Source organism: Rattus norvegicus, chromosome 5 (assembly GCF_021556685.1).
Source record: "Rattus norvegicus strain SHRSP/BbbUtx chromosome 5, alternate assembly SHRSP_T2T, whole genome shotgun sequence".
Taxonomy (NCBI): Eukaryota; Metazoa; Chordata; class Mammalia; order Rodentia; family Muridae; genus Rattus; species Rattus norvegicus.
The window spans coordinates 120412095-120553765 of record NC_141538.1 but is presented as its reverse complement, the minus strand read 5'-3'; the positions used below and the strand labels follow the sequence as shown (position 1 = coordinate 120553765).

Here is a 141671-nt window from a genome sequence, read left to right as displayed (position 1 = left end):
ACCTGCAATACACATACACACATACACATACACACACATACACATACACACACATATACATATGCACACACACACATACACACAACTACACATACACACACATACACATACACACACATACACATACACACACATACACACACATACACACAACTACACATACACACACATACACATACACACACATATACATATGCACACACACACATACACACAACTACACATACACACATACACATACACACACATACACATACACACATGCACACAACTACACATACACACACATACACATACACACACATGCACACAACTACACATACACACACATACACATACACACACATACACATACACACACATACACATACACACACATACACACAACTACACATACACACACATACACATACACACACCTATATATACTCACACATATACAAACAACATAAATAAATAACAATAAAATTTTTTAATTTTTTAAAATGAAGGATAGGCCCAAACAAACACAACTGAACTGAATATAACCCTCAAATTCCAGTTGTGACTTTTGCTTGCCTTGCTCCTCCTTCTAAGAATAAAATTAAGAAGGCTGAGCTCTAGAGGGACACAGTGACCTGTCTTAGTCACTTAGTAAACTCTGTGTGGAGGAGATTGATAAGGAAAAGCCCAAACTGACTATGTAAGTGGATCTCAGCTCTGTCTTAAGAACTGCTTTGACCATGGAAAGTACACTCAAGAGCAGAATGTCTGCTCTGGATTTCCCAAGCACCTTAGCTCATGACCTCGGGCTGTTTGTTAAGATTCGAAAGATCTCAGTTTCTCCATCTCTAGACATGTCAAGAGTGTCTATGTAAGAGTCTGCTGGAAGATGAAATAAAATACACTATGTTCAAGTAAGTCTTTAATAAATACTAGTGGGGTGAGACAGCTGGGTATTCTGTGCTCTATGAGCCGACTAATATGTCTGAGAGAGCAGTGTAGCAGTGGCCAGTCTGGCCTTGAGATACAAGTAGAGAGTTGTGTAGTAAGAGGATAATGATGATGGTGATGATAGAAATTACTAGAAAGACAACTAAAGAAGCAGTGTGAGCTTTTCTCTTTCCAGAAAATATTTGGAGGTCTCAAAATGGCAGCCTGGCAGCCATATTTGGTCTTCTGACTTATTTAGTCTCCAAGTACAAACTGTTTTAAGAAATGTTAGCCAGAGGGGTTGGGGATTTAGCTCAGTGGTAGAGCACTTGCCTAGCAAGCGCAAGGCCCTGGGTTCGGTCCCCAGCTCCGAAAAAAAAAAAAGAAAAAAGAAAAAAGAAATGTTAGCCAGGCCAGGTGTGGTAGTTTATGCCTTTAATGTTAGCACTTAGGAGGCAGAGGCAAGAAGATCTCTGAGTTCTAGGTCTACAGAGCAAGTACTAGAACAAGATCAGTCAGGGCCACAGCCACACAGAGAAACCACATATTTAAAAGCAAAGGTGGTGAAGGGGGAGAGGAATGAAACTCCAGCCTACATATAAAATTCGCAATATTTCATATAATATGAATTCTTGTTTATTTGTCCTAGAGAAGTAGAACTATCAATATTTCAGAAAGTCAGGAAGGAATAAGAGGGCAGGAGAGCAGGTCTCCTTAGATCCCCATGGTTCCCACCATCCCCTCACACATTGATAATAACCTTTCTTCACTCACAGTCTGACCCTGGCCAATGGAGGAATCTATACTTGCAAACAACATCTTTAGTTCTACCACAGTTAGCCATTCCTTCCAGAGAACCAAACCTGATTTGTCATCTTGAAACACTGATTAACATGTGGGCAGCCATTCAGCAGCATCGAGTCCTCCTGACCCCATATACCAATGAAGGCGATGACCTGGCAATCTTCTAACAGATTTGAACAATGGAGAAATTCAGCCTGGATGTTAGTTACTTACTACTCTGTGTGTGTGTAGTATGTGTATGTGTGTATGTTTGTGTGGTGTGTGTGTATGTGTGTGTGTGTTTGTGTGGTATGTGTGTTTGTGTGTGGTGTGTGTTTGTGTAGTGTGTGTGTTTGTGTGTGGTGTGTGTGGTGTGTGTGTATGTGTGTGTGTTTGTGTGGTATGTGTGTTTGTGTGTGGTGTGTGTTTGTGTGTGTGTTTGTGTGTGGTGTGTGTTTGTGTGCATGTGTGTGTTTTGCGGTATGTATGTTTGTGTGTGGTGTGTGTATGTGTGTGTGTTTGTGTGGTGTGTGCATGTGTGTGTGTTTGTGTGGTGTGTGTGTTTGTGTGTAGTGTGTGTGTTTGTGTAGTGTGTGTGTTTGTGTGTGGTGTGTATGTGTGTGTTTGTGTGTGGTGTGTGTGGTGTGTATGTGTGTGTGTTTGTGTGGTGTGTGCCTATGTGTACCATGTGGATCCAGGGAGTGAATTCAGGCCATAGGGCTTCTAAGGGAGTGTCTTTGCCCACTGAGCCATGTCAGGAGCCCTTGGCCTAAATTACTTTGGACACCAAAGTCTATATTTTGGAGGTCTTCTAATTCTCAAATGATCCAACTTGATATTGTACCTTGATCAAATATATCTATCCAGCATGGCAAGGAAAATGTACCCATTAAACTGTATGGCTGTCCAAACAATGCCAGCATGACAACACCGGCTGACATGTCATTGTGGACAGGGACACTTCACATGGTCTTACCCCAGGTAAAGAGCTATGTATGCTCAATGACTGGTGAGAGAGATTCCTCCAGGGATGAGCTCTCTCATGAGATGTCAATCCCAAATAGTGAACCCTGCACAATGAACACAAGCAACATTCAATGGACTTGGTAGGTTTATGCACATATATGTCTATATGTGCAACAACAATAATCGACTAAGAGATCATGAAATCGGGAGGAAGGACATGGAGAAGTTTCAGGGGAAGAAGGCAGTAGTAATGATGTAGATACAGTGTTTATGTAAGAAGTTCTCAAAAAGGAATAATAAAGACCCGTAGACCCTGCTCCAACAACAGTGTCCCTAAGTAGTTTTATACCCACATTCAGTTTCCTGGGGAAATTGCCAGCATTGCCCATACGGCTAGTAAATCTTCGGTGGGGGAACCATGCATGGCTAGGATGAGAGATGAGGAAACCAACAGTAAAAACCCCATTTCCTCTGAAGGAACCCCTCATGGCCTACAGTTAATGACCATAGATCACATTCTGGCCCCACAGCAGTTCCTCACAGCACACGAAGGTAAGTAAAAACGTATGCTTTCAGATCTCGACGTACATCTGCACTCGATCTTCTGTCAATACAGAATATCTTCCCTCTGTCAACCTAAACACTAAATCAGGAAGCCTGTGAGGAAACCACCCCACTTTCAAACATTTCTCAAGGCCAGAATCTAGGAGCAGACGCATCACCTCGCTTGTCCAGCACCCTAGCTACAGATTGATTTGTAAAGAAGAACTTGAGGTTTTAGGTATTCTGATTATTATTATTAAGGTCACTGTGAGAATAATTACCCTAGACAGTTATGTACAGCATGAGAGAGCCGCTGTGGAGCAAAGCAAACCATTCCCTGTGCCTACCGTTTGTCTTTTCTTTTGTTTTTATAAACAGGGAGATTCCTGCAGTTAATATTTTTAAGGATTTCATTTCTCCCGAGAACTGTGTGCAACCCATTTTCTATAGTTATTTGCTGAACGACACAGTTAATAATCTATTGTCTGGCATAATTTATAAATATTGTCCAGCCAAGAAGGAAGGGAAAAAACAACCAAACAAATGAAAAAAAGAAAAAAGAAAGAAAAAAAAACAAGAAACCTCACAATCATTCTAACAAAATGTTTATAAATTTCTAAAATAAACACAGGTACAACTAGACCCTAGACATCAGGATGAGGAGACACTTCTGGTCTCTTCTGTCTTCCTCGGAGCCACCATCCACCCCAGACTTCCTTATCTCTTTAACAAATACCAGATTTTTATTGACACATTTAATCTGCTTCTTGACACAGACACCCAAAACTCTGGAATGTGGGTATCCTTCCCAACCACTCTCATCTCCACATGTTCACAGCACAATCACTCTTCCTGCCTTTGTTTTCCAAAACAGACCCCATTACACCCAAAGCATGTGTCCCCCTCTCGTGAGCAAAGCATCCTGATTCCTTTGCCTCCTGCTCTGAGGAGCGGACTTGGCACAGATGACACAGTCTTTGATCATGAGGGCCTCCAAAAAGATACGGATTCCTTTGCCATCAGCAAGCAAGCCGCGGCCATTTCTTTTTTCCTTTACTACAGTTTTTAAAGGGTAGGCAAGGGGGAGGAGAGAGAGGAATCCTTTAAAAATTACGAGGGTGAGGGCTTTCTTTAGGGGGATGAGCACAGAAAGCATTTGCAGGGTCATCTCCCAGGGAACTGCAGGCAAACTATCAGCAAGATGCAGATTACAGCAATTTCAGGCAGCGAACACACTGGTCTTTTCCGCCTCGATACTGTATCCGATTTTAGGTTGCCGCTCCCTGAACTCTGAGCTCTAGATTCGTAACAGTACTAAGCACATATTGATACTTTGGGGTTTTCTTCTCATCCCTCTGTAATTTTTTACACATGCTCAAAGAACCCTGGACTAGAGGGAGTGAGCGGCATGCCTGCTCATAGCTGAAGCAACTGAAGGGAGGCAGTGTTTCCCACTGAGTCTGTGTGAGGAGCTCAGGGTTCTGGTTTCAGGGTCCAAACACCCACTCAGAGCATCCACTAGGGATTCTGGCATGAAATGTTAGAGCTTGTAGGTGATTATCTCTACAAGGTAATAGGGCAGATTTGCATAGCAGGCGGGGTGAGAACGGGGGTAGGGAAGAGTGATGAGATGATAACTGTGTCCAAGATTATTGTCTTTATTATACATAATTGAATGTGATAGGAGAAATATAATCATTCTCTCTTGACACAGACACTAGCTAAGCCCTTGGTGCCAAACAGGAAATTCTCTGGTTCCACAGTATGTTTCACAGCAGTTTGCGTTCACAGTATAGGAAGAAGAAATCATGTGGGTTCAGACGATCCAGAGGTTGAATTCCTCGTAGAAGTTGTGACTTTTAGCATAGACCACAAAAGCTCTTCTTTCACCGCCACCGCCGCCTCCTGCCAAAAAAAGGAACAAGAAAGCTGTGCTTCTTGATCATTGCTTGTAAGAATCTCAGTAATAATATGAAAATCTTTCACACTGAAGAAACACTGGTGATTTAGACCTGCTGGAAGCAACAAAAAGAAATAGGAAGAATTAGAGAGCCAAGACAGCATGCTTCAAGCCCTGGCCAAAAAAATTAATCATAATCATAGTAGGCATTATTGAGTAACCACCTCACAGCACTTCCTTGAGTCCAATATATCTGCTTCCATTTTAAAGATGAAAAACGGGCAGCTTGGAAGGGCCAAGGGATGCTCTCAGAAGTCGTCTGGTGCCAGTGTGGTTAACAGCAGCCTTGAGACACCAGGGAAAGCTGGGTGATCTGAAAAGCACTTCCCAGAGGTAGGGCAAACAACTGTGCTGTGTTGCTCAGAATTCAGCCGTTCCTCAGGAGGAAGGAATTTCAGTATGAGCTGGCCTGGCCCCTCCAGGAGCAATGTGGAGCTTCCAGCAAGTGTCTCCTCTCTCTGGGTCAGAGAACATGGCCATCTCCCCTCTCTGGGTCACAGAAGAACATGGTCAGAAGTATATCTCTGGTCTCTGTTGAATGCTGAAATCCAGACACAGCCTCACCTCATTGATCACTCAGGGACTCTGGTCTCATCTCTGTTCTCTAGTTAGGAGACATCAGTGCTCTAGGGGCAACTGCTTCCTCCAGAGTGAGGCAACTTCCCTTTCCTGACAGTTTATTATTTCAGAGTTCTTCATGTTAATATCTTAAATGGGTCACCCGGACTGTGCTGGCTTCCGAGGCGTTATGATAGCATCACTGTCTAGTTCCTACAGTCACTTGCTCTCCTGAACTCAAATCTGTGTATTACTCTAATGTCCCCTTTCTTCTGTCAAGTCTCTTCCTTTGATTGGCAGGCCCACTGCCCTTGAAGGACATTTATGATTACATGGGCTTGCCTGGTTTACTCAGTCTTGTCTCCCCACCTCAGGATTTTTAACTGAATCACACGGTCAACATAAAATCATCAATATAAATTTGTATTTTTAAACATTTCTCTTATGTAGAATCCCAGGCTTGTCCAACTTGCTACCTTTGGGTGACACGCACCCCAAGATAGCTACAATTACTTCAACAGAGAATTATAAAATTATTATTTAAAATATTCTGAGATTGTATCTGTGCGTGTATGTGTCTATGATTTTTTTGTGACTAATGCGAGACCATTGAGTGTGATCACTGTAAGGACAGCGTTTATCCATTATAGCTATGAACATTAATGGTAATTAGACATACACATTCCATCTAATGCCATGTTTTTGCTTTTAAAATAAACAAATGAAGAATGAAACCCTTAATGACTTGCTCAGGAGCACACAGCCTATAACAGTGGTTCTCAACCTTCCTGATGCCACGACCCTTCAATACGGTTTAATTCATGCTGTGGTGAACCAACCATAAAATTATTTTCATTGCTACCTCATAACTGCAATTTTGCTGCTAAGTATTTGCTAATAAGTATCGGTGTCTTCTGATGGTCTCAGGCGACCTCTGTGTAAGGTCATACAACCCCCAAAGGGGTTGCAACCCGCAAGTTGAGAACTGCTGGACTAAAGGAAAGATGAAAATGTAAATCCTTTGATATCCAGTTCAAAGCTCATGAATCATGAAGCTCTTCTTGTTTTAGAGCCCCTGGGTACTGAGGGTTAATTTAGGATCGCTGTGCAGTAGAACAGTAGACAAGACAGAGGAGGAGACAATTCGAGCCAATTTCCAGCAACTGGAAATCTCTTTGGAGCAGCACAGATCCTGTACCAATTTGGCTTGGATATAGGCACATGTGCTCTTTGAGGTGCCTGTGTTGAAACTGTGCTCCTATTGTGATATATGAAGGAGGCAGAATTAGATAATTCAATACAATTATTATGTCTAGAAGTGGGACTTCAGAGAAATGAGTAGAATTGCCTAAGTTCAGAAGGGGAACACGTGTTGTTTTATGAGGAAAGACGAAAAGGCTTGTGTGTGCTCCACCTCATGTCCTGTGATGCCATGCACTGCCTTGGAATTTTTTCAGCAAAACATACTGAAACAAACTACTCTTGCCCTTGGGCCAGAACTGTAAGCCAAAATAAGCCTTTTTTAAAAAATAAGCCTCAGGTATTTTGTTATGGTACCTCAAAATTAAAAGACATGTAACCTAGAGTTACCTTACCTGCAGGGACGAATGAGTGTTACTCAGCTCCTCAGGGACTGAAAATTCCCCGCCTGTCCAGCAAGCATGCAGGAGAGGCTCCAGTGACCAAATGCCCTTGGGTAATGGTTCACAGGGTGAAGCAACTACATCTTGGGCTGGCCTGCACAGCATTGTACAAGTTGAGGAGCATCTGCTGACATGGACCCCATCTGTTCAGATAAGGAGACCTCAGAGTAAGGCATGGCAGGTTGACCTTATTGAGTCCCCTTTAGAACTTCTGCACATCTGTTCTATCCATTTCTTTCTAATGCTCACTCTGAAGCTGGTTTCTCCAGAGCAGAAGGATGAGTAAAAGTTCTTTGGCTATACTTGGGCTACCTGTGTTTGAGTGCAGTATCCACAGATGACATGAGTTTCAGATTTTTTGCTGTCCCAACCGTAGGAAGGACAAACATGAGGTTGAAAGCAATTGGCTCTGTCACTTTTTAAAGGAGTCATCTTGGTAAAGCTTTTTCTCTTACCGAAAAAGAAATAAAGTTGAAAGAGAGCAGTAGAAGCATTTCAGGAAGATTAACTGAGCTATGGAAGTAAAACACTAACTCAGTGTACAGCATATGGAACTTCACAAAGGCAAGCTTCTTCCATCATCAGATGTCAGTCATGAACTGCGGTAATGGTCCTTCCATGCACGTGAGCAGGGATCCTCCAAGTCTTCTGGATACTATGAAATCCCAGGCTCCCATCTGCAAGCTGGAGCACCAAGAAAGACAGAGGTAAGATTCAATGAGTGATAGTGAAATCCCTGAGAGAGAGAGAGAGAGAGAGAGAGAGAGAGAGAGAGAGAGAGAGAGAGAGAGAGAGAGAGATCTAGTATGTCTGTATGTCTGTGTGTCTGTGTGTCTGTGTGTATCAGGGACTGTAACATCAAGAAGAGAAAACAATTACTGAAACTGCTCTTTGAGTCCTCAATGGAGAAGGCGATGCCCAGCCACACTGGTGAGAGGGAAATTCTTTACTTGGCTTATTTATTTCAGTGCCCACATCCTCCAGAAGCAGCACCATTACAGACACACCCTCTGAGTGTGAGAACAGATCAGAGTTTTCTCACTTGCCCTGGTATCCTTGCAGTGAAAATGAAATTGTTCTTAGACAATCTCATAGCAGTATACTTACTGAGCTCACACAATAGAGTCACCAAGGTTAGTCATGAGAATTGCTCCTGATCCTGAATCAAGTGTCATGGGCTTTTTTAAAGATTAAACATGGGATTCTTGCACTGATTCCCATTGGACTCTGTGTGCGTGTCTGCGTGTGTGCGTGTGCATATGTGTCTGTGCGTGTGTGTGTGCGTGTGAGTGCGCTAAACATCAAACCCAGAGCTTCACTCACACTAAACACCATCTTTACTGCTGGCACTTGATTTTTCTCTCCTACAACACTGAGGAGCTAGCTTCACACGGCTTCCTCTCTGCTCATGTCATCATCTGCTGTGACATTATCCTAAGACAGCAATTTATCTGCCAGTTTTGCTACTTGTGAGCCAGTCTTTTAAAACTCTTCCAGGAGGACAGGCAGCTGGTGAACCCACCAAGTAGCTAAAATGGAGGCCATTTTCCTTATCTAGAGTTTCCTGGCCTCTAATTTCATACAATCAGATAAACAGTTTAGCCAATGAATTTAAATTGAGAGGAAAAGCCAACGATGCAAACTCTGGGAAAGGTCAGCTGCCAGCCCAGGTAAGCAGCAGGCACGCTGGACTGGAAGGTAGAAGGCTTGCTGGATTTCCCCCCCTTGCAGAGAGTCTCTTCATTCCTGTACCCCAGCCTCTGGAGTGCTGGGGTTACAAGCATGTGCCACTGCGACCAGCGAGACTTGTTTTAAAAACCTAACTAACCCACCAGACAGACAGAGGCTTGGGTGTGTGAACAAAGTGTTTATCTGCTAAGATTTATCTTTCTTGAGTACAAAACAAATGGAGTTGGGCTAAAAGGAAAGAAAGGAAAGAAAAACCTTTCTGTGCTCGAAGTAATAACAGCATCGTGTGTGCCTCTACAGTTTCTGTCTGTTAAAAGTGAAGAAGCTTGGAAGCTGAGGCTGGTGTGAGTGGCCGTCATGACACGGGAGCACAGACTTCTTGGCCTCAAGGGCAGGTCTCCTTCTTTTCTACATGCTATCTACCTTCCAAATGGCAAATCAAGTAAAATTTGCCTGCAGGTGGGATCTGGGCGTGTTTGGTGTCTGGGATGCATGGGATGCCCTCTACAAAACTGCTTCTCCGGTCTGGGCTCTTAATGGTTGATGCAGTCTAGAGGGGAGTAGCAAGCCAGAATGTCCAAGAGTCTGGTCATAACCTTGGACAAGTTCACACACCCAAGCTTCTATTTTCTCAAAGGGTAAGTCATTTGGAAAATGGAAGTCATGGTGACTCTTTATCTCTGGGAATGTTCTAAGGATTAGGGGAGTATTCTCCATGCTGCCAAGCATCGAAGAAGCCCAAGAAGGTTCAGGAACATTAGACAAAGAGCAAGTACAGATGATAGTTGAAAATCTGGAGCTAGTGTTGTGGCTCTGTTTGTAGAATGATTGCCTATGATTTGTAAAGTCTTGATCCAATTCCTAGCAACACCCCCTGCTGTCCCACTATGAGCACATGCATAGATAGATTTATTGATAGATAACAAATAGATAATTTATAGATAACAGATAGATGATTAATGAAAGACAGAGACACACAGACAGACAGACAGACAGACAGACAGTAAACTAACTGAGCTCTTTTAAGCTGCTTAGATCAGCACCTGACACAGAAGAAGGCCTCTGCATATAGCTATGGAAACCATCTGTCCTTTACTTCCATCTCCACACTCTTTCTCTTGTCTGTGTCTGCAAACAACTGTACGATTGCTCAGAATACATCCCCATGAACTTTAAACTCACAGCAGAGAGGCAGATTTGTGTGGTGGTCTCCTTCCCTCTGACTAGGAGTTAGATCCTGCCTATCTGAGCATGCCGCAACTGCCTCTACTAGCCTTAAAGACTGCCTTTGTCTCTTCGTTACACCTTTAGGCGAGCTTTCCACACAGAGTCCTTCGCCTCTCCTTCCATGTATAAAGCATGCTGTCTGCTCTACGATGGCTGCAGAGCATCTGCAAGGCAAAGGTTTGGTCTCTTACACCCCAAGCCACTGAACAACCTTGGCAAACACGTCTTTCCGTCGTTACAAGCACAGAGGGGAGTATTTGGGGCATGAGTTGAAGAAGCCACTGTCAACAGTCCCAAGCGAAAAGGCACACTTGCTAGACATGCTGGCATACAGCTATAATCCCAGCACTCAAGAAGCTGAGGCAGGAGGATCTCTAGGTCTAATCGCAACAGTATCCCGAAAGCCAAATAAGGGTCTGGAGAGATGGCTCAGCAGTTAAGGGCACTCGCTGCTTTTGCAGAAGACTTGAGTTTAGTACCCAGCACTCAGGTCAGATGGTTCACATCTGCAAGGGCTCTGACCCCGTCTTCAGCCTCCGCAGGAAACCTGCCCACATGTGGACATGCACATAGACCCACACACCTAAATATAAACACAATTAAATAAAACTAATCTATTTTTTAGGACAAACAACAGATCTTTATCAAGGTGATGGCTCATGCGTGAAGCCTTCGGGAGAGGCACATGTGTTACATGTTTGCCTTTCATGCTGCCCGGAAGCTTCTAGATGGACTGGTGCTCTAGGCCCCTGAAGTTGCCAGGAATGAAGAAGAAACAGCTTCCTAAAGCATAGGCTTTAGGAGAATCTAAACCAAAGCCTTACCTTCACATTAAGAATACAAAACGCATTTAATGTAAATATAATGTAAATAATGAAAGCAAATTCACAGCGTGAATGAATTGTTTACATAAAACACGGGTCCTGGCAGCCTTTGTACTGAGGGGTGTTCATTCTGCCTCCTGGCAGGGAGGCCTCTATGGGAAAATTTCAAAAGCATCAGGCTTAAATCACGGTCAGAAGTATACCAGCCACCACAGCATGATACAGGGTGCTGAGGACAGGGTCCAGAGAGCTGTACCCGGGCCCACTTTCTGTCACTGTCACTCACTGTGTGACCTCAGCCCTTGCCTGGATGCTGACCAGGGATACTGTGATTGCTCAATAAGACACCCCCTGTGAAAAGCCAGCGCTGAGGTTCAGAGGGCTCCCCGAGTGTGAGAAGTTACGATCCAGTGTGTTGTTTTTGGAAATCTTGCTCCATTTTATATATCACATGTGCTCTCCACCCCACCTCCCTGTGTAATTGCCTTTCTCTTCAGAGCGAGGAACCTCTGATCTCACAAAAGGCAGTGAAGTCACCAGGGTTGCTCTCACCCAGCTCTGTGTCTAAGCTTTGGACGAGCATGCTCCCCACAAGTCAGCTGGCAGCCAAGGCCTCACTAAGCCATTCCTGGGGGACATTAGTCACTGCTGTCTGAGTTTCTTATGCAGATCTCCAGACAAGCGGGCGGCTAGGGGTTGGGGGGAGTGCAAGGGAGAGAGTCGGTGCAGAAATGTGAGAGGAGCAGAGTCTCTGCAAAGCACATGGGACCACAAAAAAGCTTTCTGAGGCTCTGGATGGGGGTGGGGGTGGGGTGTCCAGCGCATGTTCTGAAAGTCATCACAAGGCAGCAGAGAACTTAGACAACATGGACTTGGGGAAGCATACTCACCCACTGACCCACTTGAAACACAACTTGGACACTGTTCCATTTTGGAGGTAGCACGCACCAAGAGGTGCCTGGTATGTCAGTCTGAGTACACACAAGACTGGAAACTGGATCGGGACCAATGAGACAAGATTCCAAGCAAGGGACTTGCCAGTAAAGCAGGTTATGATATGAATCCCAAAGTAGGTCTCTGAGAGAGCCCAATTTCAGAACTGGAAAGAAGGGGGCTAGATAATCCACGAGTTAGTCCCCACCGCAATCTAAGCATAAACTTGACTTAATCCTCCCATGATGCCACATGTAGTCAGGCGAACTTCACACACCCAGACAGAGACTCAGTGAGTTAAGCAACTTTTCCAAGGCTCATAGCTAGCGTGTGACCAAGGCAGAGGTTAAATTTGGACCTGTGTAACTATATTTCTTGACTCTAAACCCTTAGCTGGTAGTCTCTCTATGGAGGAACTGGAGCTAAGTTTAAGAACTAATGGAAATCTGATCAAATACATCTAGAAGTTTTTTTAAATAAAACAAACGAACATTTCTTTGTTACTCAAGAATCTGGGGAGTACCTAAACAGCCAGACTAATCTAGGATGGATTTAGACGGTGTCCCCAGAGTTTATCAAGAGCCTGCTGGGCATATTTGATTTTGAAGTTCCTTTCTGGGAGTACATCGCCCAGCTCTCCATGGTGTCTCAGTGCCTAGCAGGCTAACTGGTCATTATTCTACCCGCTAGGCACAGGGCACAGGACAGAATGCAGGGCTTCCTCTTAGAACTGACCTTTAGGGCTTGATTCAAGTCCTTAAGCTGTGGCTCACATCCCATCCCTTCTGCCACAGTGTACTGCTAAATAAGATCATAAGGCAGCCCAGATTCAAGAGGTGGAAGAGTTGCTGGCAAAGCCACACTGCAAAATGCTTCAGAAATCCACCCATCTCACGCAAATGTTCTACCCATGCCGCTTGCTTGACCCAATGCCAAAGTAAGTGAAGGGCAGTGGCTCCTCCCAGGGTCCTGAACTATGCTGGCTTCTCTGCCAAAATCCTTTTGTCCACCAAACTCCCTTTCCTTGACCAGTCAGTCTTTGGGTCTTATTAGCACTAGACTAGGAAGGGAAAGATGTAATGGCTTAGGGTTGCGCAGATAGAGACTGTATCTGCCTTCCTTCTTTTAGAGGTAGTAAAAGCCAGACTGTTTACCCATTTACTTCATCTCCATAGTTTTTTACAACGCACAGAGCTTCATGAGAAAGCACACTTAAACTTTCTCAGTGAGCTGTCCAGCCTCGCCATTCTTCTCTGAGAATGTTGTCAAATTCCAGGAAACAGATGTTCCTTTAATTAGATGAAGTTTTACTAGGATTCCCACCCCACTGCTAGTACTGTTTGCCATCCGAATTTAAGACACAAAATTCCTGAAATGTGTTTCCTTCAGTACCACTGAGATCACAGACTCCCCAGAGGTGTACCTTTGAAACCCCTGACATATGAGATTGCTGGAAGGATACTTGACATGTCTGCTGAGAGCTGAGTGCTCCGATGTCTTGGGGTGAGTGGTGGGATTGAAGTCAGAGTTGGCCGACGCAGAACTCAAAGAACGCCATGACCAAACCTGTGCTCCTTGTCCAGATGGCCTTGAGTTCTGGCCGTCATGTGTGCTTTGTGATTTGGCCAGTGGTCTGGCCTCTCTGTGTCTCCATTTCTCCACCACTAAAATAGAATAATATAAATGGCTACTTAGCTGACGTGCCGTATTCCAAATAAAATGCTGAGAACAATGCCTGCCCCAAGTGTACTCCACCTGTGTGCTGCTGTGTATTCCACCTACTCTTGCTGCCTGGAGAACCTTGAGCAAAATTCTTAACATCTCTCATGCCAATTACCTGCATCTGTAAAAATGGGACCATTATTACTCCTGACTCCTACTGTGTCCAACCTACTGGCTCCTTCAACTTCAGATCTCAGACGGACTTTCCTGGCCCACCCCCTTGCACGTTGACACGAGGACTTTGCTCAAGCTAACTAGCAGAGACAGTCCACTGGGAGTGAGAAGAGAATCCCAGCCAGCCTTCTATAGTTTCCTCCCAGCTCCATCACTCCACAGAAGGTAGTAGCCATTTCTTGGTGGTTTACAGCCCCTGTTGTCAAAGTCTTGCAGTTTTAAAGCTCAGCGGTGGTTCTCTTCTCTTCTCTCCCAAGCCTTGTCACTTCCCCATAGCCAAGTCTTGCTCCAATATGAACCTCTCTCCATCTCCCAGTCTACTTTGTCTTTCCCATGAAATGTCTTCTCCCTATGTCCTTTCTTTACACGTTCGGCCTGATACAGCATACTACTAAGCCCTGCCACCTCCAGGAAGTCTCCCTAGATCTCCCAAGGAAGGTTATTGCACTCCATTACACCTTGCACTTACTGACAGCAACCTGTTGTGATGGTTGGGTTGTGTGTTTATACAGATGTGTTTACAGTTCCACACAGCTCACTCTGTAAGACCTACTGTGTCCCTTCCCTAGTCTGTGAAAGTCCCAATCCTCCCCAAAGGTACTGTGAAAGCACCTCTCACTTCTATGCCCACCAGCTTTAGTATGCACAGTGCCAACCTGGCTGTGGTTGAGACTTCCTGTAAGGGGTATGCAGACTGTACAGTGCTCAAGGGCACTAAGCCAAGAGGACCAAAAGGTCCAAACAACTCCACCTGTTCAGTGTTCACTCCACATCCTGTCACAAGGAGTCTTTGCCAGTTTGCACAATGTGCAGCAAGAGCTAGCCATGTTCCTCTGTGCTTCCTCTGGTTCTAGTAGAAGACTGTCCTATAGCCAGCTTCTGTGATAAAGGGGACTTCACTAAAATCCCAGGTGGCCTGTCTATTCTTAAAACATCTTTGCTCTCCTCCCAATCCTGGGAACAGTGCCTTAGCCCCCCATTATCCATAGTCCCACTTCCACATATTCGACCTTACTACCACCATTCCTTCCCTCCATCTCTGCATGCCTTTTCCTTTCTCCATCTCTCCTGTTTCCTCTCCCTCCTTTTTTTTCCTCTGCAGATGTTCTCATCTCCTCAGGAGTAGCTTACTCGCTTCATTAGCTCTTCCTTCTACTCGCTCCAGAGTTTCACCTTTACCACTGATTGCTTATCAAGACTTTTCCTTCCCTAAGACCTCCCCTTCCCTAAGAAGGCATGATCCCTACCACCATGAGGGTAATGTTCATTCCTATACATAGGACTGTCTATGCCCTACTCCAAGTCTGTCAGGTCTGTAAAAGCAGAGAAGGCACGTGCCTGCCCATGCCTGTAGGCTAATCAAGAACTGGCTCAAATCCTTACTCTGTCGCTTCCTAGTTGGGGGTTTAGGTAAGTTATATAACTTCGCAGGGCCTTAGTCTCTCCATCTTCAAAAGCAACGGAATCAAAGCACAGTGAGTAATGCACTCAGGAGTAGGTCTCCTCAGCTTCACAAGACAGGCTTAACAGAGGCAAGGCCTCATGGGACTGTGCGAGGATGACTGAAAACAAAGCGTGCTCCGTACTAAGCACGGCAACCTCTTTATTACTGGGTGTTTTACCTTAATAAGTGTCGCTGCTACAATGTCAAACCATCAGGACTCAAGGAATCAATAAGTTCAACAGAAATTTTTTAAAAAAGTTTCATATTGTAATAATCTAACCAACCCCTAATAATAATCTTAAACTTTGTTTTTAGAAATAGTTCTTATATGTACAATTTTTGGCTTGCTAGTTGGAGCATATCTTCAATTCTCCATCTGAGAATGAAGGAGTTGTTCTGGCTGGCATAAGACAGAACATCTCGGGGTTGGGGATTTAGCTCAGTGGTAGAGCGCTTGCCTGGGAAGCGCAAGGCCCTGGGTTCGGTCCCCAGCTCCGAAAAAAAGAACCAAAAAAAAAAAAAAAAGACAGAACATCTCTTCTCTGGGCCTCAAGCATCTTCCCCATTCTCTTCTTTTTTCCTATTTTTTTATTGGACTTTTTTTTTTTTTACATTTCAAATGTTATCCCCTTTCCTGGTTTCCCATCCATAAGCCCCCTATCTCACCCCCACCCCTTCTTCTGTGAGGGTGTTCCTCCACCCATCCACCCACCCCTTCCCACCTCCCCACCCTGATATTCCTCCTCAATGGGGGCTTCTCCTCCCACTGGTGCCCAACAAGGCCATCCTCTGTTACATATGCAGCTGGAGCCATGGGTCTGTCCATGTGTACCCTTTGGATGATGGTTTAGTCCCTAGAAGCTCTGGTTGGTTGGTATTGTTGTTCTTATGGGGTTGCAAAACCCTTCAGCTCCTTCAATCCTTTCTCTAAACTCCTCCAATGGAGACCCTGTTCTCAGTTCAATGGTTGGCTGCAAGCATTCACCTCTGTATTTGTCATGCTCTGGCAGAGCCTCTCAGGAGACAGCTGTATCAGGCTCCTGTCAACAAGCACTTCTTGGCATCAGCAATAGTGTCTGGTTTTGGTGTCTGTATATAAATGGGCTGGATCCCCAGGTGGGGCAGGCTCTGAATAGCCATTCCTTCAGACTCTGCTCCAAACTTTGTTTCCATATCTCCTCCTATGAACATTTTTGTTCCCCCTTTTAAGGAGGACTGAAGCATCCACACTTTGGTCATCCTTCTTCTTGATCTTCATGTGATGTGTGGATTGTACCTTGAGTAATCTGAGTTTTTGGGCTAATACCTACTTCTCAGTGAGTGCATGTGTGGGTTTTCTGTGACTGGGTTACCTCACTCGGGATGATATTTTCCAGTTCCATCCATTTGCCTATGAATTTCATGAAGTCATTGTTTTTAATAGTTGAGTAGTACTCCATTGTGTAGATGTACCACATTTTCTGTATCCATTCCTCTGTCGAAGGGCATCTGGGTTCTTTCCAACTTCTGGCTATTATAAATAAGGCGGCTATGAACATAGTGGAGCACGTGTCTTTGTTATATGTTGGGGCATCTTTTGGGTATATGCCCAGGAGTGGTATTTTTATTGACATTTTTAATCTTATTTTTTTGAAAGAACTCTTTCTGGCCTTGGATTAATGCCTTTAAGGGGCATTCCATCCTATGTAATTTATGCATACTCATTAAGGAAAAAAATAACAGGTATTTTGAATGAACCCAAGGAGCTTCCTCATTCACAGAATTATAGCAAACATTTAACCTTCCTTCTTAACCAAACCTTTTAATCCCAACCTTCCCATGATGGCATATAATGTCATGTAGCACTTATTTGACCCGAGGCCATCCTCAAATACTTTTCACACTGGCTGAAAATTCATCTGGCTGTTTTCACACTATGTGGCGCCAAAGAAACAGAAACGGACAGAGTCGTGTTTATGACAGAGAAATGGGCCTGGAGACTTAAGAGAATGTCAGGCTCATTTAAAGAAGCCGGGTAGAGGCAGACAGTACCTGGCACCCAGCAAGGCTTCCATAAATGCTGTAACCTGTTTTGTGAAAGCCCGGCTGCGAAGAGTACCCACCCATCACTCTCTGCCCTAAACCCGGGGAGAGAACGGATTCACAGAACAAAGACGTGCTGAAATGTGCCAACGCGCTCCGCCTTGTTGGGGCTGAGGAACGGCTTCTCTCCTCTCCAGCGTCTTCTCCTTTTAGTTGCCGTGTGCACCATGCAAACAGTGTAAGGTGTTAATAACTGTGGGAAGATTTCCTTTCCTCTTAGAAACTCCTTTTCCCACTCTTTAAAGATCAGTGTGTTCCAAATCTCTAAACCATTCTGAGCATGAGGAAGGCTTCAGGAAAACTGACAGAACACCATCTCCCAGCAAGAAGACAAACCACTCCCTTTCCTCCGTTTATTGTTTCTCTCTCTCTCTCTCTCTCTCTCTCTCTCTCTCTCTCTCTCTCTCTCTCTCTCTCTCTCTCTCTCTCTCTCCTTCTCAAGAGGGGCCACATCAATGATATGCAGCTGTGAATGCTGCCATGTTTATTTCTATAATTATTTTTTTCTACCACAAAAAAACTCACCTTGCATTGTCAAGGCTGCCTGCTGCAGGATGAAAACATAAACATTTAGACACTTGTTATTATTTTTAAGGCAAGACAAAAATGAATTTATCCTGAACATAACCAGATTGTGTGGGTCAACGGTTTTTAAATTCCTTTATACACCAGCAGATTTAGTAGCTAGAAACTGCTCGGATTCTCTTTCCAGACTCCAGGGCATTGACCTTGGTTAAACTCCTGACCACCCCAGCTAGCGAGCAAAGTAAACAAAAGTTCCACAACTAAAGCCTGATTTGATGCCCCAGCTGTGGAACAGAAGGCGGATGTCTTTTTAAAAAAACAAACAGCCAAACAACAAAATGCAACCAGCAGCATCAACTGGAAAGTAGCAGGGCATGGCCAAGGCTGCTGGGAGAGCTGCACAGAGTTTGTCTCTTCCAAAGTGTCCTGAAGGAACCCCTAAGGAACAGGACGTAGAACCCCAGGACCGGCAGGGTCAGTCCGGAGCTCACTGCCCGCGGTGCTCAGTGAGCAGTAACTCAATGAGCCCAGGTTGGTGACTCGGTGATGCCAGAAAAGGTCACTGCGAGACGGTAACAATGTGATGTTTTGTGGTAGAAGGAGAGGGACTCGAAGGATCGACAGAATGCTCCAACAAACAGTTCTCCTTCGTGCCCCGACACACAGGTGTCCTCCATTTTGCACAAGATCCCCACAGATGGAGGGTCACTGTTCTCGGGTCCTAAACACCGAGGTCTCAAGGAGCAAAGGGACTGAAACGGGAGTCATCGTAAGTCCGCGTCAGCGTCAGAAATAAAATCCAGTTCCCCGTCGCAGCTGCTCAGCTAGGAATCTGCTGGCGTGGATGAGTTCCAGAAGGTTCCTGCAGTAAGACTCGCAGGCCTGATCCTTCCTCAGAAATTCAAGAGCTTCATTCAGGCTCTGTGATGAAGGGGGTTTCCGAGTAAGTGAGAAAGACCAGCATTCTTTTAAAATGACGCCTTCGCTGTCTGCGCAGCATCTGTACCTTCCTATCGTGGGCCCTGGGTGATGGAGATTATATCTGGTCTCTGAATCCTGTCACCTGATAGCGCAGGGACCAGGTCTTCTGGCCTAATCCTCAGATGGTCACAGTCTGGCCGGCAGGCTTCAGTTTAGCCCTGAGGGTTATGCAGACAGAGGATAATGAGTAAATATTTTAGTACCAACTCCTCATGAAAGGACAGGGTAGCTTCGGAGAGGGCTTTCCCCGGTCTTAGCTGTTCCCGTAACACAAAGGTCAATCTCAAAGATGGTGCCAGTCCACTGCAAAAGGACAGTTTATAGCCAACTTATCTAGTTTTCAATGTGGTATTTAAAAGTCATTTGTGTTCTGGGGCTGTGGGCTGATTTAACTGGTTAGGGAGCAGTGCCTTTCAACAATCGCTCTGAACATAAATGGATAATTTTTTTTCTCAATCAAAAGTCATAGACTAATAGATTGGATCATAAAATGGGATTCCTCCTTTTTTTGTTGCCTCTAAGAAACCCCCTCCAATCAAAGCTAGACAGCACCTTGGAGGGGAAGGGTGGGCAAAAGCATTTTAAGCAAATCGGAGCAGAAAACAAACAGGCACTGCCTTCCTAATATCTGAGAAAATGGTCTTCAAGCTAGAGCTAATCAGAATAGATACAGAAGGTCATGTCATAGTAATTGAGGGAATAATTCATTAAGAGGACATTAGCGGTCCAAATGTATACCAACCTGAACATGAGCGTGTCCCGTTTTATGAGACAAACACTGTGACATATAAAGTCACAGATTAACTCCACACAGTAATGGCACATGCCTTCAGTATCCCATCTCATCTATAGACATGTCATTCAGACAAACAATATGAAGGGGAAAACTGGAATTAAAGACATAGCAGACCAAATGGACTCAGACATTTGCAGAACTTCCACCCAAACAGTACCAAAATGCGTGTTTTTCTCAGGGATGCAAGAGATCTACTCTAGAGTAGATCATATGTGAGGACACATTTGTTTCCAACAAATTCAGACAGTGTACATAATGAAATATACAATATTCCATTGTTCTGTCTCTATCTTCCAAGGCAGAAATTACAATACATAATGGAGAATACATAATGGACTAAAGTTAGACATCAACAGCAAGGGAAACTAAGAAGCGACTCAAGCTCTTGGAAATTAAACAATGTGCTATGAATGAATGTGTCATTGAAGAAATGAATGAAAGTCAGAACACAGCCCACCAAAGCCCATGGGATATACTGAAAGCAGTCCTAAGGGAAAAAGCTTATAGCTTGAAGTGCCTACATTAAAAGATCCGAGATGGGCCTGGACAGATGGTTTAGCAGTCAAGAGCACTTCTTGCTCTTCCGGAGGTCCCATGTTCAGTTCCCAGCATCCACTTTGGGTGGCTCAGAACCATCTATAACTGTAGCTCCAGGGATATCCGATGCCTCTGACCTCTCAGGAGCACCTGCATTCAACTGCCTATACTCACACAGAGAGAGACACACATATGCATTATTAGATAATAAAAATAAATATGTAGGGGTTGAGGATTTAGCTCAGTGGTAGAGCGCTTGCCTAGGAAGCGCAAGGCCCTGGGTTCGGTCCCCAGCTCCGGAAAACAAATAAATAAATAAATAAATAAATAAATAAATAAATAAAAAAATCATAGCGGTTTCCAACAAATGAGTTGTTGACACATTCTAAGGCCTTGAAAAGAAAAAAAAAAAACAAACAAAATCACAACTAGTAGATGTGTTTGCCGCCAAACCAGATGACCAGGGTTCAAGCCCCTTAACCCACACAGTGAAGGGAGAGATCTGAATCCCACAAGATCTGACCAACAGACACAGGCAAGCACATATTTGCACACACTAACTCAATATAAGAAAAAAAATTAACTGACAGGTGTAAAGAAATAAGATCAGAGCTGAAATCAATTAAATAGAAACATAAAAATAGTTAATAAGGTAACCAGTTCTTCGGAAAGAAAAAACTAATAAAGATTGGCAAACCCTTACCTATTGTAACCGAAAGAAAGAAAAAGACCAAAATCAGTAAGATCAGAGACAAGACAGGAAAGATCACCACAGAGGAAGGCTGAGAGCCTGACATTAGCTAGACTGCTTCTGCCTCAGCCTTTCATTGGCTCTTTCTTTGTGAATAAATGAACCGGATTTCTCTGAATGTCACTATCCCTGTTTGTATAAGAGGGGAAGTAACCCCCAATTGCTGGTGCAGTTGTGAGAATCAAATAAAATACTGGCTGTGAGAGCCTTTTGACAACCCTGGACTGCCACAGAGATGAAAGATATTGTGGACACTGTCAATGAAAGGCTGAGGTGTTATTGTTAACTGTAATCCTTCCAGTATGTGTGTGCTGTGCCTTTCTGCATATGCATGTCTTGGCTGTGTGGAGGTACACACGCATGTGCATTTGCAGGTGGAGGCCTCTGGTGGATGTTAGGAATCATCCTCAACCCTTCTGCTGCCTTATTCACTGGGGAGCAGTCAATCAAACCCAAAGCTTGCCGATGTGGCTAGTCTCGCTAGCCAACTTGTTCTGCCGCTATCTTCCAAGGCAGAAATTACAGTCCTGCCTGGCATTGATGTGGGTTCTAGGGATTCCAATTCCAGTCTATACACTTGCACAGCGAGTCCTTGGACCTCCACCCCTACCCATGAAGGACAGTGTATCCACATGGCAGGAAATGCTTCGTGAGCATAATGAGTTTGCCAAAGAAAACACAGATCTCAAATACTGTGGGGAGAATGGCCCAGGCACAGACCCTGATGAGGAGGGAATGCCTGGGTTCCTGGCCACGGGAACCAGGCGCATCAAGGCCAGTAAGTGCTCACCTTGTGTCTAAGAAATGTGCTGTGATTACAAAGAGACGAGGAACTACGGCTATATTAACTTCACCAGCTGGGGACAAGGGAATGCCTGATGCTCTTACAACGAAGTCTGACGTTTGTAGCATTAGAACTTGTGAGCCAACACCACATTCAGTTGTCTTAGTAGCATTGGAATGATGATTGTAATTGCACCTATTATTATTATTTATTGCACACAGTTGTTTCTCCTGTGCCCCGCAAAATTCTATGCTTTTCAGTCAACCTTCCGATAAACACAGGTTGTTAGAAGTCTTTATTTCATACATGAGGGGTTATTGAACATTGTAAGTTACCTCGTGTCAATCAGCCTTTGGAATCTGAGCAAAGAAAAGAAGGGAAAGGAAGGTGATGTGATTATGGCTTACCATTTTGCAGACGAGGAAACTGAGTCTGGTTGGTTGAATGTATTGCTTAAAACTTCTTTCCAATCCTGTCATTGAAGGCAGAGCTATTGAGCCACACAGCCCATGTTCTTTCTGTTCTTCCCCTCATTCGAGCTTGGAAATCACACATTTTAACTTCCAACTTGAGCCCAACCACAGTTGCCAGTGTTTTTGCTACAAAGACTTATTGCTTTGAATACTCAAGCGGGCAATTTGATGGCTGAGATCACCCCAGAAGCCAAAAGCCAACTGCCTGTTGAACAGAAGAGTCCTGTCACACTTGGAATCATGGGGGTCGGAGGGCAGCACTGACCTTCCCACCTTGCAACCAGGAAAACAAACATATGTGATTCTAGGAGGTTGGGGGAGCCTGGCTCTGCTCTGTGGCCCAACGTGTAGCCACCCTCAGTTCAGCTCCTTGGAGGCGATGGCATAATTACCCATCTGCCATTCAACAAGGTTCCTTTGCCCGGCGTAGTTTATTAGGCTTCCCTCCTGTGCTCACGGCGTGCAGAGCATGTACCAGAACTGCACACCATCCTGCCTTCAGTTGTTTTATTGGCTAGCTGAGGAACCTTCAATCCCTCCCATCACCCCTGTCCACACTCATATCAAAATAGCACCAAGAAAGGCAGTCATGGCAGCCAGTAGAGGCTGGTGGAGAAAGAGCCCCTCTTCATCCTTGTCTCGGTTAAGCCTAGGATGAGTTTCTCTCATATGTCACTGTGTTAAGTACTTGAGATCACACTTGCCCTTTCTAATAACCTTTCTGTGGTAAACATTATTACCTTTATTTTATACATGCTACCTTCATGGTAGAGAGACATTTGTAGAATGTGCCCTCCACTTGCCTCTTGGTGTGGCTAAGCAACTTGTCACTAACTGAATGTGCATAAGAGAGTGGGTGCCACTTCTGGGCCAGAGCTGGTGTGTTTCTTTCCCATTTAAGCTTTCCCCAGCAGCCGGCACAAAGCAGAGGGTCTTTTGGACTTGGGGCCTATGCTCTCCCTGTTTAGGGAAGAACAGCTTAGCAAGCACAAATAGACTTAATGAACAAGACAGGAGCTATCTACTTGATGCTTTAGACCTTGGAGAAGTCTGTGTCAACATCTAATGTTGCCACTCTTACCTATGGTACATGAGTACCAAGCTCAGGCTTGTTGTTTCACAGAAAGCCAAGCAGCCAGTCACAGACCCGGAAGTGAAGTAGCATGCCTAAGGACAGGTAAGATCCATGGTCCGAGGTGTAGCACTCCCTGGATGTACATACCTCCGGGATTGAACCCCGTCTCCTGTTTTCTGCAGTTGTGCTGTGCCTGGCTTGAGAGAGCCACTCAGTTTGTGCTTGAAATCCCATCCATCTCCCAGAACTTGCCTGCCCCTGGTGAGTGAGTGGCTGTAAGGTTGGAGTTGGCCGCAAATGTCCTGCCATTAGAAACACAGGGGCCATTTCTAAAATGTTTTCACTGAGAACCTGAAGGAGACTTGAGCTTCCTCCAACTTGAAACTAGACAAACAGCATAGATTCAGATACAGAAATACTTCAGACTTTAAGCAGCACTGTACTTAATAAATAAAATAAAATTTGAATCTCCCAGGGAAATACCCAGTGGAGTCCCCACCAGGGAAGGCTTCCCTGGTAATAAATTGAAGCGTCTAGAGCTACCGCCTAATCTGCGACCAGCCCTTTGGATTCCTAAGGGCTTGCTCTGGTTAGGAAGTTTATGGGAAGAGTTTGAGACACAGTTAGCAGGCTCCAGTAGCCAAAATAGGACACAAAAAGTAAGAAACCTAGATAGTGACTGAGATGCCAGGTAATGCAATTTTCTATTACCTTCCCCTGAGTTCAAAAATATTCAAATCGTGTCATGTCTTAATGATCCAGCCCCACAGATAGTCTAATCTGAAGCAGCAGTACAAGGCCATCTCTCTCTCAGTATTAGGGACAGCAATCTGGACCCGACTTACGAAGCCACTGAGCAACTGGACTGGGTTATAGCAGGTTTTCTCTGTAACCGAGAAAGAGACTCATTCCTTTGAGGGCCCACACTGATGAACTTCCATGAAATGTTACAAGCTCACCACAGATGCCAGGTACTCTGCAGATCTGCTTTTACAGCAGTACTCTGAAAATAGTCATCTTTGCAACTCTGAAAAGCAGGTGCCACTGTGTCGTTTTACACATTTGAAGCTTGCAAGTCACCCAACCTGGAAATGGCAGGATTTGGATCCAAGCTGAAGTCCAGATGCTGCTGAAAGCCGCTGTGCACCATGGGTAATACCCAGGCCACCCCACAGCCCTCCGGATGCGACATATCTCACCTTGCCACCACCGCTACCCTGGAGAAAGAGGAAGATAATTACATTTATGTCAGGATCGTGCTTTGCTGGAGGGATGAGAACAAAGCATTAATATTTTAAGGGACAAGAAGCCAGCGTATGAACATGAGCTCAGAGAAAACTTCCAGGCCTCTAGATTTGGGGCCTGGCTAAGTCAGCTGTCCCACATCACAAAAAGCAGCACCCACAGATTCCTTCTACTTTACCTCTCTCTGTTCTTGGGAGCAAAGTCCTGTTTTGCAACCCTCGTTTGTAACAGAGTATCTCAAATCCTGCCTGCTCAGCAGTTTCAAGAGCAAAACTGATCTGCCCACATTATGACACACTTGGGGATTCAAACTCCATGGAAGCAGGTGAGCTGCCAGCACTGGGCTTTGCTGGGGAATTCAGCTCACAGAACCGAACATATAAGCTCGCCTGTGCATTCCAACCTGCTGAACCTCTAAGCCCAGTTAGACTATTTCCCCAGGCTTGGGGGCTCGGGAGTGCCAAGTTCTTTCTGGCTGGAAACCAAGTATGATTTCCTGAGTTCAGACCAAAGTTGTTTGCTTCGGAACTACTTGACAGGCCTGTCACCTGCTTCCCCCTCTGGGTCCCTCAGGGTCTCTCTTTCTAGGAGAACCACACTCACCCCCCCCCCCCGTCTCCCACTCAAAAACTTAAAAATGTAAGATGATATTCTATTTGACTTAAACAATTATTAGTGTATATCTGTATATGTCTGCTTGTCTATATGTGAACTGTATGCATGTAGGTTCCTGCAGAAGCCAGAAGAGGGCTATCGGGTCTCCTGGGACCCGGGGACAGGAGATTTTAAGCCATCTTATGTAGGTGCTAGAAGTAAACTCAGGTCTAAGGTAAGAGTAGCAAGGGTTCTTAACTGGTAGGCCATCACTCCAGCCCCGATTTTCATTTTTTTTTCTTTTTTTGCATGCTTTCAGCATTTAAAACTGACAGCTTATCACAAACGTTCTTCCCCCTCGGTTTGTTCATCTACAGACAGGAGTATGGAGTCAGTATTGTTACACTGCAGACAGTGTTGGCAGTCACTGTTCATTGTGGCAGGATAGTAAGTGTGTCTCATCTCTTATCCCAGTGCTAATGATATTCCCAAGGCTTCAGAATGAGTCCGGGCAGGTGTACTGTAAGCAGTCAGAGATCCACTGACGTAGTGAGGAGGAAGGAATATGGGAAGAGGCACACCTCTGTACTCTGCTGCTTCTAGATTGTCTGAAAACATGGTCTCCCTGGGGTACCACTCCTTGGACAGGAATTCAGGTCCCTCTCCCCTGAATGCTGGGTGTTTTCACTTGTCTTTGAGTTGCGGGATATGCATACAGGGGAATGATGTAGTGGGGACTTCCAGGTCCTTTGTGGCTTTGAAGCTTTATCCACTCCCTTGAGATTCCACACCATATGAGAACATTTGCATTCACATCCGACTAATCCAGGTCTCCTGGAGAGAGGGAGCAGTTCCAGACAGCCCCAGATGTCCCAGCCACACCAGTGAGGAACAAGGCATGGGAGGTAGTCAGCCTAGGTATTGCCCCCACACCAGATTACATACTAAATTCATTGCATGACTGATCTGGTCAACATAAATGTTCCAGAACTTTCCACAAAGCCTGGCTACCCCTTGGAATCAGTTGTGTAGCAATAGACAATATACACAACACATCTTAAAATGTCTCCATTCTACCAACAATTCACTTCTTGTATCACACCTCCCCTGAATTTCAGTTCTCCCCCCACCCCGCGCTTTGACTCCCTACTTTTCATTGAACTTATCTGTTTTTACATCTTTCTCCTCTAGATGTACTGGAGACAGCTGCAGGCCCATCAGATTTTTGTGCATATTGGCATCACCAACTCCAAAAGAGAGTGTTTAATGAGCACATCAACCTAGCCATTGCCAACTTCTCTCCATGTTGTCAAGTCCCCGTCCCTCTGTCCTGATGTAGTAGCACATTCCTCTAACCGTTGGTTTCTCAATAACAAGGCCTTTCACCCCTCCATATACAAAATGGCAACTCCCTCACATGCCCTCTTTCTATTTTTTTCCTCTCTATTCTCTTTCATAGAACCTTTGGCACTTTGCATATCTATTCATGGCCGGTTGTCTCTCCAGGAGATCAGAGACTTATGATGTCAGTGACTATTGTAAATTCTCCACTAGGAACCAGATGGTGGTGGCACACACCTTTTGTCCCAGCCCTCAGGAGGCAGAAGCAGGCAGATGTCTGTAAGTCTGAGGACAGCCTGCTCTATAGAGTGAGTGCCATGATAGCCAGGACTGCACAGAGAAACACTGTCTTAGAAAAAAAATCCCCATTTGTTCTAGTCCCTAGAACCATGATTGACACATGTCCATGTGTCACAAATGCTCGATGACTTGCACTTAGTGAGACACCAGTAAATGCGGGAATTGGATATTGGTATTAATTTCTCACTTTTAACTCAGGCCTTCGGATTTCTGGTTGAACCCTTATAAGCATGTCTGGCCCACAGATAAAGGCAGTCTTTGCCTCCTTCCTAGGCACACTAAAAAGGAATCTTCCTCATAATCTTGAGGTTGCTATGATTATATGCCTAGATCTGGCTGGGCCCAGCGAGGAAGTGATGGCGATGCATTTCTGGGCTGAGCAGAGAGGCCTGTGCCTCCTGCTGGCTCTTGCCTGGCTCTGTGTTGGGATGACAGAGCCACCAAATCAAAGGAGTCTTGGATTGCTAGGCCACCGTATGCAGAACAGCTGTCCTGGAGAGTTGCCCATAACCACAGGGGACATAGCATGAGTTAGAAATAAACTTTTGTTAAGTTAAGCCACTGAGATTTTAGAGTGGGGCTGTTATGAAAGAGCCAAACCCATCCTGATCCAGGAAGGCCTGTTTGGTTGAAACAGAAAAGGAAAATACAGTGAGAAGGGAGCATGAAGTCCTCCCATCTCCCAAATCCTGGCTTACCGTTTCAAAGTGCAAGCTGCCTAGCCTGAGCCAGGCACAGTACCAGGTGAGGCCCTGGGGGAACAGGAATGAGTATGATTCAGTCTCAGCCCAGTAAGAGACTGTGTACAGAGCGATGCAGTGTCACATAGCTACAAGTACTCCTCATACCCAGAGACCAGGCACGCAGAGTAGAATGCTTCGCCCCCGCCCTCAGGTAGACCCCTCTAAATCATAGAGGAGGCACTCCTAGAATGGGCATTAGAGCGCCCTTAGGTCAGACTAAGTAGGTGGTGGACAGGGTAGGCACATAGAAAGGGGATACCGTTCTTCCTTGCTGGTCACGTGCTTACTGGATCCTCTTTCCACGATGGCAGTCCTCACCTGACTCTGCAGGCCCTCACTTGGGCCTGTCGTCTAATACCAGAGCCTTGACATTATCTGGCCCAGTTTTCCACTGACTTGTGGGCAGCTCGCCTTTGCAAGCAGAAGGGAAAACATATAATACCCACATGTGTGACAGTGACAGGACATGGCAGACACAACCCCTCTACTTTGTAGGGAGACCCAGTCTCATTCTTCAGGTAAGGCATTTCCAGACCAGAGAGGTTAAGCATCTTCAGGTAAGGCATTTCCAGACCAGAGAGGTTAAGCATCTGGCCCAAAGGCACGCTATAAGTTATTGTACTTACAGATGCATCTCACGGGTCTGTACACAGGGGGCACCCCTTCCAATTTCCCCTCTGTGCTTGGGCTATGACTTTAATATGTAAATGACTGTGTCTGCTCCTACCCTTAACAGTGTTGCTTCCTTATAATGATTTCACAATAACCAGCTGTCACTTAATAAGGATGCAAAGCTATGGTGCTGAGAATCCGCCAGGGCAGAGAGATCCTCTGACAGCAGGAGTCTCAGAAACTCCCATGATTTCTGGTCCCCTTCTGTTCTCATCCTGCTACTTCTAAAGATACTGAGGGATGATCCTCCTTCTGGGGAGCAGCCATAGAGGACAGCTCAGAAGCTGCTGTGCTGACAGCAAAATGCCTCCAGCCTCCTGCACCTGAGCCTGGAGAATGATGATCTTACCAAGATGGGCCGAGTAGCTTGCTTAAAACAAAAATACTTCAAAGTGGCATTAAATGTCTCCTCATGGGTCTGTCTACACCTGCAACCCTATTGCTTCTCCATTAGGAACAAGTGAGGAGGAGGTTTAACCATCTAGACTGCAGGAGAAGGCAGCCCTGGGGAAGGGCAAGAGTCACTGCTGTCACAGCTATAGCTGCCGAGTGAACCAGTGATCTACAAAGCCCAAGGATCCCATCACAAGCAATGCCCAACCCTCACCTCTATTAAAACGTTCCCCAGGACAAAAACCTGTGCATTTTCTTGGCCAACAATTTAGTTTTACTAGTTATGGACAAAGTCTGGAGGCCTTTTGAAGAGCTTCTGAGAATAGCCATGTGTGTGTCTCTTTAAAAATAGGTCTTGCCTACAATCACAGCAATCCGAGACCAAATTAACCTTATCCCAAACCCCATGCAGTCTCCATGTTACTTGAATCTGAGTCAGTGACATGGTGAAAAGAAATTCTTTCTTCTACTGTAGCACAGGCCCCTGGACTTTCACCAGGGCCTTCTGGGAAGTGCTGTAGGAAGTTCCTGTCATCTATTCTTATGTTGCTGTAACAAAATAGCTGGACAGTATAAAAATGAAAGATGCGTACTTGAATTTTTTACAGTCCAGTCATTGTCCCTCTTCCAGTCCCTCCACCCACAGTTCCTCATCCCATTCCTTCTCCCCTATCTCCAAAAGGATACACACACACACACACACACACACATACACACACACACACACACACTGCCGGGCCTCCCTATTCCCTGAGGCCCCAAGTCTCTTGAGGGTTAGGCTATCTTTTCCCATTGAGGCCAGGCCTGGCAGTCCTCTGCTCTACGTGCCGTTGGGGGCCTCGGACCAGCGCCTATATGCTGCCTGGTTGGTGTGACTCAGTGTCTAAGGGGTCTCAAGGGTCTTCCTATGGGGTCGCCCTCCTCCTCAGCTGTACTTGACTTTTGATGAGATGGTTGGAGCGTTCAAACAGAATGGCTTCTATTCTGATCACAGTGTCCAACTAGATCATCCCATGATGGATGACAACATACCGTAGGAGTAGATGTGAGGAGGGAACATGTGTGGTAAGACGCAAAACAGGAGACTTGGGAGGGCAGCAGGGCTGGTTCCATTTCAACATGCCTCTTTTAAGAACTTAACCCACCATAAAGGCCTAACACACTCTTCAATATCATCCCCTCACAGGGGCTAGCCTGTGCCTCCCAGGGGGCGAGGCATTTTGTCACAATAGTGACCAGCCTTCCAGTGCACAAGCTTTTAGGAGACATATTTGTCAACTAAATCCAAACCACAGGAGCACTGATCCTCAGTCTTTGTTTTTGTCTACAAACAAACCAAAAATAAATATTCATGTATCTGGCAGGAGCAGTTGCTTACTGTGTCTCAGGAAGAGGTTCTGTGCAGAGCAGGAGGGAGGGAAGGGGGCAAGTGCAGGCTAAATAATGACTAGGGAGATAATTAGTGTAGTCATCCGCACTGATTCTAGTATCAATGAGTGATCAGGGCTGATCTTCCAGAAACAGGGTTTTTTTTTTCTTTCCATCATATTTTTAAAAATTGTTATTCTTAAGTGTGTGTGTGTGTGTGTGTGTGTGTGTGTGTGTGTGTGTGTGTGTGCGCGTGCATGCGAAAGGAAGCTAGGAGAGAGCATCAAGTACCCCGGGATTGGGTTTGCACACAGTTATGAGCTAGCTACCTGCTGTGGCCGCTGAGACCCCAAGTTGGTCCTTCATGAGGGCAGTATGCACTCTTAGTGGCTGAGGCATCTCTCCTTCTCCCTGTTTTACATTTTTTCTATCAAATTTAAACTGGTTATCATTAGTAAAACAATTAGAAATAAACTGGTCTCTTTGCTCCAGTCTCCGGTCCTTTTCTATTAGGCACAGCTGTGAGCTACATGTGCAGAGGGATGCGGGCCTCGAGAGCACGGGGCTCCTCGAAGGGCAGGAAACCCTTTAAGCCTCAGTTTCCTCACTTAACCTTAGAACCAGATACTTCGGTCGCCATGAAATCGATAATGAGTGATTTTTTCGGGAACCCTGCCTCTCTTACTGAGAGTTACTTCACAAGAGCATTTCCAAGAATTGAATTTAGCGGTCAAGGAGACAGACCCGCTTTGTAGCCCTTGTTATTTACTGCCGGATAAAATCTCATTTAGTAAGAAAGCTGGGTTCCGAGAGAGCTGCACTCAGAATAGGAGTCTCAGACAGCCACTCTTACTGCCATGAGCCCCACTGCAAAATCCATCCCCAGGCCTCATATAGCAGTAGCTCTAAATGGCAGGAAATACGGATTAAATAGAGAGGGGCCATGAAGACCTACAATGTGCAGGGGTATAAGGCTGGGAGAGAGGGAGGGCGGAACTCTGGGCTGTGGGCTCAGGGCTCGGGTCTTTTGTGACTTTGGTAAATAATGCCAGAGAGGGGGAAAAAAAACTTTAGCAGATTAATGCTCATTGCTTTTATTATTTATGAGTACCTTTTACTTTTTCTTTATTGTTTTTATATTTTAATTAACATACAAAGTAGCAGGTTTCTTCTTTTGTTTTTGTTTAGTTTTGTTTTGGTTGAGCCTTGGTTCATTTCCCATTGCCCGTTCCTCCCTTCATCTCCTTGCCTACCTTCTCCATGTGCGGTCCTCCAGGTCCCCTGTCCACCTCATATCACCTTTCCCACCCCACCCCGGACCTCTTTCTGGTTTCCTGACCTCTCTACCCATACTCACGTCTACATAAATAAACATATGTAGAAATTAGACACCAGGATCCACATATGAAAAAGAATATTTATCTTTTGAATGAACCAATGAAAAAAAATATATATTAATCTTTCGGAGCCTGACTTACCTCATTTAATATCAAGCTTTCCTGTTTGATTTATTTTTCTGCAAATTCCATATTTCCGTTTCTCTTAACAGTTGAACAGAAGTCCATTGTGAGGACGAGAAGATGACTCCGTGGATGAAGTACCTGCATGAGCCCAGCACACAAGTATGGAAGCCTGTTACATCCCCAGACCCATATTTAAAATTAAAAAAAATAGGCATGGAAGCATACATCTGTGACCCTAGTACGAGGTGTACGGACACACGGAGATCGGTGAAGCTTGCTAGCCACGCACTCTAGTCAATCGGTAAGCACTGGGTTTAATGAGAAACCATGCCTCAAAAGGTAGGCTGAAGGGAAATAGAGAAAGACACCCAAAGCTTCTGGCTTCTGTTTACATGGATTCACACACACACACACACACACACACACACACACACACACACATACACACACATACACACACACTTCCATTGTGCATATGTACCAAATTTTCACTGTACATTCATGTGTTGATGGGCATCCATGTTGACTCCATTCCCTTGCTGTTATGAATAGAGCAGAAGTGAACAGGGCCGTACAAGTGTTCCTGTGTCAGGATACGGAATACTTTGAGTATATGCCCAAGAGTAGTATAGTCAGATCATATGGCTCTGTTTCTGCCTCATGCCTGAAGGAGACAGAAGAGGGCATCAGATGTCATGGATCTGGACTTAGACAGTTTTGAGTTGCCACGTGCTGGGAATCAAACCCAAGTCCTGAGCAAGAACAAGTGTTCTCAACCACCTAACTCTCTCTCCAGCCCTTTAACTGTTTCTGCCAACAACGCTTTCTGCTTGGTATGCCAGTAACCAAGAAAGTTACATTAAAATGCTAAAGGTTTTAATGACTTTTGTAGGTCATTTTCATTAGTATGTTGAAGCTAGGAGAATATGCGGTTTCGAATGTTATCCTTCTATGAAGTTGAACCTCGTAACAATATGTACCGGTGCTCTTTATCTTGTTGACTGGCTTGTCTTCGATGCTGGTTTTGTTCTGTGCTGGTTTAATGATGCCTGGAGATTCCCAGTATTTGAATACCGATGCGACGGTATCCTGAACCAGGAGAATGGGCTGAGCCTTTAGAACCTCTCGAGCAAGGACTCAGGAGAGTGATGGCTGCCCTACAGAAAGGTGTGTGGTACAGGACAAGGCACCTCTGTGGGCAGACTCGGCAACACATTGTCTGTTCACAGTGCTCTTTGTAGTTCAGGGAATGGAAGCTTCAGTCGCTAAGCAGATAGGGGAAAGTACTAAGGAGTTAACACATGGGTCACAGTGGTGGGTACCACTTACTGCTCATGCCGCACAGCTCCACTTCTCAGGGAAATGTCCTGAAAGTGGGATTTTTCGGATTCCAGTGGATCGCATCTTCTGAAAGAATTTAAAATAAGGATAGCAGGCTAAACTACCAACTGCCCATTGTTCCTTGTCTCGGGATGGAACAAGGGATGTTTCCCGACTGTACTGCCCAGTCCCTCAGCCATGAACAGTGCAGCTGCAGACTGGAGGCCTTGCCTGACTGGTTGGTTCCAACACTAATCTCAGAGGGCACAGAACCCTGGGTCATTCTGTCCTTGTGGAATGACTGCTCCTGCTCCATTTTGCCATTTCCCTCTAAAATTGAACCTAAAATATAAATACCCAACGGGGTCATTTGGGTGCCTAATCTGTCCCTTTCTATCACCACTGTGTGACATAAATCACTTCTTTATGGTAGGGACTAGGTGCAAGCCATGAGCAGACAGCAAGATGGGGTGTTCCCCTCTGTGAGCAGGCTCTTGAACACATAGACCCCAGAGGTGCAGTGACAGAACCCACATTTTTCAGGCAAATACTTGAGAGCCGTCATAGGAAGCTTCCTGCACAAACTCCATGATTCTTCTTCTTGCATGGCCAACGTATTAGATACGCCGCACCATCTCTAGCTTTCCTGGCTTATCACTTACTGCCATAATTGTGCTTCTCATGGGTAATGGCTGATATCTGGCCTCTAACTTTGATAGCCCATCGTTCCTGGTGGCATTAGTTACCCAGTCTCCCAGCAGCGGCTCTCGTCTATCGATGACAGTCAACACGGAACTTCCAAGTGGTTACTGGTCTTCCTCTCAGCAAGCAACAGCCTACTGCTTCAGCAAGTGGAAAGCGGTCTGAGGTGGCTGTGTGGATTTACCGTCTTCTGGTAGAAGTATCAGCTTTCCATAGCTGTTCATTCTTGGATTCCAATCTGCTAACCCCTTCCAATATGCCCCATGCCACACCAACTCTTCTACTTAAACTAAAGTTGCTGTGGATTACGGCCCTTTCCAACCATCTGAGAGCTACCCTGAGAGTGTGTTAGCACTGTTTCTCAGAGGCTTAGCCAGGAAGAAGGTCTTAGCAACAAATGCTAAGGTCTGATCCCCTCCCGCACATCCACTTAATAGAGTAATCTTGGGATCCCATTCCTCATTATTTTCTCAGTTTCTGTTGACATAGGCCCTTTAGGTTCTACAGTTTCTCTGGGGTATAGTTCTTTTCTTCCCTGAAACATTTTCATGGCTAAGGTGTCTTGTAATTTCATCCTATTGTTTTCCTGTCCGGCGGATAAGGAAATAGAGCGATCACGTGTTGTTCTGTGAGGCGAAGGCTTTTGCATCACCTATGATTGAGTAGGAAGCATTAGCTGTGGTGAGCTACATGTGCAGCCCAAAGTTTGCCGAGAGCATCCACCTGGATGTCCTCTCACCGGGTCTTGTCCCTCTCTAATTGCAGTCAACATTAGTGGAATACCTCTACATGGCTTCAGAAGCCCTCCGCTACTCTTAAGATCTGTTCTGCACGGGGTTGGGGATTTAGCTCAGTGGCAGAGTGCTTGCCAAGGAAGCGCAAGGCCCTGGGTTCGGTCCCCAGCTCCGAAAAAAAAGAACAAAAAAAAAATCTGTTCTGCACATTACTCTAAGCTCTTCCTACCTCAGACCTCAGGAGACGAGAGTTAGAACATGCTTCTGAATATGGTTCCTCTCTTTGCCATCTTCTTTTCCTAAATCAGGGATTGGTCTCAGCCACACCCACCCAACTCTGTTCTCTTATAACTCCATAGTCCCCCACCACTGCCTTGCTCACACTTGTACACCTTTCCAGGCACCACGGTGAAATTGCACTACACTTCTACCTAGTGCCAGAAGCCATCCACGTGCCACCTACCATCAGTTATGGTATTCTTGTTGCCAGCTCAAAATTCAGCTGTAATTTTTTTTGTTAACATCCCTGTCCTTAGATACTTGAAGAACCTCTGCTTCAGGAATCAGATTTCCTGGGAGGGATCTGTCAGCATGATCTGTGGTGTGTTTGAGACACTGAGAACATTAAGGTGCAAAAGAATAGAACTGGATGAGGAGAGAGGCCAGCATACAGAAGCAAAGGCCTAGGCAAATCCCAGGTAGAATTCAGGAGTTTGGGTGACCTACAGAGCAATCCTGAGGTGGGGGGTGGGTGCTGGCAGGATTCCAGTGTATTTGTGACTCATCAGCTTCAGACCCCTTCAGAAGAAGGGGTGCTCAATCCCTCAAAAACCTTTGAAGTTGAAGAGAAAGACGGGAAATGAAGCCTCAGTCTGAGAATGTGGTGTCAACAGGGATCTTTTTTTAATGAAGGGGTATTAGCACTGTCCAGCCTAAAGAATGGCAATAGGGAAAGGAGACTCAGCCACCAGGAGTTTAGGGTTCAGCATTGGCAGGGGTGCTGCAGGAGGGAGGCTAAAACAAGAGCATAGTCACTCCCTTGCTTCTGCTGAGAGTAGCGACACACAGAGAGAAGTGCAGCCAGTGTATGTACGTGTGTGTGTGTGTGTGTGTGTGTGTGTGTGTGTGTGTGTGCTCGAGAGTGCATGCATGTATGAGTGCGTATAATTGAGAACGGTGTGGTATGCCTGAGACTCACATAGATGGGGAGATCATGAAGAAAACCAGAAAATCTATGCTTTGAAGACATTTGCAACTAAAACATGTTTTTATTGAACTTAACGAGTCAGTATTTCCCAAACTTACATGGCCTCCAACCTTGTGACTTTTCTGGAGCACCCATTGTTGTGCTTCAGAACATTCTGCAAAACACAGTTTGGGAAACCACGAACTAAGGTAAAGCAGGAGCTTAATGATCTCAAGGCTTTCACCAGTCTCTGAACAGCCAATTTTTAATCAGGACATTGATGGTTGACTCCTTATTATAATCAGGAAATTAAATGAAACAGTAAACATTTTTAAAAACAACTTTCTAACTCCATGGTGTTTCCACTAAGTAGCAGTTTTGTCCCAGGATCTAAGGACAGAGATGACTGACAAAGGCCCTGTTCCCAAAGGAGGAGACAGGCCGTGGTGGAGCTCAGAGTGCCTGTAAGTAACTATTCTATGGAGTGGCATGTTCCTGAGAAGGAGGACTATGATGAGTGACCAGCCCTGAGCCTGCGTTTGTCCACACACAGCCTGGACATCTCCCCTTCCTGAGAATGGCAGAGAAAGACAAGCAGAAGCTAGGCCTGAATAGCAGCCACTGGGGAAGACAGAAGGTTGGCAAGGGACATCGGGATTGGCTCAAGAGTTATAAGGACCATCCTAGCAATTCCTACTCAAGAAGTTTAAGCGGAGCCAGTCTATTCTTCTCTCTGGCCTACTGTCTCCTTAGCAAGATGAGGACAGTAGTCATTCACACCCCACAGGGACTCTGTGAGCATCAAACAGGAGAAAAAAAGAGCCGTAAAAATTAGGCAAGCACTAAAGAACTCTGCAAAGAAGGATGCTGGGACTGACGTATTCCTTCACAAAGTACATTTCAAAGAAAGCTAAACAAACTCCCCCAAACTTTCCACTCTCAGGGCTATTTTTATTTTGTGATTTTCCAAGCCTCAAAATGAAATTGGAAAGAAAAAAAAAAGGAGGAGAGAAGAAGAAAGAAAGAACCCGTGGCGGCTGCTTTTTATATGGTAGTTTATAAGAACGGGGATGAAATAGAAATCATGATAGCACAAGGCCCCAAGTTTACATTCTCAGAGGGAGGCCGATCCGCTGGAAGCACTGATGGCTTTAGGGAGGGCAGCTGCCCTCACTAACGCCAGTCTGACTCTAACCAGCCTGTGTAGTTTTAAGTGGTCTAATCAGGCCCGCTTTTCACAAACACAAATAAATAAAAATTGACATTACATCGGGCAACAATATGGCATGCCCTGTGCAATTAGAACCAGCTGAGTTTGTGCACCCCACGGTTTACAGAGAAGGCAGCCATGCACTGCACTCTGGGGACAGATGTCTCTGCAGCTTCTCAACACACGTCCCAGGGCAGCAGTTCCCAAGCTCTTGAGGGGGACACAGAGTTACTTCTTCAGATGGTTCTGGGGCTCATATGTTACGACAGCCATGTCATAGACTGGCAAAACACTGTGACGAGAGGTTTTCCCTTAATGAAGGGCCTAATGCTGAGAAGGGATGGATCCAATTGTTGTAAGGTGACAAAACCCTAGAGGTTCCTGGAATACAGTCTGAGAATGCTTTGACTCCATGAAAAAAGAAGAAAAAAAAAAGAGCACTGGAAGTCTAAGGAAGAATGGGAGGCAAAACAGACTGTAGAACTTTCGATGATTCTTCTAAGACACAGAGCTAAATGGGTCATCCCAGTCCAGGTGAGCCCCACTGCCCTAGGAACAGAGCCCAGATTCTCTCCCAGTTCAGGGGAGTACCACAGCCCTGGGGACAGAAGCCAGACTCTTATGCGTGCCTTATAAGGTCCTCAGCAAGACCTATGGCTTCATGTCTGCCCCTGTGGCTCTACTCTCTCCTTGGACCTCTACTGTCAGACACTACCCCTTCCCCCAAGCTGGAACCTTAGACACTACCCCACCTCAAGCTGGAACCCGTCTGCCTTTCTCACTTTTGCTCGAGTAACTCTTTTTCTGCCAATTTCTGTTCTCAACTTTAGATGCCATTTTCTTAGAAAGGTTTGCCAGAATCTTCCTCCTCAACACAGAGGTTGGAAGCCTGGGTCAGCAGTTAAGAGTTCTTGCAGCTCCGAGAGCATTCAGGAATTTTGTTTCCAGCACAAACATGGCAGCTCACAACACTCTATTGTCTGTAACTACTGAGGGATCCAACATACTTTTCTGGCCTCCACAGGCACATATGTTGTAAACAGACAGACAGACAAAATACTCACATTCATAAAAACTATCAGAAAATAATCAAGGTTGGCATTCATCTCAGGGCTGAGTTGCCACTCCTGTGGTTTTTGTCTCCCTATAATCGTGTCATGAGAGCATAACCATAGAGTGACCCTATGGCCATCTCTCTATTACCATAAGCTGTAGGAGGATCAGGCTGAGTGTCGTGTGCTGCTGTGTCCCTCTGGAAGCTTAGCAAGTCGCTTAGTGAGTCAGTGACTGCTTTTCGGATCCTGTACTTGGGTAAGTCATGTCCTCAGAGAAGCCCCTGAGCCCTAAACCCCATCGTAGCACTCCCACATAGCCGACTATTCTGACGGTCATTAAAGAACAAAACTAAAGCTTTCAGGCATTACAATCACAGGGGAGAGCTGTTTAGAGGGAGGGCAAAAATGACAAAGGAGTGAGCTCAGTGGACCAGACAGAAAGGAGAGATGGCTAAAATGCAGGAATCCCCCTCAACCCAATTCATCTCACATCCAAGCCATTTGCTCGCTGCAAAATAACCAGCACATTGGCTTATCTTAGGGTCTGAGATGCTGAGGTTTTCTGAGGATGCTCAGAGAGACAGAGAGAGAGAGAGAGAGAGAGAGAGAGAGAGAGAGAGAGAGAGAGAGAGAGAGAGAGAGAAACATTAAGTTGTCCACTTTGCCCAATGACTAAAGAGCAGAACTCAACCAAAGGCCCAGAGGTCTAGTCCCAAGTTACTTCCTCTCTTGAAAGTAGCTGGGGTGCTTAGGCCTGTGTGTACACTTCCTGGAGACTACACAGACCCCAGAAGTAGCATAAGTGCCCTTCAGCCAGAGACGGCTGAGGTAAATACAGATTGCTCCTTGCCTTGCAAAGCAAATATTTACTCAAAAGCCACATAGCATGGTACATAAGTTCCTGATAGCCCCCGGCGGTTTCTAACTCATTTATCGTTCATTTTTAATTTGTTTTTTAGTGCATATATTTTCTGCATTAGGCCCAGAATAAACAAAGTTGAGAATAGGGCCCGCTGAGCTGAAAAGTGGTCTGTACTTAAAACCCCTAGTCTCTGCCCATTACCCCTAAATTCCTATTTCTGACAAGTCCGGGAGAAAAATCAATCACGTTAAATGGAGTCAGAGTTCCATTTAAGGGCTGTCTCTCAAGGCAATACAACGTGTTGTCCTCTGGGAAATGACTGGAGAAATAAGGAGACATAAGCGGTTCCCTGAACGTACTTTATACTGCTAGCAAAGTGGTCTGGGTTTTGCTTCTGACCTTGTCTCTAGCCAGTTGGTGACCTGGGCAAGTCACTTAACCTCTCTGAACTTCAGCTTCCTCCTGTGTAGAGCCGTGATTAATGATCACCTTCCTAAGTGATTCTCGATATATTAACAAGAGACCAGACGAAAGGCCAAGCCTGATATCTGCCCACCATGTATTTGCTAAAAGCCTTCTAGCAGCCTGGCTGTTCTCTGGAGTGGACAGAAGCAATGGGCGTGATACAATTCCCTCTTCCCGGAGCCCACCTTCCAGTGGGGCCAGACAGAGGGCAAACAAAGAATATGCTATAGGTCTCATTACAAGTTGTCAAAGAGAAAAGTCACCATGGAAAGGAACCAGAGGGAAACAGGACAAGTTGTTATAATATAAAAAGAGCTTCTCTGGTGAGGTGGGCTTTGAAGGCACTGGGGGAAGGAAGCAGGAAAGAGAAGAGTGGTGGGGCAGAGGTTCTGGGTGGGATATTAAAAGCCTGGTGGCTAGCAAGTCAGGGTGGCTGAGTGAGCAGAGTGCATGATGGGAAATGGAGTCAAGAAGGATAGTGTTCCCAAACCATCCCTCCTGGGATGAGAGAGGGCGAGCTAAAGCTTCCTCCTTTCAATAAACAGGATCCTGAACCCTCTCACGTGCTAAGTCCTCCCAAAATAAATCGCACCCCACCTTGACTCGAGTAAGGGATGCTGTCTGTTTAACCACAAGCATGTACCCATTCACATTAGCTCAGCTCATGTAGATTCTGTAGAATAATGTGGCCCTGAACTGTATCTCATCTTCAGGTGTGATTACTGTGTTTGGGGCCATCTGATCTACAGAACTGGGCAATAACCTGACATCATTCTTTGTGGCCATGAGAGATGGGGTAACTTGGCCAGGGCTGCTTTATTCACCAGCATCTTAGACTGGAGGTAAGAGGAATTTCCATCAGGCAGGCTAGAGTCAGTGGAGGCCCACAGGGGCCGGGGCAGCCAGTGGGCAGCCCAGTAGCATAGCTTGGCAGAATGGGAACAGTAGGCTTGAGGGGAAGGAGTAGACGCTTTCCAAAGATCCTGAGTAAGGGTGGGTTGCTATGCATGGCGTTGGGGTTGACTTGACATGGATAACAGGGCATGAAGAAATGGTACAAACATACCAAAGCTGGGATCAGATTGGCTACGGGATCCCATGGAGGTGCAGCAGCAGCCTGGGAACTCAGCACCAATGTGACATACAGCAAGAGTAAGGCAGTCATTGTCTAATGTTCTTGGTAGGAGGCCTCTGTAGGGGAGCAATCTCAGGTTGTAGTCACCCAGGAAGACAGAGCTGTGGTTGATAGTTTCTAGGTATAATGTCAATCTCTGAGAGGAGGAAGATATAGTTTCATACTTCCTGCACATACTCGGCGTCCATATTGGACTAGGGGAAGACTCACCATTCCTATGTCGGAGGCACTGGGGTCCTTGACATACGTCAATGTGCCATGTCAATAATACACCTTTGCTCAGACCTTCATCTGATTCCCACAGTGGCGGGTGGAAGACAGTATTTCTATTAAGCATTTGATGCTTGCTGCATGGTTTCTCAAGCAGCCCTCACCAACTCGAAAAACAGAATTGTGTCATTTACAAGGGGTAGCTGCAACCAAGAGTGGCTGAGGGAGCTGCCCAAGCCTCCATAGCTATTAAGGAACAACAGGAGGATTAGGAGCTGTTGACTCCAGGGCTTCTCTCTGGATACTAGGAATACTGCTTTGAAATTGGCTATTTTCTCATGAGGCAGGATACTATTTGCTGTTTATAAGTTGAGGCAAATTATCCTCTGTAGGGATAGGCAAATTCACCAGATAGATTTTTCGGTTCAGGTAGGCGCAGAGTTTAATCCCGAGAGTAGTGGTGACCTGGTTCTTTAAAACAAGGCCCATCTCCATCCCAACAAGTCTCTCATCCTTATTGGCCAACTGCTTTCCAATGCTCAGCACCAAGAGAGATCACTCTCTTCACGTCTACCCCAGCACCCTGCCGCCCTGTCTGCCTCTGCTTCCCCACGCCAGCCTGAATGAGTCAGGGACACTGGCGCTGACTTATTTTACAACCGCCTGCCTCTGCTTCCCTCTTCCTTCTTCGGCTTGCTGGCACCCACTCCCTTTCCCAAGCACAGTTCTTCAAGAAATATCATCTGCATATATGGGAATCTCTGCCCTGGCCCTGCATTGTTGATAGCTCTGGAGTTGTTTATAAAAATATCCCTGGCATTCCCTGCCGACATGGTTGCCGTCATGCTCAACATCCTGGCCAGCTTTGCCAGTTTGATAAGAAGCACTTTATTTGCCCTTCAGGGAATTTCTGACCTAACTCACCAGCTTTCCTTCCCTTTCCTTCCCAAGCTCACATTATCCATCAAAAGAATCCTTATTAAAAAAATCACACAGATGAAACCTACCCCTGAGTTTTAAGTATTATGTGGGGCGCACACTTGAGTCTGAAGCACTTTGTGGCCAGATAGTTTGACTGGGAACTTCTTAAATTATCTGGATAGTTTGACTGGTTAGCTCAGCCAGTAACTTGTCCGTTCACCTTGGTACTAGTTAGTTCAGCAGGAGGCTAAAGAACTCGGGTGGAGGTCTGGTTCACAGAATGCAGGGCAGGGTATCTCATATTTGATTGGAAATTGTAGTTGGTTAATGTGCTTGTTGGCTGATAAGCTCAACTTCCTATAGCCCTGAGCTTTGGAAGAAAGACCCTGATCTTTATCTCACTGAAAGCAAGTCAGCATCACGCTGCCAGGTTCCCTAACTACAAACTTTCAGCTTAACCCAGGTAGCAAATAGAGGCACAGAAAAAAAGAACAGCTCCCCGAAGCGCACGGGCATTTGTAAGGACAGCTCTCAACATAAGCTCAACTTTAGCTCTCCTCCAGGATATTAGGTCTAAGTCATCTTTGAGCCTCAAGCAGGGTCCAGTTAAGATAATAGTGGTAGTGGCAAGCAACAAAGGAGATCGCTTTCTTGTAGGTATTTCCACAACAGTTCGCCAGGCATCCACTGGACCCTAGACACCATGCTAAACACCAAGGGTGCAGACAGACTGAGACAGACTGTGCATCAGTGATACTCTCCAGGAATGTTTCTGTGGCTGAAGTTTGGCCCGTGGAGCATGACCAATGCACTGACTACCACCAACCTTCACTGCATGGTTAGCAGACCTGTCTCTTTTTGTTCTAAGAAAGGCAGGCCATCCAGAGGCCCTTCAGCTTCCTTCTGCCATACCTTTGGCTTGTCTGTGCTAGTTTCACTCTTGGTTTCTCCATCACACCACTGGATAGAAGTCCTCCACCTGGGATCTTCACACATGACCCCAGTAGTTTGAATCTGCTTCCCATTGAACTTCTTGTACCTAAAATGCATTTAACTCTCTTCTCTTATTTGTTTGTTTATTTATTTATTTATTTATTTATTCATTTACTCTCTTCTCAAGTAAGGGCCTCCTCCATGAGTTGAACGGTTGTGGCAAACCATCTTTTCTGTTAATCCCCAAGAGTCTCTAGATATGCACGGGGTACAGATGGGCGTCTGTGTTTCCCCAGAACTCCATTGATGTGTCTTTCTGAATGGAAGGCCCCTCACCTTAAGTTTACCAGTCTTGAATCTCTCTAAGGCAACTGATGTTTGTACTCTCTGTATCTTCGTAGATTCAGGTTGTTATAAGAAAATTATGTAAACTGAGTAGATTAGAGACAACAGAAATTTGTTTCTCATGTATTTGGAAACTGGGAAATCGAGATTTGGTAACAGTCGGGGCCCACAGACAATATCTTCTTACTGTGTTCTCACATATAGTACAGGGGCTAAGAAGTGTCCCTCTGGCTTCTTGTATATGACCCATGGCCCAGTTACTTCTTAAAAGCCTCACTTTCAAATACCACCATCACTTTAATGATTGGCATTATTCCAGTGTATTAATTTGATGGGACAAAACATTCAGACCACAGCACTTCACCACCTAATTTACTCCAAAGACATCAGCACATTGTTCTTGCTGCTCATAGACTCCCGATCCTGAACCATCTATTTCCTCCCCTGGGGCTCGTCCTAGTTTTCTTTCAAAAGCCACCTGTGATCTCTGTCAAATCTAAAAGTCATCTTCCAGCTTAATGCCACAAAGAGCCAGCCTGTGACCAATCTCTTCTCTCACTCATCTTTGCTGAGGGTTTTCAGGTCCTTCTGACTACTGGATCTCTCTTCATGCCTCCATAAGACTAACAGTCAACTCTGTTTCCTTGATTGATTGATTGATTGATTGATTGATTGATTGATTAGTAATGGAGTCTCACTCTATAGCCCAGGCTGGTACTGAAACCTCGGTCTTTCTGCCTCAGAAAACTCATTTCTCTCTAAACCCTCTTCTCTGGTATGTAGAACTTTACGGCTACTTTCGAATGCATGTATGTAACAGGCCCCAAACATACCACTGGCACCACTCCGCCTTCCTTACAAAGAGCCCAGCGAAGCTGAGCACCCTAGCCCCACACCGCATATAGGAAGTCAAAGCAAAGAGTAGGACCGGGCAATTTGTACAAGGCACCCAGAGGCCAGGGAGACAGCTAGACCAGGACGGTGTTTGTCCCTAGGGTGCCCTTCTCACAGAAAAAAAGATACAGTCCAACTTCAGAGTGCTTGATTTGGTGAAAGGAAGAAGCATTTACCATCACTTACGCCATTAGTGAAATCCCTTCTTGTAGGATACAGAAAGTGGGAGCCGACGGAGGACTCAAGTAGCTAAAATTCCAACCCTGGCCTCGACTCCAGGGATGTTCTCTCAACAACCTCAATTCCTTGACCTCGCAGTCTGTTGTGAGGATTTAATTAAACAGATCACAGATGTACAGCACTTGGCTCAGAGTGTGGCATGTAGGAAGCACATGGTATAAGGTGACAGTCACCGCTACCATCATTATCATCCCCATCACCACTCTGACCTGCTTCCAAAGCTTCAACCAACCCACTTATCAGATACTTCATTGGCTCCCATCTGCCAAGCAGTATGCTAGGCACTGAGGTTACGAAGAAGGTTAAAGTTCAGTGCCTGCCTCACCAAACTGCAAATCCAAAGCCAGAGAAATAATGAGCTAAAATACAGGGACAACTACTGTAACAGCCATATGAGCTCAGAGGAAGGGGTCGTGTGCCAGCATCAGGAGGCATGAGATTGAGGTAGGGTAGGTAGCAGACTTAGAGAAAGAAATGTTGTGGGGCTGGGGATTTAGCTCAGCGGTAGAGCGCTTGCCTAGCAAGCGTAAGGCCCTGGGTTCGGTCCCCAGCTCCGAAAAAAAGAAAAAAGAAAAAAAAAAGAAATGTTGAAAAACAAAGCCATTTGAGAGCCATTAGATGTTGGCCATCCTGGATCACTAGGAAAGACAGGCCAGAGACACAGAACAACAACAGGGAGGTAGGCAAGAGCATGCAGCTTGTGGCCTGGGGTTAACACTTGGCAATGAAAATCCATTCAAGTAAGGTAATCGGACTGGGATATAATTAGAAAGCAAATCCTAGCACCTAGGGCAAATACTTTGCACATAGTAGGTGCTTAGTAAACACGTTGCGGATGAATAGATGGGTGGAAGAATGGAGGAATGCCCTGAAGGAACTGTCTCCTGGTGTCAGCACTGAGAGAATTGTGTGGGGAGTAGTATGAACACAGTGTGGCAAATCTATTTTAAGCCGCTGTGGAAGACGCTGGGAATAAAATGGAGAGCATTAGCACTAACAGAGCCTCAGGCAAGGAACCATTCCCTTGTCTTCCATGACTGACACACAAGCTAACAGCCCAGAGAACAGGCTTGGGGGAACCATTGCTCTCACAACCTCTGGGGTGAGGTTGCATCGGTGTGATCATCCCCAAATCTAGTGGCCTTTATAAGTGTTCAATTAGAGCTATATCTCTGTACCTTGCTTGTACACCCCACTTCTAAGACAATGCCTCTATCTGGATTCTTCCTACAAACTGACCATCTGTCAAGGCTCTGTGCTCCAAGGAAGCCTCTCCTGTCCAGCCTAGCAAGAAGCAACCTGATCTTCCCTTCTACCAGCCAGGCTGTGCTCAGTAACCTCTGTTATTTATTTCTTACACTGAGTTCTTACACCAACTATATGAAGTCAGGACCTTTATTATTCCTAGCAAACAAAAGGGGATGTTTATAGGCCATGGTGACTTGTATCCAAAATCCCAACAAGGTAATGAGTCTGAGACTAACCTGTGCTACATAGAGAAACCCTGTCTCCCAGAAGCGTAATCACAGTGGACCAAGTACTTTTCAAAGACTGTAAGAATTACCTCCCTGCAGCCCACCAAGCTGACACTGCTACTTCAAGTCACACCACTGACAGGAAAGCTGAGATTCATCCCAGTGAACATGTCCGGTTTCCTCAGGGATTGGAAGCTGATCCTAGGACCAAACCCAGCATTCTGTTGCTAGCACCTCCTGGCTTCCTGGCAAGGAGGAGGATTTGCCTGGGGCCATCCTACAGTATAGGAAAGGCAGGGTGCCAGTCAATGGGAAAACTCACACTGCATCCCAACACTGGACAATCTTCCATCACACGACTGTCCATTCTGCGCACACACGTGGCTTCTTTTATTGTTCTTAAACAGCACTAAGAACTCCTCTGCGTAGGTTTCAATTTCCTCCTGGACAAAGACTATGCTTTGGACATCCAAGAATCCAAATACCTGATACCAAAAAGGAGCCACAGACACTCTGGCACCCATGTACAACAACTAGTTGAAGGACTAACTACACGACACGACTATGAAAATGTTCTTGCGCTTTCTTGAGTATGGAGAAGTCTGTATAAATCCATAGCCACGAATCACAGTGAAGAGTCCATCTGCTTTTCACATCCTGTAAAGCATATCCCAGAGCCAAAGCATTGAGCTCATTGCCATGCTCAAAGCAGTCGTGCATCACTACTGGTTTGAAGGCTCCTGACTTCCCACAATACCACCAAGCAGTCGCAATTTATCCTACAGATAAATTGTTCTACAAAAAAGATACTGTGTCTTTACATGGATGGACGTGTTTGTTAGTTTTTAAGTTTCCCAAACATTTGTTAGTTTCGCTGAAATCCCTTCGGTTTTGCATCGGACCTGACTTCTTTTTAGTACACACCTCTAAGAACCTGCGAACAGACCACAGAGCCTTGACGAAGGTTTCTTCGAGAGAAAGGGGAAGGGGTTTTTATTGCTGTCTGTATTTTCCCAGCTCCTGCGTAAATAAGGGAAGTTGAGCATCCTTCCTGCAGGCTTTCCACGCCAAGGGCCAGCTCTGAGCCATCATATTGCTGCCCTCTACTGGTAGCAATGACAGGTGATCTGCTCTCTAAAACTGAGGGTGGGTTTTGGGTTTTGAAAACATCAGAGTTTGGGGGCTAAAAAACATTTTGTTTGTAAGAATAGATTTGGCCAGCAGGGGCAGGTACAATTGGCTCCCTGAAGTAAAACTGTCTTGTCCATTTCAGAGCCCTTTAGATGAACTCTACTGTAGTTCTTGTAGTCGCTAAGTTGTTTGCCATCGTAGGTCACAGGTCTTGGACTGTATGTAGCAGGTGCTTAATTAGTGGTCATCAAATACAGGTGCGTAAACTAGAAGAAGAGAGAAAGCCTCGAAGTTTTCATCTATAGTATTTTTTAAAGAGGAACGGAGATGCTGAGCATAGTTCAGTGTTCTTGCTAACAGATTTGAAAATCAAAGCAATGCCTTCCTCCTATAACTGAGCAGAATAAAATGCCTGGCACTGTTTAGATTGGGGTCATTAGAATTTCAAGCTAATGCCTATACTTTTCATTTCTTTCTTTGAGGTTCTCAATAATTGCAGGGTGGTTGAATTCTTCTCTTTTTTTCTAGAAAGCTGAAGAAAGGAAATTATGCTGCACATAGCTGTGGTGATCCAGCCGCCGTCCGTGTTCTACTGGAAATGCCTGCTCTGGGCTTGCCTCCTCCCGGCTTCCTGGCGGCTACAGACGGAGTGTAAAACCCAAGAGTAGTCACCTGAAACACTTGCCATAGACTTGGGCTCCTATGGAAATGGAGAAGTCATTAAATGCTTTTATAGCAGCAGTTATGGGGTTGGGCAAGGAGAATGCTTGGCTGGAGTAGTCAAGGCTCCATCAAAAGGAAGCATTCTGGACTAGGAGTATAGCTCAGAGGGAGAGTGCCTGCTTGAGATGTGGGAAGACCCTGGTTCAATCCCTAGCATCAAGGGCAGGAGGCTGGGAGACAAGAAGTTTCCATCCCCAGAGCCTTGTGGGAACATTTTTGTTCTCACCTCTATTCTAAGTATTATCTACCAGGCTTTCTGGAATCTGTGACTTCTAGTTAATTCTTCCTTTACCTTAATGAAATCAGAGTCTATTTCTGTACTCTACTTAATAAAATAATAATAATAATAACAGCAAATGTAATATAAACCAACAGAAAAAGAAGTCAGGAGAGAAAGAAAAGAAAGTGAGGGAGGAAAGAAGAAAGGAGGGAGCAGGAGGAAAAAAAATAAGGGACTGAAGAAAAAGAACTAGAGGTGTCTTCTGGCTGACAGATGGTGCCTTGCACATGCTTGGTGCATGGTAAGCGTCCAACAAATTCAGACAAGAGGAAAATCAATTTTCAATATTCATTGTCTGGGTTGTTTTGTCTTGGTTTCACCTTTTGGTTTGTTTGGGTTTTGTTTGGTATTTTTCTTCTCCGGTGGGGTTCTAACTCTGTCATTCTGACTCAAACAGCTTCTGGGAGGGATTATAAATGTGTACCACCATGATCAACCAGAAGTTCCCTTTTTAATAAAGCACAGAATGCTTGCTTGGTAGTCTCCTTAACTGGCCTCTATGGCAAGCAGCCCTTTCAGGGCCAACCAAACCTAAGTCAACCACTCAGAGTGTTTGGTCCATTGACCCTCCGGGAGCTCCAGAAAAAGCAATTATCTGCTCCTCAGATCCACTAAATCCAAATCCACAGTTTAACAAAGTCCCAAGAGATTCCTGAGTACATCCTATTGTGAAAAGTCTCTGAGACCCAGACTACTTTATCATCTCAAACCTCACAGTTTCATCCATAACAATGAAGAAAATAAAGCCAACAAGCCTGTGTTTGGAACCTATGACATTACTAATATGTCACCATTTCAACCTACAGAAACAGCAGCATATCCATATGATTCAAACCATTAAATAAAGTTGTCTACAGCTGGAATTAAGGTGAGATAAATAAAATTATCCCTAGCCTATCTCTTAGTTAGTTAGCTAGCTAGTTAGTTCGTTAGTTAGTTGTTAGTTTTCAAGCAATGCTTAAAATTCTGGAAGTAAATTTGAATGGAAAGGGAGAAGTCAATGAGTGAATTATTCTATTCGATTCTGCATTGTTTCCTTTGAGTCTCGTCTGTGCCATTTATTATACAAAATACTGAGGATTCTGAGTCCCCAGGATGATTCAACGTTGCTACTAGCCGACAACGTGAGAGGCCATTACATTCATTCTTTCATCTGAACACCTTCAGAAGGGATTCAGTTCCCTGTGGAAATACAAGAACTAAGGCTGAGAATTTAGCAAATCAGGGGGGTAAATGATGAAATTAGATTAAGACTCCATCAGGGTTACCTAGCCATTGTGGTCAATGATCCACTGTATCAACATGGCACATGGGGCCCACAGACACTCTTTGTTCCTTTCTTTCTCAACTGCTTCATTCTTTTCTCATCCTAACCCCTCCTCACTCCTTCAGACATCCAGCTCTAATTTGGTAAACAGTTTAATCATGCAAAAAATAGCTTAGCTTGGAAAGGAAGGGGCTGCTTTTTATTTGCATCAACTTGGTAATATCTCCTAGATGACTATAAAAGAAAATAGCATGGTCCTCGATGAGTATTTTATTACCTATCCAGTTTCAACTTGTTCTGGAAGTTTTGAAAGTGCTCTCTGCAGCTTCGTGACAGGGCACTCCCAAGACAGGAGTCCAAGGTGTGCTACAGTCATTACTAAAGGCCAACAGCACAGAGTCTGCACTCGGAAGTCCTGCCATTGCACAGCACAGACAGTTTACCCATCCAGTCATCCTGTGGCCACTCCCAAACGGCTGCAGCCGTAGACTCATTCACTTCATAGAGAAACACAAACCTGCCAGAGTTGCTAGAGTTGAGGACTTTGCTAGGTCTGGCGTCACTGCAATGAGAGCAGAGACTGCTGTATCCACCGCCAGACTCACCCCAGATCTCCCTCCCCTTGCAGGGTGAACTAGTCCCTAAGACTCTCTACCTTTCAGCACTGGCATCTCTTTCCTGGAAGTCCTCCCTTCTCGATTTCCCTTTTCATTTTCTTTCCCAGTGTTCCTTCCACCCCAATTCTGTGGTGATGCAAATTGAATCCAGGGTCTTGTGTATCTCAGGCAAGCACTTTACCACTGAGTTACAACCCTGGTATTTTTTTGGTTTGTTTTAATTGATTCAGGGTCTTACTAAGTTAACAGGCTAGCCTCAAACACACTGAGGCCCACACAGACCTTGGGAGTTACTGCTTTTCCTGCCTGAGTCTTCTGAGTGAGTACAGGCATGTACAAAGAGACCACACGTCTCACCTCTGTTTCAATGGAAGGAAGCAGCCCTGCACATAGATTAGGTCAGACAGACAAGTCCTATAATAGACAGGCAGCCCTCACAGGTGATTCCTTTATTCCTCGGGCAGGTTTACTCTAAGGTAAACCCAGAGGTTCTCTAATGGGGTCGAGTTTTATATAGCATCTCCCATGGTAGGAGCAGGACTATTACCTATTTCGTTGCTTTTGAGCTCAGTGATATCTCAGCCCCAAGCCTAGCTCAGTTGTTTGGTTGGGCCACTTCCTCACCCTTTGCTTGGTGCTCGCTCTGTTGACCCATCTTTCCATATCTTTAGTTCTAGCTTTTAGAAACCCTGATGGGCCGAGGTTGTAGCTCAATGATATCAAGTGTACTTTCCTAGCATACTTGGAGTCCTGGGTTTGGTCCTGAGCCCCAGTGTCCTCCAGAAAGAGAGATCCTGATAGAAATCTGGGCTCAGATGAATACATTATCAGCCACGATTTCTACAACTGCCTTCCTCCTTGCCTTCCCCAGATGTTGGAAGAGCTTTGCTGCCAAAATGACCTGGCAAGAGCCCCAAAGATGCAAAGAATCCCAGGACCCAGAAGGAGAGTCTTGCTGGAGCCTCAGAGTAAGCCAGCACATCGAAACTCAGACTCCACGGAGCCCTCAAAGATTTCCTGAAAAGCTTCCTGACTCCTTTGTTTCTTGACAACTAAGAGAAGTAGGTAAACCACTGAGACGCTTGATCCAACAGCTATTAAACAGGCATCCTGTAGGTCTCTGAGATCATGCACATTCCCATGCATACAGAAAAGAGTATAAGATACGGCGGTCCATTTAAGGCTTTTACATGGCTTTTAAAGCCCTTAAACAATTAATAATTCTCCCCTGTTATATGTATATTTATTTCAGGAAGTTTCCAGAGCAGTAGGTTTCTAATTTTTATTCCCTTACTTTTGAGACAGTGTCCCCCACAAAGCCTGGAGCTCATGAGTATGGCTGGAGTTGCTGGCAGTTAGGTCCCAGGGGTGCTCTTGGTCTCTCTTCCTGAAGCTCTGGGATTACGAGTGTGCACCACAGATTCCATGTGAGTTCTGGAAACCCAAACACAGGTCCTCATGCCCGAGTGGCCTGGAGATCCAAACATAGGTTCTCATGCCTGAGAGGCAAACACATTACCAATTGAGTCATTCCCTCGGCCTCTAAGTCTTGCCTTCTTGATATAGCACCCAGTCTATAGTTGGGGTATATTTATTTAGGATGATACAATAGGAAAAGAACTTCAAAGACAATGAGGAAAAAAGCATAATCTGTATGAAGAGAAAGGAGGAGGGAAGTTGTTCTGACTGTGAAAAATAAGAAAAGCCATATGTTATGGGAATGGATTATGAAGTCCAAATACTAGACTAGGACCTATAGGAGGACTGTAGGATGGATGGATGGATGGATGGATGGATGGATGGGTGGTTGGATGGATGGACAAATGATTAACTGATAGAGGAAGGGTAAATAAGTAGATGGACAAATAGATGAGTAAATAGATGGATGGCTGAGTGGAGAAATGGATGAATAATGTCAATTATGATAGTCAAAAAACATTAACAAAAAGTGGTAAAGACCTTTAATTAGCATGCCAGTTTCATTTTGTAAACATGTTTTGCTTCAAGTGTATCTGCTAAAATAATCTGAACACATTTTGCAAGGAGGATTTTCTTTGCCTTTAAAGGTAAACATGCACAGTATTTTTAAGATCTCAGACTTGTGCCTGACCTTCTCCATTTCCTAGTGGTACAATTTGGAACATTTTTCTTCACCTCTGTGGGCTGTGGTTTCTTCATTTATATACTGTAGATAACACCTTACAACATTCTCCAGAGGGGTGGGTGAGCAGGTGAATCTCGTAACTCAGTGCCTGGCACACACTAAGTAGTAAGAAACTTTAAGAAAGAGGAGACACTAGAGTAGATTAAGCCAAGGGCTTTTTGTGGCCAAGAGTCGATTTAGCAGACATGCTCTACCATGTGCTAAAACTAACTTCAGGGAGACAGCATTAATCTATACTAAAATATGTCAATGAAAGCTAAAGAAACACAAAATGGTCTAGAAAGAAGAGTTCTAAGATCTAGGGGAAGGCTCAGCAATGTGACAACTTCATCTCTAGAGCTTAAAAAATAGGATCATTCTTGAAAAATGAACACGTTCATTGTTCCTCTCTATGCAGACTACCAGGCCTGTAGTCATTGCACTAGACAATGGCCAGAGTAAATTGACACCTGAACTAACTCAGGGCACATCCACATTTGTATAATGTGACTCATTAATAATAAGGAATACTCATCCAGAAGAACAGTCCAGTGGTTTCACTTTGAGGGTTACCTCAAGTAAATCATAGACCAAAAAAATTTCAGAAATCAGCACCTCCGAAATTTGCATTTGCATACCACTCTGTACTGTGGAGAAATGAATCATTCATTTGGTATCTTGCATCCATGCTTTGTAAGCTACGGACCTGTTAGCTACTTAATAGTCATCTTGATTTTCAGGTCAACCACTGTGCTTGTATATTGGATCTGGCACTGTCTACAGTTTCAAACATCCATTGAGGATGTTTGAATTATTCTATATTATCATTTCTTGTTTTGTAATAGCATATAGTAGCAGAAGCACGTTACTAGAAGCTTTTCCAGAGGCTGAGAGGATCAGTGTGGTCAGGGATACCATCTGCCCTAAGAGGCAACAGTACATCTTCCTTGGGTCACAGGAAATTTGTCCCATTTATAATTAGGACTGTGCTTGTAAAATATAATTTAGCATTGCATATAGACCAACAGAGCCTCAGTACTGAAATGTACTGGAGATATGGAGTGGTATAAAGTGTTTTAGTCAAGATAAAACTGAGAGCCTACCAGAAGAGGCATCCCATGGTAGAGAAAGCACCTTGGAAATTTAAGCTATGAAAAAAATCTAAGGATTTTCTGTGATTAGATATTGTCAGTATTAATGAGAACCTGCTTTTTTATTTCAAAAAATGGCATGCTATAATAAAAACATAATCTATTTGAGCGGTTGAAAAGAATTTTTAATGTCTTCAAAGGATATAGCAGAGAATATTAAGTCACTCTGAAATCTTCTACTATGACTGAATCATTCATGAAACCCAAAACAACTATGAGAATTTGGGTATCCCTAGAAGCAGAGTCCAGGACAAAGTTCTCCATGCACATATTTTATTTGAGAGGTGAGCCCCCAACCAGGGTGAAGTGGGGCAGAAAGCGTAACACAAAAAGGGAGTCATGCCCTCAAAGGCTGTGTAAACATGTTTCTGTTCTGAGCCATGGTGTATAGAGGTAGCCAAAGTGGAGAGCAGGGCCTCCCAACCCCGCTACAGTGCTGGTGAGGGGTGACTGTGCCATGAACTATAGAAGGTCAAAGAAGAGAAAAAACAGTTCTGGGCTGTGTTTCTGAGGTTGCTAAGCACTCTCAGGTGTCTTGGATAGGACGCACTGAAAGATAACTCCAGAAATTGTGCCTGAGGAATGTTTACTGAGATGGAGAAAAGCTCCATCTGGGTGTGTGAATCTGGGTTTGCTAGAGAAACAGTGTGCATGGATATGCCCTGGGATAATAAAGGCGATTGGCTTATTCTAAGGAATTAGGTCACACAGTTAGAATTAGGTCCACAGTTGCAGCCAACAAGCTGGAGAGTGGAGGTAGTCAATGACATGGTACTTGTACAATGCTACAGGATGAGGAGAGTGAACCCGTAGCTCTGGCCCGAGGCCTAGTGCAAACAGAGTCAGGCACAGACAGAAAATGCTTTCTTACTGAGCTCTGCCCCAAACCCCTTCTATAGGACACCCAACAGCTTGTATGACATCACCTGTGTTTGGAAAGGGAATTAGCTTTCCTCAGTCCACAGATTCAAACGTTCATTTCGTGCAGAGACACCTTCACAAACACCCAAAGTCATGCTTCACCGAATATCTGGGTGCTCCATGATCGAGTCAAGTTAAGACATAAAATTAACCACCACTCCAGGGGAAAAAAAGTTAAGATAATCATGTAGTTCATGCCCAGGACTCCTATTTAAGGCATGTGGATTTGAGATGCCTAACAGATCAATGACAGATCAGTTGCCTTCAGTCAATGACAGATAGAACAGCAGAATTTGGAAGGTGGAAGTTGGGGCGAGTCTGAGGCTAGAGACTTAAACTTGAAATTTCTTTTTTTTTTTTAGGATCTATTTATTTTATGTGAGTACACTGTCCTTATCTTCAGACACACCAGAAGAGAGCATCAGATTCCCATTATAGATGGTTGTGAGCCACCATGTGGTTGCTGGGAATTGAACTCAGAACGTCTGGAAGAGCAGTCAGTGCTCTTAACTGCTGAGCCATCTCCCTAGCCTGAAATTTATTGATGCAAGGATAGCTTTGAAGTAAAGAAAGTGGATGACAGATGTAGTCAGAGGGAAACAAGACTCCATTTGTGAATCCTGAGGTACTTCGATATATTTCACCTTTTACTGGTTTTCAGTGCTTCTGAACTATGTCTAAATAGCCCCCATTTGACAAGGACACCAGTCACGCTGGATCCAACTGGACTTTTTTAACTTAATTATATGTAAAAAAATTTTCATTTTCAGATTGTGAGGTACTGGGGTTTTGGATTCAACTCAGCCTACATCCTTATCTCGGTTTGAGTTGATGCCAATCCCATCCTGTTTCTGCCCAGATCCTGAGCCTGCTCCTTCCTGTTCTGGGCACCCATAAATAATTTTTGCAGATTGATTCCTGGAAAACTAATGCTGACTCCTAGGACCCAGACCTTGATGTTCATTGCCTGGCCTCCCAAGTTCCTGCCGACAGTGGTGTATAGCATTGACACACTAACACACTGACTTCCTCCTCGGCGTCAGCAACCCACTCAGGATGGAAAAACAGAATCACCGGAAGTGAATGCTGGGTCGTTAGTTGATGTTCCTTCTAAGATGGTGAAGATTTAATAAAGAGATATACATAATAAAGAACAATCTGGGAAAGTTGGTGGAGCAGTGCAGTTTAAAGGACCCTGGATTAAAGTCACACTTCAGAGTTCTCAAGCTCACTCTGCCATCAACTCTCTGCTTTCTTTTAACGTACAAAAAACTGCCCCAGTTCTAGCCATCTGTAATAATAAAATGACTGACCCCTGGGGGCCAGGGAGATGGCTGGTTCTTCAAGAATGCTTGCTCTGCAAGCACAAAAACCTAAATTGAAACCCCCCACATTCATGTAAAAAAAGTACGCATAGCTGTGCACACTGATAACCCCAATGTTGGGAGCCAGAGACAGGAGGATCCCAAGAATTCACTGGCCAACCAGTGTCCCAGAAACAATGAGCCTATAGTTGTATGCTCTGAGCCAAATCTTCTCTTGTCCCTGCCCTCTCCCTCATGATCTGTCACCCTGTGGTGCCCTTTGTTATGTCTTGACACATAAGGAGGGTCTTCACAGACACCGAAGGAGGAGACATGACTTTCTAATCTTTATAAAAGAATAGCATTCTGTCTGCTATATTCTGACACACTTTCCAAACTGAGGGTCCTTCAGGTCAGATACTGTGCCTGACTCTGGTCACCATTGCATCCCCAGCTGGCACATAAATATTGCAGAAGCAAGCAAGCAAGGAAGGAAACATCTTAGCGGTCTTTGAAAAAGGATTGCCTCAAAGCAGGGGCAAGTCGTCGTCCAGTGACCCAGCCTACCAGCACTTGGTAGCTATTCAGGAACTGTTCATTAATTCACCTTGCCTGTTAGGGTAGTTAGAGTTTCCACCTGAGACCAATACTTAACATTCCCCCAAAAAAGAGTTGTACAGATCTTCCCTTGGACTTTGATCCTCCTTTTGGCAGCACCCTGCCCCGGCCTTCAGGGGAATGAGTAATGAAAGATTTTGCAACCAGGAGAGGGCCTGGGCCAAAATCAAAGAGGAGGGCCAAGTCCCCTTAAGGAGAGGCTCCTGAAGCAGTTGAAAGGAACTAAAGCTATGCTCAGCTCTCTCTTGGGTTTGGATAAATCCTTTACTTTTTAGTCTCAAAGAAACTAAGGTCTTCAAAACCATTAGAGAAATCCAGGAGAAGAACAAATAATGAGAAGGTGGTACCTGGGTATGTGGGCGGTAGATCTTGAGAGGCACTGGGGTCTGCCCACAACCAGGCTCCTCTGTGCTGGAACAGATTGGCTCGACATGCTAGGACCACTCGAAGGCCAGTTTTGGAGGCAAACCTGAGGACTGGGGCCCCCAACCGTCACCTCCATCTCCTGTTCTGCCTGTGAGGAACACTGTCTATACCCTAATTCATACGGTACCAGTCTTTGGGTTCTCCCTACACACTCTGAGGCCCAATTTCTCCATTTCTTATTGGCTATGCATCCTATGGTCTCTTCACAGGCACTCCTTGGGCTCCTCTGTCCACTGGACTCAGTCTGGACTCAGCCAGTGGGAGGAACTAGTGAAATGGAAAACAGGGCCAGGGAGGGAGGCTGGGCTGTGGTGAGCATGCGGTAAGGAGTGTGGCTGCTAGGTCTGATTCAGTACAAATGGAAGGAAAGCGGGAGGCTGCATGGTAGAGCTCAGTGGTACCCAGCATGGATGAACTGAACGCAAAAGCAATGGCTCCCAGAAGTAAATCTTTCCTTATGCAGAACGACCAGGAACCATTTAAGTAGACTTGCAGACAGCTTCGATATGGCAGTCTGGTCTCTGCAATGCTTGTAGTTAGGTGCGGGACCAGAGCTGTTTGAGCAAAGGAAAAGCATGTCCACCCCTTCTAATTTAGCCCATCAGGTACACAATACCTACATTGATGCTATTCAGAAAGTGGGCATCTGAAAGATGCTGGCTACCCGATGTGCTACCTGGCCTCCTAACCTTAGTTTATTTATTCTCTAGATGAGAGCCAGGCTTCTCCTAGTCGCTTAGGAGTACAGTGGCCTCACACACACACAGACTGCATTTTACCGACTCCCAAGCATTGCTTCTGGGTTAATCCAAACACAGGACTGTGCATGGCAAGGCTCTCAGACTGGCTATGAGGGCTCTGTCAGCGGATGCCCCTGGGTGTGCAGAGAGGAACATAAATGGGCCTGGGCTTTTGGGGGAATCAGTGAGTATGACAGGGTTCACTGAATTTCTTGACTTGAGCAGCCCTGGCATTAGTATTTGTTCTGAAAGTGCCTCATAGTGCTTGCTGCCCAGGCTAAACTCACACTCATACACAAACTTCCCAGCCCAGCCTCCTCTGTGCTGGGGTCACACCGTTACACAGCCATTACAACTGGCTGTACTTTGATGTCCTCTCTGCTGCTCACACGATTTGTGGGTCTATGGGGGGAATCAACAGGTCTATTCTTCCTAAATATCTTAATGACCAAGGGGTTGTCTTTAGAAGGTTCGTCATCTATGTATTTCTGGCAACCTAAACCTTACCTTAATCCATGATTCCGAGAGAATTTTTAACAGTGAGGAAAAGAAGGGACTACATTCTTGGCTTCAGAATAAGCTTTTTCCCTGGAGGTCAAGATTTCAGAGAAATTAAGTGCAGAGGCAGAGGAATGTGTTCCTGCTGTAGCTGTGAGTTTTGTTCCACAACTCACTAGCTGTATGTCCTTGACCCAGGCATTGTCCCTAAACCTCTCTTTCCTAATCTGTAAAATGGGCTATTGTATATTAGGGATCTAGTGAGAATAGAAGTGGAGTATATGTGAGGCGTCATTGTTGAACACAGTGTAAATGTCCAAAGGAAGCCTTTATTATAACCTGGGCACCTTATTTTTTAACTCCAGTGCTTGTTTTAGGAGAGAGAGAGAGAGAGAGAGAGAGAGAGAGAGAGAGAGAGAGAGAGAGAGAGAGAGAACAAGAGGGGGAGAAGGAGAGAGAGAGAAAGTGTAAACACTCTGGCTTGGAAGGGAGCTTACTCTTTGAAGCTGACAAGTGTAATTTGTCTTGAGACTGCCAAGCACTCGCGTTGAGCCTTCGTGTGGGAAAGAAGAGACAAGCAAGATTAATCTGGGGCCTTCATTACTTACTCCATCTGGTCTGGTTTGGCACAGCCCCTTCCCTCTCTCGGCAGATTATTCCTTCAAAAGCCTCAGCATGGGCTGTCTAATGGGTTCTGACATGGCAGGAATGGGGCTCACACAGCCCTGAGATAAGGGCCTAAGACGAGACCAAAATGCTTCCGGCACCACAGCCCAGATGCTCTGCCACGGGAGGCAGAAATGGACTGAAAAGGAGCCAAGGCCTCTGGGATGGGTGAAGCCAGGATCCCAGAAGCACCTGGTCTCCACCCCGGGGAACAGCGGGAGACACCTTGTGGGCTGGGCTGGTGACATGGCTTACCTGACTGGATGTGGTCCAATGACCACAGGCACTTGGTAATCTGGTTTTACAGTCACACTGGGATAAAAGAAGTGGCTAGGGAGAAGGTTGGTTTTAAGCATTTTCTAGCAAAAACCTTGCGGATTTTTCCTCACCTTCATCCTTATGCCTGTGGTAGTGGTGTGAGGGAGGGTGAAGGAAAGTGGGGAGGGGGAATGCTTACTTAATCACATATCTGCAAAGCAAGCAGTGTTACTATTGGGGGCTGGGAGTGGAACAAGGGGCTGTCCAAGGTCACATTTTAAGCGACTAATCCAGGACCACATGTGTGTCTATGGGGATAATTGATTCCATCTACTCTCACTATAGTAACTTCAGTGTCTCAGACAGAAATGACAGGTAGGGAGAATCTTCCACAGCTCCGAAAGGTAGTAACTCCATGACCTGACTCTTGTCTTCTGGGACAGGCTGGGGCCAGGGGTGGAAGGTGGGGGCGGGGGGCACTTTTGAGCTACCCTCAGATAGATGGAGTCCTCAAACCACACAGAAAAGCAGACGGATCAATCAGGGCTTTGTTTGGGTTGGTCCGTCTCTGGAACAAGGGCTCTTTTGAACACACACAGTTCTGTTTGAGAGCCCTCACTTGTGTTCCAGGGCTGCAGAGGGCAAAGTCCAGCTCCAGCCCGATCACGCCCAGGGCTGGAGACTTAAGAGCCTGGGCAAACCAGAGGCTATACAACACTGCCATCTCCTGGGAGCAAGGACCACTCCGGTATGCAGACAGAAATCAGCATACAACGGGTGACTAGATGAGGCCTGAGGCTGCGCTCTTCTTTAGGGAGATTTCTGTGGTGACATTGTTGACTCAGGACTACCTATGTTCATCCACTGGCTAACAAATCAAAAACTTCCAAGTCATATATTCATTTTTTTTTGTTTTCAACTGACAAATATTAACCTCTCTTTTGCGTGATTCTTTGTTACAGGTTAAACACACTGCAGATTGAGGGTAGTGGAGCTAAGTCAACTGTCACAGTGACTCATCCATGTAATTCTAGCACTCAGGAGACTGAAGCAGGGGATTGTTTTGAGATTATGGCTAACCTAGGCTATGTAGTGAGTTCTAGGGCAGCCTGGGCTACAGCATGAGACCCTGCCTCACCTACCACTTCCCAGATAAATGGCTTCTAAATTCATGAAGCTGGGAGGAGAGGAGGACTGGAAACAAGAAACAGTCTCACCGTGAAGGGCCTTGTTCACAGTGACTGTGATAGGCTCGGAGGAAAAGCTCAAGTAGAAATCACCACGAGGGAGGGAGACCCTGGGCAGTCAGACAGCTTTGGAAGCCGTCACTAAGAACATGGCCTGGATGCAGACACATGGTCACATGGTCACATGGTCACATGGTCACATGGTCACATGGTCACATGGTCACATGGTCACATGGTCATAAGGTCAGTGGAAGATAGAAGAGAAGAGAGTGAGGCTCTGACACGGGGATCCTGGCTCAGAGCAAGATCTAAAGAAAGATTGGTTTGAATGATCACTGAAAAACAGGAAAACAGATAAACAATATGGACTTCATAGAGGGCCTTACCCTATCTTGATTAAGTCTTTAAAAAAAAGTGACAAAAACTTGCCATAAAATAGCTTTAGCTGAAAAAATAACTTACTGATTTCTATGACTCTAAATTCTGATGCTCAAACTTCAAGCAAGGTTAGACCCAGGAGCTTAGAGTGCATCATTAAGACTTTTTTTTTACTAATTAATTGTCTCAGGAGGCCATAGTAAAGCCATTTTGAGCACAATAGAACTTGCAGGGAAATATGAGATGTCTTCATGGACCAAAGACAAAGGGGAAACAGAAAAAAATTAAGAGTTAAGTGGGTGGCTGCAGTTAGCTCTCTTGGCAAATTCTTCCAGCTTTAAATGGTCAACATGCTCAAATGGTTAATAGTCATGTGGGAGAAGGAAACAAGGTCTTGTCCCAAAATGTATCTGAGAATTTTCCTTCTGGTATTTGACATCCACACACCATTGGGCACTTCAGCAATACTGAAATAAAGGAGGAAACACTGAATTGCCAAGTTCAGAAACACTGAAATGTGGAAATGAAATAATACCTTTCGCCAATTAAAGGTCATAAGGACAAGTGTCTGCCCTGCCCTGGTTTTGGGTGGAAAAATGTCTCTATAAACCTGGCTACATCCATAGGTTTGAGTTTAAATTTGATTCACTTGCAATTAACTCTATCCACAGGTCCACGACACCCATACAATGGAGAGACAAGCACAAATGCCTCAGACAGATCTTAAAAATTCTCACAGAAGCATATTACCTTTTTGCCATCCCTTAAACCCATCAATACCACTTGGACCTTTTACTGGCCACCAACTCAAGGCCTTTGTGGTCCCTTTCCAACCTATGTGGGTCTTTGAGACACCTTCTCATGCTTGTTCTTGATTGAGCCCTTTTGTTTCCATAGTTTGGAGGACTCAGATCTTCTGCTCAGACCTCCCACTTAATCTAGGTCAAGTTCCCTTTCTGCTATGAGGCCTCTGGCTGCCCACGAACAACCATCTCCTCCACTTGGATCCAGCCTAGCCCTGATGTCCTGCATCTTGTCATGAGTCTATGTTCATAGTACATCTCTCAGGCAGTTCAGACAGAGAATTAGGAGCAGGCTGAGTTGGTCCTCATTCCAGTCTGTGGCAAGTTATACAGCACAGCTTTGTAGAACTCAGGCTCCTTCCAACTCTAGCCCATTGCTGACCAGGCTCAGTGTGAAGAACGTTGACCATGGAACCTCTTAGACCTGTCCTGGCTCTTGCCTACCTGGATGAGGGTGTGTTCCATGATTACCCTACTCTCTGGAACCCCAATTCCACTTCACACCATGGCCTGTGATGGCAAGACCGGCAAAGAATGCTGGCATGGAGTTCTGGGGGGGAAAAAATCTACCAACTATCTAACTTAGCAAAACAGATCCAACACAACAGTGTTTGTGAGAAGAGAAAAGCCCTGAGCAAGCCTGAAAATCCAAAGTAGCCAGGTTGGCAGCCGTGCCCTGCCCTACAGCAAGGAGGAAGCCTCTAGGCATGCTTTCCTGACAGACAAAGGCAGGGCCATGTCCTTCGAAGCCATTGCCAGGATGGAATTCTTTTTTGAACCCTGAAGACCAGGGACATAAGAACCAAGGCAAAAAAATAAAATAAAAAAAAAATAAAAAAAAAGAACCAAGGCTAGGTGTTCTTCCCGTCTGGTCCCCAGGGGTATGGGGAGGGACTCTATGAGCCCAAGAGCTCACACACCAGTATGCCTTGTAGAAAGTTGCTCAGGCCTCAGGATGCACATGCAAGGCCTTCAGACTCCACACAGTGCCTTGCACAGGGAATTCCACTTGTGGGTCAAGTTACTTCTGTTTTTCACTGGTCTGTGGTCTCTAGGGGTTCATTGAGATTGTCAGTGCATTAAAGGCTTCCATTGCTCCCTGCAAACAGAGCCGCCTCTAACTTTTTCCATTGCACACAATTTTGAAATGCAGGCTCTGCCACCTTAGATTCCATGCGGACTCCAACAAACCCACTTCATGTTGGGGGACCTCAAAGTCTAGGGCCCCTGATTTATTAAGATAAGAGCTATACAGCCCCAGAAGTCAGATGTTTACAACCTGGATTATATGAAATGCCCATCATAGACAACCCCACAGGGAGGGGAGTAGATTTGTGGACACCAGGAGCTCGGACCTGCTCAGAGCAGAGAGTGACTGCTAAGAGATGCCATGTTTACTGTAACCATGAAGAAAGTGATCAAGAACTGGATAAGAGTGGACACACACCCGCTGCTTGTGCATATAGCACACACACATCAATGAACCCCATATTTTAAGGGGTGATTTTATGATATATGATTGTATCTCTGCTTTTGAAAAGGAGCTGCAAAGTCCCGTGCCTGCCTGCCAGTCAGAGCCACCTCACAAGTCACACAGCCTCTCTGAGCCTCAGTTTCCTTCTCAGGAATAAAGATAGAGGCTGAAGGTTTATCTTATGGAGCATGAGCAAACTCATGCAGCATGATATCCTTAACCAGTGCAGTTTTAACATACAGGGTCACAAAGTTGTTCCCAACCCCAAGCAAACCCTGACAAGAATAAGACTCACTTTGCAGCTGGAGAGCTGGCTCGGCAGTTCAGAGAACTTGCTGCTCTCACAGAGGACCTGGATTCTGTTCCCAACATCCCTATGACAGCTCACAACCTTGAGTAAGCCCAGCCCTGGGTATCCAAAGTTCTAAGGAATCCAGTGCCCTCTTCCGGCCTCGATGTACACCAGGCACACATGTAGCACAGCTAGACATTCATGCCTGCAAAATGAAACAAGTCTTTAAGAATAAGAACCACTTGAAATACACGGGACATATGCCCATATGCTTAGGACTGGTCACATCATACACATTATATAACAGACAGAAAAAAATCCACAATTATCAGGACTTGTCCCATTCTGTGACTCAAGCTTTTCCAAAGGAAAGCAAGCCAGGATTCAGCTAAAGTATCTGGAACATTTTGTTCACAAGTTAAATTTTACAAGAGAAAAATACCTCAGCATGAAGGGGGAAAGGGCTTTGTCACCTAATAGCAACTTTAAGTATCATTTCCAGCCATATTTAATCAGTTTTCCTCTACATCCCTAGAATGATACCTGGCATTGGAAATAATCATTATAGCACAAAGGTGTGGGTAAATTAAATATGAGTGGAGGAAGTGCTGGTGAAACCTAGAAGAGAAAATAGGTTAGGGGTCGGAAAAGGATCTCGGCCACCTATTCATTTCTGTTTCAAATGATGACTGAGAAATCTGAAAATTAGCTTAGAGTAGGAACAAGATGGGCTGGGGAAGTAGCTGAGCTGGTAGTGTGCTTAGTATTCAGAAAGCCCTGGGTTTCAGTCACAGCACCATGTTAAACCAGGTGGGGTGGTGCACACCTCCAGTGAACTCAACTACACAATGAATCCCAGTGTAGCCAGTCTGGACTACATGAGATCCAGATTCAAAGAAAGGAGTAGGGCATCGTCACCTATGCTCAATATAACCTTGAGCAGGTTGCCTAAACTTTTGTGCCTCTTTGTTTAAAATGAGAATAAGAATCACAGCAGCTTTATTGCCATGAGCTTCCAATGACAGCCAAAGAGAGCTTCCAATGAGAGCCAATGAGAGCTTCCAATGAGAGCCAAAGAGAGTTTCCTATAAGAGCTAATGAGAGTTTCCAATGATAGCTTCCAATGACAGCCAGTGAGAGCTTCCAATGAGAGCCAATGAAAGCTTCCAATGAGAGCCAATGAGAGTTTCCAATGAGAGCTTCCAATGAGAGCCAATGAGAGCTTCCAATGAGAGCCTATGAGAGCTTCCAATGAGAGTTTCCAATGAGTTTCCAATGAGAGCTTCCAATGAGAGCCAATGAGAGCTTCCAATGAGAGCCTATGAGAGCTTCCAATGAGAGCCAATGAAAGCTTCCAATGAGAGCCAATGAGAGTTTCCAATGAGAGCTTCCAATGAGAGTCAGAGCTTCCAATGAGAGCCTATGAGAGCTTCCAATGAGAGCCAGTTCATTTCAGAAAAAGCTTGAAGCGTTTGTGTATAGTTTTATTGTATCTTGTTATGCCGTGTTCAGCTGATATCCCTGGAAGGCCTGCTATTTTCTGAAGGGAAATGGGGGGAAAGAGTGGATCTGGAGGAGAGAGGAGGTAAAGGGTGGATGGGAGGATTGAATGGAGGGGAAACTGGGGTCAGGATATAATGTATGAGAGAAGGATAAAATAAGGAAAAAGAAATCACTCCTGATATCTAGTGGAATGGGGCCAGTGCCAGGTTCTAAATCCCGTAAGATAAAGAAATGTCAATATGTCTTGCCTATCTGACTCTGTGGACTACATATTTACGGAAATCTTCTCAGAGATGAGGACCTGAACGTATAATTCAGGACACATTTCTCTAAAGAAGTTTAGAAATGACCCTTCTGAGGAAGAGTAAGGACTGTGGCCATTCTGAGGACCTCCTCAGACAGATAAACAAATGAAGCACATTTGTTCTTGTCTTACCACAACACCTGGGAGACTGATCTTCCTGAGGAGAGCAGAGGTCATGGGTCACATGAGAACTGTCTGCCTGAGTCAGCTGCTCCCCTTTATTCCAGTTCTCTGTGACCAGGAAATAGGATGACAGTGTACGGTACCAGGTCTGGCTATGGCCCCTCCAGCAGAAGCCAGTTTGCTTTAGAAGGGACATGGGTGGAAGAGCCCAAGACTCTAACCAATCAGAGGCCATGACTATGTCTATTCCAAAAACATTTTGGAAAGAAGCCTTCATTACTCAGAAATTCTGTTATTCTCTCTGTGTGTATGTGTGTTCTTATGTGTGAATGCATGTGTACACATATCACAGCAAGCATGTGGAAATGAAGCTACCTCTCGTGACAGTGTTTACTTTCCAGTTGGCTTGAGATGGGTTCTCTTTTGTTTGCCACTGGGTACACCATGCCAGCTGACCCATGAGCTTTTGGGGATCCTCCTGTCTCTGTCTCATTTCTGTCCTAGTTAGAGTTACAATTGTTATGATGAAATTCCATGGTCAAGAGCAAGTTGGGAAGGAAAGGGTTTATTTGGCTTACACTTTCACTTCATAATCTATCCCTGAAGGAAGTCAGGACGAGAGCCCAAATAGGAAAGGAACCTTGAGACAGGAGTTCATGCAGAGGCCATGGGGGGTGCTGCTTACTGACTTGTTCAGGGTGCTTCCTTATAAAATCCAAGACTACCAGTCCAGAGGCGGCAACAACAATGGGCAAGGTTGACTCCCATCAATCACTAATTTTAAAGGTGCCATACAGCTGGATCTCATGGAAGAATTTTTTTCATTAGAGGTTTCCTCCTTTCAGATGACTCTACCTTATATCAAGTTGACTAGCTAGACACACAACTAGCTAGTTGTCAACCTGACACATATAAACATATCACCACAACCCATAACCTTTCCTTTCTTGTTCACACTTGAATATCAACTTTACGATATAAACATTCCACATTTTAAGAGTCTTACAATCTTTAAAAATTCAAACGCTTAAAATTCCCAGTCCCCTTAAAATATTCAGTCTCTTTTAAAATCCAAAGTCTTTGGAAAATTCTAAAACCTCTTTAGAAGTGTAAAGTCTCTCAATTGTGGGCCCTGATAAAACAAAGGAAGTAAGATGCTTGCTCGTTTCCCAGTGGTGGAATGAATATAGTCACAATCAAAGCAAAGCAAAACCAAACCCCCACTGTGTGGATAACTCAATGCCTAATATCTGGGACCCACTCACTATCTTTTGGGCTCCTCCAAAGGGCTTGGCTCACTTCTCTGAGCCCGCCCTTTGCAGCATACACAACTTGTTTTCTGGGTTCTAGCTAGCTCCACTCAGCCACTGCTGCTATTGGTGGTCATCCCCTGGTACCGGCATCTCCAAATTGCTGGGGTCTTCTGATGCAACTGGGCTGTACTTTCACTGATCGCCCCTCCTGGGCTCTCATGGAGCTCAACCTCTCTTCATGACCCCTTCAATTCTGGGCCTTTAACTGCTACTACGGCCATACCCTCTTGAACGGCCTACCCTGTCTTCTCACAGTGCTAAGCCTCAGCTGCTTTGTATGACCCCTCATGCCATGGAAACCAGTACCACTCAGAGAACACTTAACACTACAAGGCTCAACTGCCAGCACACAATACAATCCTGACCACCACTGGAACATACATTCTGTGCCCAGACTCTAAGACTCTAAGAAAACACTGCTTCCCAGATTATTTCACCTCAGTGATGCTGATCTCTTCCTAATCATCACTAATTTCTTAGCTCCCCCTGACTAGCATCAATTGTCTCAGTAAAGCAAAGGTTTTACTTCAGTGTTTCTGGTCTCAGTTAATCATAAGCTGATTCTTCAGCTTACCAGAACCATGGATTCTTAACTCAGAATATGCAACAGCCACGACATAGTCTTTAAGTGACTCTCAAACCTCCCCTGGAACTTGACAAGCAGGCCTCTTTTTTCAAAACTCTCTCTCTTATAAGCTCCCATAGAACAGTTCAGCAAGCTTTGAACATTCAATGGCTTTTCTTACCCAAAGTTCCAAAGTCCTTCCACAATCCTCTCCAAAACAACTTGGCCATGTCTGTCCCAGCAATACCCTACAATCGTGTTATCAATTTCTGTCCTAGTTAGGGTTATAAGCTATAGGGTTATTGCTGTGATGAAATACCATACACAAAAGAGAGAAAGATTTATTTCATCTTATACTTCAGGGTAATAATCTATCACAGAGGGAAGTCAGGGCAGGAGCTCAAACAGGACAAGAACCTAGAAACAGGAGCAGATGTGCTCATGGAGGGGTACTGCTTACTGGCTTGCTCATCATGGCTTGCTCAGCCTGCTTTCTTATGGAATCCAGGACCAGCTTAGGGTTGGCCCTGCCTATAATGGGCTGAGCCCTTCCATATCAATCACTAATTGTGAAAGTGCTCCTTAGCCGGATCTTATGCAAACATTTTCTCAACTGAGGTTCCCTCCTTTCAGATGACTCTAGCTTGAATCAAATTGACATAAAACTAGCCAGCATAACCTCCTATCTCCTATTTCATCTTATTTCCCAAAGGAGGTAATGAAGCTCTACAAGCGAGAGTTTTGCTCATTTGATTCAAGTCCCACTTCTACCATGCAGTGGAAGCATTTGATTTGTTTCCTGTAATCTATTCGAGGCCTTTATTGTCTCCTCTGTACTCTGGGCTAATGATATTCACACTCAGGGCTGTAAGAACTAAGCATATACAGTGGCCGGAAGGCTCCTTAAAGCCATCTTCCCCATCTTTATTTTTATACAAGTGTATATTGTTCATTAAGCACATTCCCCCATGCCCGCCTCCTTCCCTTTTCCTGTCCCTCCCTCTTAGACCCCTTTGTTGCCCTAAACCCTTTACTCACTGCCATTCAGGCTCTGCTTCCCCATCACTAGGGATCACAACCAGTGGGTCCTGAGTGAGGGAGAGGGAAAGGAGGCCGGCGCTGAGTGACCTCAAGCAGTAGTGAGCACAGCCAGAACATTCTCTCAGGAGACAGCTTCCAGTAGACACCTCATTTTAATAGGGGCAGCAAAGGCTACTTAAACCTTTGGAGTCTATCAGGGTAAGTGCACATCATTGGACAGGGCCAGGGTGTTGTGGATGCCTCATTAGCATAAGGAGGAATATGACCTTATAAGGGGAGAGGAGGTTTAACCTGGCTACCTCAGGTGGGGATGGTGGGCCAGGGATGGGGTGGGAGTGCGCGTGGGGCGATGCAACTACATACTCTGGGACAAGTTGGCCCAGGGCAAGGCATGGAGTGATCCTACTCCTGCTGATTTCAGGATAATGTTTTCCTGGTTTGGACACACTCAACCTCCTTCTCGCTCCAGACCTGCTCTCCCCGCAGCTCCACAACTTACACTTTCATGTCTTATATACATACATACAGGATTTATGTACCTATACAAAATCTAGGAACCACTGAGAGAAAACATATGTATGTATCTTTCTAAAATTAATTTACTGGCTTAATTTACTTAATTCACAGATAAGATTATCTGTTTGGTGTAGTGGTTTGAATAAAAATGTCCCCCACAGGCTCATAGATTGGAATGATTGGTCACCAGGGGGCAACCTTGTTGGAGGAAGTCATTGGGAGTGATTGGTCACCAGGGGGCAACCTTGTTGGAGGAAGTCATTGGGAGTGGGCTGTGTGGTTTTCAAGCCATGCCCAGTCTCTCTCTCTTCCTGCACTCTGCAGATCCTGATGTAGAGAACTCTAAGCTACATCTACAGCATTATGCCTGCTTGCATGTTGCCATGCTCCTAGCCATGAAGAGTTTTATTTAGTTTTATTTTTTTTTTGAGAGCCCTCCATCCTGACTTCCACAGTGCTGGACTATATTACACCTCATTGGCAATATAAAAGGGGTCCCCCCTTGTTCACTTCCTTGCCAACATTCGGTGTCATTTGTCAGCATTCTGTCAGGGCTGAGAGAGAGAGAGTATTAGTGTAGTTTTGATTTGCATTGATATGATGACTAATAAATGTGAGTATATAAATAAATGTATAAATAAACAATAAATGTATTAACATTTTCATGCTTATTGCCCATGTGTATTTTGTCTTTTGAGAAATGCCTGTTCGTTTTTATTAGCCTATTTCTTGTTTAATTTTCAAATTCTTCGTATAGTCTAGATATTAATCCTTTTAGATGGAAAGCAAGCAATGGAGTTTTATTTTTTAAATTTTATTTATTATTTATGCATGTGTAGCATATCGCACATGTGAAGGTCAGAGGACAGTTTCATGGAGTCATTTTCTTCATGGAGTCATTTTACCTTTATATAAAAGAGTCTGTGGATTGAACCCAGACTATGTGGCAAATGCCTTTAACCACTCCCCGGGCCATTTCTCCAGTTTACAGAGTGTTTAAATTTAACATCTGTTAATTGTTTGCCTTGTTTCCTGAGTCACTAGCCTCTAAGTCCTGCCAAGGGCAAGAATGGTGGTTCAGCACTCAGGGCTGTGCACTGCTCTTCCAGAGGACCTGGATTTGATGTCCAGCACTCACAGTGGGTTCACAACCTCTTGTGACTTTAGCCTCAGGGAATCTGGCTTCTCTGGCCTCCAAGGGATGGATAGACACACACACACACACACACACACACACACACACACACACACACACATTCTAAAAGTCCTTGCCTATGCCTATATCTTTAGCCTTCTAACAGGTTCAAAGTTACATTACGTAGACCTTACATTAAGGTGTAAAATCATTAATATTAATGGACATGGAGTTTTGCACAAACGTGATGGCTACAGGCCACTGAACATTTACTTCACAGCACAGTTATGAGGCTTATTGAGGGAGCACGTGTTGAGGAGCTGTGGCTTTCAAAGGTGCTACTACTAGAGTTCCCAATGATGTCAGGTAGGGGACCACACCTGCTGTGTGCAGGCCTGGGGGCTGAACCTAGGGGCTTTGTTCACACCAGGCAAGCATTCTATTAACTAAGCTACACCCCTGGCTCAGCAAATCGGTTTTTTTATGCATACCTCCATTATACTTAAATTCAACTTTTTGGTGCAGCATCTCAAACTGAGGCTTCAAGAGTACAACTTGAGGTTAGCAGTAGTATTGCAATTGATCTGCTGTATCTGTCATGGGCATGTTATATAGCACATGGCCATAGGTAGATGAGTGGTGACTGGATATTCTCAGGAAAGATAACTTCTAAATTACATTCATTCATATACCTATGTGGCCCAGAATGGTGTGTTTGCTAGTGGGAAGTATAATTTAAGAATGTGATATTTTCCAAACATGGCCACACTGACTCTCATCAAACACACCTTTCCCCAGTATGTTGGGAATCCCTCAAGATGTAGAATGCAACTCTCTTACCATTGAACATGGGCTAGCCTGAAAGACTTGACAGAACCAACTGGTTCTGTTCGAATCCAATCTATAGGAGTCCACCCTGCTCCCGGCCTCCCTCCAGTAGCTTCATGCTCCATGGAGAAGTCATGCGACGACACAAGATTCCATGGTCCCAACTGCCTGTGACTAAATACAGATTAGTTGAAGATTCAGCCTATTTAGGTCTCTCAGCTATGCCAGACCTCCCAAGAACTATTGCAGACTCTGAGGCAAATGCAAACTATCTCCAGTGTGCCCTGTCTGTCTTCTTGGCCCAGTAGACTCTGTGAGCACCATGAAATCATGAGTGTGTTTAACACCATTCGATGTGGGGATATTTTTCTATGTGACATATACACAAAGCTTCCATAGCACGAGTGTGGGTGAGGGAGGCAAGTTGACCCCCTTCATCAGCACTGTGGGACTCTTAATGCTTTGCTCCCTTCTCTCTTCTCTGGTCTCATAGTGGCTCCCTTATGGTGTAATAGAGTCAAAAGGCAGTGGAGATGAAAGATCATCACTAGAGGAACTCCTCTGACGGGCTTTCCTGTCAGGTGGAGAACAGTTGAAACATGGAGACCTGGGAAGCAGTTATTATCCCACACCCTCCATTAGATTTGGTTTGCATCAGATGAGAACCAAACCCAGGCAGTGGGCAGGCAGGCAGGTGGCCTGCAAGTGGCTCTTCAGCTAACGCTGACCTCACTCTTTCATATGATGACACATCAGCATCTCATTCTGGTGCTGGGAACCAAAACAGTCAAGCCTGAAATGTGAGGTGTGAAGCTACTCACCTGTGTTATTCTGTCCTGGGCTTCTCCCCTATGAACTGGTTTCAAAGAATGCTTTAGGATTTGGACCTGCTTTGGTAATTCCTCGATTCTGTAAGCAATACAAAGGACTCTTCTGCAGCGTGGCCCCTAATTTTCACAGGAATGATAAATTGTCTTGTAATAGTTAATAATACTGCCCCACCTCCCTTTGTCATCCTCCCTATGCCTCTCCCCTCCTTCTCTTCTTTCATTCTTTCCCCCAATGCAACCCTGTCCACTCAGGAGAAGTCTTGTTGTCTTGCCCAGGCTGGTGCTGAACGTAAACATCCTTCTGCCTCCGTCTCCCGACTACCTGGGGACTACAGATGCCTACAATTACATACAGCAAACTAAGTCTTATTCAATCCTGATGTATACAGCCTCTCTGTCACCAGGATCCCCTCCTCTGGGTGCTCTCTCACTCTTCCTCTGGAAAAGCTCTCAGGAGTAGTTGATTAGCCACCACAGTTTGTCACTTCCCTTGTCACCTCTAAGATAAGACATCCCTACCTCTCAAGCCGGCAAAGTCACAGCGTGAGGAAATTGCCATGAGGAAAGGTGGTTTCCCATACTCAGTGCAAACACACTGACAGATTTGCTAAGTGCCAGGCATGCACAGGAGACGGTACAGAAGGCAGTCCTGCCCACCATGAAGCTCCAGGCAGAAGCAGAGAATATCAGTTAGCAACAATGTGGGCTCCATAAAAGCTTTGCAGAGAAAAACCTGTACAATCAGAGACACAATCAGAAGCATGTAGGTGATGGAGGATGTAGCCAGGGAGGGAAGAGTAGAGCAGACAGGAGGGCCCTGAGGAAGGATCACTGTGGCCTTTAGAGGAAACTGCAAGTGTTTCCTAGGGCAGAAAAGGAGCTGGCAGGTCTCAAGCAGGGCCTTTGTGCTTCAACATTCAAAAGATGACGTGGAACCGGAGCGTGAAGCCAGGAGGCCAGGAAGGCCTGCCAAGCCTGCAGAGATGGCATGGAGACCATTAGTGGACTCTTTCTCATCCCACCCAGTCTACTTCAAGGGGTCAGGTGACTGGAGCATGAGGGGTGTGTCTCCTGCACATGGAGGATTATTAAATAGCAAAGCTAGCCTTAGCTGATCAGTCATGGAATACAACAGGAAGAAAGAAGCCGGGTGGAATCTGGAACAGAGGTGGCAAAGGAGCCAAAGGAAAACAACTGTCTCTGCTCTCCTCCTCGGAGACGAGCCCAGCCTTGGAAGCCTGGTCCAGTCAGGGTGATGGAGAAGATCTGAGTAGGAAACTGCTTCTCCAGGGCAAGCAGAAAGTCAAGACCAGGGGAAAATGAAGTTTCCAAGCTGGGCCCTAAATAATGCTAACCCGTTTTCTCTCAGCAATCCTCACCACAGCCCACAGAACACAAGTGTGACTCAAGAACCGCATAGTTGGGGGATGTAGGATGTTGGCTGCTGCAGTGGGCCAGCCTCTCAGGGATTTCTCATTCTCTTCCTCCACATTCACCCTGCCCCCTCACCCCCAGGCAGGAAGCCACAGAAGGTGACCTTGCCCCACCCAGGCAGCCAAGGCTCTAGCCATCCCCCTGAATTCTCTGCTCAGCTTTAAGCCTCCACGCTGTGGCCAAGCGGGGTCAGGAAAAGCAGCTGATTTGTAGCTGGAGCGAGCAGAACATTTTTAAAGCTGATAGGGGTGCAATATTGGGAGTGTCTGCAGCTGACTCCACAGACAGAGAGCTGTGGAGTACACACAACACAATGTCAGAGACAAACCCTTGCTTAGGGTAGCCGAGAACCAAAGCAAGGTGTTTAAACATCTGTTCAGCTGAGCTGGCCAACATGGGATGATGACATCTCAGCTGGAGGGTTTCTGGGTGGCATGAATCTCAACACTTGAAATAAAATAGATGCTAAGGAAAGATGAATGCCAACAGCTAGTATTGCTCTCCCAATTCATGGCATTCTAAGTTGTTTATTGATTTGATCCCCCAGCTCACCCTACAGGCAGTTGGAGGGCAATGATACCCATTGGACATCATTTCTTTCCTCTGACCCTTAGCCAGTATTAATGTCCTGGCTGAGACATACAGATGTTGAGACTTCTTAGGGGAACCATAGCGTTAAACTAACAATCTCTTAATGCCCTGGTGAACACTATCAACCTTTAATAAGCAAAATGATGTTTTCACACCTTTCCCCACTGTTGGATGTAGTCTAAAAACCAGAAATGATTAGTGCCGAGCAGAAGTGAACTGTGGAGTTGTGTTGCCCGGGGAGCACCCATACTCTTACAGGGGTTGTGACTTTGGTGGGGAACTGGGATTCACTTGTAACATGGGAATTGTTGAGTTTCTTCCTCGTGGGATTATTGGGGATCAAAAAGCACACAGAAAGTACTCCAACGAGTCCCTGGCATAGAGTCAACGCTACAGACCCACTCACCCATCACCACCACCAGCATCTTTGCTAACACTCAGCTGTCGGCTGGTTCCCTTGTAAAATGATAATATTGGAAATGTCGCCCCTGGGGTAAAAATTCTGTCACCTATAGTGGAGAGTCCCCGTTGCACAGTGGAGGTATGATGAGCTGAGCCCTTTCTGGAATAGTCAATATAGCAAAGTAACTTTGTGTTGCAAGATCCTTGCAAACCATAAAATGAATTGTAAATATTAGTATTGTGATTTGTGCATCAACATCTAGAAAGAGTGCATCAACGCAACCCTGCCTGTCTGACAACTTACTGTGGAGCAGATACTGTGCTCACTGGCACCCAAAGCTAGACCTGCTCTCATCTCCCACTTTGAAGATGAGGGGAACGGCATCCAAAGGTCACTTGAGGTCTCAGGTACAATTCAAACCCAGGCACTCTGCTTCAAAGTCCACACCTCTAACTGCTGTGTTACCCTGAGGCCTGGAAGTCTGAGGGGTTCTGCTCCTGCCCCATTAGCAGGCCTGGGACAGTAACATTAATATATATATATATATATATATATATATATATATATATATATATATATATATATACATATACACATACATACATACATATATATACATATATACATATATATATGGCATTACAGGATAAATATATATTAAATTACAGGGTAATATATATGGCTTTGCTCCTCCGGATCCACCAGATCTGAAAAATCACCATCTTGCCCAAGTCATTGCACCAAGAATTCTTTGATGACCTTGGGGGCCTCCCAGAGGCTGCTGAGTTGATGAGGTTAAAAAGTTAAGTTCCTTAGTGGAATGACTTTCAACCTACCCAGAAATCCAGCTAGGTCATCAAAACAAAATACAATCCCCCTCCTCAAACAAGGCCAACAGTCTGGGTTTTTTTTTCTTTGTAGTTAAGAATAAAGACAACAGCAGGCAACAGGGGCACATTCTGCTTTAATACCTCAACTATCTGTGCAGATGAGAGATGAGAAATAACACAGATCTGAAGACAAGCGCATCTCACTCGGAGAAAAATTGATTAGAGAGAAGGCACCAGAAACTGTCTTCTGCTGGATTGCATGTAAACATTAATGGGGAGACTTTCACAGTGGAGCAGGAACTTCAGTATCACTCTACAGGCGCACACCCAGGGACAGGAGATGGCCTCCAAATCTTTACAGTGTAGTGTACTGTACCTGATGCTGGGAGACAAAGGCTCACACAGCGGGTATCCAATAGGGCAAGAGAAGGGACAGACATGGGTGCGAGCCCTCAGGTCTGCTTCTTCGCACACCCCCCCAAACAGTGGCAGTGCCTCCCAAATGGCTGTTTATCAAGTGGGAAGTAAAAAAAATCAAGATGGAGTCCTAAAAGGCCCAGGCGAATACACTGTTTCTGTCTGTGCTCTTCAATCAGGCAGCGTGGACAGTTCCTGGGGGAGGGATGTGCCACATCCAGCCATCTCTCTAGGTGATGACAGTGGGCGCAGTGCGGCCTGTCCTCTCCTGGAGCTGGGACACTTTCAGAGCAATGGAGATCAGGGGCGCCAGCATGACCTGAGAGAAATACAAAGGAGAGAACCCTTTCCATCACTTTTCTAGAGAGATCTGTGGTCCACAAGTCCAATCACCCACCCAGGGCTCCAGGATGCCTGAAGCTCTTCTAAGTGAAAAAGCAAACCAAGTCTGGCTCCTGCACTCCTTACCCCAGCGAATGAAATCCATGGTCTATCCTGCCAAGGAAGCAACCACACCATTCTCTACAGTTCCTCTCCCTAGGCCCACATACATGTCACCAAGTCTGAGACCCTTACACTGTGAACCTCACCACGGTACTCGGTTCTCCCCTGCCCTCTCCTGTTACTCAGGATTAAAACCCTGCTCTCTCTTGGATACTTCTGCATCCCTGAGCTGATCCTCACACTGTACTCAAAAAGACCTTTCAGGGCTGGAGAGATAGCTCAGTAGTTATGAACACTGGTTGTTACTGGTTGTTTTTCCAGAGGTCCTGAGTTCAATTCCCACCAACCACATGGTGACTCACAACCATCTGAAATGGGATCTGACACCTTCTTCTGTCATGCAGACATACAGGAAAACAGACTACTCAGTTACATAAGTAAATAAATGAGAGAGAGAGAGAGAGAGAGAGAGAGAGAGAGAGAGAGAGAGAGCGCTTTCAGACAAACAGCTCTTCATAGCTTCAAAGCTCCTTCAAGGCAGTGGGGGAAGGGGTGGGGTGGGTAGGGGAGAGGGGTGGAATCTGCTGTTGAAATGATTCATCTTTGATATTAGACAAATGAAAAGTACTCATCTAGTTAAACTACCTGTTTTACAGAGCAGGAAACTGATGCCACACTAGACCAGAAGTGTGGCTTGACTGGACACAAATGGCCAGAAAATAGGACCTCTGTTTGCCATTACATTACTGCCTTGCATCCACACTCAATCTGCTAACTGGGAAAGCCATCTGCTGAGACTACCACGCTGCTGGCTTGGGGCTCCCCAGCTGGATGGTGGTGTCTGCAGGCACAGAGGAAACCCCAAGCTTTTATGATCCTCCATCCTGGGAACTTAGGTTCAGAATATACTGTTCATTCCTTCTGGCTAGCATGGATCAGGCTTTTGTCTTGAAGACAGAAAGAAATAAGCATCCCACGCTCCTCTTCTCCTTCTCTGTTTTCTCAGGGGCCTGCAGTATAGTTTCCAGGGCCCTTGGTCCAAGTTTTCAGAACCACACAAGGAGGTGGAGATTACTGATCTGGAACCTGGCTACTGGAAAGAGTGTGAAAGAGAAGCAGCTCTTGCCACTTCCTTATTCACAGAAGCAACTGTACACTAAGTATTTAGTTGAATTCAGACGCTGGAAGCAGAAGGTTGGCTGCACGGACTGTCAGGCAAACAGGCTGCCACCCAAAAGTTAAGCTTCAGCTCTGCAAAAACTGAAAAGGCTGGGATTGAGGATGTGTTGGGAGTGATGCAAGCGTGCACAGCGTTACTAAACTGCAGGTTTTAAAGACAGGGCAATACAGTTGGCTTACATTTTTTTTTTGTTTTACAATTAAAATTGGGGGTCAAATTTTGAATTGAACGACTATAAGAGAATCATTCTTATGTTTTTAGTGTGCGTATGTATATGTGCACGGCACATATGAACACACAGGCATACAGCAGCACACACGGGGAGGTCAGAAGGCAGCTTAGGGGAGCCAGCTCCTCCACCGTGTGGCTTCAGGGCTTCAAGCACGGGGTCATAAGACTTGGTGTTGAGCTCCTTTACCTGCTTTGCCACATCAACCAGCTTTGAAGTGCCTTGTTTGATTTTTACTTTTTAAAGATTTCTTTAAACACGTGGGTGTTTGGCCTGTGTGTACGTATGTGTATCACATATGAGTAGCATCCATGGAGGTCAGAATAAGGTATCCGATTCCCTGGATATTATGGATGGCTGTGAGCTGACAGGTGGGTGCTGGGAACTGAACCCATGTCCTCTGCAAGAGCAGCAAGTGCTCCTAACGTCCCCAGCCATGTATCTCTCCAGCTGTGACCTGATCATTCTCGTGACCTGATCATTCTGATCAAAGCTGATCTGATATGCCAGTCCCAATGCTGAAACATTTAAAATTCACTGTCTCCCCCAATCCATACAAGGATGCAAAGTTATCACTGCACCATCATACAGACAAGCCAACCAAGACATTCAAACATGAAACAATCCACCCATGTGCATGGGTCTCCAGGGACAGGAAGAGAATTTAAAATAAGACCCAGTAACTGTACAACCTATATCTCACAGCCACTCTAGTAGGACTCACCAAATTTGAGGGCTTTTTTTTGTTTTGGTTTTTTTTCGGAGCTGGGGATCGAACCCAGGACCTTGCGCTTCCTAGGCAAGCGCTCTACCACTGAGCTAAATTCCCAACCCCCAAATTTGAGTTTTACAGATTTTACTAGGCACTAAAACAAAAAAGCACATATGACACACATTACTTCATTTCTTTTTCATAAAAATTGGTTTGGATTTAAGGTATCAAATGTAATGTTTTAAACTTTGGCTCCCCGCAGGACAGTGATGATAGAGGTGTGTGTGCTCTAACAAGAACCCAAACTCCCAGATCCCGACAGGACCTATCTAATGAAGTGGCTACTGTCAAACTAACTTACATATCCAATCTCATCACATAGTCCTTTTTTGACATGGTGGTGGAGAAGGCATCAGCAATCCATTTTCTCAGAAAAATGTAAGCACTTAATACAGCGTTACTAACTACAGGCATCAAAGTGGTTAAGATCTCCCGGACTCCCACCTCCTACATAAATGTAAGTCTGTGCCCTTTAACTAGCATCTCCTGACCCTCCAGCTCCCGCTAAGGACCCTTCTTGCTGTTTCTGAGTTAAACTGTTTCTCTTTTAGCTTCCACAAATACATGAGCCCATATAGCATCTGTGTCTCTGGGTCTGGCCTGTTTCGCTCAGTACAGTGCTTGTTCTCCAGGTTTACCATGTGGCTGCAAGTGGCAGGGCTCTCTTATTTTTAAGGTGGCGTGATTTTGCATGGTGTGAATTGGTTACAACCTTACGTCTTCATCCACTGACAGCAAGAGAGCTGGACCCACATGTGGACCCATAAGCATGGCTGCCCAGCAACAGGCTAGGAGACACAGCCATCTCTTCAGCATAAAAGCTCCAGTTTCTTTGGACAGACATCCAGACAAAGATTGTTAACCACAAGGAAGTTCTTTGTAATCTGTCTGTCTGGAGTGGGGTGGGGTCATATGCTTTGGGATATCGGCATACCAAGGTGCTTCCGATTCCCCAGCACCAGCACCCATCTGTGGTCTTTCTGCCAACAGCCGATCTGTTGGGATGTAGCCTACTCTGGCTTTCATTGCAGTTCCCTTATGAAGAGACATGGCCTCCTTTCCACACACCCCCTGGCCATTTGTGTGCCTTCAGAAAGCGTCTGTTGAACTCCTCAGCAGATGCTATTTAAACGAGCATCTTGAACCTTTAAGGTACACCAGGAGCTGTGGATCACCGAGAGCAAGCAGGCCTTGCTTCCTGCACACCTTAGAGAGAGAAAGCAGTGGCTCAGGAGCCTCTGTCAGGGTGAGTGCTGTGAGGCACACACTTGGGTAAAACTCCTCTGTGCACAACTCATCCTCTTGGCTCCTCCATTTTGGCGACTATCCTGAAAGTCCAGATCCCTTATCATTCCTCTATCCAACCCACCAGACTGCAAGTCAGTAGGTTTCTCAATGAAGACAAATAGAACTGCCTGCCACTCCTTGCCCCGACCCCCACCGGGCTGGAACCAGCGAATGCTCTGTTGGAGCAGATGATTCACCAAGCACAGCGATGCGTGGTCAGTGACTGCGCAGACATCACATAAGGAACCAATTCGAAGATCTAGTCTCATGTAACTGCTACTGGATAGGGCACAAGCCTCCTTAGGCCTGGTTGCCTTTCCTGCCTTATCAGTATGAGGAGAATAACAGTCTATATAATTTAAGGATAAGGAGGAGGGGTTTGGGCAGGGAAGGGCACTTGCTTTGCAAGCATTGCCATATCCGTTAAGTCCCCAGCACCCATGTAAAGCAAGCTGTGCATGGCTGTGCACATATAAGAACCCCAGAACTCTGGGGAGCACAAACAGAGGAGGGTCACGTGCTAGGGGATAGCCTAGATTCAGGCTTAGTAAGAGACCCTGTCTTGGGGGAAAAAGTAGAGACTGAAGGCAAGGTACTGGATGTCTTCCTCTGGCTTCCAGGAACACAGAAGCATGCATCTCTCTCTCTCTCTCTCTCTCTCTCTCTCTCTCTCTTACACACACACACACACACACACACACACACACACACACAGTGTGAGGGAAGTGGGGGAGGGAGAAAAGGAGAGTGTTAACTGAGTGTACCTATGTGGCAGGCTTAGTAAGCAGCAAATGTTCAGAAAAGCTAATTACTGTGGTAGTTATCAGGCATTTGCTGTAACACACTACAAGAGACAACGGGGAAAGCAAGTATAGCTGGTGACCTGAAGGACAGCTGACACCTGGCAGTGACATCATGGGTTCAGCAGACCACGGTCACCCTCTCGAACCAAAACAAGAGACCAGGGTACAGGCTGAACCATTACCTGGGGGTCCTGGTTGATCTTGGCAGCGTCCTTCTCGTAGCTATCAATATAGAGCCGGATGGTAGCCCCAGCACTCCCGGTGCCGCTCAGTCTGAAGATGATACGAGAACCATCTGCAAAAATAAGCCGCAAGCCCTGGAAAAAGATAAGCAGAGGGTTTTCCCACCGAATCCTGAAAGGGGGACTGAAGCCCAGCAGACCCTGAGCTGTCCATTTGGAGACCCAATCTTATCCATCAGAGGATTAGATCCGTGACAGATGGCAGCAATCAAACCCTGTGAGACTGGCTTCTGTCAGCCTCTCGCTGCACCCAGACGAAGAGGCTTAAGTAATGTAGGAGCAGCATTTCCAGGGGCATCTGGGAGATACGTTTGTGGTGATGTTGGACGCCTTGAGGCTCTCTCTCCTGCCTATTTCCCTGTGATTCATGGACTGGTCATTTCAGTCTGAAGCTTAATAAATAAGGAAAGCTGCTTGGTGCAGAGATCTGACTCATGGCCCTCGAGGGAACTAGAGGCAGATGAGGAGAAGAACTCTTTACAAAGCACTGCTAGGGAATCTCACAAAGGGGCCATGTGCCCAACAGTAGGAGCAGGTGCTCAGACAAACCCAGTATGATGCAGGGGCCAATCATGAGGATGGCTCAAGTGAGGGCCGTGTGGGAGCAGGGCCTTCTTCCCTCTCACCCAGGACCTTTATGCCTCACTTAAGGAGAAGCTGACAACTCCTGATACATTTCTCAGTGTAAGGAAAATAGGCTACAGCAGACACTGGCCTAAGGGCCCTTCACTCTTTATGAATCTGTCTGGGCTTTGCATGATGCCAGAAACTGACCAGAGGGAAAGGTCCTCATCTCCTGGGGTTTGTCCCTATTCCACAACTCCAAGTGTGTCATTCTTTAGGTTTACTGTGAGGACTGCAGGCAGGATACAGAGTGTGTTCTCCAGCTCGTCAACGCAGAGGACGCAGTCGCCCCAACTCAGCCCGTTTTACTTTTTAAAAGTATTCCAGGATTGCCTTTACCCCCAAATTTCAGCTTGAAGCTTCTGCTATCTCCCTCTGTTTCCTCTGGGCCCTGTTCTCTCCTACCCCATCTTCCTGCTAAGTGCTCTAGCATTCTCATCCCACGGCACAGGACCCAGCCCCAGCTTCCCAGTGTGCCTCTGACCTCATGGATGAGGGAGGGGCCTGTACAGTTGGGGTTTCATGTTCTGAACTTCTGCTTTGACTCTCCGGGCTCCACTACAGCTTCCGCACAGCCCTGCTCTCCCCTGGGCTGCCCTCTCCTCTACATGCCTCCTCCCTTCTAATGACAATCAACCAAACCGACCCAGAGTTTTCATACACGGCGAAGGCACATGGACATGCCACTTGCTAGAACTGGGTACAGAAATTGAGGAGGCTATGACGTCCACCCACTCCCCACTCTCTGCATTGGGGCTTCTGGTAACTCCTACTGAGGGGCTTCCGGTGACTCCCCAAACCCATTCCCTCCAAACATGGCAGATGCCCTGTGAAAAAGCAGGCCAAAACTCTGCACCTCTCAGAAAGAGCAAGCAGGGAGACCGCCGGGTCTGGCGACACTGTCATCCCCTTTGTTGGTTCTGCTTCTGAATCCCCAGACTTCGTTCCCGGACAGCAGGCATCTGAAAGTGAGTGACCATGGGGGAGAGGGAGAGGGGCGACTGCCCTGCAGCCTTAGGTGCCCGTCATGAGAAACCCCAGCCATCTGTCACTATCCAGGATGGTCCAGATTCTCAGCTATGCTATCCTACTATGTGCTGCCTTGTCAGCTGGCCACAGATAACAACAGTGGGGGTTTCTAACCAAGGGGCCCGCCTTAGAAAGTCATGTCCTTATTCTGGGTCTGGAACACGAGAAAGGAGAGCATGCAATGTTATTCATGACGTCATAATGCTGCGACACCTGAAGAGGGAAGAACTGATCTCTAGGGCCACGGTAATGTTCCTCCACAGTTTTAAGACTTTCCCATACATTCCAACATGGCGTCTTGAGTGTAATTACAAAACTCCCGCTGGCATGTAGGCTCAGAGTTCTAGCATGGAGATGCAGGGAACTGCAAAGAACTATGGCAACAACAACAACAAAACCAAAACAACAAAAAAAAAGTTCTCCAGATGAATGTGTGTGAGAGTCACATGTAATCTGGCAGAAACCCAGCAGAGAACAAGTGTCCCAGGGAAACACACCTGCCAAGGAAGCACGAGCGAGGGTCGCTTCCTCATGCTCTCTTGAGGCAGAGATGACACTCTAGGGTATCTCGCTCATATACTCACAGTCGGCTCCTACCTGATTTTTTGAAATGCTTCCATCTACTGGGTCACTATATTCGAAATTATCCGCTTTCTCCACCGTGTAGACTTTATCGTTTGCTGAGAACTGCTTCCCCACAAAGGAGCGGTCCAGCATCAGGGCCTCCAGGTCCTTCATCATTTTGTTTGCACCCTCGGCTTCCACCTCCTCGTAGTCATACCTGGAAGAAGTTATGCAGTTGAGAGCCCGGGGTGATTCACAGCATCTGAGGTAAGCAGCACTGTCTCCATCCTGGGCCCTCCCCCAGAGCCGTCTACTTTCAGGAGGCTCCCAAAAGCTGTGAGCTTGTCAGCCAACCTGGATGGAGTGGGCTGGGGGTGAAGGGAGAGCTTAGAAGAAAAGGGAAGGGCCTTCTGAATAGCCTGAGGACTGCTGACTTGCCTTTTCCACAGAAAGAAGCACTAAGATGCTTCAAAGGAGACATCACGTTCTGCCACATCTCCCCATCTTGAGGAGGGAACATGAACTGCTCTCTCACCTCCCAAAAATTGCTAAGTCAACCAGCACATAATTTAGGCCCTTCTTGTTCAAACCCCTATCGTTCTTACAAGGCTGGGCCTGCCCTAGGCTTTGGACCTGTGTGGCACTGCGAGACTGTGGCTACGCAGAGTTCCAGTCTCCACAGGAATCTCCTTGAGCTAGGCGAGAATGTGAGAGCCCAGATAAGCAGCCAGAAGCTAACTAGCTATGCTTCAAGCACCAGGCTCCTTCAGCGGGCGTGCATTCTGCTTTAAGTTTAGCCCGATAGAGGATGCCTGAAGTGGATGATAAAGGGTCAAGAAAAGAAAACAGCTGTGCCACAAATCAAATTCTGCGTTTATTATTTTCTTTCAAGACTTGTTCTCGACCTCTTTTTTTTGTGGAGTTAAAGACACTCGTGTGCTTTTCTTAACATGGCAATGCATGTCCTCTTGAAACAGAGACTCAAGATGGCAGAACCCATTTGTTTGCAATAGTCAAACAAATACAAGATGTGCACTGTAACACCTCTGAGACATGAGGAATACTGCAGAATTACAGCCAACTTATGCTGGCTCCAGGAGTCTTCGAAGCTGAGACAAAATAGCCCCCTCCCCACTGAGGCTGGCGCTTTCCCTCCGTTAGAATGATAAAGAGCAAGAAATTACAACCAGGCTTCTCCTTTATGCTTGTGACCTTTGGGCGTTTGGGGAAGAAGATTTTTAAATCCCAAAACACAGAGGGTTGGAATGGAAAGAATCCTGGCTTTGTAACCAGACAGAGCAGGCGAAGACTCCTGCAAAGGATGGTCAGTTGTCTCGACCCTTGGCATCTAGGTGGGGTTATCAACTAATGGTCTTGAGGCTTATGACAGATAACAGTGTGGCAATCTAACGTTGTTCGGTGAACAGTGATTGAGCAGTGGAGTCAAAACCAATCGTAAAGGCAGGCTGAAGACTGGATTTGTAGTCCTTGATTGGTGGTTGTAGTTGATACAGAGTAAAGCTATGATGAGACATTTCCAATATGGAGGTGTGCTTTTGTATCAAGAGTGAAGCTTTGAATATCACTCAACCTTACTCTACTCTGGTTACTGTTCACTCATTTATCTATTCAAGGGGTATTCACACGATGTCTCTATGACTCAGGAGACACCATGGAGCATAAAAACATTGTGTGTTTTTTGTGAAACTCTGGGCCTAGAGAGTAAGTCCATGATTGCTACTGTGAATTACCAGGTGCTCTTGCTCCTAGGGAGGACACTCCTGATTGGTTCCTAGCACTTCTTCATGATAAGACAGGCAGGTTTTTACTTATGCTTTCAACAAAAGAGTACTTTAATCCTCTTGAAAGGTTAATGAGTTCAAGTTGCTTAGGGTTGAATTCTTTTCTGACTTTATGAAAACTGTAGACTATCAGCCCTGGAATATATATACATTTATTTTTCTTTTAAAAACATCCAGTCCAATGTACCTATTTTATTAAAAAGGCAACTAAGAAAATAAACAAACATACAAAAACAAGAGAATAAGAACAAAACAAACAAAATAAAGCCAGGCATGGTGGCCCATGTCTCTTGTGGCAATACTTGTGAGGCAGAGGCAGGCAGACTGCTGTGAGTTTGAGGTCTGAGGCCAGGGCAACACAGTGAGACCCCGCCTTGGAAAAATGAAAATAAAACACAAAACAAAAATGGCAACCGAGGACCAGGGAGATTATATCCATAAATTTCTTACATATATTACTTTAATATACTTTTTACAAAAATATTAAGATCCAGGGAAACAATTCTTTAATTCTTACACTTATTAAAGGATAGGCAAATTAGAAATAGTGAAAAACACTACTGGTAAAACAAAAACTTGGGGGTTTCTAGAACTTGAACCCAAGGCCTCCCACATACTGACCACATACTTTATTAACCAGCTGCACCTCTAGCCCCGCCCCACACGTTAAAACTTCTTAAAAATAAAAGTATACATGGTAAAAAGAATTGTTAAGTGTTTTTAAACATTTTGTTTCCAGTATAATCACTAGTACCTGGGGAAAAAATTAGGGAGTACATATTTGTTGGATCAGTGACTGAGATGCCATGAGTTCTATTTAATGAGTCAGAAAGGCAGATTTGAACTGAGCACTGTTTCCAGAATTTAAGGAAAACCACTTCCAGGCCTTTGAGATCTAGAGTTTACAAACACCTCCAGATTCTGATGTCACTCCGTCCTCTCAATAGCCAAACCGATATTCTCCTTTCTATGGATGAGAAAACTGAATGCGAAGGTTAAATGACTCCCTAACTCAGAAAAGGACAAAATCAAATTCAAATCTATTTCTGTGAACCCAAATCTAGTATCATTATCCTGCCAACCTGATGGATACATTTAAAAATGCTTATAAAGCCTATATTCTTTTAATTAAGCTAGCTAATCTTTGTTCTTTATGGCTGAATCACGTCAACCCTGATCAAATCACGTTCAAAGTCCCCAGCATAAGAAGGTGAGAGTGAACTTGAGTGTCCTTATCATCACAGACAGAACGAACACTGCCTGCCTGAGAATTCTCTCTGCTCACTTTCCCACCATCTCTCCAACTCAATCCAGACTGTGCCTGACCTGGTGAAGAAGTTCCGACCAAACTTCTGCCAGTGGTCTTTGAGAATGTCCTCCACGCTCTGTTTGCGGGTGGCCAGAATGGAGAGCCAGGCCAGGACGGCCCACAGTCCATCTTTCTCTCGGATGTGGTCTGAACCTGCAAGGTAAGGAGAGCGGTGGCTTTTCAAGAGTCCTGGAGAGAAAGCCCAGCCTTACACAGGCTACTGAAGCCGACAAGGGCTCTCCTGAGGGCTACAGGATACGGAGGGGCTCGAGAGTGCAACCAAGTGGCACACTAGCTACAAACAACGGAAGTGACTTAGGAATCAAATTGGCAGACATCGATAAACATCTGTGGGATAACCTGGTAGAGCTTGGTGTATCGACTACAAAATATTAGTGTAGGAGGAAAACGTCCCATATCAATAACTAATTATAAAATCGGTATTGTAAATTGTCAGTAAATTAAAACAGTCTGTAGCACCATGGAATAAAACAGAGACACAGATATAGAAGAGACTCAAGTTAATAAAATCTCACTTTGAGCCTATGGGAAAATGGTGTATTGTTCTTAATGATGTTATTTATCATAACTGGCTCATTACTATAAAGGAGCTTTAGGGGGGTTGGGGATTTAGCTCAGCTCAGTGGTAGAGCGCTTGCCTAGCAAGCGCAAGGCCCTGGGTTCGGTCCCCAGCTCCGAAAAAAAAAGAAAAAAAAAAAGGAGCTTTAGGGTTTGTTCCTAAAATGAAAACAGTTAAAATTTAGAAACTTAAAACCCTACGAAGCATGACGGTGCCCCACATGTAATTCCAGCATAGAGAGGTGGAAGCAGGAGGATCAGAAGTTCAAGTCCAACCTGAGTCATATAAGGCTTTGTCTCAAAAAAGGGGGAAGGGAGACTGAAAGCCTTTAAACACTAAAAAATATATAAATTCCTTTTTACTCATGAGAGTAAAAAATACAGGTAAAGCCACCATTCAGAAAGGGAAACAACTGACATATTTATCTACCTTAAAAATTCCTATTTCTTCTTCATAGTGCTATACTATACTATAGATAAAATTAAAGATCATTGATACAGCTTAAAGAATCTACATACTTACAATTGTAAAACAAATCATTGGAGGGAAGTGGGAAGGACTGTGTGAGGAAGTGACTGGTAATGGGGCAGTGAGTGGGATATAAAGTGAATATTAAAACAATAAATAAATAAAATAAACAATTATAACACAATAAAAAAGAATATAAAAGAGTATAAAAACAATGTTATTAGTAAGAGAAAAGCAAGATCTAAGTTTTAAAAACACACCAAAGGGGTTGGGGATTTAGCTCAGTGGTAGAGTGCTTGACGCAAGTGCAAGGCCCTGGGTTTGGTCCCCAGCTCCGAAGGGGGGGAAAAAAAACACCAAAGATAAACAGGCAACTCATACAAAAATGAATCAATTAATGATAATGAAGGGTTGACATTATTTTTAAGACGGTAAATTAGACCACAATGAGCACTGGTACTTGTTTGACAATGAGCTGCAGATGTAAAATTAGAGCCCTAAGCTCAGGGAAGCACAGTGGAAATGAGACTCTGATACAATGCTTGGGGTGCGCACTGACACCACTCTCCTGACAGGCAATCTAGAAGGAAGAAAGTATGAAACTCTCAGCGGAAGCTAGCCTGTTCTGGACAGTTTTCTCTACACCAGCAAGGACCCACCGAGGGATGTGTCACATCCTGCTATTCGCTTGCTAAGTTCCCAGCACTCAGAGAAGAGGCAGGCTGACATCTGAGTCCAAGGCCAGCATGGTCTACAGAGTTGGGTTCCTGGACAATCAGGGCTAGACAATGTTCCAAAAGAACCAAAACCAAAAACAACAAAATCTCTACCAAAATTAAGGAATTATCGTGTGTGTGTGTGTGTGTGTGTGTGTGTGTGTGTGTGTGTGTGTGTGTGAAGACCATTTTTAGAAGTCAGATATGAGCCAAAAGTTTCACTTTTAGCATTTTAACTTTTTATAGTAAAATAAAGTATACAGCACAGTGAGCTAATTTTCTATTTCTTGAGGACTAAACACGATCTTTAGAATCATGCTTCCCACATTGCCACACTGCATTCTTTACATGCCTTCCTGTCCTCCTTGCCTTTGCACCTGGTCTTGTTTTCCTTGATGCTTTAGGATATCTGGAGTGATGCTGACCACTCTGTGGTTATGTTAAGGAGTGTCTTTCCTTCCTGTTTTCGCCCTTTTAGACCCAGCTCAAATATCCTCTCCTCTTTGAGACAAGCTCTCAAAGCAATTCTCTGAGCAATTATGAGTTCTGTCTTCTTTCTTCTTTTTTTTTTTTTCGGAGCTGGGGACCGAACCCAGGGCCTTGCGGTTGCTAGGCAAGCGCTCTACCACTGAGCTAAATCCCCAACCCCTTCTTCTTCTATAGCAACCCAAGCAAGACCTCTGGGCTGATAACCACACTCCTTGAGCCCCGCCCTTCTGTTTTCCTCACTAGCAATGTGCTTCTTAGAGACTTGCTATCTTGGTTAACTAGTTCTGGTGACCAGAATAGCAATTGAAATTTAGTAAGGAACTATGAATGTGTGCATGAATGAGCAAGTAAATTAATCCATCTACTCCAAAACTTGTTCTTTTTTTAATTAAAAACAAAAACAAAACCGTTTTGCTTCCAAGATTTTTCTCTTTGATGAATATTACTTCTAGAAATTTGTTAGGGTTTCTACTGCTGTGATAAACATCATGGTGCAGAGGAGTGAAGTATTTCCTTTGGCTGTAGCCCAGTATGAAGGGAAGAGTTCAAGGCAAGAACTTGGGAGGCAGAAACTGGAGCAAAAACCTTACAGGTATGTTGCTAACTAGACTTCTCCCATGGTTTGCTCAGTCTGTTTTTATAAACAGCCAGAACCACCTGCCCAGGGGCAGTATTGCCCACAGTGGGCTTAGTCTCCCACATCAATCATTAATCAAGAAAATGCCCTACAAGCTTGCCTACAGGGTGATGTAATGGAGACATTTTCTCAGTTACGATTCCTTCTTATTCCTTCTTGCCAGACATGCCTGGGTTTATGTCAAGTTGACAAAAAAAAAAAAAAAAAAAAACAACCAGGACAAGAAGCAAAGGGAATCTCAAAACCTAGATGCTGCAAGAAATACAAGCAGTTATAAGGCTTTATATTTTGGAAATATTTACACAATTTCATTATCTACAGACTTACTTTTATCGCCATATTGAGGAATAAAAAGCTCCCCATCTCTCACGGCATTTGCAAATGAGATATTTTGGAACAGTTCATCCTGAGGATTCTGGCAGCTTCCCCAATATACTGGAGATTCATGATAGCTTGGAATTATTTATCTATGTCTCACTTTAAAAAAAAAAGACTTATTTAGAATTACTTTTAGGAGTATGCGTGCGAAACTTTGTGTGTGTTTATGTGCACCATGTACATGCAGGAGCCTGTAGAAGCCAGAAAGGGCATAAAAAACACTAGAACTGGCCTCACCGAATGTGGGGCCACCTCACATGGGTAATGGGAACTGAACCCAGGTCCTCTTCGAGAGCACTGAGTGCCCTTAGCGGTTCAACATCTCTCCATCCCTTGTGTTTTACAGACAGGGTCTCCCTGTGTGCCCCTGGTGAGAACCTGTAGCTCTCCTGCCTCAATCTCAAGTGCTCTGACTGCAGGTCTGTGCACCACACCTGCACTTCCTTTTTATTAAAATAAATTTTATTAAAATAAAGTTAAAAGTTTATATTAGGTTTTTTTCCTTTTGGGGGATGGCTGCTACATTGAAAGCATGAAGATATTTCCACTTCTAAAAAAGAAAGTTTTTTTTTCTTTATGAGAAATAAAAATGAGACCTAAAAAAAAAAATCATTCCAACTTTGACTAATTTGTTTAGAAATACTTGAATCAGACAGAAGACACTCACTATCATAAAGGAAGTCCGTGCCCTGAGTGACATCAACACACATTCTAGCCTGGCGCTCTGATGAATATTGATGGTTCCTAATGAAAAGAGGCACGGAGCCTATGCAGCTAACCTGCTCTCACAGCTGTTGTTCATAGGAAGACAGAAAAGCTCAACTTTTGAGTTGCTGCTCCTAGGAGCCATCTGGGTTCAAATAGGTTTCTTCTCTGATTGGAAAAGTCTCCATTTGGTCATTTGCAAAACTGGAGGAAAGCCTGCCTTCTCACCCAGCTATGAGGCATCCAGAGAAGAGGCACAGACCGTTTGATGTTCTATAATACAAATGCAAGATGCTATTAGAAGTACGGAGAAAAGCAAAATGTTTAGGGGAGAGCAATGTTTTCCTTTCACCATATTAAGCTTTTAAAACATAATGTCCTTTCATTATGCACAGTGGGAAGAAAAATGCCACTTTCCCCTCTAGAAGAAGTTCCCCTCCCTGAGTTTTTTTTTAAGGTGCAAGAAGCCAAGCTCTCTTAAATGTAAGGAGGAGAGTCCACTGTCACCCCCGCCAGCAGAAGAGCAGTGCTGGGGTTTGCTCTGAACGTCTCCACTCTTTTCCAGCGCAGGGCCTAACTGACCCCTGGGAATTCTGCCCTTTCAGCATCTCGAAACACCTGTCACTGTACTCCAGCTTAATCAGCACCTCGTGGTAAGGACAAACTGGGCTCTGTCAGGGCACGCTCTGGGTCACAGGCAAGAAAAATGTCAACCGCAGCTGAGGGAGCCAAACGTTAACGGTTTAGGGATTCGGTTACATTTACATGGCATGGGCATCTCAAGAGCCGCACTGGCATCTGCCTCTGCCAGATGACAGCCTGAGACAGGAGTGGGACAGCTGCAAAATGGCACCATGGACTTCTCTGAAAGTATCAGTATCTTGTCTGCTGCCTACCTCCCTCCTCTGCCCCTCCCTCCCTCCTGAACACACAACTCTGTTTGGAAATTTCCATGCATCCCTAGAGGCCTAACTAATATCACCTCACCCTCACATCCTCATGACACCCTTGACCCCTCTGTGCTGTGGCTACCATTCCCCCAGGATCTTACCCTATTCTTGACTCTGTGATATGCCCACCATTGGCTCAGGACAGCTCTCAAGAAGAGTTTGCCACAGAATGGTCAGCTCCTAGCTGCCTGGATGTAGTCCCATCCTGTTTCCCTCTCTGTGGTTGACTAGGGGCAGCTGGAAAGGACTGACTCGATAGAAAGCCTTCTGCAGCCCACTCCAACCCTCAAGAAGTTGTCCCCCAGGAGTTCCCAGCTCTCTGCTTAGCATCTTCTGCACAGCCTCATGACTGCCCTGGAACTGGGTTTGCATTTTACAGAGTGCCTTTGGTGGGAGATAATGAGTGCCTGGACAACAGGAACTGTCTTAATATGAACTTTACTTTATATTCAACAAATGGAGTCAATGCTAGTATGTTCTGTGTACCACGGTAGGTCTCCCATCCTTGCAGATGAGCACCGAGACACAGGTGGGGAAGTAGACACGCAGGTGAGAGTAACCTGAGTTAAATCTAACTACGGTCCAAGCCTGGTCCCATTGGGACAGTTTGCCTGTAACATCTCCAGACATAGGATGCTGCTGTGGTCCTGGAAGCTCTATGTGTATCAGAAAATGTACTCAAAGCTATGCAAATAGAATGGGAAGACAGAGTGTTGGACCTTCTACAGCAGGCATCAGGCACTCTGAGGAGAAAGTTCTGAGCACCTGGTCCAACACTCCTATCACTTTACATAGTTGGGGTCTGGTGTCTCTGAAAGGTAGAAACTCCTCCAAGACGACAACTTGCTTACCAAATGCCTACAGACTAACAAGACACAGCCAAGTCCAATGAGCAATTAAGGAATAAATTGGTACAAAGAAATATAAACATGGACGTTTTTATTAAGAAAATGAAGTGGGTCCCAGGATATATTAATTTGTTATCACCCCTGTGTGATATGTCACCATTTTTTAGAAGGGATAAGGAAACAAAACCAACACGAGAGTCTCCAGGTGTGGAAAGATCCTAACTGACCGCAAATCTCCAAGTTAATCCCCAACATTTCTTCTCTGTTTCCCAAACCTTCCATTTTCCTGAAGGATTTCAAAACTAGTGACACTCTGAACTACTCCACTTTGAATTTCCTAACTTGACCAAAGTGGGTCGGAACTGCCACTGTCACTGCGTGTCATCCCTACCTACGGTTATGAGGACAACCAGTTTGGCACCATGAGATCAACTGAAAACAGGAGGCCCACACCCTGCCCAGCTCTGCCTCCACACTCTGAGTCCTAACAAAAACCACATTTATCCCTGGCACATATGATGCTGATGCCACGGGGTGTGTCCAGACCTGTGCTAGGTACTTGTGTGAGAGTTGCTCTCTCTGTGGGAAGAACGGCAAGGGTACCTATCCTTAGGAATGCTGCGTCCACGGTAGTGAGGCCTGTTCTTTAAAAGTCTCACATCATGAGCTACTGCTTCTGCAGTCTTGCTTGTATACATGGCTTCGCCTTTGTAAACACTTACAGAGATGGCAGAGTCCTCTGTCCTGGGCTCCAGAGTGGGGGTGGAGCTGAGACCTCACGAGAGTCCCATTCCATTACAAGAGGTGATGTAAGGATTCTCCATTATGTTCAAGAAAAACAAAAATACTGACTGGTGCTTATGGTTCCAGAATCATACTGGACATCACAAACGATGACCTACAGCATCTTTCCCTCCAGCAGGGACCACCTGTCTAGAGAGTGCCGAGGAAGGAGTGTTCTTCCTTTCTCACTCAGCAGCATTCACTCAACACCTCTTCTCTGGGCCAGCAGGAGGCTGTTTGAATACAGTGGAACCCGGGACAGATCAAGCTCTGTCCTTGTGTAGCTCACGGTCTGTTGCAGCCACCATGAACAGCAGTAGATAAAATCATTGCGGTGAGTACACAAAGGTAAGACTCATGCTAGAAGGCCATAGAGGCTTTCCTGAGAAACCACCTGCCATCAGTTGGAGCATGCAGAGGACGGAAACATCCCCGGCATCCAACCTGAGGGGAGATAACAAGGACAATCTTCCCTGACAGATGGGTACATCCCACACGAACTGTAAGTGAGCTGCACCAAAGAGAGAGGAGTGCCCAGCTCACTAGAAACAACCGCCCCACACTCTTCAGTTCCCAGGTCCCGAAGATTTGGGGTCAGTTTGGGGCATGACACCCACGAGAGGCACTGAAGGACTCAGAAGCATTTAGAAGCTGGTGAGGGAGAGTCTACCAACAACGTGAAGTGAAGTGAAGAAGCTGGAGGAAGGACTAATGGGTAGCCTGAGGAAGACAAGGTCTCAGTCCTGCTACTGGTACCTGAAGATCTGCCGCCCGCCCGTGACAGCCGCTGTGGTATCTGGATCTCAGGCCGCTTCTCAGTCAATGCCAGACTCCTGCTTGGCTCTGACCCATTATGCACAATGAATGCTTCCTTCATGGATCGCTGGGATAAAATGTTAGTGCATGTAGTGTGTTTGTGTGTGTGTGTGTGTGTGTGTGTGTGTGTGTGTGTGTGTGTGTGTAGAGGAATGACTAAAACTTTTAACAGGTTTCTTATACTAAAATGTTCTGGAGCTTTCAAATACTAATATCATTCTGACTAACCAAGTTTCCCAAACTAGTTTTCGGGAAATTAGCGTTCTTCCCCAAATCTACCCTCTAGAAAACCTGGCTCTAGACTCTTCCCTGTTCTCTTGGCTCAGCGCTGATGCAGCCCATTAGGGACATAGACATAAAAGTTTAGACATAGTGTCTCCCCTGAAGAAGAGTGACTGGGCTGGATGTCACTCTGCTGCAGAGTGCTTTCCTAGCATGCTCAAGACTCAGCTCCTAGCACAGAAAATGGAAGGGGGGGGACCAGAAGACTGGCTCGTGCTGCACCCGACTGACTGGAGACCGCTGAAAACGCCTGGGGAAAAGACCGTCTCGAAGGGAGCAGTCACGCAGTAGCTCACAGAGCTAAGTGGCACTGCCCTCATTCGGTGATACAGGACAGGACTAAGCAGTTGTCTTATATTCTTTATTAAAGACCCAAAATCCTGGGAAATCTAGTGTCCTCTGCGGACATTGTTCAACCCCACATTCACCACTGTCATACCCCCACCCCACGCCAACCCCTGTTTGGATTTTCTCAAAAGGATTTCTCTGTCCCTGGCTATCCTAGAACTCAGACTCAGCCATCTTCTGCCTCTGCCTTCTAAGTGCTAGGATCAAAGGCATGTGCCACCACTGCCCGACTTCACCTATCTTTCTTAACTCCAAATTCTATCAAGTTAATTTGTTATCAAGAAGCGCTGCCATTCTCTGAAGAACAGTGAATGGCTGGGAGCTTCATAAAAACCTGCCGGGCATCTATCAGCTCAGACTCCCAGCACAGGCTCTGGGGCCGAGGAAGGATGGTGTGTGGTACTGACTGCCACGCATGAGTGCACTCAATCGCAAGGTGGGCGAATGCTTGCTTTGGACCTTTCCTTACTAAACAGTGACCAGAGAGTAACAAAGGACCACAGAGAAGAGCCCCTGCATTTTAAAGTGCTGGGCGGAGAGGATGTAAGGAGAGGGACTACTTGAGAGCCCGGCAGCATGGCGAGGAATGAGCCCGTGCTGTGCAGACGTCTGGAGACGAAGAACTGTTTGAGATGCGATGAGACAGGAGGGTAGGGAGAGTCAGGATCTGAGGGAGGCCAGAGCTCAGATCAGTGTTTGCACTGACAGACATGGGAGTGTGAACAAAGAACGGGGCTCAGAGATCACCAGTTGTACTCCATGCCGCCCTTCCTCCAACTCGGTCCACACAGAGACGCCCGTGCCAGGGCTGCAACTTCACATTATTCTACCCATCTACTGAGGTTCACACTCAGGTTCACACTCAAGGTCTCCTCTAGCTAACCCTGATAAATCACAACTTGTTGCTGCAGAAAACTTGGATCTATGAAAGGGAAAGATTTAATGCCATGCCTAAACCTTTTCTTACATTAAAAACAAAACAAAACAAAAAAGTGACTTGTTCTGCCATATTTCTTCTTAGAAATGAAAACATTTGTTAAGGTTTCCTTGGCCACGAAGGGAAGAAAACTGTGTTTACCCTGTGTTTAATCCCCAGAGACTCAATGTCCAATGCTGCCAAGAAGGCCCCCAAACTTCCTGTCTCAGCAGTTGTAATCCTATGAAAGTCAAGCCAGCCCTCCTGTCCAAATGCACCCACTGCTTTTCCAATGTGTATACTTCACCGGGTTGTCATAAATAAACCGTGTCCTGATTTAGGGCTCATCAGCTATCCCAGGATCTGAGGCAGCAGTTGTGGGAGGGGAAAAAAAATGTTAGCACGAGTGCCACTTACCAGTCCCAAAGCTCTCCTCTCCACAGAGGGAAAGCTTGCTTGCATCCATCAAATTCCCAAAAAACTTCCAGCCAGTTGGGGTCTCATACAAAGCGATCTTTGTGGCGTTTGCTACCCTTCAAAGGCATGAAATCAAAGTTACATCACAGCAGGGCTGTGACCGGGGCCATGTGAGGATGGAAAAGATCAGCCGTCATTGTAGGGTCCCACTTAACACTGCTCAGAGGTCAGCATGATTCTGCGATTTGAGGAGAATTAGAAAGGGAAACCTAGGCACAAGGGGCTCTTCTGTATGGATCTAGAGGAACGTGGGTCAAATAAGAGAAGAAAAGATTAATTCAGATCAGTTTAACACTTGAAGTTTAACTGCAGTAAAACAGCAGGGTTGGGGCACTGAAACCCACGGGTCTGGATACAGAACACATCTACAAGCATTCTATAAAGAGCAACAGAATGGTGTTTTGGTGTGCTCATGAGTAATCACCGAGGTCAGCATTTCACAGAGAAAGTGCGGGTCAGAGCAAGTCACATGACCCACAGCCCAGTTCTCAATGTCCCGCCAGCATTTCTTTCTTATCACCAGATGTTCCACTGTGGAGTTTCCCATTCCAGACAGCCTCATCCATTGTCATAAGCAGCCTCTTTCTCCTCCTACAAATCCTTTACTCCTTCCTATACAGATTCAGACTACTGAGGACCTCTCTGAACGGCTGGATCTGTAGCTCAGCAGTGGGGAGCATGTTTCAAACGCTCAGCCCTGTGTCAGATTCCCAGCACTGATAAATAGATGAATAAAGAAAGAACTTTTCAGTGACTTAAAAAAAAAAAACCCTTCCAAAACCCCTTCTGTTTGAGTAGTGGAAGGTGCTTGGTAGTTTTAATGCAGTCTCAGTAAAGTATACATTCCAGGTTCCTGCCCTTTTTTCTCAAGCAAAGTTAGGTGGGGAAAATCACATCTACAATTCTGAGGACCTTGAGATCACTTTTATTTGAAGTAAGGTTTTTCGGTTTTGAGTCTATACAGGTTATCAATTTTTCCAAAAGTTTTAATTAAAGTATTCCTGAGAAGATACAGAATATGGTATTTCAAGGGCACCACAGTGTGGCCACCAACCAGCTGTGAGTTCTAAATGTCGGATCTGGAGGCAGAAACACTGGCTTCTGGGTGCTGCCCTAGGTCAGCTGTGGCGTCTTTGCCAAGGCTGGCACCTCCTGACTCTCAGCTCCTCTCTGTTGAAGTTGGGGTCCGGGGAGGAGCGCGAGATGAGGCACATGAAGAACTCCACTCACCATCCCAGCACTAACATTTCCTTATTGGCTTGGGTGGAGGCAGCCGTACTTCTGAAATCACCTCACCTTCAAAGGTTTGGGGTCTGGGGCTCTGCATTAAATTTTCTTAATCTTTGATGTAGGAGAGATTAATTTTCAGGAAGCAGCTGCTTTTAGCTGGTAAAGCAACAAAACTAAAACTCATCATAATAAACAGAGCATTTACTGTCTGTGACACAGGGGGATGTGGACCTTAGACAATCTCCCTTGTTTTCACACGGTTACCAATGTAAGGAGAAATTTATATACAAAATCTTCATTTTAGGGAAAGAATAAAAAGCTAATCCTCTTAGCACACTATTATATTAACTCTGAATAGTTTCATTATCCAGCTACCCTGACGTAGCTGCTCCCTAGCTGGCTGAATTTAATCAGCCTTCTTGACCTTGGACATGCACTAATACAGTGGGGTTATTGACAGCATTTAATAAGAATTGAATGACTTAATCAAATATGTAAAATATCTACTGTCCTGGCCAAGGGACCCTCCTTAAGCCTAGCCAGTCTTGTAAATACCTGAATCAATACACTCTTCCCTTCCCACACCCATGGCCTTTTACTCATTCACTCCTCACTGTTAACTCAGCAGAAGATCCCTGAGGTCCTGATATGTTCTAAAGCATCCCCTGTTTGTTACTTAGACCTTTCACTTTTAATCATTTTCCATGGGCCTCACAAGTCTCCTTTTATAAATGAAAAAATGCCCAAGAGAACAAACGTGTAAGAAATTCTGATACTGTTTACTGCCACGGATCTTCTGTTGCAAGATCCATGCAAGGGCATGTATTTTCCCTATTGAACTTTCTGCTTTAGTGTTTGGACAAATGAGGCATCACTGCATTTAAGCCTGCAAGGGGAATCAGTTCTGATTAAAGTCTGAAGTCACTTTAAATGACTCTTTAAAGATGCATTTCATGTGTTTGGCTGTTTTGACTGCATGTACCTATATGCCACATGTGTGCAGTGCTCTCAGAGGCCAGAAGAGGAGACTGAAATTATATATGGTTATGAGCCACCATGGAGGTGCTAGGGATCGAACCCTGGTCCTCTGGAAGAATAGTGTTCTTCTTAACTGCTGAGCCATCTCTCCAGGGCCCTCAAAATACTTTTTTAATCATGGTGTGTGCACACTGCTCAACAAAAGGGACCCTGCATAGATCAAGAATAACATCTTGACTACAAAGAAAGTACCATTCATTTATCTCTAGCGTTCGTTTACTTACTGTGTGCATCCTATTTGGGAACACTGCCACGCAGAATTAAGATGGTGAAAAAAAGGACAGTACTTTCTCTGTAGAGGTGACAGCCTAGCTGTGGAGCCATCAGACAGATAGCCTGACAGACCACAGTGTGGCGAGGACCAGGCTGGAGGAATGCAGGATGCTGATGGGCCTTAGAAGAGAGCTAACCCTGTAAATACCTCACTCAAGAAAGACTGCAGCCACAGGCTTATCCTGGAAGCGGAGGACTCATGCTCCAGGCACGGTGCTGGCATAATGAACAGTGTGATGGGAGACAGGTGGGCCCAAGAATGGAGACCTACCGGTCCAGAGCACCACTTGTGGGCATGCTGCGGGCAAAGCCACGGACCCCGGTCTGCTGGAAATACGGAATGCTGAAGATGTTGGCGGCGATGACAGCCACAGAGTCAGAAGGGTTCACAAAGAACCCGTGCTTGCCCAGAATCATGTTCCTATCCTGGGGAAGAAAAAAGGTTCAATGTAAGACCTTTTAATCAGACAGCAAACAAGAGAGACAATAATCTGTGGAGTTTTCCAAAATTCAACCTGGGTCCTACACTCACACTGGGCTTTAAACACGGGGTTTTTTGGTGGTTTTGTGTAACACTGTGGGTCCAAAGGTACCTCCGTGCCCAAGAGTTAAAACTGGTTTCAATTAAAATGCAAGCACAAACCGCCTTTGAGCTGAGCCCTCTGTTCTCCCTCCTGGGGCCGCTAACTTTAACCTCCTAGACCTCTCCAAACTCTGGAACCAATCATGTCTCTCCCAGAGGAGGGGAAAGGATGTACAAGAGAGGAAATGTTGGCTGTTTATGCAGTTTGACAGGTCTACTGGGCATCCTCTGAGGAACAAAGGCAGACTTCTTCAAGGAAGGACTTCTAAATCATGGTTCCCTCCAATTGCTACCGGACTCCCCCCTCCCCAAAAAAAAGGCCGCCACCCTCGCCGCTTCCAAGGTGCCTCCTGTGCTGCCACTCGAGCGCCTGAGACTCGAGGGGAAACGGCAGCACATCCTGCACTCCATCGGAAGATCCCTGGTGACACAGCATCTGCTCTGAGCCCCTTCAGTTCTCCTAAGTCTTGATGTAGGGAATATTAATTTTCAGGAAGCAGTTGCTTCTAGCTGGTGAAGCAGCAAAAATAAAAACTCATAATAAACAGAGCATTTACTGTCCGTGACGCACAGGGATGTGCACCTTACACAATCTCCTTTGTTGTCACACGGTTACCAGTGTAAGGAGAAATTTTCATTTTAGGGAAAGAACAGAACGTTGACTCTCTTAACGTACTCATTATATTGGCTATAAACAGTTTCACTATCCAGCTGGTATTAACAAATGCATGGGTATGTTATTAGATGAAATGCACGGGTATGTTATAAGATGAACCTTCTGTAGAGATTAAATGACCAATCGGCCTGGCTGAGACCTACCTTAGGGCCAGTATCTAGAACTCCTGCAGCTTCTGGAGTATAGTCATTAAATCCTAACTGGGACCTACACCCCCACTCGGCAAATCCGAGTGCCTGAAATCCAATGCACTGGTTATATTTCAAAGCCTTTTGTTTCTGCTCAAGAGGGTCTTTTAATCATTTGGCCCTGGCCTCCTGTGTAACAAAGGGCTCTTGAGAGCTATTCAGCAGGCTCCAATGGCCTGGTAGAAACTGTCCATTTTCCCCCTGCGTCTGCAAGGCCCAGCTTGCATGAGAAACCATTTAAATGTACCTATACACACCCCATCACCATCAAAGGCAGCCCCGAAATCATGCTCTCCTGACTTCATGGTTTCCACCAGGTCAGCAGCGTAGGTGAGGTTGGGGTCAGGGTGGTGGCCTCCAAAATCCTCCAGGGGAACACAGTTCACAGCTGAGTTTGCGGGGGCACCAAGTTCTTCACAGAGGATCTTCTTGACGTACGGTCCCACAACTGTAACAAATTAAAGGATGAATAGCCAAACCCTAAAACTTATTAAAATGTGGAATGGCTGCAGGGTGGGATGCACACTGTGGGAATAAGAATGGCGTGGGCAACTTCCTATCCCCAGACACCATAGTCTTTGAAAGGAGTCATCTACTGAGTCTCTGTCCGTTTTCCAAACATGTGCAGAGGAGGCCCTCAGCTCTGCCGACTAGTTGAGGAGGACACAAACCTTCCATATGAAGGAGGAAGGAGACTCCTCCTATCAAAACCAGAGGGCCAGCAAGGACCCAGTGGAAGGCTGCAGTCGAACAGTAGATTTTTTTTTCAGGGCAGTCTGCAGTGTATCAGGAAGCTCTGCTCAGACCCATGAAAGAGCTCAGGCAAATGCATCCTTCCCCAACCACACAGACAAGTCTGTGGGTTCCGCACCCCTGCCACTCAAATACTCTCCAGTCCTGAACTGCTGCAGGATAGGCAGAGTCTAAATAGTCATGAATTTTCATGATCTATATATGGGAAAGTCTCGTGGCTTCAGGTCATAGTCACGGTTGTCTCTACTGGCCTGGTCAAACAGCCCACAGAGGAAGAAGGATGGGAGATATACATCCTGTTGCTGCTGAGTTTAATCCTTGGCTTGCCCCGGCCCCCAGCTAAGAAAAGCATGTGGAAGCAATGGTGGTGGGGCTCGAGAACATGTCCCCCACAGCTGGCTAGTTAGCAGGCCAATGTCACTCTTCAGAGTGTATGTGGGTGCAGAAGCAGAATGTGAGAGACACAAGAGAGCCCACAACAGCTGCAAGGGACTGGAAGCCCAGGGCTTGGTGTGAAAACACTGAGCTTCACACCAGCTCACCACCAGGGACATCTGTACTGTTCTGCTTGCCTACAATGAGATTCGTAAACTGTGCAAATGTGAATCTGAAATGCTTGTGAAATAACACCGTGTAAGCCATCGGAGGCCTAAGAGGGCTATGGAGGCACCATGGCACACACAGCCGAGAAGCTCCCTGTCTTTGCAGAGCCACCAGCTCATACCTCCGTGCATGGCGTCGATGCGGATCTTCAGTCTGTTTGGGCCAGAGAGTAGCTCCTTCAGTGCGTTGAAATCAAAGATGTTTCTCAGCATTGTGGCATAGGCCTCGACTGAGTCCACGATCTCCACTGTGAGAATAAGTGACATGGGAAGGAAAAACAAAACATATCAGACCATTATGTTCCAACCTAACTGTATCTCAGTGAACCTGCAGTAACTGTGCACAAGGGCGACTGTGACGGCTGTTAAATGTCACCTCAAACATACTAACAATCTTCCCTAGACACAGATGTTACTCGTGATTTACATGGTTTTGTAGACAAGGAAGCTCAGGGTTTGAAAGTCTGGAGCTTGCACAGCTAGGGTGGGACACATGAATTCTCAGCAGAGGCTAGCTGAACTCTGCTATGCTGCCGCCCACTGTCCCTACATATCCCCAAGTCACTTCTATTTTTGGAATCATGGATGACAGGAAAGATAACACCCATTTTTCTTTAATTTTCATTTTAGAGGTCCAGGGGGGAAAGGTTTCCTCAATGAATCACTTCCTGTATCTCCTGTTAGTGGCTAAAAGTGTCTTTGCTCAGGAGCTCTGGACATTTTCAAAGCACAAGGGGTTTATGGAGCACTCTAGTGGTGGCTTTTAAACCCTAAGAACACATGGCACTTGGTGTTTATCACAGTGCAACTGTCAGCCCTCAATGCACTCCCTAATGCTGTCCAGTGGAAACAATACAAAGTGAGCTAGGCCAAATGCAGGTCCCAGTGGCAGCCTTCTCATCTTCTGAATATGAACTTATAACACAAAATGGGACCCACCCTTGCGTTTTCAGGGACTTTCAATCGACCCTCACAAAGGGCCTGATGGACTGAACTGCATGTCAGGGGGGCGGGGAAATCAAGAGCCAGGCTTGGGAGCCATTCGATGAGTCTGAATGCTGGTTTTCCTGCTCACTGACTAGTGCCAGCCTGTTTCTTGACCTCTCTCTGGTTTTGCTTCTTCCTCTGCTGAAAGTCTGCAGTGACAGTGCTGTCCCCACAGGCTGGCTATGAGAATAAAATGGACAAACACACAGGTATAGTAGAAGCCCAACAAGATTCATCACACAGGTCTTCTAGTCGAGGCTATTGCGGAAACTGAGGCCTGAGAGTTGGAAGCTAATCATACAAAGTCATATATCACCACATCATTCACGAGGCCAACGGCCCAGCTCTCTACACTCCCCAAGCACACTCCAGACCTGCTGAGTAATTGATCCAGCCAATGCTCACAGACCACCATCTTCCAAAGCTGAAGACCCACTTGAATAAAACCCCAAAGAAAAACTGCTCAGGTTGGACACAGGAGCGTGTTGGGAGAGGAGAGGAGTAGCATACTTGTGAAGGGCAGTAGATATGAAAAGTGTACATGCCTGTGAAGGGCTTGAACTTGTTTTCCAAGTCAAACTGCTGCTTCCCCAGAACACTGAGGTCTACCTTCAAGTCAGGGCAAATGGCATATTCTTCGATTGTCTTGCTGATTTGGAAAATTTTATCAGTGATTGCTTCTGGAGCAGGACCTACAAATCACAGAGCAAGCAAGGGTCATCACGTGCAGCTCACGAGAGAACACAAGCCACACTCAGCAAGCACTTGACCTGAGCGAATCACAAAGTACCAGGACTCCTTCTTTTTCAGATTCTCACTATACAGTCTGGATCGGTTTTGAATTCGTAATTCTTCTGTGTCAACCTTCAAAGTGCTTGGAGCCAATACCAATTAGAATTCTCTAAAGCAAAATACCATGTTAGCTACAATTCATCACAAAGAAAGCAGCTGGAGATTAAGATGTACCTTACCATCTCCAAAGGGAAGCAAAGTCCTTCTTAAGGTAGGAGTCAGAGCCCAGGGCTTCAGGTGCTAGCTTATCCAACTGTATCTACCTGTCCTTAAGATGACGGAATACTCACCCCCATTAGAAATATTGAATTTAATTCCAAAATCTCCATTGGGCCCTCCTGGATTGTGGCTAGCTGTCAGAATGATCCCACCAATGGCTTTGATTTTTCGGATAATGCAGGATACAGCAGGAGTGGAGAGGATTCCATTCTGTCCAATAACCAGGCGGCCAATCTAGGAGAAGAAATCCACAACATATAAATGCAAAGCTACTATAAAGAAATGCCAGGGGAAGAAGAAAATGGACAATGAAGACACCATTGGACCAGTGAAGATTTTTTCTTAAGGAAACATCAGCATCTTGGATATCTGTGCCACATTACTGAGGTAGAATCAGAGCTGTTGAGCAAAGCCATTTCTCTCTCTCTCTCTCCCTCCCTCCCTCCTTCCCTCCCTCCCTCCTTCCCAACCTCCCTCCCTCCCTTCCTTCCTTTTAACCCTGTGGAACTTTGTAGCTTTGCAATCGCACACTGAGGTGCTGTAAGGCAAGAAGAACACAGTGCATGCGTAAGAGTTCATCCAGGGCAGGCTCTCAGTGTGGACGTACTGAAGGACTGTGAGAAAGCCTGCATCTTATTCAGCTCCAGCATATATTCCATCCACAAGGGGAGAAAGAACTTAGGCCTAACTAGTTAAAGGCATTGTGACCAAAGAAAAGGCTTTCGCAATTAAGGCAATTAGAAAGCAAAAGGATTGTACCTGATGTCAAGAATAATACAAAACGCACTTTGCAAATTTCTTTCCAGGCATGTTTGGCTTTTGTATCTAGTGAGATTCCTTGTGGTTCACCATGTTAGATATGGCTGGATTACTTCCTGAGCCTAAGACAAGATGGTGAGGAGTGATTGCTGAGGAAACTGGTCCTCCCATCTACCGAAAGGGACACTGGGACTGAGTTGGGTTCCCAACTCACTTTCCTGCACCTCTAACTGATGGTAGCCCAGCTCTTTTTTTTTTTTGTTCTCCCCCCCACCCCCCGAGCTGGGAACGGAACCCAGGGCCTTGCGCTTCATAGGCAAGTGTTCTACCACTGAGCTAAATCCCCAACCCTGGTAGCCCAGCTCTTGAAACTGAAACTTGCCTTCATAAAATGAAACCTGCTTCAACACAACCCAAGTTAGAAAGACTCCTTGGTCAGCTCCTTGGAGGAGGTGGGACTGCCATATTAAAAATACTTAAAAGGTGGGGAGTTTGTGTTGTCCCCATTGACTATTCTGAAAGAAAGGATCAGGGACGTTTGCTTTTAATTTTCCATTAGTTTTGTTTGCTTGGTTTTTTTTTTTTTTTTTTTGGTTTTGGGGTTTTTTTTGTTTGCTTGTTTGTTTGTTTTTGTTTTTTCTGGAGCTGAGGACCGAACCCAGGGCCTTGCGCTTGCTAGGCAAGCGCTCTACCACTGAGCTAAATCCCCAACCCCACTTGGTTTTTGTTTGTTTGTTTGTTTGTTGGGTTTTTTTGTTTTGTTTGGTTTGTTTTGTTTTTTGTAATGGAAATGACTTGGTGGTGGAGGATGTATTTTCCTTTTTGAATTTTTATTTTAATTTTTGATGATGTGTATATGTGTGCACACCTTGTGTGGATGTGTGCACATGAATGCAGCTGCACATAGAGAACTATGGCCATAGCTGGACTAACAGCAGAAGCACAACATCAGGTTTATATATGTGGAAGAAAGGGGAGATGGGACCATCTCAGCCCTCTAGGGGGTTCGCTACATAACTACTTTAAAAATCAAGTCAGGAATCGGGTAATTTTACATGTCTCTGAGGGGAACGTAGGAGTTGTGATTTACTAGTTGTTGTCTGAGTCACCTGAAGATGCCTTTTCACACTGAACACACCAACGTTTCCTTCAGTTTTTGTGTATTTGATATGGAGGGAGGGTCTGATGGACAATACGGTTCACCATGTACATCCCCCTTCATTCTCCTGTCCCTTATGGTAAGATCTGTGGTCAGCCATGACTGCAGGCCACGCGGGGACTGTGCAAAAGGTTAAAAATGACATCGGAAATCAAAGCAAGAAAACCCAGGGCTGCTTCTCTCTTGAAGGGCTAAAGGTTCTAAAGCAGCTCCCCTGGGCTGCCTTGACTAGGGAAGGCAGCGCAATACCCTCCTCCTAAAGATGGCTGTAGCATGGCAAGCACTCCCATCCCACCTCCCGTCATGAAGCTCATCAGCTGGTCTTTAAACACAACCCTGTCCTGCTAAAAACCAAGCCCTGCTGTGCAGTCCCCAAATCCCTCCCACCCAGCAGGAATCAGCGACTCACACACCAGAGTTCCTAGCAGCATCTCACACAACAGCGAAAGGGGGAAAGAACTCAGACATCCTGCTCCAGAAGACAGGATGGATACACAATGCATCATACACACACACACACACACACACACACACACACACACACACACACACACACACACACACACACAGGAGCATTACTCGGCCTTGAGACAGAAACCAAGCTGGAGGCTCTTGCATAGTAAAGGAGTGGGTGGGGGTAAAGAAGTAAAGATAAAGCAGACTACGAAGAAGAAATTCCTGTCACACATTACAATATAGATGAACCCTGGGGACATCTCCAAGACAGATACGTGCAGGATTCCATTTACATGAGCTATCTTAAAATCATCAAAACCACAGAAACAGGAAGAAGGATGTTGGCTGTCCGGGGTTGCGTGAGGGTAGGGATAGATGGAGAAATGAGGAGCTGTTCACTGGGTGTGGAACACAATAAAAGATGATAACATCCCAAAGATGTGTCACAGCAATGTAAATACAGTTAACACCACTGACCCATACAACTGCAACAGCTCTGTTGGTGAACAATGTTATGCCTTTAAAAAACAATTAAATGCTTTTAAAAATTAGTTATTATATCCAGAGATGGCATTGTTCTATACACAGAGGGAAGTGACTGGAAAAGACGTCTATAGGACCAACACTAATTGTTTGTTTTACTTTCTATTTTGAGACAGTGCCTTGCTGGATCTCCTAGGCTAACCTCAAACTCCACGATCATTCTGCTTTAGCCTCCCAGGGGCTGAGGTTACGGGATTTGACCACCATGCCTGGCTTAAAAGCTTTTTAAAACTCCAAGAGAAAGGAATAAAATTCTGACCCGTGCTCCAGCATGATGAGGCATGAAAACATTATGCTAACTGAAACAGACCAGACACAGAAAGACAAGGACTGATTATTACTTCTAGGAGGGAGCCCAGGTCAGGCAAATGTGCAGAGGTGGAGGGTAGGGTTAGAGCCACCAGATGCTGGGAAAAGCAGGTATGGGGAACGACTGTTTAGTGGGTACAGAGTTTCTGTTTGGGACAATGATTGTACTGCATTACAAATGCCACTGTAAACGCTTAACATGGCAAAGCTGGTGTTACATGCTACCTTCCCTACCTACCTTCCCAAAATACAGCTTGGTGGCTCTCGGTGTTTTGTTTAAAAAGAGGAGGAGGAGGAGAGGAAGAGGAAGATGCCTCCTTGTTTTTCTTTGTCCTGCTAGCTACAAGCACAGTCCTTTTATTTAACCTCTAAAATTTCTCCAAGTTCAAAGCTCCGGAGACAACATGCAGTCTACATGGACCCACCAAATCCTCATTTTGTGCATTAAGATATCCATTAAAAGTAGACAGCTCCATGCAAATGAGAACAAAGAGAAACTTCTATTGAAGCTTAACTGCACCCCACACTTTTCAGATGCACCAGGTAGAGAAAAGGAAGATACAGATGCCCCAGTACACAGAAAGGAGGAAGTGACTGGCTCCATTTAGCTTACTGTGCCTACAAGTCCTCCATAAACTAGCCATGGGGGGGCGGGGTACTGACAGTGGTGAGATGCACTGTCTTTTGCTAAATTCCATGGTGGTAACCATCCTTCCCTTAGATTTCCTGCATCCTACCACAACCGGAGATGGTAAAGCTGACGGAATGTGGACTATGTTAGAAAAAGAAGAAACTAAGGCAAGGTCCTTAGAACTGCAGGAATTTATCAGATTAGAGCACTTTATCAGTCTATTAAATGTCTTCAGAGTGGTTCAGCCAGCCAGCAGGACGGCTTTCGGTGTAGTGCTATATTTTAATATGGAATGTCCTTGAAAATATTGCTTGAGCTGCCACAGCCTTAACAAATAGGCAGTTACCACATTTAATCAATTATTATCTCTGAAATGTATTATTTAGCAAACCTTCAAACAGTCAATCAGAGAAAGTCTGCAGGGTCTGCCTGGATTACACATTCCGTCCACCTCGTCCCCATCCTTCAGCTCCACACAAGAAAACTTTAATGAAGCCGAATCTATCAGTGCAAAGGGGACAGTGTACCGGATTCACTCAACAGCCTAGATATATGGAGAAATAATGTTCCATTTGTCCTCTCAAAGATTAAAGCCTCTTTAACACCATTCCCTGAGCAGCGCTCCTCAAAGATGAAATTTACGGCGCGTCACATTTTATCTTAAAAATGTGTATGCTTCATAATAATTTCATATTTGAGCTCTTTATCAGCAATTTTTATATGACAAGCATTCGGATTCTGAAATCTCAGACCGCAGACAATAGTACGTAGCACCTCTAAGTTTACGCTGGTGGCGTGCCTTTCGCTGTTGTTGGCTTTTCCAAACACCTGCTTGGCACATTCAAGCAGACTCAAAATGAATGCCCAACACATTTGATGCAGTGCTAAATATTATGGTCTCCAGGACAGGATTTCCTCCCCTCCCCCAAAAAAGTACAACAAACTTTAAAACTTTGTAGATAGAAATAGAATGTGTGCTCCAAATTTTAGCTCTGTTTAATTTCACACACACACACACACACACACACACACACACACACACACACACACACACACACACACGCACTTGGGTTGGAATTCCAGAACAAAAGCAGCAAAGCCCGGACATACATCTTCCTATAAAAGTGGGCTGCAGAGCCGTTCTACTCTCAAGACCAGTGCTTTTGCCATTTTCCCTCAGATTTGCTTAATCTGGCCAACGTGCGTTCGCCATGCAGCCCTTGGGCAGAGTCTGCTAACATTACTGCCATATAAGACCCGTTGTCTCTGCCCTGCTGCACAAATTCACCCTAATACAGGGCTTCTTTGTGTCCCAGGTCATTATAAGTAGATTCCTCTGCGACGGTCTTCCCCCGAAGACTCACATCTAACATCCAACTGCCACCCCCCAGTCCTCCCCCTGGTACTTTTTTTACATGACAACCAAGATGCACAAACAGCATGCCCAGCCTTTGTTTTCCTGTTTGACAAATGACTGAACTTCAACAAGGAAGCCATTGAACACACCGCAAATCCTCCCCTTGCCCCCACTCATGACAGCTCTCTCCACAGGACAAGGGTAATTCTAGAAGCTAGCTAGCAAGCAGTTGCAAAAGCTTAGGGCCAGGAACACGATTTATGTGTCTACAGAGCAACAGGTACACTTTCCAAACTACAGGAACCGAGCACGACACACGCAAGGCTGAACTTCATGCTCACGTCCCCACGTCACTGCTCTAACTCCAAACCATTTTCACGACCTTCGAGCTCCAAAGCCACAATGGAATTAGGCAGGTGTTAGAACTGAGGCGTAGACTATATCCACACCTAGATGGGGCTGAGTATTTCTGCAGGAAAGTTACTCGGAAAGCCAGAGACGTGACAATACTTATTGTATACCAACCCCATTGGCAGCTGCCATCTGCACTACTGTCTCTATGGCTGACTTGTTAAAATACCGCCCGTCTCCACCGACCACCAGTGACGATCCCTGGCGATCTTTTAGGTCTATGGAAAAGAATATGCTCTGGATGAAATTCTCCAGATAGCAAGGCTTCTCCTCAAAGTAATAGGTGTTCTTCCGCAATCCACTTGTTCCTGGTTTCTGGTCGTGGTAAGGAACTGTGGCAAAAGTCAGCAGTGGGAGTGGACCCTCTTCTGTTCTCCTGTATGTCCCAGAAATCCATTCTTCAAAGTCGCTCATCTTTCATATCCAACACTTGGCTCTGTGAGGGTGTCCAGGAAGTAGCTGAGGGTCCCCCAAATTCTCTATCGGACCTGGAGCTGCCACAGTGTCCTTTGAGTAAACAACACAGAAATTTTCCTCGGACCATCACTGTCGGTTAGGAAGTCCCATTCATTCCCTACGGTGGTTGTCTCCTGAGAGAAGGTTACGGGTCACACACCCACCCACACCCCCACACCAGGCAGATCTTCAAAGCCATTCGGATGAAGATCCTTCTGCCCACACAATGAAGCGGAACACCCTTCAATTAGTTTTGCCTCGTTTCCCGTTAGGGCACAGTGCCCCGCAGGGCTGCCTGCTGCAGACTTTGGTTTCAGACACCAGATAGCTGCCAGCCTCAGCTCTTGAAGCCAAGGCTGAGATGGAACAACTGCAGTTCCTAAAGCAGGTTAGGACAAGATACCTGGTAATGGCTCTCACTGTTCCTGCTGCCCCTTGAACTGGAGCCGCTGGGCTGTCTGCAGCTAAAGTTGCTTGGAGCCACTGAGCAAATAAAAGGTCAAGCTTAAAATGGAAGAGAGGGATCTCAGTTACCTCTGGTCTCTTCGTTTCGGTGCCATTCTGATACCCACAGGATTATGTCCTTCCCTCATGCCTTCCCAGGTAGAAGAGGAATAATCAGCTAGCAGAAGAGATCTGCTCATTGGCTGCCAGGAATTTAACCAAATAGGGCTGGAGTACGGCTTGGGGAGACTGTGCTTGTCAGCACGGGCAATGCCAGCACTGGTGGTAAAAACAGTTTAATAAGAGTATCCACCAACCAACAGCTAGGCTCCTCTCTTAAATTTATAGAAAAATGACTCTGGGGATTCGCCACATTTTTTTTGAGAAATACAGAAAAATGAGGAGTTGATAGATGTATTTTCCTATGTATATAAGCCTGGATCAGTTACTAATAATTAGACAAATAGTAGGATAATACGATTAATTATTTTAGATAGGGTCTTACTGTGTAGCCCAGACTGGCCTTGATCATGAAGCTCACACTGGACTGGAACTTGAAGTCCTGTTAGTTTCTGCTCGCATACAGGCCTGTGACATTGTGCCTCTTTAAACAGATTTTACTCTCAAGTAAAAACATTCAATGTTTTTATTTTTATTTACGTGTACAACATGTGCATGTCTGGGTGTGTGTGTGTCCCGTGTGCCTATGGAGGCCCTGAGTGTGTAGATTCAGGTGGCTGTGAAGTGAGCTTGGTGTGGGTGCTGGGAACCAAACTCTGGAAGAACAGTACCCTCTTTTAACTGCATTTCTCCAGACTTCTCAAGGAAATATTTTTAGTGAAGCAAATGGTCTTTTGCATTTGAAGAACCTAAAATGTTTTAAAAAACATTTTATGTAAACAAATTTAGTAACAAATATCCACTGACCCCTGAAGTTTCCTTAATAACTGATTTAAATACATACCTGTGAGTTTCTTCTCTGGGTCAGCAGAAGTTACCAACTAAGAAGCCATATCATCAAAGTTCTGAAGTTGTTAAAGATGTTTAAAAAGTAAACCAGGGCTGGACACACCACAGGTCTGGGGAGCCTGATAAGAACTGGAGAGTAAGGTTTTGAAGGGAGCTGTGAATCACCACTTTTGAAAAGCAGAATTATCTACCAGGGTGCCAATTTGGGTGTGACAGCAGACAAGCTCTGTAAGCAGCTAGCCAGCAGGAGTGGTGTGGTGATGGGGAAGGTGGGGCGAGAAGGGGATGCCTAGCACAGGGCCACCAGAGCTAATGGGCACATGGTGGGAAAGCAGCTGACTGGCAGGGGAGCGTGGTGCCCTTCATACAGCAGACTTGGCTACACTGACCAACTACTGACACCCCAAGATCCATGGGGTCTGCTGGATCTCATGGTCCAAGTGGCAGAGCAGCCTGAACAGCAGCCTGGGCCTGCTGAAGAGCCTTCTCCTGCTCCAGGCCCCACACAAAGCTAGCAGTCTACCCAGTCACTTGGTGCATGGGCCTGAGTAACACACCCAAGGGGGCAAGGGGAGTAACTTATCCTTCAATAATAGAATAATAGTTAATAGAAGATCAATCTCTGTTTGCCCCACATCACTTGATGCTTGGGAATTTCACTGAAGTAGAAGGTCCTTGAATTTTGGCTGGGTTTAATTCTCATCCTCTGATGTACATAGATGTTTTATTAATGAGTCCAAAGTGGTTGCTACCTCTTGCTCACATGGACCAATCAGCACAATGTGGTCAATATGGTGGGCCAGCGTGACAGTTTGTGGGAGAGTCAGATGATCAAGATCCCTTCAAACTGAGTTATGACATGGGGCTGGAGAGTTGATATACCCCTGAGGCAAAACCGTAAAGGTACACTGCTGGCCTTGCCAACTGGGAGCAAACAGAAAGACAATCTGCAGATGTGGGAACAGCTCATGAAGCTCGTGTGTTAGGCTGAGAACCAAACCACTGGTTCAAAAAACCAACCACTTTTTTTTTATAGCTTATTCAGGGCTCCTGTTTTTTTAAAAATGAAATTCTTTGAAATTGATTTTAAAGGCAAGCTTATTTTATTCATGACTATCTACCATGACTTTTTTTTTGACTTATTATGAGTAGCTTTTTTAAAAAAAAATTCATCTATTTTAGGTTCTGTGCCAAGTTCCCCTTCGTTTCTTATAGCCTTGCAAATTAGACCAACATATGTGTCTTGGCATACGCAACCAAAGAGCTAGATTTATGAACTATTATTCCAGTGATCTCTTCATTGGACTAACAGAGCGGTGACCCAAGGCACTGCAACCTTGCTAATGAGCTCCGGGGTTCCAGGGTACATTCGGGCATGAGAGGGCTTGGGCAAACCCACCCAGCTCTTCTGCCCACCCAGCACACTGCATCTCCGAGTGCGCTCTGCTGCTCCAGCTGGGCCACTTGCTGGTGAAGGGCTGAAGCTGAAATTACAAACGTGATTCCATCTAGATGGCTGTGCATGCCCAGTCTCTTATTTATCAATATGCAAAGGGATGCCTGGAGGACACACGGTAGACGATTACTGGAGAAAGCTTCCTTTCTTAAAAAAAAAAAAAAAAAAAGACACGAAGTCGTAATTTTACCGACACCACAGAACTCAACCTCATATAAAAATATTACCAGAAGCAGCAGTGTTAGACGGACTGTGACGTGGGGTAAGAAAGAAGAGGCATTAAAAACATTAAGCTCCCCGAGCCGCTCGGACTAAGTGGGGCAGCTATTAAGAAGCTCATCCGTTTTAGCTCTCCAGCAAAGGTTGAACTTCATCTTCAGAAACGCTACTGTCGAGCAGAGCGAACCCAATTTGGCCTAATGAATTCGCCTGCGTTGCCAGTACTCCTTCACCATGACACAGATTACATTTAAACCAGATGGGGGATTTAAGGATTGGTCCCTTCAGACAAGGGACTTTCACACTGGTCTCGGGCCCAATCAATTTCACAATGGCAGAGTTATGAACCCCTTCACTCCTGGCCTCCCAAAGATTCAGATCCCTTTCTCATCAGCAAGCTGGAAAGCTCTCTCCCTCCCTCCTTTGCTTCCTTCCTTCCTGTCTCCCTCTTTTTTCCTTTCTTCTTTCTTTCCTTCCAGTAATGCAGATTTACTGGACAGCTAGCTCCAATGTCTACGCCCCATACAAGCACTGGACCTAGGGTTCAAATGGGTTCGTGTTTCCATACACAGCGTTCAGTTTTAGAAAGGTCACAGGCACAGAAGTGCTACCCCTGATTCGGGTGCAGAGTCTAGGAAGCCAGTTTCTTATTCAGCTAAAAGCAACAGGCCGTACCCAATGACTGGCCCATAGCTCTCTACTTTTGCCATGACCCAGAATCCTTCCCACTATGAGCCCACAGTTTTGGTCCACAGCAGTGGGGAGAGCCCAATCATTTCTCCAGCCAACCCAGGCTCAGCATGGCAATATATGAAGTGCACAGGATTAAGAGACAGGCACAACCAGGCCCAAAAGCTATGACTCGAAAGGGCATGAAAGCACACTCAGGAGCAGGTCATTGACTTGAACTGGGCCTGCAAAAATGCAGCTAACTCTCAACTGAAATGGACAGTAAATCATGAAAACATCCGAGAGCTGTGAGTGAAGACCAGCCCATCCCAAAGCTCACTTTATCGCTAACTTGCAATCCTAATGCCCACCTCATTCACAAGAGCAGGGTAAAGACCAGCCTCCTCCCGAGTGTTGAAGCAAGCCTCTGGAAATGGTGTAAAGATACTAAATTACCATTTATTTCACATTCTGGGTGGGAGCAGAGCAAAAACATGGATGTGTGGGTCTTTGTTGGAAAGAAGAAACATCAGGAGGAAGTCATCATGGCGTGGTGGCCAACGTACTATTCCAGGGGAATATTTACAAGAGCTGAGTCTCTGAGCAGTAGCAACCCCAAGGATGAGCCCTGAGAAACACCTGGGGCAAGACATGGAGTTATACGACCCATACTTTTGTAAATATCAGAGAAGTGTAAGGAACCAAGGCAGGAAGGACACAGGAAGGACATGTTTTGGGACACATGACTGGTTAGCAACAGTGTATGAAAGAGCTTGCAGAAAGAGGTGCTAGATTATTCGAGACTGGCAAATTAAAGCTGCTAGACCAAGGCTGGCAGACCGAGCAAGGCTGGTAAAAAGGACCTTCCTCGGCTAGAGTGGCTTTGAAATCCCTGTGGATATATTCTGCCAAGCACTGAGCCCCCTGCTGGCCTTCTGAATACACCTTCAACTTTAAGACCCTGAGCCAGCCAGAATCTAGAGGTTTCTGTCCTCCAGCAGGAAAGATTTCCTATACAACTCTGCTTCTGAACCCTTTCCACACCTCGCTTCTACCCATTCTCTGGCCCAGAGGACTCTGATTCCAATCCATGATGACCAGGGTTACAAAAGCTGAACCATTCTGTCTTCAGGTCTTGGACTTCAAACTGAGACTCTGAAGTATACAAGCTAGAGCCAGTTAGCCCTTTAACCAGAGAGAGGCAGATTGAAGGACTAGAGGAATAAGACCCGTCATATCTCAAGCATATCCGTAAAACTGTTTCCGACAGCCAAGAGATACACAGGGAGGGATACTCAAACAGTACTAACATGGCATCACTTACATGCCTTGGGGTGCTGTGGCCTTGACTGTGGAGAACACAAATCAGAAAAGAATCCAAAATAGAATCAGGCAGAAAATGGTTAGATGTATTTTCTGAACTGTGTAGGGGTTCAGGGTACCAGACCATTAGGGAACCCCTCCGTGAGCGGAAATCATGAAGGCTCTCTGCAGCGTTGGCATTCCAGGCCAGGAAAGGTTCCACACTCAACTCCCAGGTCAGCATGCACGCCATCCAGCTCACAGCGTTACCCTCATTCAACTAGAAAAGTAACTCCTAATTACTCGAAGTAAGTGAACAGATGGGTGTTTAAGTGGACTTTGTTTGGGGGAGTGGGTGGTAGGAATCGAACCCCTGACCTTGAGCATACTAGGCAAACACTCTACACTGAGCTACAATCACAGCCCCTACATGGGCATTTTAAAATATACATTTAGAATAAAGTACAGAATAGACAAGTATACCTTGGATAAAATTAATAAAATTTACAGTACATGTTGAGTGCCTCTTATCCAAAATTCTCTAGACCAGAAAGGTTTTGGATTTTAGATGTTTCTGAATTCTGGAATGTTTGCCTTAATAGAAAATGAAATGTCTTAGGGATGGAATCTAGGTCTTGGTAAATTCATTTTGTTCATATGCATCTTTGCACACAGCTTAAGGGCAACTTTATACAAGATTTTTGGTGTGCCTATGAGTTCATTGTGATTTGCTATATGAAGTCGCACGTGGAATTTTGCACTTGTGGTACTATATTGGTGTTCAAAGGTATCAGATTTTTGGAACACTCTAGATTTTGGTATTTTTTAAAATTAGGGACACTCCATTGGTATTAAATGTCTTTTGAGCCATTATAGCAAATGTAAGTATAGTTTGCATTTTAAACACATTTAAGGAATGTGGGCTACTACCTCATCTAAATGTCACCTTGTAGTTACAGCTGACAACAGGCAGAGAGAGGGCCAACTTACTGAGAATCACAACCACAACTTTAAAAAAAGAGGAATTATCAGAATTATCAACATTAACAGAACACTCAAGAGAACTTAGAATATACTAGAAGTTTATCCTATTAGATATTTAAAGAAATGGATTTTCTGACTAGACTGATGGATCTGAACCTTAGCTTGGACAACATTTATTTACTTCCCCTGTGCTTCCAGGTCTTTATCTATAACATGAAAGGTGGGACTTCACACCCATCTCATGTAGACAGGCTACACGAGGAATCGCAGAATCTGCAGATGCCCTTATGAAAGGGTGCTGTCCCCATATGACTTTTGCATATCTTCACATATTAAGAAACCTCCAGGGTTGGGGATTTGGCTCAGTGGTAAAGTGCTTGCCTAGGAAGCGCAAGGTCCTGGGTTCAGTCCCCAGCCCCAGGGGAAAAAAAAAAAAAAAAGAAACCTCCAGCACACTCATGCCTAATACCACATAATAAAAACAGTTAAGATTGCATTATTTGGAGAGTCTATGCAAACCGAGGGCAATGAAAGTCCTTTTCAAAGTTCTAGACGTTAGGACTGGGGATTTAGTTACGTTAGTATGCTCAAAGTTCCAGGTTCGATCCCTGAGTACTGAATAAGCAAGGTACGGCAGCACAGTGGCTATAATTCTTACACTTGGAGGTGGAGGCAGGAAGATCAGAAACCTAACGTCATCCTCAACTATATAGTCCAGCCTGGGCTACATGAGAACCTGTTTCAAAAAAAAATTCTAAAAGTCAATAAAGCAAAGCATGTAAAAGGTTTATTGCAATGCTTGACCACAGAGTAGCTACTTAACAGAGGACCGCAACACTGCAAAACCATGCAGAACCAGTCAGACGCTGGCCTGGGCAGTGAGTTTTAAAACAGCTGCTGAGTGCGAGACACCATGTCTGCTGTTGCCACATGAGAGTCATAGGTATACACGCACACGCACACATAAACACATGTGTGCACACACATGCGCGCGCGCGCACACACACACACACACACACACACACACACACACACACCCCTCACTCGTACGCTGACAAATGAGTCCACAGGGTGAGGAACATGAAGGAGACGGGCTGAGATACAGAGATAAGAGTCAGAGGGCTATTGCCTGGGCTCCTCCTACATCTCCTGTGAGGCAAGCATCACAGCTCCCATCCCAGCAGCGTCAGCATCATGGTACGGTCCTCACAGTGGCTCAGGGGAAACTGACCTCCTGCCACCACCACCATCTACTCAGTTTTGATGAACCTCTGTGATGCTGAACCTGTTGACTAGTCTGGCCTCCAAGCAAAGAAGAGGGAGGGAAGCAACGGTCTCCCTTATCCTTTGAGAACTTTTTGGTAGAGGAGAGAAGACATGTCAAAAGCTGGAGTAAAAATGGCTCACTAGGAACTTGCACTGAAACTGTGTGCTCCGAAGGAAGAACACGGCCAGCAGCCACAGCCTACAGAGATACCATTCTTAGTCAAACTCTCCGACTTAAAGATGCACCAGTCTACGTGTGCACTCTGGAGTGAAGTACTGTGAACTGTGACCCATAAGGATGTACGTAATTGTGAGTCCATTTAAATAATAAGGGACACCCACCAGTCGGGTTACAGAATTGCTTTACTTTCAAGTCATTTGTGGTTGTGTGTTTCCCTCTTGTGGTAGGAAACAGAAAAATCAGGCAAATTTGCTGTAGCCTTGGGGTGAGAGAGGTGTTGTTCTCTTTTCCAGAACTGTTGCCTTGTCTAAATAAGAGGGTCCCATTCACCAGGCCCCCTGTGTCTTCTTATGGCCCAAAAAGTGGGAAACAGAGCTACTCCAGGGCAGTCTTATGCTTGCACAGGCCAGCTTTGGAGAAAGGTGGCCTCAAGAAGGGAAACTGCCTTCCAGTGGAGAATCAATGTGAGGTGAGGGAGCAAACTCCCTTGAGGAAGTTCAAGCAAATAATATATATATATACATACATATATATATATATATATATATATATATATATATATATATATATATATAGAAAGTGCTTATCATAGCTGCCTGGACACATAGTAACAAAAACCAAGAGATACTGAGAAGGCCTGATCTCACCCTTCTAACTCATCTCCTGATGTGAGTCGGGGAGAGAGAAGGTTTGTGGAATAAACTCTCTCAACTCCTGCAGTGACCCCGGCACTTGGGGGAGGCAGGAGAACGAACATGGAGGAAGAAGATGTAAATGGAGAGGAACAGAGAGGAAGAGGGAACGCCTAGGACCGACCCAAGCACAGTCTTTTCTCTACCCAGAGGGCTCTGGATTAGACCAGCCTGGGTCCAGCCCTGACTTTGCCCTCTTCTGGCTGTGTACAGTCTCTCTAGCCTCAACTCTTCATTTGTAAAATAGGTACAATGGTGCATGCCTATAACACCAGCACTCAACAGGTTAAGACTGAGGAGTCACCATTAATTTGACCAGCCTGGACTGCATACTGAGTTTGAGGCCAGCGTGGGCTACAAAGTGAGATATTGTCTCAAAATGAAATAAACAAATTCCTGGAAGGGCAGCATCTGTGGTGGTTTGAATAAAAACAGACCCCATAGGTTTATATTTGAATATGTGGTCCCTTGTTGGTAGAACTGTTTGGGAAGGATTAGAAGGCGTGGCCTTGTTGGAGGAGGTGTGTCACTAGGAGTGGGCTTTGAGGTTTCAGAAGCCCATGCCCTTCCCAGTTAACTTTCTCTGCCTAGTGCTTGTGGGTCAGGATATATGTAAGCTTCAGGCACTGCTCCAGCACTATGCCTTCCTGCTGGCTGCCATGCTGCATACCATGATGGTCAGACTCACCCTGTGAAACTGTAAGCCCTCAATAAACTCTTTCTTCTTTAATTGCCTTGGTCAAGGTGTCTTATCACAGCAGTAGAAATAATGATGGTGATATGCATGATGATGATGATGATGATGATGGAGGAAGAAGAGAAGGAAGAGTAGTTAGTAGTAGTAGCAGTAGCAGCAGCAGCAGCAGCAGCAGCAGCAGCAGCAGCAGCAGCAGCAGCAGTAGTAGTAGTTGAAGACAACATCATTACTTGAATGGCTTCTTTGGACATCATGGATTAGTGAGCATAAGGGTTATGGACTATGCACTTTGAGGACCATCTGCTTTGAAGAACTCAGTATAGGAGAAATAAGGGGTTCAACTCGAATTCCTGACAGGCTTTATTTAGTACTTAAGTAGTACTGAGGGAATCGATCTGGTTCCTCACCTATTACAGCTTCATCATTTCTCTCAAGCTGTTGAGATCATATGAACTCGTGTGAAGCCCAGCACTGTGTCTAACAGCACACGTAGGCTTTCTGGTGCACATAATAACAATCCCATGGTGTGGGTATTCTCACTACTCCCACACTACAGATGGGGAAATTGAAGTATTGTTGCATTAGATCAAGCACTAAATCCAACCAGTGGCTGTCATATTTATAAGGAGAGTGTGGTTTGAAGACAGAGACAGACACCCCAGGAAGAGTGGCACATGGGGACAGAGGTAGAGAATGTGAGCTGTGCTGCAGCACCCAGTGATAGGAGCTGGGAGGGAGCGAGGGCAGAGCCTTCTCTAGGGTTCCTTAAACGTGGGCTACGGCTATCTCTAGAGTAGAAGGGTGCTTGCCTGGCATACGTGAGGACCTGGGTTTGGAAGAGGGTGGTGGGGAGGGAGGAAAGGGGAAAGAAGCAGCAACAGCTTACCCCCAGGGCTGCTATTCTGATTTCAGAATTCCAAGCCTCTGAACGGTGAGAGTGAGTGGGTGCTGTTTGAAGCAACAGTGTGTACTAGCTTGTTCCGGAAACCCTGACCTAAGTTAGTAGTGATTTAAAATGTTCTATTCTGGGGCAGCTGGGCTCTACACAGGGTGGCAGACTGAGTGCGAACACACTGGGCTTCCCCAGCCCCCTCCCACACAGCTTTCCTGTGCCTCAGAGTGCTTGCTCCTCACCACCAAGTGTCCTGGATGGTGGCTCAGGATCGAAGGGGAAGCTCCCTCTCTTTCTCACTGCTTTTGACCTCAGTACCTGGGATAGGCTTGCTCAAAGCAAATCCCTGAGTGACTGAACTACTGACGTGAGGAGCATCAAATGCCCTCTGAGGCTACTGGGGAGCTGATGAGCACGGGCATCTTCCTAGGGAGACAAAGACTTCACCCCTTAGAACAACCAGTACTAAGAAACCTCTGCCCTATCACAGACAACTCAGGCATCTGTAGAGGCAACCTGTCTGAGAACTGGCCTATGACTGGTATCTAGAGCACACGAGACTGGCATAGCAACAACACAGAAAACAACTGAAGGCTGGATGTAGGGAATGCTAGAGCGGTGAGACCGGAGTGGGTGAGTGGGTAGAGGAGCACCACACAGAGGCAAAGGGGGCAGAGGGGATGGATGGGGCATTAGTGAGGGGACATCATTTGAAATGTAAAAGGATGAATGATTAATTTTTAAAAAGTGTGTGCGTGTACGTGTGCGTGTGTGAAAGAGAAAACGGTCTAGAATCTGCAGGACAGCCGGTTGGTCTGTGGTGCTCTGATAGGAAGATTGCTCCTGAGCAGGGCCTCAAGCATAACAGGCAGAAATGGCGAGGGGTCTTCATGGTCCTGTTCCCGGTAAGGTAGAAAACGGGAGCTACACAGAGGATGAACACATCATGTGTTACATAGGATGGACACACCAGGGGCTACACAGGACGGACACACCAGGGATTACGCAGAGGACAGACACACCAGGGCAAACAAGAGGGAAAGAAGGGTCACGGCAGACACTGTATCCTACTAGACTTGTCAACAACATCACAGAAAGTCTGGTGTGGCAGGATATACCTGGAATCCCAGCACTCGGGAGGCAGAGGCAGGAGACTTGTCATTCGCTCAAGGACTACATCCCAAGTTCCAGGCCAACCAAGGCTATACAGTAAGACTATCTTTAAATCAGTATATACATATTTGTTTATTTATATGTTTATATATACATTCATATATACACATCTCAGAGAGCTGTAAAAGAACAGTTGCACTGTGTAATTGTTTGCAGTGTGTATTTTGCATCTGTAAAATATGGAACTTTACTAAGTGCTCAAACTTAATTCATTCTACAACACCAATTTGGACCATGAACCCAAGTTCAGAGGCTTGCTCTATGGAAGACATCAGATAACATGAAGATCCGTTTCATGCAGCCTGTTAAATAGAGAGCTACGGCAAACCACTGGAGTTTCAGTGTCACTAGACAAATACTGTGACTAGCCCTATTCAAAAAGAAGTCCTTTGGGTTTGCTAACCTAAGTCTCCAAAACTCTTTGCTCCCCTCAGAGTCATGAAGTAATTCCTGGATGAGGCTGAAGATTGGCCTGTGTGTGAAATAAATCCAGGGGCTGGCAAATGTTGATGAGGCTGCAGAGACGGGGAAAATGCTACTCACTGTAGGTGGGCATGCACATTGGTATAGCCATCATAAATTAATATAAAGGCACCTCAAAACACTTGAGGAGAGCAGTGTGGCCCAAGATCCCAGTGCTGACTATAAATGCGAAGGAAGAGACCTGTCTCATGTCTATCACAGCCACTATTCACCATAGCTAAGATCCAAAGTCAACTGAGTCCAGAGTGAATGAACAGGGAAACCGTCACACACATACAAAATAGATCACTATTCAGTTGTAGGAAAAGAAAAACAAAAAAATTCTGCTGTTCATGGCCACATGGATAGAACTGAGTGTTCCCAAAGCATAACACATTACCAGGCACTGAGGCTGTGCTGGGTAACTGTCTAAGGGACGGAAAGCTTCCAAAACTGTTCAAGAGGGGCCCCAGGAACAAGGGGACCCATCTGGCCACCTCTTACAACTGTCCTCGAATCCTAATGGGAAGCGGCACTGTGTATGCAAGACCAAACCCTGCCACTCAGGGACAACTCTGCCTCCATCAGGGCTGCCTGCCGTGCACTTTTGAGACAAGATGGCTGAGTGTTAGACCAAAGACAGACGGATCTAGTCTCTCAGAATAGGCTCCTCTCCCACCCGAGCACATACATGGAGCACTGTACGTAAGGAAACCGTGTGCTCTGAACACGAAGGCTAACGGTGTGCAGCGTGGTGCTATGTACTAGCAAATCTGCTACAAGAAGCAAAGCTGGGGAGACGGTAACTGCTACAGGATTCTTGGCAATATAAAGTGTATTTCCCAGTGAATCGTGACCCTAGCCCCACTGAGGCAGCCGACTAAGACTGTGTGACTTGTGTAGGCAATCTTTCTACACATCATCTTAATGCCCTAAACTACACCATGACATAATTAATCTCAAAAATAAGAAAAAAGAAATTCAAAGGGCTGGGGCTCTGGTTCTAGCTCAGTTGAAGTGTGCTTGCCTAGTATGCCAAGGCCTGGGTTTGATCCTCAGAACCTCTTCTCCCCACAAAAAGGATAATTTTAATTTACCCTAAACAGAACATCGGGTGTATCCAGGAACCAAACTCATGTTTGGCTGACTCTAAAGTGATACTACAATAAAATTCCAAGTGAAAGAAATAATCTAATTTTTTACTATATGTGTGTGTGTGCGCGCGCGCGCGCGCGCGCGCGCGCGCACAAGCTCATGGTTGCGCATGTGTGCCCCTTTCCAGGGACAACTTCAGGAATCAGCTCCCACCCCACCCCCACCCCAGTAGATCTTACTTTTCCCCGTGAGCCACCTCTTCAACCTGGAGGAAGTAACTACGATAAAGATCCAAATGCACTCAAGAAGCCTGACGTCTGTGCTGGTTGAGCTGCTCTTCAGCTCACCTGAGGCTTTATCATGTGGGCTCTGAGGTCTGTTTGGGGCAGGACTGAATCAGCCCAAGGAGTGGCTTGCCTGAATCAAAAGTACAACTTCAGTGACAACCGTGGTAACTGGCACTTAGGTTGCACCTTGAGTTCCTCAAGCATTCCCAAGCCTACGGTTCCCATAGCACTCTTCACCAGATATCAGAACTAACCCCTGACCACAGGAGAGGATTCTGAGCCTTGGAGATGATAGGCGGAGCTCATACATTTCACAGTAAGTAAAATCTACAGCGTAAACCCAAGTCGACTCCAACTCATACTGTGAACTACTTCTTTGAGCAATGAATGCAAGGGTGCCACCCAGTGGCCTGTCTTCTATTTGGCATTACGTCAGAGGCAGTCCAAAGGGACACGGTGAGGGATGAAGCCCTGAGACTTAGAGTATGTGTAAATAGGGTGGTGCTTGCCTCAAGTGACAGACAGTCCTGGTCTGGTCCCCCACAAAGCAGCAGCAGCTGTGGGGGGAGGGGGCGGGGGAATCTCTGGGTTCCCGTCACATGCTAATTGTTGTAGATTAAATGGAGGTCTCTACTACACCCAGAACTCTTCACTCAGAGCCTGTGATGGTTGATGACCTTGTTTGATAAAATTACTTTGCAAGTTAAGGATCTTGAGATTACGTAGATGGACCCTAGATGCAAAGACAAGTGTGTCCTTTCGACAACAGAATCAGGCTGAGGGGCGTGGCAAAGCAATAAAGCACATACTTCAGGCCAAGAGCTGAATTCCCTAGCATAGAAATCTGGGCTGGGAAAGGAGACAGGCAAAGGAGTTGGCCTTGGGAAGTCAGAAGTAGTGACTAGGCACGTGCCAGGAACCCAAAGCCCGCAGAAGTGTCACAGAAGGGTCCTCTGGCTACTACTTCTGCTGTCAACATTTTGATTTTAGACTTCTGGTCTCCAGAAATGATAAATTTCTGTTTTTTAAGCCCTCGGCTTCTGGTCATTTGTCTCAGCAGTCACAGGAAACTAGCCTACATGACATTTTTAGCTACCGGTGGACGGGCCCCGTCTCTCCAGTGACCACACAGCTTTACCTGTGTCTCGCCAGACACCTTGCATAGTCACTGGCACACGACATGTCAATGTTTGTCAAAGGAACATCCATGTGTCCCAGGAGGCTGATGGCAATGTTAGATGTGTTTCTGGAAGCTTCCTATCTGTAGGGTGACATCGGCTTAAGTCAGGGAACCACACCACAGACTCATCTCAAGGCATCACTCTGAGCTCAGCGCTCATCTGCAGGAGATGCATGGCCGTGCCTCGCAGGGGCCAGGACCCACAGTCTGAACAGGCAGACCTAAGCCACACTGTAGGGCTGAAGATAGGATGAGATATTCATGCAGTGGCCGGCAGCAGACACAAAAGACCCTCTCCTTGTCGCTTCCTCTGTCTTCCACTGGTCTCGGTACCGAAATCACTGTAAAACCCTTAGAATTATCAGAATGCTCTGGTTAGGAAATCATCAGGCACCACGGTGCTTCACAAAGGCTGGTGCATCCTCACACTAATGCTTAATGTATTACTTGTCTCTATTAGATCTCCTGTGGGAAAGCAGCAAGGGTGAACTGTGCGAAGCAGTTTCCTCATGAAGAGCTGGAGCACAAAGTGTGACCCCACACACAGAGGACGCTCCAACTTCGTGCCAGGCGCAGTCCTCCTCCCAGCGTATCTGAGTGGTCTACAGTGGGCTACACCCACTTCACCTCTGCTTCATTTAAAATCTCCCTTGGGGGCTGGGGATTTAGCTCAGTGGTAGAGCGCTTATCTAGGAAGCGCAAGGCCCTGGGTTCGGTCCCCAGCTCCGGAAAAAAAAAAAAAAAAAAAAAAGAACCAAAAAAAAAAAAAATCTCCCTTAAATTGTGCTTCATCTTGAGTTTCAAAGGCCCCATGAAGACCCTGGAATACAACACTTTTATTACTTCTAAATCTAAAGGTCTTCTTTCCCTGTCCTCACCCAGTAACGCCATCCCAACTCCATATCCCAAACTCTTTGCTACCGTGGGCACTGTCGTAAGGCTTGGGTTTCTGTGACTTAGAGCTGATGGGGCTATCTTCCTAGGTCAGGTTTTGGGACTTAGCAGTTTGTTTGTTGTGTGTGCACAAACCTTCCCGATGCTACACAGCTGTAAAATGCCCTCTGAAAGCACGTGTTCAGCCAAGTGGAAGAGAGCTCATCCTGGTCCCTGTGGCAGATCACTCTGGGTAAACAGGGTGGTCTCCGTGGCATAACCCACAGGAAAGTGGGACATGGGGTTCCCCTCAGACGAGCTGTCTTCTAAGATCCTCTCCACAGTGTAGAGGGTGCACATGGTCGCTCACTTCCGGCGCTGTCCGAGCATAATCATCTCAGCACCGGCTCAGGGGGCAGCAAGATCTCCAAAAGATGCTGCCACCCCACTCACTCTTTCAGGGGAAGCTTTCTTCCCTGTCCGTGGTACTTCCTTTGAAAGTCCTCAGTCATAACAAATTTCATCCTTTGAGAATAGATTTGAACTTTGAAGAGAGACAAAAAGAATTGGCTGGAGCCATGTCTAATGAATAAAGTGGGTGTTCAAATCTCATTACATCATCTTAAGTGAAAAATGAAGCCTGACTATAAAGTAATGTGACTGCTTTTCCTACGTGGCCCATAAACCAGTGGCCTGAAAAATAATCCCCACAGAGGTGTTTCACAAGGCTCTGAGCACTGGACACGTGACTGGAGTAAGTGCACGATCCCTGAGTGGCCATGTGTCAGGGAACAATACTAACTAGGATGTGGAAGCTCAGATATGTTTGTTAAAAAAAAAAAAGAAGAAAAGAAATCTGATTGCTTATGCTCGTGAGAAGTGGGGAGAAGTTATTCTCCTGGAGACACTGAAACTGGCCCTCCTCTTCCTGATAGCCTTGTCTGCAATAGACAGAAAGTGGCTGAGAACAATGCAATTTAAGCCTTTGCCAGCCTTCCTCTCCTTAGAGACATCCAGTACCATGCCCCAGGCCGGCCCTGCACTGACACAAACATCATTTTCCCTCAGCATCACCTCTTAGCACATCTGGTGGTGATTCCTTTGGCTTATCATGCTATCCCATCCACCAGGAAGGCCCTTGAGAATGAAGCCATCACCACTGTGGCTCTAGTGTGTAGGCAGTGTGAACACTACCACGTGCTTACTGCTGCACTTTGGATCTTGAGTGACCCCTAAGCTGCGAGTACGAAAACTTGGTCCCCAACATGGCATTTGGGAGAGGAAGTAGAACCTTTGACAGGAAGGGCCTGAGGAGAGGGCATGCTCTGCTCCCAGCTTGTGATATACGTGGTTTTGCTCTACCACATGTACATGTGCTTCGGCCATAAGCTGTCTTACCATAGGCCTGCCAGTACCGAATGTGCCTGGCCTCCGACAGAAACCTCTAAAATTGTGAGTCAAAATAAACCTTTTTTGCTTTTTAAGCAGTTCAGGGAAGTGAGCACAGCAGGCCAGCAGCCCACTGAGTCTATAAGGGGACATGTACCCACAGTCTGCAGAGGCAACCCCATCTTCCTATCCCCACCTCTCATCAAAAGAAGCCTCTAAAGGGGTGCAGGGGATGTTCAATGCTATTCACTATCTGAGGTGCCAAAGGGTTGGGGCGGGGGAAGGCAATCCTCACAGAGGGCAGGACTAGGGTTCCCCATGAGCCCACCCTTGACCAGGGCAGGAAATCTCTGTCCCTTGCCAGCAGAGTGAACACATCTATGTCTGACACTGCTCAACACATGTCTACATACAACTGCACAAAACTATTTCTCTCCTTCTCTCCTAACCTACTGACACTATTCTACCCACCTACCTGCACACACACACACACACACACACACACACACACACACACGTACGTGTGTGGCTATATGGTTACATTTTTACACATATTAGTTACTGGATGCTGTGCTTTGAGGAGCCATCCATGGCCCGACAGAGAGAAAACCAAACACTTAGAGACTGGAGACACTGAACTGACTGTATTGCTGGAAGCATCATGGGGTGCTTGCCCTGGAGTTGGGGGAGAGGGCAGTGGAACAGTGGGTCAGGTGATCTATGTGGACAACAAAGCAATGGACGGAAGCAGGGGTTTGACTTTTCCCTTCTCTCTTTTAAGTTACACAAGTATTTTAGCTAACCACATGCCTAATGTACCGGGTAACATGTGTTAGAGGGCATGTGTCCTTTGGAGGACGCATGTTAGGCTGAATTCTGGGCCCGGGACACTACTGGGACTTTAAGAGGTGGGCCTACTAGTAGTTAGTAGGTTGGTGCCCTTGAGTGGAGCAGTAGAACCCAGTCCCAACCTTTACCCTAGGCAAAAACAGGACGCACTTCCTCTACCATATCCCAGAGAGCCCACTGTGACATACTGTGCTACTGCAGGCCCACCACAGTGGGGTCCGCAGTCCACCCACTGAAAATTCTCAAAGATGAGCCAAATAAGCCTTTCCTCCTTACGCTGACTCCCCTCGGGCGTTGGTTGCTATAGCAGAAAGCTGGTTCACATGCACATCTCTATCTGCTGCCTACGACCCAAGCATGGGTAAGAGCAAGTGGGGTGCAGAGGGAGCCATCTGCGACCAGGTGGGCAAGCACAACATGAGCAGGAGGGCAAAGCCACAAGACCACAGGAGGCCAGGCCCAACCTGCTTACACCCGCCATTCCAAGAAAGAAAAACTCCTGTCTTCTTTAAGTCATGTCTATTGAGTCTCTTCCCATAGCTCCACCTATATTGTCATACGAATTATTTGGATTACCATACAGACTGCAGAGTATATATAATGTTCATTTTGGGGGCCACCTCAGAGTATCAATCTCTAGAGCAGACAAACTGAGCTATGATGGGAGGGGCAAGCATTGTTAGGACAATCAAAGAGATTTCAAACGTAAGGCTGAGGCAGAAAGCCCCAAAGCCACCATGTTCCGATTTACCTGTGTTAAATTATAATCCATGGGCTTCCCATATGTGCAGCTTGGGGGAACAGCAAGTTTGCAATGTAGTCACAACGCAGAAGTACTTCCCTTGCAAGAATTTAGCTAGCTACAACTGACACAGAGACAATGAGGAAGAGGGAGATGTCAAAGCATGGCCACTGCGTCACTCACAGACCACAGGCCCTTGCTCAGTCCTGCTCCCCACACAGCTCTGAGTGTTAGCCTGGTCCTGTTGTTCTCTACAGTTGAATACACTGGATTGTGTGTTTCCCATACATCAGTGCAAAGGACTAGAGAGTGATTTGACTATACTGAAGTGTTACCTTCCACTCTAACTTGAAACACACACTAGAATACGACATAACTTCCCATATGGACAGGATGTTGACTCCTGTCCCCACTGACCCCTGAGAGGCCAGCTGGTCCTCAGATTACAGGCATCTAATTTAGTTCACTTTCCATTTTTAATAGAGATCATCAAGAGAAAGAAGCCTTCTCTTGTGGATCTTAATCCTTCTTTCACACTATGATTCCAAACCTAGTTTTGATTCAATCCAGGAGTGATGAAAATGGCCTCACTCCAGGTGCACATTGCCTTCCTGTTTAAAGTCTCAGCCACCTGGAGTGGGAACCTGGCATTTACAACACTGTCCCAAGAACGCTTCTCTGAAAGTAACGTGTGAGCCCACTGAGTCTAGTAGGGGATGGGTATTTAGTCAAAAGGGGACTTCTGTCGCTCCCCCATGACCCCACCCATTGTACCTGGAAGGAAAACACATTTTGTGCTGAGTTGATTTTCTTCAGAACAGCTGAACACAAATTCAAGCATTCCTCACCATAGTAAGCTATGCTGGGTATCCTGCAGGAGAACAGATCTCATGTCCTATGTGACACTAGAGAGTGGAAAAGGAAGAATTCAACTGAATTTGGGAGTATAGTCCTCTATGTTTTAGATGGCCATACACACTCAATGTCAAATGTGCTGACATTCCCCAAAGTTGTTCTATTTGGGGTCCTCTTATAACTGCATAGAACTCATCTGAACAGCAAAGCTCTGGAAGTCCATCCACACTGCCTAATCCCGTGTCCTCAAACTTTGAATGAGGATGTCATCACAACAACCCCTGGAACCACTTTCTCTTACATATACTCATTTTTGTTTATGGCCTGCCTTTTGCTGGTGTTAGGACACAATGTCCCACTTAGAAATCCTTGCCAGCCTTGAACTTACAGGCTTCTTGCCTTAGCCTCCTGACTGCTGAGATTATGGGCATGGGCCCCTATGCCCCATGACATATACTTATTTATAGAAAAGACCAACTGTATGAAATATCAGAAGACCAAAGCCCCAGTTCCAACACCACCAAGAAGCTGGACAAGTGAACGACATTTCATGACCTCAGTTCATCATTTAAGAAATGCACCTGGCAGAGCCTTCCCCAGTATCTAGGTAGTATACTTGTCACTCATCAGGGAAATTTCTCTTTGCAACAGATAGAGAGACATCTTAGAACAAAACACAACCAATCAAATCGCAGCGCTGCGTGTGGAACCCAGTCCCAGTGGATACATCTTCAACATGATTCCTGCACCTAAGGCTGAGAGATCACAGCAGAAGGGGGAAAGGAAATGTTGTTAGAGCCAGAGGATCGGGAAGTTTGCTGTGAGACTGTGTTCCCTAAAACCTTCAGAAGCTACACCCAAACGTCTCACCAACACGACTGCCTAAATGTAAGCGAAATAAGGCTGCAAAAGACATGGGCAAAGTTCATGACAAGGCCTTGACCCCAGGAACAAAGGATGCTGTCGGTGTAGGGAACAGTCTTCCCCAGGAAAGAGCACGTTAACTGGTTATCCAATACCAATAGTAGCCCTGCACATATACATACAAGTAACATTATACAGGCTTAGCAGGGTGTGTGTGTGTGTGTGTGTGTGTGTGTGTGTGTGTGTGTGTGTGTGTGTAACAGCAATTAATGAAGAAAGAGCAATGAATCTGAGAAAGGAGGTGTATAGAGGAGCTGGAGGGAAGAAAGGGAAGGGGAAACTTATGTAATTACATTATAATCTCAAAGAAAAAAATACACTGGGGTATTGATTATGTTAGTCCATTTTCTGTAGCTATGGTGAAATGCTTAAAGTGAGTACAATATGAGAAAAGCGATTGAGTTAGCATGGAGTTGATGTACAGTCAGAGAGAGCATGTTCTTATTACTACTTCACAACAGCTCACAGGGGTGCCCTTCTGTGTTGGCTACTCTCCTGTCACTTAACATAAACTAAAGTCATCTGAGAGGAGGGAACCTAAGTGAAGAAAAATGCTCCCAAAAGACTGGGTTGTAGGCAAACCTGTCGGACATTTTCTTAAGTGTGGTTGATGAGGGAGGGCTCAGCCCACTGTGGGTGGTACCATCCCTAGGCTGAGCAAGCATCAGGGGGAACGAGCCAGTAAGCTATATACCCCTCCGTGGCCTCTGTACCAGCTCCTACCTCCAGGTGCCTTGCTTGAGTTCCTTCCTTGATTTCCTTCCATGATAACAGTGCTGAGGAAGGGTATGTACAACAGATAAATCGTCCCCTCCCCAAGTCACAGCTACAAAAAGACCCAGCTGTGACATCTTTGTGGTCATTTCTATCCTGAAGGCAGCAATTGAGAAAAGCCTCCAAATTCTCCATCATAGGTCCTTCATGGATCCTTAAAACTTACCACACTAGGTGGTGATTTTAAAAAGAAAAGATTTATTTATTTATTATATAGAAGTACACTGTTGTTCTCTTCAGACACACCAGAAGAGGGCATCAGATCCCATTACAGATAGTTGTGAGCCACCATGTGGTTGCTGGGAATTGAACTCAGGACCTCTGGAAGAGCAGTCAGTGCTCTTAACCACTGAGCCATCTCTCTAGCCTTAGGTAGTGATTTTTAAACATGGGGAAGGAGCTCCCCAAATATGAGCTCAGCTCTGAAATCAGGTAAGTGACTGGCACAACTAGGCATACGACCAAGGGTTCTGGGGAGCTTCAGGGAGAGTGGATGGGGTAGTGCTGACTTCCCTGCTTCGCTTTCTTACACATTTGTGGCTGGGTCTATTGTGCAGAGTGCTTTTCCTGCATGTGTGAGAGCTGGAATTCAGTCCCCTTACTAGAAGAGAAAGAGGTGAAGTTCAAGTTTTCCTACCATATTTCTACCCTGTTCTCTTAAGGGCCCATTTATTTTTCCTACGAATCATGTTTCCTAACAAAGCCCGTACTATCATCCTTCTTCCCCTTCCCCTACTAAAATGGTATATAAGCCAGAAACTGTAACTGTCTTGTCAGAACTTGGGCCCTCTTAAAGAGGAACAAGTGATCCTAACCACTGGGCCATCTCCCCAGCCTTCTTTACAGTCTTTAATGCTGTAGCAATAGACCACATTGAAGAAAAAAGGGCTACTCATTTATTTTTAGAGAGAACATTTGTGAAACTGAGGAGGAGAACTTCTCAGAAAAAAAAACAAAAACAAAACAAAACAAAACAAAAACCTCAATAAAGTTATGTGATCAGGGGTTAGAGACACAACTCAGTGGTACAGTGCTTGACTAATTCTGGTGAGGCCCTGGGACCAATGCCCAACACTGAAGGATAAAAAACAGACAAAAAAAGCACACATGTAACAATGACTATTCGTGACCAAGGGTCAGTCTCTAAAAGCTACTCTTGCCTACCCCTCTGTTGCACTCCTCTCCTGAGCAGTGAGCGCACGTTCTCTGTGTGCAGGCCGTGGCTTCAGTTCCCATGCTAAGAGAGCTTAGTCCGTAAAGGCTGCAGTGCAAGCATCAGGACTGGAGCTCCATTTGCAGAAATTCACCACAAAAAACCCAGGTGAGCTTGCAATCCCAGTGCTGGAAAAGCAGAAACAGGCAGAACCCTGGGGCTCCCTGGACAGCCAAGCGTGATGGCTGAGAGAGAACCTATATCAGGAAACAGAGTGGATGGTAGCTGAAAAACACCTGAGGTGGTCCTCTGATCTCCACATGCATGTATTCACATACACACACACACACACACACACACACACACACACGCACACGCACACGCACACGCACACACTAGGGAGGGGGTGCGCAGAGGCAGAGAGAGTCGTGCACACGCACTTGCGAGCACACAGATAACACACACAGTGAGAGAGAGATAGAGGCAGAGAGAGACAGAGTCATAGAGTCAGTTCAGCCTCAAATCCAGGATGTTCTCTTTTTATAACTCTGCTTTTTTTTCTCTGTGTATGTATCTCTTCTGGCCAACCCTTCCCAGATTCCAAGCTATCCTCAGTGAAAAAAGACTTCTTCCGCCTGGTATTCAATGCTGACTCAAAATCAGAAGGTACGAACTACTGAAGGATCACTCAAAAGTGGTTGATGGTTGAGAACGCTTACGAAACAGGAAGTTATTAAACGTTTTAATCGGGTAGTCTATAACAAAGTGACTCAAAGACAGGTCTCTGCTAGGCCAGGCCTACCCCAGAGATACAGCACAGCTCACTGGGGCTCGCTGGCTGGCCAGATGTGCATGGGGAGTTCCAGGCCAGTGAGGGAACTTTATGTCAAGGAAAAATACAGATGGTGCATGGAGAACAACACTCTGGTCTCCAAACACATCCATGTGCAATATGTGTAGGCACACCTGCACACACTACACATGCACCCACTCACATAAACACAGGCCAAAACAGAGGGAGTCATCCCAATGACAACAGAGTTCTCAAGTTCTGGTTGACATGATCTGTGATCATAGAAGCCTTCAGGTCTGGGCCAGTATATTTCAGGCCCATTTTGGTACCCAGCTGCTGAGACAGCTCTTTCCTGAGTGTACAGATGGTGGACAAGAAATCCATTTCCACGGTTTTGCTCTGTATCTTGGCTTGCAACATTGTCTACGTTGGTGACTGACCATTCAGGGCAACTAGACAAGAGTCATCAAACACTGCCTTTGGTCCACATACTGTAGATACAGTCTGAATTTTCTAGTTACCAGGTCCACACCCCTGGGTTAAATCAATCAAGGGCTGATAATATTCAGAAAGAACATAAGTAATGAAATAAAATATAATACAGAGGCCAGTGATATAGCTTAGCAGGTAAGAGCATTTGCAGCTAAGCATGAGTTCCCAAGACTCACATGGGAGGAGAGAACCAAATCCCACAGCTGTCCATACCTCCACGCCCTTGTTGTGCCACATGCATCCACACACACGCACATACACAAAATAAACATTAAAAAGCAGCATGAGACAAATGTGAACACCTACAGTGTATTCTCACACAGCACAGCATCTATGCCTCATTTGGTTTTCTAATGTAGAGGTGATTTCAGGTAAACGCATGGGTCATAAGCAAATAAGCATCTCACTGTACAGGACCCTACCATACGATAACAAATTCCAGAGAATAGCAATACTGAAGCCGTTTTTAATATACCACTCTGCAGACGCCAGCATAGAGAAAAGGCAAAAATGGCTGGCGTGACGATTTGGCACAAGTCAGTGGTTTTTTAAAGTTCCTGATTGTGTCCTGTTCTCTTTCTTTCCTATAGGCCAGTACTCCAGAGAGGTACTCCAGAGAGGTACAGGCTTCAGTTCTAGCATAGCTGCCTGCCTTCCCAAATCCCCTTTCTGTTTCCAAATGCCAAGCCTTACCTGATGGTGAATCCTCTGGGCCTGACACTACCCCCTTTTCTAGTCATAGCTCAGTCAAGGTGCAGCCTGCCTGCAACTTCTCAGCTCTCAGAGTGTTCAGACAAGTAGATGCCAGCTACCAGCTAGCAGAGAGAGAGAGAGAAGCCCAGGCCCCCTGGTTATCTCTCTGATGAGCTCTAACTGCACCTCATGCTGAAGAGAGACCATAACAATTTATTTCTTAAAGGTTTAATCTTTTCCAGAATTTGGTAGCAGCAGAGGTCCTGGCCTAATATCCCTGAGTATACTCTCACGTAAGATGCAGTCCTGTTTTAAGCTTCCTCTCCAGTGGGCACATATGATCTGCAAGCATAAATTCAATGGAATTGGACTAAGCTATTTCAGTGTTATCTATGGAAAGGGAACTTTCTGAAGATATGATCTTAACTGAATCACACATTTACACCCCTGGGGAGGAGCAATATTTAAGAGAATCAGAGCAGCAGGCTGGGGATAAAGACCTAGGGCATGGTTATGGGGAGAAGCAGCAGTGACGAAATCAAGACAAGGAATGACACTGTTACGAGCAAAGTCAGCCAAACGCAGGGGATAGGTGAAGGCCTACAACCATGCTCACAGAATGAGCAAGCAGAGTCGCTCTCTCAGAGGGGGCGTTTTAGTGGAGAGGTGGAAGCCACAGGAGTTAGATGGCAGTAAGATGGCGAGTGGACAGTGTGCGAATTGGTGGATACAGGAACTATTAGAGTTTGGCCCAAAGGAGAAGAGCAACAGGCCGGTGGCTAAAGGGTGATGTTTAGCAACTTTGTTTTTGTCTTTACTTTTTTCCTTCCCAGACCACAGTACTCCCAAAATGGCAGACCTCTATGTGGACCCTAACACGCTATACCCAAAGCTCCTAAGGACAGGCTCCTCCCTGACTGTGAGCCTCCATTTCCCCCACCCATTCTCTGTACTGGGCATACGCCCTGTTGACGTGCCCCTGTGAGCACGGGTGGGGATGGTAGGATCCTCCCCACGGAGCTGACTGTCCTCTCTCCCCACACGGAAAGCTGCAGTGGTCTGAACACTCAGGGGCATAGTAATGGAAGTCCTGACGCCTCTCACTGTTAGTAAATGTCTGACCCATCTGGGAAAGTCAACAGAGCTCCGTTTAGATCTTGAAAATTGTGAAAAGAAGGTCCTGCAATTAATTTTAAGAGTCCCTTAATTTTCATAAGCCATTCCAGTGGAACTGGCAGGTCTGTGCTGGATTCAATGTTCCCGTTATAGTTCTGGTAAATTCTTTAACCTGCCCAGACTTCAGTACTGTCGACGTCGGTGACTTTAAAGTACCCAGAATAGCATCTTCCTTATAGGGCTTCAAGAAGACTCTTGAGGCACACCAGTGAAATGTTGGTCACGGTGCTTGGCAAGACAGCTTGAAATAAGTTAAACTACAAGTAATTGTTGAAGGGAATGAGCTGAGAAAAAGTTCAATGTTATTTTAAATATACAAAGAAGACGTGTTCCTTAAAACGTCTTTTAAAATATCTTGTAGAAACAACCAATTCCAAATCCACATTTACAAATCATCAGATTTATAAGACAAAAAAAGTTTCACCTCTCTAGTGGACCTGCCCAATTAAGTCAGTTAACCTCCTTAACCAGGGGGCGGAACCCGGGGCGTTGCATTAATTTCCTGGCCTGTCAGGACAGCTTGCATAAGAGAGCCCTTGGGTATATTGTTACTGCTTTAATGAAAATTCAGGTCCAGCCCCCTTGGTGGAATAGGTCCAGCCAAGACTGGACTTTTCAAAAGCCTGAGCCCAGGCAGCAGGCCCAGCAGGGGAAGAAGTGCCTTTCCCAACTTCTCTAAGCTTGGCACCTGCCCGCACAGATCGCTGGCTTAACGCCCCAAGGGGGTGAGTGCTAGGGTCACCCGGGTCCTCCCAACGCCAGGCCGCGAGCCAGCGGGAGGTGCCACAATCCCAGACCAGAATAGCACAGCGCCACGCGGGGTCTGCACGGCGGCGGGTTCACCTTTCCCGACAGAACCATTGCGAAACTGGGGAGTGGGGGGGTGTCTAAGGCGAATGGAGGTGTAGGGGCGGGGGGTACTGCCAAGGTCAAGGGAGCGTGCGCGGGGCGGGGACGGGATGGTGGCGCGCACGGAAGCGCCGGCCCAGAGGAGCCGGCACGTCGCGCACGCCCAGCCGAGCCCGCGCGTCCCTTACCCCGTTGGCTGCGGCGATGCGTACGATGAGCTGGATGGCCTCGGTCATGTAGAAGCGACCGTCCCCGCCCACAACCAGCGTGGCCTCCTGCCTCAACGCCGGCTCCACGGTGGAGACGATGCTTTGGATGAAATTCTCCGCATAGTTAGCGTTGCCCTGGAACACCTTCACTCGCTTCCGCAACCCGCTGGTGCCCGGCTTCTGATCCGGATATGCCTGCGTCTTCACTGTCACGATCTTCACCATGGTGGCGACGGGCTGCGGGGCGACAGAAGCTGCGGCTCTGGCTGCTGCAGAGGGCTCAGGGTCCGCTCGGCTCTAGTCCTCCAAGCGACGGCCCAGGGCCTGCCCACGGCCCGCCCACTTCGCCAAAGTCCGGCTGCCTGGGAAGGGGGACGGGTCACGGGGTCGAGAGGGGCGGAGTCTTCCCGACTGACAGATTTTCTCTACCTGAGCCAATGGTCTATATAAAGAAACTAGCTGTTAAACTGGAGAGCAGAGCTTGATGTAGGTACTGATCATAGTGCAAGGACAAAGAGTTCAGCACGTTCCTGCGCTTGGACTAGGGTATCACGTATAAATTCTAGAAGCCGATCTAAAAGACAAAAATGCCATTCTCCGACTTATCTGCGAGGACAGAGTCAACCCCAAAGTTAAATTCGGCTTTCTACTTTTTATATGTTTGCTGTGACCCACATACACTTCATTAATGATTGTGGGTATCGAAAGAATTGATTTGTTTAGAGCATAGTTTCTAGATCTTTCAATAGTACAGGTTCTATTTTTTCTGTGCTTCTGCTCACAACACTGAAAATTCCAATAATAAAATCCTTGCTCACAGCTAAGTATGGGGGCCACAAGAAGAAGTTCAGCTCAGGCAGGATCTAACAAAACCAAGCAGGCTCTTACCAGGATTTACCTGCTTGTCATCCATCAAGTTTGACAAGTAGGAAGTGGGATCTTTGAGGGCAGCCTTGATAAACATAGGTACAGATATAAGTCATATGATTACTGTGACAGCAACCCAGCCATGGTGAAAGCAGCAAGGGTTAAGGCAGCCAAAAAGGATTTGATTATTCTGTAGGAATCTTTTCTTCTGCTGTTCATAGTAGTTCCTTTGATTTGTTAAGAGTCTCTACTTGACAAATGTGTCATTTTAGTATACCAAGAAAACAAAGACCCTTGAGAAAGTTAACATCTTAAACAAACGTAAACCTTTAATAAAGGATTTCTGCAAGAATGAGTGAGACTGTGGCGATAACTATGCCTGCATTCCTATGCACGGCCACACACACACACACACACACACACACACACACACACACACACACCATCGAGGCACAGACCTATACAGACTTGAAGTGACCTCAGCCCAGTACAGTCCAAGTGAATTATCTATTAGTTGATGCAGTCATCAGACTGTATATTCAGGCCTAAAATTATCCATTCCCCCTCTCCAGTTCGAGTACCAGAACTTACTGATAACCCATGAAATCAGCTTGTATTCAAACTTTCACAGTGGCCAGTTAGTGTCTCTTGATCAAGCACGGAGGTTGGCTGACCCATGTTAGTTCTACCTCAGAATGAATGCAAGTAGGTATATGGATATGATGTTTATGTGCATATAGCATAGCTGACTATAATCACTGTCTCTGAGCTTCTGTGGTAACTATGTGGAAACTGAATTCTAGACAGATGCTTATAATTTCTAATATTTTCTTAAAAGTTTTCAGCCTATAGGCATATTTCTGTAAAATAAGTTGTGTAAACAAACCCAATAAAATTGACTGTAGAATAGTGAATATGATCATGCACGTATAACTCAAAATGAGAATATAATGTAGAATCCTCACAGTCTTAGAAATATCTACTTTAGATTTGCATAGTTTACATCAGCGCTTTCACCTTGGTACTAATAAAAGGTATTCAACAGATGGCGTAGCATAAAGTGCTGGGCTCGGAAACAGAACCCATGTGCTTCCCGCATTCTTTACTGTCTATGGAAGTACGATGAGGCTTTTCCCTTAAGAATGGCTCTGCACTTCTCTCACCTCAGAACATGCAACAGTTAGCTTCAGCTGCATAACAAATCCGTCTAAAACGTGTTAGCTCAATATAACCTCCATGTATTACCCCTCCGGTTGTTTATGCAAGTATCGCAGCTCCAAGGGGAAAGAGTTCCCCAATGCAAGTGCTGTAGCTCTGAAGGGAAGGTATCCCCAGAATCACACTGTACAACAAACGTCACCCAAGAGATGTATGGGGATAGACCCGAGACGGTGGCTGCCTGTGCTCTGGCAAGAAACAGCAAAGAACTGAACAGAGGCAGGCTTCTTATATAGGGTTTCTTGAGGGCAGGGTTTACCAGGGTGGAGATTTCCAGGGGGTGTGGATTGTTGAAATTCCAACTCCTGAGCTTGGGGTGAGCTCAGGGATTGGTGGGTTTTGAAAACCCAGCTGTGCTTGGAGTTTTTTTTTACCCTACAGGTTAACTGAGCCGCTCTGCTAATCTGAGCAAGACTCAGTCAATCTTGGCTAGATCCAGGGTCTTCTTTACAGTCTCTAGGATCCTGGCCTCCTGGTAATCATTTATGTAATCCCTTTGAATTACTTTTCTAGTGCTGTGTAACAAAATAACACACACGATGACTGAAAACACCCATTTATTACCTCAAAATTCTATAAGTCAGAACTCTGCCACACTTGGCTGAGTTCCACATTCTTAGCACATGTAAAAAGATTGAAATCATGGTCTTGACTGGGCTGGGCTCTTATCTGGAGGCAAAGTGTTAAAGGTAAATAAAAGTGGAGGCCACACTCTAGATACCCAAAGTCCAATCGAATGCAGTCCTATAGCCATGGATTCCAAACTGATTGCCCTCGACCACTACTACCTCCAGTCATAAATAGCACAGAATGTCCTCGTCATGATGAATCAACAGAACCTACCAGCTACAGAGAGCTTGCTGAGGTGTGGGTGTCATAGAAGGAATGCTGCGGAGTAACAGCACCGAGCAGGGTGGGGGGCCTGTGCTTTATAAGGTGAGCAGGCTTTTGCTTCTCTTAGAGGCTCCCACCTGGTGAGCCATTCTTGCAACAAAAGACTAAATTTAAATAGTTTTGACTTGATGGCTTTGGACACATCTCTTGAGATTGCTGATACCGCTGTTTTCTTGGCAGGCTCTGGAGCTGAGACCCCTACTTCTTTGGAAGCTGTAATCCATTCCACTTTGCTACACTGTCTTCATGATTCGAATCTCTAACATTCTAATGACATTAGCCAAAGAAACTTCAGGTTTTAAAACAAACACTGATTGTGTGTCTGGGTGCACACTACAGCACTGTAGCCCGAGGACATCCTGCAGAAGTTGGTTCTTTCGTTCTAGCATGTGAGTTCTAGGGATAGAACTCAGATTATCAGGCTTGGCAGCAGGCCAAACATACATACATACAAACATACAAACATACATACATACATTAACAGTCTATGTGAACTGTATCATGAAGTCTCACTAGCTACCATTGCCTGTACATGACCATACCAGTAAACGCTCAGGCAAAGATGGGCAGAGAGCTGTTGTGTAACAAAACTTTCCTGGGCAAATAGATGCAACGGACATGTCTATTGACCCCACATGGGGAGCCTGTGACAGACCAAAGTACAGATTCTGTGTTCCGGCTCTGAGGGAAAGGTTTCCACAAAGGAAGCATTGCAGCTCTGAAGGGAAAGGTTTCCTGGCAGTCTGGAGCCAAGGAATACCCCAACGTCACACTGTACAACACATCTCACACAAGAGATTTATGGGAAAAGACACAAGAGGGTGGCTGCCTTTGCTCGGAAAAGAAACAGCAAAGAACTGGCAGGAAGCAGCGGACTTTATAGAGGGTTTCTTGGGGGCAGAGTTTTCCAGAGTGTGTATTTCCAGGGTGGGGATAGGTGGGACTTCAAGTCCTGAGCTTGGGAAGAGCCCAGGGATTGATAAAGTTTGAGCTTGGGAATCGGATTTTGAGTTCAGGAGTTTGTGGCTTTTCGGATCAGGGTTTAGAGGATTTTAAACCCTGGAAGTGAGGTCAGACTTTTTAAGCCTACAGATATCACCAAAGTCCAGATTGGTAAACCAATGAGTTTAATTGGTGTTATTTACAGGTATATGGGTGAGAGGTTGCTGGCAGGAGCAGAAATGACAACAGCTGCATTACCAAGCCCACCCTAGCCACAGGGTTGGAGAGCTTTCCAGCTGGTCTGGTCTGTCTTTGTAGCCTTTGCTCTTCTGAGTGTCTTCTTTGCAGCTGGGCTCGGCTTACTCCAGCAGGGAGGGGCCTAGTGAATCTGGTCAGTTTTGAGGATTTGCTGAAGCTCCTTCCTGTTTAAGGAGCTTCCCAGCAAGATGAAATGTTTCTTTCTTCTTTTTTTTTTTTTTTTTTTTTTTTTTTCCGGAGCTGGGGACGGAACCCAGAGCCTTGCGCTCGCTAGGCAAGCGCTCTACCACTGAGCTAAATCCCCAACCCCAAGATGAAATGTTTCAATCTGGGAGGAAATTGTTAAACAAGGGCCTCAGCCAACAGAAGGAGAATCAGTTTTCTCCCAGGATAGCTCTGATAGGGTGCCCCACCGAAGAGGTCAGCCTAACACCATGTACAAATCCAACACTAACTGGATTCAAGATGGAGCGATACAGATATATGAGATATAAGATATATTGATAATAATTATAAAGGATTTGAATTTGAGAGAAGGGGGTGCCCGAGAGGATTTGGAGTGGGGAGATGAAGTGACATGATGAAATGTACTGTAATAAAGAAGTAGCCTCTGTAATCAGATCAGATTTACCTGGATACCATTTTGCCCTGTAATGTAACACGTTCGTGGAAGGGCACAAGAAGAGAGCGGTGAGTTGGAATCTGAAGAAGAGCAGAGGTGGGGAGGCGGGGGCTGGGTGGAGGGAACTATTCTTGGCATGGGGATCAAGAAGCAAGTGGACTGTTTATGTGCCTGCATAGACATTTGACATAAAAACCTACATGTTCTTCCTCCGTGCTTTGGCATCCAAGCTGACGGTATTTAACCAGCCCACAGAAGCAGACTGGGAACACAAGCACAGAATAGAACAGGAATCAAGGCCGACTCTGAAATGAGCGGGGTGGTGCAGGCCTATAACCAAGTGCTCCAGTGAGACAGAGGTACAGGCACAGTGTAGATAAGAAGCTGAGTTGAGGACAACGTCCTAGGGAAAGTGACATAGAAACCAAGGCTAGACAAGATGAGTAGATGGCAAAGTGAAAAAAGAAGAATAACCTTTTATTTCAGAGCAGGAACTCCAGTGGGGAGGTCTGAAGAAAGGTGTGAGTTACAAGAACGTACAAGGCAGCCACTGTAACCAGTGTAGAACTGGAATGGTGGGCCTGACCACACTGGCCTCCTACAGTGTCAAGTCCTGTAGTCTTTACATAAAAGCAATGAAAATCAAGAAGGATTTTTATTGTGGCAAAATGTATACAAAAGTTATCACCTTCAGGACTGGAGAGGTGGCCCCCATGGTCAAGAAGGCCCAGGTTCAAGTTCTAGCACCCATATGTCATCCCGCAACCATCTATAACTCCAGTCCCAGAGATCTGATGCCTCTTCCTGACCTCCATGGGTATTAGGCACACATGGGTACATACAGGCTAAACACTCATAAACATAAATAAATTCATTTTAATCATTTAAAGTATACTTCAGTGGCATTAAGTAACTTCATGTCTTTTGTGTAGTCATTACCACTACCCATGTCTAGAATTTGGGTGGTTGCTGAAACTTGAACTTGGGGCTTCTCGTGTGCTAAGCACATACTCTACCACTAAGCTACACCTGAATGTCTCTAGAACTTCCCCATCATCACAAACTGAATGCCCCTTTCCTCCCTGCCCTCCCAGACGGCTCTCAGAAACCACAATTCTCTCTTCTATGAATTTAACGAGCTCTCACATAATTGGAATCATACATTATCTTTTTTCTTGTCTCTGGTTTATTTCAGTGAGCATAATGATGTCAAGGCTGATCTTTGTTGTAATACAGCAACATACTTTGAAGCAGACAAATACTGTAATCATACTGGCACGTTTTTAGAGCTCACTGTAGATGAATAAAAGGAAAATAGGTTAAGAGAAACCAGCTAGGCAAGCAGAAAACTGGTGGGCCCGCTATTGAAGACAATAGAGGTGGTTGACATGAGTAGAACTCAAGACATTTTTAGAACAAGTTAACAACATGTGATAGTTTGTAGTAAGTAGGTAAATGAAATGAATGACATCTCCCAGCAACTTGGGGTTAGAAATATTAAAAATACAGAGTTGTAGGTTGCATATTATATGAGTTTGAATTAACTTTTGGACAAGTTAGATGGATGAGGGTCTTCGGCTGTCATGTACCCAAGGAGAGATATACCATAAGGTGTTAGATACACTAGAACTAAGGAAAGAGACTTTACCCAATGCTATAAGTTTACAGTGTATAAATTACATTTGAGGGTGTGGGAATGGATGAGATCTCTGACAGAAGAGAAGGCTTTGTAAAGTGTAGAGGCTGAGAGGAAGGTCCAACACCAATCCCAAACAACCCAAAGAAACTACAGGACTTCAAAGTCTTGAAACATTAGCTTTCCTACTGTTGAAAGAAAAATAAATGGATCTATCTCCTTATTATTGTGGTATACATGTTGTATGTGTGTGCATGTGTGTGTGCATGTGTGTGTATGTGTATGTATGTATGTGTGTTCATGTGTGTGTGCGTGTGTGTGTGTGTATGTATGTGTGCATGTGTGCGTATGTAGGTTTGTGCATGTGTGTGTGTGGATGCATGTACACAGAGCATGCATGGAGGTAAGAGGACAACGTTGGATGAGGGTCTTCAGGTGCTTTCTACCTTTTTGACTGAGACAGGGTTTCTTCTTGGCCTAGAACATTGCCAAGTAAGCTAGGCTACCTGGCCAATGTGCTTCCTGAGATCCACCTCTCTCTTTCACCTGTCTCACCATTGCTGGGATTGTAGGCACATGCTACCTCATCAGGTGTCTGTCTACATGGGCTCTGGGATCAGAACTCGGGTCTTCACACCTGCCATCTCCTAAGCCCTGAAAGACAATTTATTCAGAACCACTAAATCAGCATCAAGAAGACCTGAAAATGTTTCTCAATATACTATTGAGCATAAAACCTAAGGTAACAAGGTTGGGTCATACTCAAAAGCAAGGGAGATCTAATTCTTTTTTTTTTTTTTTTTTAATGTGTTAAGTGTATGTATGTGTACTATGGCTATGCAAGTACCCACAGAGACCAGAAGAGGGCATTGGATCCCCAGGAAGTACAGGTAATTGTAAGCTGCCTGATAGGAGTGCTGGGAGTAGAACCTGAGACCTCTGCAAGAGGGCTGTATGCTTGTAACTACTGAGCCACCTCTCCAATCCTGAGGTCTAGTTCTTGAGAAGACTACTAATATGCCATTTAGGAGCATGTTTATAGCTGAATTCCCAGATTTAATTAGCTTCAATCAGTAAAAGCATAAGCACTTCTGAATTTCTCTACCTATATATACATATGTATGTACATGGAGGCAGATTAAATGTTGGATAAATAAAAATATCGTGCTTGATCCAACTTATTTCCTTATACAATATTCAATAAAGTTTTTCATTAATTCTTCACAGATAATTTGCACTCCTATTTTTATGATTTAAGGAGTCTATTTGCTATAATTATCAACCTTCATAACTGAAACAAGTAGCAACTAGCATGCATATGAAATTTATAATAAAAAAGATGTAAACAGAATTATAGCGAAGTGTGGTTATCTTGTGGCATTAGTCCTTCAACATTTACTTAATACATGGTTCATGTACTGAGACAAATTATCACAGTAAGAAACACTGAGAAAGTAATTCATTAGCATGTCAACAAAGCCTTAGAAGGCCAAATCATAACTCCATATTGTGGAATTATTGTTATCTGATGACACCGAGTGACAGCAGGACAACCATACTTAAACATATTGGAATGATCTCCCTTTTAAGATGAGAATGATGATTCCTTAATCCTTTTCCTACTGGGTGGTTCTGCTAGGCACACATACACACACACACACACACGTCACAGGAGTCAGTTATTCCCTATAAGAATCAAGAATTTACAGCAGATATCCAATTGCTGATTTTACATAAATCCAAGTTAATGCTGAATTGCTGCAAGCATCAATTTACTCCACTAGTTAAGCCTGCCATTGGCTGCTCCCAAATTCAGGCTCAGTTAGTTTACTGCTGTCTAATCTGAATTTTTCTAAAATGGCAACTTTATATTGAACTGCAGACATTCAGCAGTGTGTGTGTGTGTGTGTGTGTGTGTGTGTGTGTGTGTGTGTGTGTGTATAATGTATGTAAGCTACAAGTCATATCTATATGTTATCAAGGTATTTGAAATTTTAATTCGACTAAGGTTAGTGATACTTAGAGGCCATGATTCTAAATGGAGGCTTTTTCCTGTGCAAAACCAGTTCGAGTTTTAATCCATGTTTCACTATTGAGAGATCATTCGTACAGCTGCATGTGAAAAGCCCTTATGGATGATGAATTGGATTTCTTCCTCTGAATTCATTTTTGGAACTTTCTGTAAAGCATATCAGTCTGAATTAATTTACATAAATATTTGATATGCAAATATTAATATTTAAATGGCAAAAGATAAGGTTTTTAAAAATACAGAATGTAAAGGACATTTTTCAAATATAATGAATGTGTTTGGTATCCCATCTCATCAGCGTTGTCGGTTCCTTGTTACATCATGGAGTAGGTTAATAATACCCTTGTCCCAGAGTGCTCTGAGCCCTCATCCCCGGAACCAATGAGTATCAGCTTACAAGACAAAATGACTACAGGTAGAATTAGATTAAGGATTTAGGGATAGGGAAACTATCCTGGATGACCC

General features: G+C 45.5%; 1 protein-coding gene and 2 long non-coding RNA genes across 12 annotated transcripts; 1 reads left to right on the top strand and 2 right to left on the bottom strand.

Annotated features, from left to right (window-relative positions):
- Positions 1-17918: 17918 nt before the first annotated feature.
- On the bottom strand, positions 17919-25058 carry LOC148005942 (uncharacterized). Of its 7 annotated transcripts, none has more exons than XR_015621440.1 (7): positions 24801-25058; positions 24342-24467; positions 23530-23684; positions 22242-22512; positions 20284-20463; positions 19709-19812; positions 17919-19124 (listed from the first exon to the last, which is right to left on the bottom strand). It is a non-coding gene; the product is annotated as an uncharacterized LOC148005942 (long non-coding RNA). The 7 variants fall into 7 exon arrangements; XR_015621439.1 differs by lacking the exon at positions 24342-24467 and adding an exon at positions 24468-24599 and having other exon boundaries at positions 24806-25032; XR_015621435.1 differs by lacking the exon at positions 20284-20463 and having other exon boundaries at positions 24342-24599; positions 24806-25058.
- Positions 25059-73595: 48537 nt separating this feature from the next.
- Positions 73596-133063, bottom strand: Pgm1 (phosphoglucomutase 1). 4 transcript variants are annotated; one of them, NM_001429272.1, is given in 12 exon segments: positions 73596-74217; positions 78796-78930; positions 81106-81289; positions 84201-84336; positions 93517-93632; positions 96389-96543; positions 97822-98012; positions 99042-99167; positions 100452-100598; positions 100989-101151; positions 106657-107049; positions 107402-107578. In NM_001429272.1, coding segments are annotated over 11 exon segments (1743 nt in total). In that variant the 5' UTR covers positions 106957-107049; positions 107402-107578; the 3' UTR covers positions 73596-74127.
- On the top strand, positions 121905-137457 carry LOC148005941 (uncharacterized). Its single transcript, XR_015620997.1, has 4 exons — positions 121905-122593; positions 126326-126562; positions 129123-129191; positions 135897-137457. It is a non-coding gene; the product is annotated as an uncharacterized LOC148005941 (long non-coding RNA).
- The last annotated feature ends 4214 nt before the right edge of the window (positions 137458-141671 follow it).

Coding starts and splice junctions, on each gene's coding strand:
- Pgm1 (XM_087660364.1), bottom strand. CDS start 106,956: ATGAGCGACTTTGAAGAATGGATTTCTGGGACATACAGGAGAACAGAA. Junction 93,633..96,388: donor ACAAGTGGTGCTCTGGACCG/GTAGGTCTCCAT, acceptor ATGCCTTTGAAG/GGTAGCAAACGCCACAAAGA. Junction 74,218..78,795: donor AGATCAACCAGGACCCCCAG/GTAATGGTTCAG, acceptor TATTTCTCTCAG/GTCATGCTGGCGCCCCTGAT.